Here is a 126,445-nt window from a genome sequence, read left to right as displayed (position 1 = left end):
GTAGTAGTAGTAGTAGTAGTAGTAGTAGTAGTAGTAGTAGTAGTAGTAGTAGTAGTAGTAGTAGCAGCAATATGTCACCACTCTCCCATTCATTCTTTCCATTCAAGCAACTCCTACCATTTTCCTCTCGAAATTCTTCTGAAGTCTGAAGTCAGATTGATTGAACGACAGATTTTAAAATTGTCTGGCGTCGCTACGTCGAAGGTCATCAACACTTGAAGTCTACGATTTTTGCATCTTTCAGTTTTTACTTCATGTTGGCCTCTCTGGTCCCAACGCTGGGCCACAGTCTCCGAATGTATCAACCCAATTTAATCCAGTTTTTATTATATCACCTGTCACAGCTGTTTCTTCTTCTTACAGTGTTCGTTATCTCTCCTGAACAGCTGCTCCATCTGCATGTAGAGTTTATTCATCCTTGTGGACTATGAAAACACCTTTGATTTTGTATACCAGCCAATTTTGTAGTCCTTTGTTATTGTGGAATTCCTCTTAAATATGTAAATTTGATTAAATACAAGTGATTTCTTAGTTAGAGACATGACTTCTTCTGTTTCACATGAGTGTCGACGATTTCTAGATTTTTAAATCTTGTCGATTTTACACTCATTATTATTATTATTATTATTATTATTATTATTATTATTATTATTATTATTATTATTATTATTACCTCCGACAACGAAGTTGGAAGGAGGTTACGTTTTCACCCCTATTTGTGTGTTTGTGTGTGTTTATTTCTGAACAGCTTCCTGACCACAATTTTAATCGTAGTGTAATGAAACTTACAGGGATTAACTGTTATGTAAAAAGTTGGAATTGAATAAATTTTGGAAGATCAAGGTCAAGGTCACGGTCAAGCAAAATGACCAATTCCCATAATCAACCATAACTACTACTACTACTACTACTACTACTACTACTACTACTAGCCAAGCTACATCCATGATTAAAAAGGCTGAATGCTACAAGCCCAAGGACTCCACCAGGAAAAGAAGCCCAATGCGGAAAGGAAATGCTGTAGAAAAGTATCGAATAAGCTAATTTAAGATTTGATAGAACATATGTAGAGTATTTCAAGATTAGTACCAACGTTAAATACTGTAGATAAGTCATCTATAAACTATAAAACGAGACTTATGTCAACTTGTTTAACAGAAAAACATCTACAAAAACTTTTAACTTCAGAAGTTCCAGCTATTCAACTACCTGATTAGGAAGAGCATTCCGCAATATGGTCACAGCTGGAATCAAACTTCTAGAGTACTGAGTAGTATTTAGTCTAATGATGAAGGCAAGACTATTAGAATTAACTGCATATCTATTACTACTACATATTTGATGGTATGATATGGAAAGATCTGAATTAGGGTTGTGATGGCCAATGTGGTAACGGCCCCGACTGGTGGACGCCAGACTGGGGTTCAAGTCCCGCTCAAACTCGTCGTTCCTTTGGTCGCTGCAACCTCACCATCCTTGTGAGCGAAGGATAGGGGGTGTCGTGAAGCCTATAGGTTTATATGATGAGTCATCAGCAGCCATTTCCTGGCCCTCCTTGGTCCTAGCTTGGGTGGAGAGTGGCTTGAGTGCTGATCATATAGCTTCTATATTGGTCAGTCTCTAGGCTTTTTCCTACTTGATAGGGTAATGTCACTGTCCCTTGCCTTTGCCATGTCATATTTGAGGAAAATCTTACGCAACATGCATAGAGAACTAACTGAACGATGGTTCCAGAGATTAGTATCTAAATCAAGAATAAGGACTTTAATAGACCGCAAGTTTTTGTCCAACAAATTAAGATGGAGAGTTAGCAGCTGAAGACCACACAAGAGAATGATATTTGAAACTTGGCTGAATAAAAAAAAAAAATAAAGAAAATATCCTCAGGGTATACCAATAATAAAAAATCTCAGAAGACATTCTCAATTTGTTTTATGTACAATTAAAAAAGAAACAGGCCAAGTGGGTTTCTCAAAAGTAAATTTGCACTCAAAAGCCACATAGAATTTCAAATGAGTTGTATCCAGTTAAAGAGACAATATCAACGAAAAGATCTGGATGTTGAGGAGCCACTGTACTTGACCTACTTACAATCACACTTTGAGCTTTTTTGTTAGGATTCAGCTTCATGTCCCATAATTTGCATCATGCACTAATTTTACCCAGATATCTATGAAGAGATTAGCAACCAAAGGTCTAAATTCAGGATATGGAATTAATGCAAAGAGAGTAGCATCATCTGCATATGCAACGAGCTTGTTTCCGAGGCCAATCCACATATCATGCATTTATGATATGAAATGTAATTAGCGGAGAACACTACCCTATGGAATATAAGACATTACATTCTCTCTCTCTCTCTCTCTCTCTCTCTCTCTCTCTCTCTCTCTCTCTCTCTCTCTCTCTCTCTCTCTTTTAATCTTCTTCTTTACCTCTGCTCATGTATCCTCTCTTTCATCTTACTGTCCAGTTCCTTATGGCTGTGTTTCATAGTACAACTGTGTATATTTTCCCCAATTGAAAAATAGCCTCCCCGCTCCCAACACCACGCCATACGCTCAGGAGTCCACAAATCCATCCATTTCATATTTTGTTCCCAGAGGTTGATTCACTATTACTTCCCATGTTTCTTCTTCATATATACACCTTCTATCAGGAGAAGTTGATTTCAGTTGTCAGCTAAGAGAGAGAGAGAGAGAGAGAGAGAGAGAGAGAGAGAGAGAGAGAGAGAGAGAGAGAAATTGCCCGTCATATAACACGTTGCCTGAAACATTTATGTATGTTTGTTCGACCAATATGCCTTGCAGTTTCCACATTTCGAGATGTGGTCTTGCTGGGATTATATGCCACTCATTTCTTTATACTTTAGCATACTCCTTGACGGGGGTTAGATAAGAAAGTTGTCCCAATAACATTTGGGCAGAAATAAAAGACATGTGTGTGTGTATATATATATATATATATATATATATATATATATATATATATATATATATATATATATATATATATATGTGTGTGTGTGTGTGTGTGTGTGTGTGTGTGTGTGTGTGTGTGTGTGTGTATACACATTCAATGGCGTAATGTTTTCGCAGTAAGTAAAACTCATGTGCTTTGGAGTCTGATACAGGATTAGTATGGGAATTAATTTTGTCTTTATCTATCTATCTAGCTATCTATCTATCTATTTACCTACAGTATATGTGTAGATAGATAGATAAGCAGATAGATATAATCCTATATATCACCATACCGCTTTTTTCTATTTGAAGGAATGATGCAAGTAGGGTTACACTTGCTTCCCAACTACAGTATATAGAGGGGCGAGGTTACTAGTCCCATGACCTTTACCTTGACCTCCATCTTCCACTTGTACCCATTCACTGCTGGGTTGACTGGTAGCGGTTTTGCCAGGCGCTAGCCATGCTCTTAAGTAAACGAAGCTTAATAAGAATTTCAGCATTAAGTTATTTAATTTAAAAAAGCATGGATCTTGGGAGAAAAAGACTAAGGCCACTATCATGCTTTTTAACGGCTGAAACCTAGGTGAGCCTTCCATAAATTTAGGTAGCTTTTAAAGGCTATAGGCCTAAAGACTATGGTCACATACATACTTTTTAACGGCTGAATCCTAGATGAGTCTTCCGTAAGTTTAGTGATTTTTAAAGGCTATAGGCCTAAATATTGTGGCAGTTTCCTCAGAAATGGATAATGAAGAATAGCACTTATGCATTTGTTCTCATATCAGCTGAACTAAGTATGGAATTTAAAAAGTCTGAAGATATTAAGCCTTCAAGAAGCTTAAGACTTTCTTGTTTTCTAAATACTTTTATAATGTAGATTTGGAAATTAAACTGAATACGCTGTGTGATACTCTAAATACCCAAGAATGTGTGTGTATATATATATATATATATATATATATATATATATATATATATATATATATATATATATATATATATATATATATATATATATAAACTGATCTTGTAGTGTTTACATATGTGATAGAATCAGGAAAACAGTTATTAAAAGTAAAGTAAATAAAGTAACCAGGATGCAGTATAGCATGGGTCTAGCAAAGTCATGCTGACCTACTGGCTAAGAATCATGACTCCCTACTTTTAAACGGAAAAATAAACATGTTTATTATAAGTGAAAGGAATATTAGGAGTTAAATGGCAAGACAGGATCAGAAATGAAACTATAAGAGAGTTTACTCAAGTACCATATACGGATGAAATCATGGGGAGGGATAGATGGAGATGGTTTGGTCATGTTCTTCGCACTCCCCAAGAGAGATCAGTTCACCAAACTTTCAACTGGGCTCCACAAGACACTAGAGGAGTTGGAAGACCCAGACCTACATGGCTGAGGTCTATGAAGCGTGAAGTAGGAGGTGATGTATGGAGAAGTATTGATTTAAGAGCTCAAGATAGAGACGACTGGTGAAATCTAACTGAGGCCCTTTGCGTCAATAGGTGTAGGAGGAGATGATGATGGTGATGACGATGATGGTATCCAAAAGAAAGATAAAAATTGTGCTTTAAAAATATATTTTCATTTCATAGCAAAACGTAAAGTTTTAACGTGCAAGGTCATTGCCCGCCTAATGTAATATTAATATAATATAAATCGTGGCTGCATAATTATATTATATCTCAATTTTTCGCTCTTTTTTTTCTCGCGGCCAATTTCTGATTTCAGGTCGCAATCATTTTCTATTTAGAAATTCACGTTGGATTTATTATTATTATTATTATTATTATTATTATTATTATTATTATTATTATTATTATTATTATTATTATTCGAAAAAATCAGAATAAATCTGTAAACGTAAGTTAATTCGATTTTAGTAATAAATAAAAGGTTGCTAAATAAATATATCTATTTAACTATTAATCTGTGTATCTATATATATATATATATATATATATATATATATATATATATATATATATATATATATATATATATATATATATATATATATATATATATATATATATATATATATATATATATATATATATATATATATATATATATATAAATTTTAAACCGTACCATTTTTTGATGTTATTTATCTGCTTAGAATACTGTCTTACATTCCTCTGATATTCAGAATGAGATATTATCATTTAGTAGTTATTAATGGTATATTTTATGATTAAATTTCAAGAAGAAATGACCCATTTGTTAATTTTATTTTACATAACAAATGACAGAAGACATTAAATAGGCCTTACGAAATAAAATAGACCTTGAGTATTCACTTTAAACACTATTTGATTATTTATTAAATATTTATTGATTTATTTTAAGCTTCTATATGAAATTAGAACAACAAGAAGTAAAGCTAGATGCCCTCCTTCCCCGTTCGGCCATTTAAACCGCGCGCCATTGGAGGCCGAATACGATATCTTGCGCCGTAGCGGGACGAGAGCAGCGCTGCGGATAAACAAGTTCCAGTGTTACCGTGGGAACAGTTTTCAGCAGACGTCAGTCAGTGCATATACTGTCTCTTAGGTGAGAGGGTGTGTGAGTGCCCCCCGCAGGCAGATCCCGAAAATGAGACTATTACTAATATCATTCGTAAATTGTGCCATACTGGCATCCACGCACGCCGCCGGATATGTCGAGGTTGGTGTCTTATGTATTTTCGTGTTAATTTTAACGGCATTTTTGTCCCCCGCTTTATATTTTTTAGGCCAAGACGACGACATGACGTCTGGGGGGGACCACCTCTTGGGTAGGGCATTGATGGCGCACCACGACGCATCGATTCCTCAGCAGTGCTTCATTTCAGACGCTATTTTCACCGTCGGTTTCTCTCCATTTTGTGTTTTAGGGCATCTCATCTCTTCTTTTATGATTAAGGCCGTGATTGGGAACGTGGATTTGATTGATGGAGGCGAGAAGAATGGCTTGGAACAGAGAAATATTTACATTAGGGCTTGGCCACGGGACAGCAGCTGAGTTATAGGTTGGGGGGGAGGAGGGGAGGGGTCAGTTTTTGTCGCTGCAGAGAATCGAGCGGTTTTCGACGTTATGCCATCTCTTTTTGGTTCTGCCTCCGGTTCTCTTTTACGTATATTATATCTTATTATATTATACGCATGACATTTATTCTTGAAATTCAAGGCTTAAAGCTTAAGGAAGCCTTAAAAGTACGGCAGCAGCTTTGTTTCATCCCCATTTTACGGCTTTTTTTTCACGACCGTATGCCGCGTCTAGTTTAAGAAATTAAAAGTCTAAATGAATATCCTTTCTAATTAATTAATATGGTGGAAATCAAACGGAGCATAATGATTAATTAACGAATCAAGCATCGCAGGATTGTTGACCTGCTTTGAAAAGAGGAATGACTGTGGCCAGGATTCCAGACGCCTTGCCATAACCTATCGTGACCATTCCCTAACCAATTTTCTTTCTCATGGAAATATGTTAAAGTGAACATTCACGGGTCTTTATACATTGCCTTGCATCCTCGGAAGTATCCTATTCTATGGCTTGTAATGCAGAATACAGTTGTTATTTATTTCATTAATTACACTCACGTACGTCTGTCATAATTTAGAAGCAAGCATGGCCGAGTTTTAGAATGTTCTTCAATATCCCACGAGTAGACAAATCATCCAAGCGATATATTCATGTAACAGATGCATTTTCGTGTTTTCCTGCTTGGAGATTTACACATTCCAATTGTATTACCATTATATTACATCCTGTGCATGACGTATAGGTCATGCTTCAAAGTTTTTTTTTTTTTGTGTTTACAGATGCAGTATGCATCAAACCTGATTAACAAGGCTTGATATTTAACCTAAAATTAATCTCCATTTTATGAAAGATATGGTAATAACGTCTCATTTTTTCATGGAGATGATTTAGCAATATTATAGACAGAAAAGATTTACTACTAATATAACTTGAAGTGATAGGGAGCCTCTTTTAAAGAAGAAAGACTTAGAGGTTAAATTAATTTCAGTTTAAAAATGCACTTTTTATATAATTTATAGGCTCCGTGGTTCCCATGTCATTTAATTTGTGTAATGTACCACGTGAATATTGATAATTCTTTATTTTTTATTCCTCTGTGTAGCATAGGCCTCTTTATGATCACAACTTTTGAAAAGAGGTTTATTTTTGGGCTGAAAGATTGTATGTATATTTTAATGAGTTGCTGCAATTAGCCCTCTCCATTATTTGGTTATAATTAATGTTTCTTCTTGAGCCTTTGATATGGAAGTGTTGCGATCATATACATTTTTTACCTGGCCCATAAGTAAGGTTCAGATAGTTTTGTAATTTGAATGCTTAAGGCATATCATATTTGTTCTGTGTAATCTTTTATAATCTGAAGCTATTGCTTGTTTGCAGAACTCATTCTGAGTTTGAGGTACCAAATGCGGTTTTACCAGTTTGAAAGGCATTGTTTTATACGTTCAGAATTCAGTGTAGGAATTCTCTACCTTCTTACATTTTTCCATCAATCCTTCCGCCGTTCCAACAGTAGGGTTTTAAGTTGAAATTTTTAGTTTCTGATTATTTTTATTATTTAATTAATGATTTTAATGTCTAGAAGTTTTGAGCTGGTAATGTAGGAAAAAAAGCATTAATAGCATTACTGCTTATTGATTTCCAGGAAGGGATTTTGATTTTTCAAACCTTTGGTAGGAAATCTCTAGGTGTTTTCCCTTGCTTTTTTCATATCATAAATTTATAATATATTTCTTGAGTTTTTACAGGTTTAGAATGCTTGCCATATTATTTGGAAAGACTGCTTAATTGACTGTTTTTTTCTTTTTTTTTTTTTGGGGGGGGTGTTGTAATGCAAATTTTGAAATCTTTTCTTTCCATCAAAGAATTCCATTGTCTTTGATCTTAAATGCAATTTATAAACCGGTTTTTTGAAGATAAAGATAATGCTGTACCATAGATGTAACTGTTTTCTGTGAATATAGACGTTGGGTTAAAATCCAGCCTAATACATCATAGAGTAAAATTGTGTAACCCATGTTATAAATGACTTAGCTTTACGGGTGATATGTTTGATTGTTAATAAATGTAGATTAGAACCATTAGGGTGGTATGGATTACATAATCCACGAAGGTATTATATTGCGGATGTGAATTGAAAGACTGGGTTGCTGGGAGTTATGATGAAGAAATGTTTTGAATGTATTAGTTTTATCCTATGAAATCAGTAATGTTTAAAATAAGATTTTATGATTAACACATATTTAAAAAAAATCCTTTATGAAATACTTCAGTAGTTTCCCCAAAACTAGATTTGCATGGATTGTTGCATGTGGAAAGTAGTAATAAATTTTTTTAAATTGTTGGAACCAATCCAAAATTTGATTTTTCTCATAAATGACCTTGTAGTGTATATAGCTGTAGCATTAGAGTAATTTTGATATACTTGAAGGTCAAGAAGGCTTCTTAAAGTCTGCTCTAGCCTCTTGCCTTAAAATATCCTTTCAATTTTTATATAAAATAAATTTCTCATGTAGGTTCTCCTTTAAAATTCATTAGTTGCATAAATTTTTTTTTGCAAACATTATTTTGTCTTGTGGAGGTTCCCCTTTAGATCTTTAGCTGGGGACCGACAACCAATTTTTCTGATCCAGAGATTTTTTAACTGCAATGCAGATGTTTTTGTAGGTTTTTCTAACAGGATTGTAGCAGGAATAGATGCCTTTAAAACTAGCTAATGTAGATGGAATGTAAGTACATTTATGAATCTCAGCTAGTTTTTTGTCATTTTTTATCACATGAATGTTTTACCATATTTTTTACCAAATTATCTTAGTGGAATGCCTCTCTTGGGTTGGTAAGTCTTGAATTTTTACAGTTTTTCTTAAATGCAGTAGCATTAACTAGTGTTTTATTGCTATTTTAGTGATATCACTGATAAAAAGCTTATCTAATATTTATGTATTTTTAATATAGTGAAGACTAATATTTTTTTATTCTAGGTATGACATCCTTTTACAGTTATACATGGTTGCTCTTGTATTGATTTCCTCGTTTTTACATCATCATAAAGGCAAAATTTCTTATGATTTTATATGAATGCCTAAAGGGCTAGATAAGAAACTGCATGCCCTTCTGATCACCACTGCAGTGTTGGTAGCTTATTAATACTAATGAGAGAATATTTCCAGATTTTATTTTTAAATAGTGCTCCCTTTGAATTTTTAAAGGTTATTTTATAACCTGATGAAATTATTGATACGTATTCTGTCGTCTTTTGAGTTTTATAACTTGAGGGGGAAGTTTAAGGTTTTCATGTTTTTACCAGAGAATGAATCATATATCAGGGTTGTAGTTTCTCTTGTTCATTTATGAGTTTCCTCTGTAAGGTTTTTTGGTCACTTTGGTGTAAATGGAACATAAGATTGTCCATTGTCTTGGAGTTTTGGCACAGTTGATGGCACATTTCTATTTTGGTGTTTTTATAGCAGTTTTGCAATTATAGAGTGCAGTATATCTGTAGTTTGCACAAGTCTGTAAAAATGAGCATTAAGATACTGGACTACTATTGTAGAGCACTTTATAGAAGTTATTTCTTGCTTCAAAAGACCATTTGTCTTAGTTGTGCTTTCTACAGTATCATTATTAGCTTTGAACAAGGGGTAGGATATTTAGAAAGCTGCAGGCTGCAAAGTATATAGGAGGTATTTTAGGTAGTTACTTAGTTTAGAATAATCTTATATTGAATAGACAAATGACTCAATAAAAGCAAAAGATCCTGTCATCCATGAGCTTGGTGTACTTTATAGGAAAATAAGATAAATGATGAAATTATATGAAAAGAAAGGAGAAAGTTACAGTATTGGTATGCACTGGAGAAGTTACAGAATAAAGCTTCGTGAATTTTGCTGTAAAAATAACATAAATCCTCGAGGAAAGGCAGAAGAAAAAGTTATGAGAAATGGTAATTGGTACTTTGGCTTCATGCTATAGAAGTCATTGAATATAATTACTAGAAAAGATACCACACACAGATGGAAATGTGCCAATTATTTATAGATCTTTAAAGGGGATTGGACAGATTATTAAGGCAAGTAATCAAACAAGGTTTGTTAGGGTAAGGGGATATAAGAAAAAAAGTTTGTCATTAGTGATGTAAATACAATAATACTACATCTTGAGGGAAGAGCTCAAGTCCATATAGGATAAGCACGGAGCTCTTTGGTGTTTATTATTGTTATGAAATTACAAATTAGTGCAGGAAAGGGGTCCCCTGTAAGCTGTTGTATGCAAGTGACCTAGTGTTGAGAGCAAAATTTGAGTTCAGAGAGCAGTAAAAAAACAGTAGTGACATTTTGGATGAATTGTTGAGAGATGTCAGGACTTTTGGTAACAATAGATATCTCTTTAGTATGGAAAGCAAAGAATTATAATTGGTTCATATGGCCTCTATTATTCATTGCAGTAATGTGTTGACTGGTTTGACCTTTGGATGTTTAGATACGGGCCATGAGAATGGTTTAGAATTAGAGGTGTGCAATCATGAAATGTTAGATTTACAGTATGTGTGAAGCACAGTGGGAAGATAACTTTACAAATGAAAAGTTGATGAAATCATTAATTCCAGAAGCTCAAATAGGTTGGGAGAACTTAAAATCATTGAGATGGTTTGGACATGTGGTGATAATGGAGAAAACAAACTCCAGTAAATATTTAAGTGGTAGAATGAAGACTTAGTGCAGAATCCATGATATCATGGGGAAGGGTGGTACAGTGCAGGAAAATGTGGCTCTGGTGGAAAGTTCTGGAAGATTACTGGATAAAAGAGGATGTAGATAAGAGAAGATCTGTCATAAATACATATATATTAGATATTGGAAAAGTGTTATCTGACAAGATGTCTTGCCTTTTTGTAAGTGCATACAGTATTTCTAATCTTAATGTTGCACTCTGGGGACAAAATACATTGGTATTACTACTTAAGACGTATGATGGGTTTGGGCTTAGTCACTCAAATCTGTACTTTATTCTCAGACCTTATTGATTACTCTCACGTTGAATTTAGTTGCAGAAATTTATTGAAACTCTAAAATGTTATATGTGGGTTCAGTGAGGATTTTTCTTTTTCTTCCTCCCTAAAGTGTAGATTTTCATTTCTCAATTTTTAACTCGAGGGAAATATCATTAGGAAAGATGCACATCCGTGGCTATGAGTGAATCTATGACACTGTGCTGTACAGTAGCTTTATTTCAGTCTCGTGTACAGTAATTTATTTTACTATATTGCTTAGAATATTTGCAGATACTTTTGATAGGCTTTTACCCAGCATCATTTCATTACAGTATGTTCCTTAGTCGTTTTTCACTTCAAATTTTACGATTTATGATAAATTGTATTTTGGCGTGGTGTTGAATTTCCGTATTTCCTTTGGCTGTTTTTATCCTTGGGCCTTGTCATAATTATGCAGTATTGATCCTTCTTCAGAGAGCTTGTGTTTTTTATTGATCCTTCTTCAGAGAGCTTGTGTTTTATTTGTACAATGCTTTTTTTGACCTCATCTGTAGCATTCTGTCCTTATAGCTTGTTCTTGAAAGCATCAGATAGAATTTCAAACTATTTCTCTTAGAATACTCATTCGGTACTCATATATGCGATGATCAACTTCACATTAATTTAAGTGACCATCCATCATTTCTCCCTCCATATGCAGTTTACTAGAATCTGCCATGGAATTATTTAAACTGCTTGATCTTGAAGGCTATTATCATCAATTTTTGAAACCTGTCAGCTTTAGATTGTCTCCTTAAAACTGTGTGTCGGCATAAAAATAGCAGTGATTTGTTTTGTGCAGAAAGAGAAGTTGTGGTTGTAATATTTTCATGATGCAGATAACTTTGCTTAGTACTTCTGTATTAGTGAAAGGAGTAATGCTCATCTGTACTCTATACCGTGTGCGAGTTTTGTTTTACGTCAAGTTTACTATTCGTAGAACAGATGTAGCCATTTCCTTCTGAAACATTTTTCTTTTTTACATCTTTCATATGCTACCTCATGAATTTCCCTTGTCAAGTATTGTGCATATGGTATGGAAATGAAAAGTCACTTGATAGATGTCGTATGCCAGTCAGCATGTAATTATTAACGCTTCAAACAGTTTGCTATCTGAGCTGGACAAGCTAATTAGATTTTTCTATAGCGTGTCAGGATGCAGAACGTACCCGACCTTAGTTCATTTATGTGTGGAGTCTGACCTGTGTTTCTGTTTTCTGCCATCCAATGTTGAAATTGCTCGACTATAATTAATCTATTGATGTTTGTTGGTTATGAGATTTAGCTGACATAAAAAGGACCACATTATGGTATAGATACGGTGCTGGCCACTGTATTTGAGTAGCAGAGATGTTATCTTGACTTCTTGTTTTCTACCCTGTTAATGCACCCTAGTTTGAGAACTCGGACAAAGTGGGGCTGGTTGAGCATTTATTAGCATTCTTTGATGATATTTCACTGTCGTTCAGTCAAGTTATATGATTTACTAAAGTTCAAATGCTTCTTTTAGCAAGGTCACATCTCAAAGTTTTGCTGTTATATTTATATTCTATTTTATCCTTTCCCTTAATCTTGTTTTCTGGGGTGGCTTTCCCTGTTAGCTTTGCTAACTAGGATTACAGCTTGATAAACTCTTTTCATAGTAATTTTTCCCTTGCAATAATCTACAGTTAATTCATTTTGTAGAGGTATACATATATGAATTGTGATATTCTATGCGGTTCATGGTTTTATTAATCCTATACCTGTCTTGTAAGGGGGTTACGAGGTTGTATTTAGTGACATGGATACTGTTGTTCAAAGTTACCACAGCTGGTATCCATTTTAAAGATTCAATTCTTAAGAGGGTCAGGTTTATGGGATATCGATCAAGAATACGGTGATGTTTCCATAATCTATATGTACAGTAATATGTAATTTTGTTTTACCATAATTGGAATCATCCGATGTTTTTATTTATTTTGAGACTTCATTGCTTTTAATGGTAGTTTCAGTTCCTAAAGCTGTGGCAGTTCCAAACTAAACTATTGTTGAGGAATAGCAGGGTTATCCATCTTTCATAAGCTTTATCTCCAGCTTGAACTTTTTAAAAGTTTAAAGGGCACTCCTGAAAGGTAGCAGCAAAGGGCAGTGAAATTGTTCTAGCTAGCAGGGCAATGCCTTAGAGACTGGCCATATATACGTATGTTCAGTGCCCATGACCCCTCTCCACCCAAGCTCAGACCTGGGAGGGCCAGGCAATGGTTGCTGAAGACTCCGCAGGGAGACCTGTAGACTCCTTAAACCCCTCCATCCTTAGCACACAAGTAGGGTGAGGTTGCCAGCACTGAAGAAACTATCGAGTTTGAGCTATGGTCTTATTGCTTTTACTTTCTAATCAGAATTGATACAATAGATTGGGTTTTAATATTATTCCGTATAGGTGCCATTGTTGTATTAACCAATAGCAGATACCTTTCATTTTCTCCGCTGTAAAATTGGAAAGCGTGGACTATTCTTTCTGTAGGTATTACTCATGATCATGCTTGGATGTGTAGGAAAGGCCATATGCTACATTAAAGTTCCTTTCACCGTCGCTGGTTTATCTATGTCTGATAAATTTTGATAAATTTTTATTCTCCTTGCTCTCTTTACAAAGGGACCTTTATGTGATTTTAAGATGGTTGGTAAATCAAATACGCACTGGAAACAAACTATAGGTCTTGGTTGCAGTTTTATTACTTCATGGCACCTTTTTCTCTTGCTAATTAATAGATGTGAATTTTCTCTTCCATCTGTCTCAAAAATGTCCCACAAAAGTTTTTTCTTTCTGGTTGTACAGTAGTTGATGTGGTTAGGCAGTTCCGTTATCAGTAGCCCTCAAAATTTATTTATTTTATTCTTCACGGTAGTCAAGGACATGTCAGACTATTGTCAAATCTTTGCAGAATTAACATCAGTCATGATCATATTTCATGTGAAATTAATTTTAGGATTTAATCTTTAATATAACTTGTGTTGGGAATGGTTTAGGTGCAAAGCTGTCTTGACACGTAAGTCAGTATTAAAGTTTACTTCAATCCTAGTCAGTCCTCCAATGAAGAGCTCATCAGTTAGTCCCTGTATAGGTAGATATTTGTCTTTTGTTCAACGGTGCTTTGAGCTTTTTAAACTTTGCTAGTACGATGATAGTTTCATAGGGACATGCCATTGCTTGACAATGTAGATGGGTAGAAGGGCTGAGCAATACACATACAACTTACACAAAACAATAAACGTCTATAATGCAATGTAAAACAATTGAGGTACAAAATGCCTGAAGTATTTGAATTGAAACAATAGTTGATTTAAAATTTTTTACTGCGTATTTGAGATCAGTTTCTCTTGCACCAGATTGGTAATGCTGCAGGCTAATGAAATGATAATTATTTTTATTTGAAAAAATCTTATTTTGTTTTGATTACAACAATATAATATCGACTGATATTAAAATGTATCGATAAGGTTTATTGCTGTACCATTATGATTGATACAAAATCAATTCAAGATTGAACTAATGTTTAGAAAGAAACTACTAGTCCTTACGGTGTGTACATTCTCCCTTACATAAATATTAGTTCTCTTATTTTGTTATTATTTCTGACCAAATATTTACAGGTAAGGAGCCATATTACACAGGTCTACACACCAGTTTCTGTAATGAATTGTTTGTATTTACAGTAATACAATTGGTTGCTCTTATTGTAGATATGTAAGAAGTTTTGTTAAAGGTATCATTTCTTGCCATGCTACCTTGACTAGGTTCTGGGCTTTTATGTAAAGAAAAAAGTCTAAAGAATTAAAAAAAAAAAAGTTTGTTGCCCTGTATTCATAGGTTTAGATAATAAACTCTGAAAGACCATTTCATATTTAATGTCCACTATAATGATACCTTGGCAATACTGTATTTGATTAGTGTAATGCACCTCACAAGTAGAGTTTACTTAATCGCTGAATATCTTTGATGCACATTATACAAATTGTCAGTAGAGGCAGCCTTTATTGGGATGATTTTCATGGTTGTAAGTACTGTACAGAATATGCATTTGTTTATAAATCTTATACCTTAATAGAATATAAAGCATTGTAAGCCCTTTGATATCCCCTCAAGGCTATCTCTACGATTTGAAGAATATCCATAAAATTGTTATTCACAAGATCTCTCAGGCTCTTTTGTAATCCCAGCAGCACTTGAAGAGTTTTCATTTTGAATGCACTCGTAATGCCGTGTCACCGATATCTTAGGCTCTGTAAGATTCACTTGAAATTCTAGAGCTGCATGTATTTGCTCAGATTGCATCACTACCAGATTGTTTTGCACCAAAGCACTGTATTCATTCAAGATCTCGGTGTTGACAAGATTTGCACCTTTTAGGGTTTCAGTCACATATTCAATGTGTCGGTTATTGCTTATACCAAAGACAAGAGATGACACAGTGGTTTCATGTTATCCATTTACCTGTTTCTTCAGGTTGTATTTATTTCATACCTAACAGAAAAAATCTACATCACTTGCACCATACATAGGCTGAATCTATTTAAACGGAAACTTATTGCATGTACAGTGCTTAATGCATTTCTACGCAGCTCAATCTCTCTTGACTTTAATCGGGTCACGCAAGAACGTATAAATTTACCATGCTGTTATCCAGATGCTGTAGAAGCCTGTACATTGCAGTATGTTTTTAAAATATGGATTATCACAAGTATGTCCCTCTTATCATTTGAAATGGGCAGGTCAAGGGGACATCATTGTGACCTTGTCTTGCATGAGTATGTTTACTATTTAGTATGCTAGACTTTACATTGTAGTCTCTATATGACCATATACTATATTAGGTTACATAACATGATCACATACATCTGCTATATATCATGATTTTTTTTCCCTTCTTTCATAATCGCCGCAGGGACGGGTTGGCTTCCGGGTGAGTCCTTTGCTGTACACAAGTGACAAAATGAGTTGTTATTTTTTTTTTAGCTCCCAAAGCTCACAATAATCCCTTTTTTATTTGTTCTTAAGTATTTTATCCCCCCAAGATTGGCATGTTATTTTATAATTAAATGGAGTTTATGTAATCCAGTTAGGCGAGCTTTCTTTGCCTTAGTAATAATTGTCATTACAGATGAATATCTGAAGTCTGTGGAAGAATTAAATGCAGTACAGTAATAAATTTTAATATTCATTGTTTTTAAAAGAATTTTTTTCGCGAAAGTACAATAGGTCTTGAGGGGAGTAAATAAAAGTAGTCACATACAGTACTGTAATTACTGTACTAAGGTCTTGTAAGATTTTGGTGTGTAAAATATAAGAAACGTGCACGTTATTGAGACCCGTTATAACAGAGACTAATTAATCAAAACTTGCATATAAATGGGGCATTAGTTATTTCATAGACCAACAACAAGCTTCTGGTTTTTTTTTTTTTACCCTTTTTCAACAATTACATTTTAAAAAAATTTATGCTATTGCATATCAATTGGGATTTTTATAATCGCTGTCACTGTCATGAATTTTTTATAAATTTGGTTTAATCACATGAACTCATTACAGATTATCATATTGAAAAGTTGCGTGATATTTACCTGAAAAAAAATAAGAGGAAAAATTATGCATTTTTATTAATATTCAAAGAGGTTTGCCAACGAAGCTTGGGATATTCAAAGAAATAAGAATAATTTGGAAATTTTATCATGGAGTTGCCTAACATAAATCTTTTTCTTTTTTAATGTAGGTACAGCATGTCACTTAAACAGAATTATTAGTTTCTTTTTTTTTTTTGGTAGTTATGGACTGACTTTAATAAAAAGTTCATTAGATAATTTCCACCATTTTGTATAATGCCCCTTTTCAGTTGTACATTGTCCCGGGAATTGCAGCCGTACCGAGACATTTTCTTTTGAAATTTAATTGATTTTACGATGTAGGTCGTTATTTTTATGCAGAAAATGATTTGAGCAGCATGGTCCCTCCCTGCCCTTCCCTGTTGCTTTGTTTTCAGCTTGAAGTAGTTATTGAATTTGGTATCATAAATGCGTTACTGTGTGTGGTTAATAGTTATACTGTACATACATGAGATTTATATACATACCAGGCTTACATTTACTTGTCATGCTTTCTTTCGTCCACATTTGTATATATAAATAATTATATTCTGGAGTAAGACAACATATACGAGGATACACGTAAGTATAATTTTTTTTATATCTTTGTGATAATTATTCTACTGTACTTATTAATTAATTTTCTTTTAATTAAACCAACTTTTTCATATTGGTTTAATGCTTTACAAAATGATAAAACACTAAAGTGTGATTGCCATAAACTTCCGTTGAATTATTTTTACCAGTGTCTGGTTAGAGTTCCTTGGCACGTAGCTTGCTTTTGGAATGGCATTCTGTTCGTCTTGTTGTCTTGCATTCTACTTGCAGTCGTCATTGAATATTATTGGCTCTCTTATTTCCATTTGGAAATACTATAGTGGATTTATTCCTTTTAGAAGTGAATACTAATTTATAACATGGAATTTGTCAGAGGACTGAGCTTCAGAAGACAAAATCATGCATTTGAATCATAGATTTATGTTGAAGTGCTCATTTTGACTGTAAGAATTGTACTGAGGATCTATATGTCTTATGACCCAGTTACAGGTTTGTCCAAGAGAGGGAACATCCTTGAAAAAAGTAAATAAAACTGGCCATGGAGACTTAGTTCATTGTACAGGTGACCCCCAAAAATGCAATGGGCTTTCCTGGTACTGTATAAGCTTCCATGCTTTGTAATTGTTCAATACCGGTCACAGCAAGTGAATTGATGCATAGTATCGAGAACAACGTATATAATTGTTATGGTTTTGTAAACTACTGGTAAAAACTATTGTAAATGATAATTTTCTTTTCACGAGTGTTGTTCTTATGAAGCAAATGGGTATATAAACAGGCCAGAATAATTTGAAATATAGATTTGAGGGTATTGTGAAGGACATGTTTTTTCTGTACTACGTTAGGGTGCACAAAACTTTAGGGATGGCTTGGATATACAGGGATTGTTTTATCGAATCAAAACTTTTATAAATAATGATATTCTGATGGTATAATAGTGATTACGGTATGAGGACACTAGGTTTGATGAATCCCTAAAGGAAGGAGTTCTAAAAATGATGTGGCAGTCTTTAGCACTGAAAGTAGCTATGTAGTTTCCCCCCCCCCCACCTTTAAAAAAAAGAAAAAACCCACGCCATCTTTTGAATGATAGTTCTGGCTTTTTGTGTCAGTTCCTCCTATTATTTAGTCAGGATAAAAGATTGATGAGGACTTTTTCACATGTAACCCTTTAAACATTAATAGTTGATGTAAAAACCTTCTTGTTGATGATTATGGTCTAAACCTGAAATAGTTGGCTGTTGGAGACCAGAAGGTATTAAGGAGCTAAGCAGATGTGCCAGTAATTATATTTGGCTTAAATCCTTGAATGGAGATATTGAGCAATTATTTCTAGTAATAGAGAGATTACAGTTTTCCATATTAATAGTTGATGTTATATAAAACACTACTTAATAAGTTTCAAATTACTACTTCTATAATATCAGTACAGAACAATATTTCATAATCTTTCATATCAGATCAAGAGATAATTATGAAAGTCATGTTTTGGCTGATGGTAAAAAGACAAACGAATTGTTCATTATGACCAACAAAATGTTTTTTATGAACATATGAAATAGAAATCACAATTTTACCGTCCTGTAGCATGACTTGGCATGGATGAGCATTTTTTTTCTTTCAAATATTATTCTGTATAGGAATTAATTAAAGGGATTTTTAATAAGCAATTTATCATAGCTTGCAGTTGATTGTTATAATAAAGCCACTCTGTATTTTCAGTCCAATAAAGAAAAACATTCATCATTTGTGTATATTGTCTTTCACAAAGGGGAAAGGTCTTCCATTCAGTGTTTTTAAAATGATCTGGTTATCTGGATCATCCATTATTTACTATCCTTTGCATTTCTCTTTTAGAAATTTCTTGTAGTGGGTTAGTGCCTTGATTGCAACTCTTGTATTGTACTGTAGGTATTACTTGAGGGTCGTTGCAGTGTTCCTTTGCACCCAAGCAGCACTTGCTTTATACCCTTTTACTTCACTTCCTTTCCTGCTGTCTTTCATCCTTCCTGCTGTACAACTTCTAACTTTCATTTCATAGTTTAATGCTGAGTTGTCCCACTTTGGTGCTGAATGGCCTTACAAACCCCAGCTCTGGGCTATATTATCCAAAATTATAAATCCAATTCAAACTTTTAGAAATTGAATTAACAATAGACTCGTCCATTTTGTAAGCTAGCTGCATTTGAAAGTTGAGAAATAGAATTTATTTGTTGTCATGTGAGTGGGTGGAACAAAAGACTGAAAGTTGTTGTTTCTTGAAAGGTGAAGTGAAAAGGAAAAGACAGGTGTGGCTCTTGTCAATTAGACTACGTGGGTAAAAGAGCGGCTGTCTAAAGAGCCAATTAAGGTAAAGAGGATTCAAGCCTTAACAAGGATGTTTTGCTGGATGGGCTTTATGCTAGATTGTGAGAAATCTTGGAGAAGTCAAGATCCTTGAATAGGATTCATTCCTAATGAAATGGGACATTCAAACAGTGCATTTAGATCGGTTATCAAGATCGTTCAACTGTGAGATGTTGAAGTACAGTACCTGTTAAAGCAATGGATTATATACCAGGCAGTCTTATATAACCTGTATATAGAAATAAAGAAATCAGGAAAAGTTGAGAAAAGAAAATATAGGAGATAGTTAATATAGAAAGGGAACAAGTAGAGATTTGCATTCATGTCATCTAGAGAAACACCCATGATAGTATCCATTGTTGTGTTATTAGTGTTTTTACAAAATCAAGGTGGCTGCAATTTTGTTCTGAATGGTAATGAGGAGTAAAATAATAAGATATCAAATTTTTAAGTTCAATTTTTAAGATCTAGTAAATTGTTGGTACTGTACTGTATAGTGCTCCTTTTTTGACGTTTAAGCATATTTAGCTGATACTGTATTTATTGTGGTCAAAGGTTGCCTTGGCTTTTTTGTCCAGATGCAAACACTTGATGTAAAATAGCCTCTAGTAATGTAAATTTTGTTGAATTACTAGGAGTTCCTATTAATATTTAGTATGCCAGAAGGGCATTAACTATCCTGAGCAAGGTTCCTCGGAATCTAGATTTGAGAGAACAGGTTTTAATAATATGTGTGGAAATAAATGCACGTACAGATACTTCTCTTATATACACAAACAGCAGCTAAGTAATGTTGGAAATATAGTAATGTTCTTGTGTATAGAATGAAATTATTAAAGTTTATTTGCTGGTTTTAAAATTTATTAAGGGTTATATCATTTCCATGTATGATTTTTTCCATGGCGATTCGAGGGATTAATGTAAAAATTCAAGCAGACCATTATGATATTAAATATAGCATAACATTTGATCATAAAGGCAGCGTAATTCAAACATTAGTTTTCCATTTATGTAATAACTTGGCAAAGGTCAGGGAGTGCATATAAGTTTGATTAACATGCAACACAACACACGCAGATTTTGCGTACACTGGATACGCTTGTTTTTTATCTTTTATTTCAAGTTTAGATGCATCGTGGGATTAAGACCAGCGCAACCCATTATCTCAAAGCCACGGTAATAGAAGGCTTTGTTTTGTCTAATTAGCTGTGGATTTTCACTAATTATGTCAAAAGCGTTCTATTGTTTTTTCCCTTTGCATATGGAGGTCTTTATTCAGGCTTTGCTGTTAATGATTTGTTTTTGAATTCTGCTGAATCATCAGTCAGTTATGAAAATTTTACTCAACGGATTAAACTTAGAGCGACACTTTCAAACAAAGACGTTTATTTTTATCTTGGTGTAAATCATCTAGTTTTGAGCACTCTTAGATTGTTGTTGGTTTATTTAGTTTTATCTCATAGTTTTGTGTTTATATTCTTTATATTGTACTTGTACAGTTCTGTACTTTACTTTATTATTTAGCAGTTATTTTATAATGTTATTTTGCTGTTTTCTTATGGGCTCAAGTTTTCTTTCTGTGCAGTACTGTGTTTTTGCTCTTGAGATTTGGAAAGGAGCAAAAAGTTACACTTGATTTTATGGAGAATTATTTCAAGTGGTTTTGGTTTTAATAAGGTTTTCATTGATTTCACTGCTAGATTCATTTCCATTTCTTTTAGAATTATTGTGTATTGTATTTTAGACAGGCACATGTAGCCTTCACAGTTTTCACAACTGTGTATGTAAACATGAGCCTTTGAGAACTATCGGTTCCCAAAACAGTTGCAAGTCGCTCATCTCGTGTCTGAGAATAGCAATAATTTTCTTTTAATGCTCTAAATTTGTGTTTCATATTATCAGGCCGGTTATAATTCAACTTTGAAGCTAAAATACCTTTACTGTACAGTACTGTATTGTAATACAGTAATGTTAATAGATGGTAGAGTAGAAATTATAAGACCAAATGACCTATTGATACTTGATAAATCATGACTGAGTCATTTTCATATATGAGGATTTTTCCTCATGAAAAATTTTATAATCTCAAAGAAGGCTGAGGAATCATTATTTTTCAATTAATTTTGTTTGTTGTCATGCTGAAACTTGCTAAAAAGGTTAGCATTTGTGTATTGATGTTCATAAAGTGTGTCTCGCATTTACCTAGCCATTGCTTCTTTTCCTAAATGGTTGATGGTATTAGAATTAAACCATTATGCATCCGTGCATACAGGGAGATGATCATTCTGTCTGTTCTTCTCTTCTAGTGTGGCTTTAAATTCTGTAAATCAGAATTTAATCGTTTCAGTATCGTTTATGAATCTGAATCAGATCATCATTGTCTGTTGGTGTATCTTTTCAATCCTTTGTTGTTATAACTTGTCCTACATGTTTGAAGGGTTATCCATGAAACTTGAGATAAATATGTAAGAACAGAAATTTTCTGTCTCGTATGTCCCTCTCAGACCTTGTCATTGCAACTCCTACACAGTTGAACATCAGTTTTTATTGCTTACCTTTGTTTGCAGTTAGTTTAGGTTATTCCATTCAGATTTGTTACTATCATAGACCAGCATGCAGAAATGTGCAAAAAGAACGAACTTGCTGTTAGTCAAGTGTGTTGCTTACGTTAACGTTTCGTAACAACTGTGTAATTGAATTGAAAATCATCATGCATTGATGTTCGGGGCTAGGGTGTCGATCGTTTTATATATATATAATAATAATAATAATATACACACACACACACACCGGTAGTTAACCCTTTTACCCCAGGCTATTTGGAAATTTCCAACCCTTAACCCCCAAAGGGTTGTTTTTTTCCCAGCACATTTTGCAGTATATTTTTTTTAACTTGCTCTAACAGCCGTAATTTTTGTCATAGAGAGGTCAGGTTGGTCTCATTCTCTTGGAAAATGCCTGAATTTTCTCAAAAAAATGAAAAAAAAAAATGTTATAGCATTTTTTTGCAAGGACGTACCGGTACGTCCATGGGGGTAAAGGGATGGCTTTTGTGAAACGTACCAGTACGTCCTTTGGGGGTAAAAGGGTTAAAGATGGTTAGGTACTCCGTCATGGATGGTCTCAATTAGGTTCGTGTATAAGCTGTTGAGGGTGCTTGGGGGAATGTTGCGCTTGTCAAATAGGCTTGGATGGCTGCCCACAAGAAAATGACGATTAGATTGGCATGAATTATCCTATAAATTGCTGGCTGAATAATTTTGATCAACATTTTACCCAGATCCCATATCAAGGCTTTTGATAACATGAATGGATCTAGCAAATAGGTAATATAGTTATTATTATTATTATTATTATTACTACTAGCTATGCTACAATCCTTGTTGGAAAAGCATGATGCTATAAGCCCACAGGCTTCAACATGGATAAATAGTCTAGGGAGGAAAGAAAACAAGGAAGTAAAACTACAAGAGAAGTAATAAACAGTTAAAATTAAATATTTTAAGAACAGTAACAACATTAAGATATATCATATATATATATATATATATATATATATATATATATATATATATATATATATATATATAGCTATTCTATATTATATGAAAGCTTTAAAAAAAGCAAGAAGATAAATAAGATAGAATAGTGTATAGAGTGTACCCTCAAGCGAGAGAACTACCTTTAAGACAGTGGAAGACCATGGTATAGAGGCTGTGGCACTACCCAAGACTAGAGAATGATGGTTTGATTTTGTAGTGCCCTTCTCCTTGAAAAGCTGCTTACCATATCTGAAAAGTCTCTTCTACCATTACCAAGAGGAGACTAGCCACTGAGCTATTACAGTGCATTAGTTAACCCCTTGAGCGAAGAAGAATTGTTTGGTAATCTTGGTGTTGTCGGGTGTATGAAGACAGAGGAGAATAGAAAAATATAGGTCAGACTGTTCGGTGTATGTGTAGGCTAATGGAAAATGAGTTGTAACTAGAGGGATCCAATGTAGTACTGTCTGGCCATCCAAGGGTCCCAATAACTGTCTAGCAGTAGTGTCTACCAAATAAAGGTTCAGATCCTTGAAGAGTTAGTTCTCTCTCTACAATTTTGGCTGTAAAAGTAAAGGAAAATCCAGATTCAGACCATTAAAGCAGACATTAGTGGGAACTCACTGCTAAGTTTTCGTTAACTTGCTTGAAGATTTGCTCCCAGAAAGCAAATGCATCTGAATAACTACCTAGGTGCTCTCAACAAAAGCACTGAAGAGTTGCTTTTTGTTGTTGTAAGTCACCATTGCAGTTCCTTGGAACTTATAAAACATTGCAGATAGATCCAGAAGTGAAAATGAATGACTGTTTCCTACAGGCCAATCTTATTCCTTGTTTGCCCCTTTGCTTTCCATATTCTGTTATGCGGATGGATATCACTGAGGGCTGTCCAAAAATTGTGATAAACGCACTTATACATCATCTAGCCAGAATTCCTGTGCCCATGCTTTTTTTTCACGATAAAGATGGCCATTCCTCTCCAACAGCTTGATTGAGGATGTTTCACTATGCAAGGCCATGGATCTTGGAGCTGGGTTGGTTCAATGTTGCCAAGCCTGCTCTTATGTCCTGTGGGACTTCTATAAGTTTTGAGAACTGCCATGTTTAGCAACCTTATTGGAGCTCTAGATACAGTCTACTGCTTGCCTGTTTTGGGCTTTAGGGGACGAGCAGATCACAGAAGATGATTCATTTTCTTTTACAGAATGTTGGTTAGATCACAGATGATGATTCATTTTCTTTTACAGAATGTTGGTTTGAGTGCCAACCAATGAGTGGGGCTTTCCAGCAGAGAGCTTGTTAAGGGCTGGGAAGAATTTGTTTAACGATTTGGCAAATATGGTAGTCAAATTTTACCATTTCCTCCAATGGAAACTTAAAGAAGGGTGTGGATTCAGTCTACCTGGAGTCTGTGTTAAGAGTACATAGCCCTTAAGTTAAACGGTGGTGTGATGACCTCGGGCTTTCACTTTATTGACCACCAAGCCCAATCCTGTAACCAGTGATAATCCCTGATCCTGTCTGTAGTGGTGGGGATAATGTAAATTTTGGTCCCCTTTAGTCTGCATGATTTTCCATTTGGTATTTTAATGAGGTGAACTACCTGTATGGGGTTTTCAAAGGATAAGACCATAAAGATTCACTAAAGTTTTAATGATATCTCAGTGGAGAGGAAAAATGAACTTGAGCAGTGCTAGTAACAGAAGGGGTCCACCAAAGAAGAAACTCAACTACTTAGTCTGGCAGAGAAATATATTCAAGGTGTAAAACCAAAAATCAATGAAAATTACTACATCTAGAAATCTTCTGTTCAAGATTTCTGGTGTCTATAGGGATAGAATAGTAGTAAAGGTATTGTTCTGGATCCAAGATGTAATACAATATACTGTAGTCCTATTTATAGGTCTGTATAAATGTGCAATTAGAAGAATGGCATAAGTGCCAAAGGTAGGCAACTGGCATTGAAATGAGACATAACCAGCCAGATGAATGGCTGTTGTGCATTTCCCTTTTTAATCCTCAATCTTGATATTGGTACTGTATTGCATACTGCACTTAGTATAATTTGCTCATTTCTTGAGTACATTTGTACTTTAGTCATTTTGCATATAGACCTATTGATCTATTTACCAAGGCACTTCCCCAATGGGGGGGGGGGGTAGCCGACATAAAAAAGTGAACAAAAGAGGACTTTTCTTCATTCCTCCCAGCCTGATGAAGGATTCAGCCAAGTTTGGTGGGTACTGCTAGGGTGCCACAGCCCATCCTCCCCCGTTATCCATCACAAATGAAGCTTCATATGCTGAATCCCCTGCTGCTGCTACCTCAGCGGTCACCAAGGCAACCATAGGAAGCAGCATAGCGTACCAAAACATTGTGGCCAACCACTCAAACATTTACATCTCTCACAACTCCATCATCATAAAAATTGAACAACCATGGCAACATCACACATCCCTGTCTCAGCCCCACTCTCATTGGAAACCACTCACTCACTTCATTTCCTATCCTATCACATGCTATACTGTCTATGTAGACACTCTTCGCTGCTTGCAACAACCTTCCACCAATTCCGCACAACCTCACCTCATTCCACATCGCCTCCCTATCAGCTCTATCATAAGCTTTCTCCAAATCCATAAATGCAACATACACCGGCTTGCCTTTTCCCAAATATTTCTCTCGTATCAGACCTGTAATGGATAATTTTGAAGATCTCTCTCTTAAAAGTTTGTCCCTATGTGGGAATATATCGACAAAAAATCTGAATATATTCACTGTACAATACTGTAGTTGTTAAAGTATTCACCGAGATAATTATGTCTTAGGAAAGTACAGGAAAGAACTCTTGTTACTGTTTTTCAAATTACCTTATATCTAAAGAAACTTTCCATTTGAGTTTTCCCTAAAGTTAGAGTATTAATTTGACCATGAAACTGATCATAATTGATCAAAAATTACATACTGCGACATATTCACCTACTGTAATGAGAGGCCTTGCTTGTGTTTATATTGCACAAGGTGATTAAATACTCTACTTCAGATATATTTATATTCATAGTATTTTAAAGAATTACAGTACCATTATTGTGACCACTGAGTTGATGTGGAATCAGGATAAAAGAAATAAATTAACACCTATGAAGAGTTAGGTGGAATAGTTTCATTTTACTGTGCAGTATTGTGTTCACTTTCTTCTAATGGCTTCCTGGCCAAGAATTGATCTGTGCATCCTGCACTCTGTGTACAGTTTTTGATAGATAAATACTTGTCAATTTAAAGATTTTTAATCGACTTTTTCGTAAATGTCAAATGTTTTTAGAAGTAAAAATACTTATGAGTCTCAGAGATTACTGTATAGAGGACAGATTCCCCCTTTGGAAAAAAAGGGTAAAAGATTTGGAACTACAAGAGACACTTGGGGAATACAGATTTTTGTGTTAAATATTAAAAATTTTTGATTAAATATTTGAGGGGATGGAACTGTTACCATCAAATTTTTCTTGAAGAATCAAATTGGACACAATGTGGTGAAGAGAAAGAGGCTACTGTATTATATGTTGTGAAACTTAAGGGTAACTAATGATTTTTTAATTACGCAGTAAGAGGGCACAAATCATGTCTTGTGGATGGATACAATGAATACAAGCTTGATGATTAAGTAAGGGATCCATTACTAATAGAAAAAAAAAGTACGTAGTAGGTTAATTTGCATAATAATGAGACATTAAGAGGAAGTATGGAGAATGAAACCTTGGTAAATTCTTGTAGAAATTTTATTGGTAAAGTCTGACAAGGTAGATTTTTGTGGCTTCGAAAGTTGAGTTTAACCATTTTGATATTCTTTGAGTTTAAAGAATCTACACCCAATATTTCACAGCTTTGTCAAAGTGCAGATGTTACGACAGGCTTATTTACTTTATATTTTGGAAGATTTTTTGTGTAATGCTACATGAATATTATCGTTTCTAAAATCAGTTTCGTATACTATACATACCACAAACATCGATACATACCACAAACATCGATACATACCACAAACATCGGTACACAATACTGTATGGGTATGTATTTATTTGTAGTATAGCCTACCCATATTTTTGTAGGGAGAACTTAAAAACTAATAAACGTATGAATTTCTATTGGGCATTATAGCATCAGAGGGATTACGGATTTATAAATATTAATGAAAATGAATTTAGGAATTAATATACATGGAATTTTATGCGGGTTGAATGATATAACGGTGCATTGCCAAACAATGGATTCTGTAATCCTCCGAGTTATTCCCATGTCCCAGTGACAGCCTCCGGCATTGATCGTATTGCAATATTTTGAGAAAATAATTTTCCAGTTTCAAATATTGCACTGGTGTGGTTTTAGTTCCCCCAGAATTTGAAATATATTTTGACAAAATTTCTTCTTTATGAACTGTATGTTTGTGTGTACTATCTCTATAGTTATGTATACGTTTTGTAATAATGCACTTCATATATATGTGTACTGTATGTTTTACACAACGTAAAAAGCAACAGATAAAAGTTTTTTTTTTTCGTTTTTTTTTTCAAAATTCTTATTAGTGCGATGAAATATTTGTAGTTCTGTTAAATATTTAAGTATATGAGGATATACTCTAAAATTGATTGCACGTGACTAGTTTTTATATTATTACTATAAAATAGAAGAGAAAAAACAGTAAAAAGCACTGTAATGCTAATCAAGTTTTGAAAGATATTTTAAACAAACACAGATCTGTTAAATATGTTTATTATTAAGGGTTTATTCAATTTTTTTTTCCTGTTAGAATAGCATAAATGATTGGGACGATCAGAAAAGATCGCTCTGACAGAAGGTTTGTAATTTGTTAATGCCGAGATGAAAGCACCGTCACGAACGTAAAAGGATGGGGAGCTGGAGCTTCATAAAAGTGAGCGAAGGGTCACGAGGGGGAGCCAATTGGAATGGAATAAATTGAAGGGTCAGGTGATGTTTACTGTATTCTGTATGTGGATGTTAATTACTTTGATTTTGGATGACAAAGAGGGAGAAAATCATTAAGGCTTTTCTAGAAAAGAGGTGGATGTTTTTAGGACTATGATATGACTTTGATCGCGACCCATATATAGAAGTCTTGTTTGTTTGTTGATTTGTTGATCCTGTTTCTTTTTCAAATATGGAATTCTTTACATATTTGATTATGGTTTCTATATACATGTCCCTTAAGAGAGTGGTCTGTTAGATCTTACAGCAATAGTTCCCTTTCTTTTGGATTAACTTTTGATAAGGATGATGGGTTGATTTTTCTCATCCGTCTGTTTAAAGTACTCTACAATATAAGTGATGCGCAATTAATCAGGGTGTGGGAATATGATTTGAGATTGATCAGCTGTGAAGGCAGCAGTCAAGAAAGTCTTGTATATATTCTTAGCTTGGTTTAAGGAGACTAATTGATCATTGCAGATTATCTTTATTCAGAGTTGATTAATTAGGAAAGGGAAGGTAAAGTTTGATTGGATAGTTGCAGGAAATTCAAATTTAAAATGATTAGGTGAATTAGATCATGGAGTCATTGATTGGAAGTATATCTTTGATAATGTGGACCTGATTTCTGCCTAGTCCAGATAATTTTTGCCATAATGGGTGATTTTCCCATGTTATTTTTTGAAAGAAATTGAAAGATAGATTTCAAAAACCTATTTAATTAAATACCACTTTAAAGGTTATTAGTTTCAATTAAAATTACAATACAGTACATCCAAGTGCAATTGGTCTGTATACCATTAGCTTATTCGTAATCCTCATAAAGAAATTATTCTTTAAAGGGATTCAAGTATATAAAGCATTAAAATGCTTTAATGATATAAAATGTGATGATAAATAAACTGTTTGATACTATGCACAAATGAAATGATAGAAAATTGTGATAAAAGACTAAAAGTTGATAACACTTCAAATACTTTCAAAATATCTATAGTTTTATGATATACATACAATAGTTAATACACATTAAACGGTTTGATGCAGTAGTGCTGTAGTTTCTTGCGTGTACAAAACCCAGATTCATGACTGGCTAATTTTGATTTTGTCTATGTCTTTGGAATGACATGACATAAAATCAAGCATTTATTGAATGCCACTGATGAGAAAGAGCAAGAACTGCAGAGAGAAAAGTGCTAGTTCTAGAGAGGATGAAAATGAATGCAGAGATAAAGGCCAGCATAGCCTGGAATGAAATATTCAGAAGAGGAGATGCTATCTCTATTAGAATATTGTGAAGGGTTGTTGAATATATTGAGAGATTGAAGTGGTATCTGGGAATTTTGGGAGGATCAATACAAATTTGAATGCGTACACAATGAAGGAGATATAGTTAAAAAGGTAGTGTTTAACTTGTATTTTGTACGTAAATGGAAGTGGGGAAGATGGAATGATAAATGTTAGTATGGATAAGAAAGTATGATCGGCTCACTTTGGTATTTGGAAGCGTTTTTTATGGACGATGTCGGGATGAGTTAGGTTTGTTACGCTTAGGTAAAGTAGCAGGTGATCTGTAACAGTAGCATCTTGGAAGGTACATTGAATGTTAGATAGTAGAAAGAGCTAATTAAAATAGAATGATGGAGCAGATGTGCTGTATAGATAGCAGATTACATTGAAGTCAACATGATAGGGAAGAAAATACAGTACTGTCCAGTATTACTGTGTTAGTATTAATTATAAAGTACATATATAAGTATATTTTTTATGGATTGACAACTTAGGCTAAGGACGGGGTAAAATTAGATGTTAATTACATTGTAGGTAAAGTGATAGTCTCTTTAAAATGGTTGTGAGAGAATACTTGATAGTGGAGGTGTTTCTACATCAAATTTTATTTCTTATTTAAAAAGGAAGTAGTGTGAAATCCAAGTCTAGGGAAAGATTTAAGGTTGGGAGTTGTTAAAGTGAATTATGGTTTTGTGTATGTGGAACAATGATGGTTAGAAGGGTGGGGAAATTGGGCACAATGAAATTGATGAAGTCTACTTTTTTATGCCCCCCAAAAAAAATGATAATGAGAAGCTAGGTGGAAAGGAGAGAATAGAATACAATGAGTTGATGGTATACATTAGGGAAATATTGTACATGAGAACGTTTAATCAGGTGTATAACAGAAGTGGTAGAATAGAATAAAATAAAAACCATTTCTTTATTTCAAGGCCTTCCATCTGTTTTCAAGATAATAACTGAACAACAACTGTAATCTTTTAAAAAGAAGCTCTTCATATCCGTAAGAATGACAGAAATCGTTACGTTTGTTAGGGAAGCATTAAGGGTCACTGAATTCTAATACGGCATGTGTCGTATAACATTTAAGCTTTCCCGTCGAGAGCACAGATGATAACGAAGATGGTTGAAACAATGAAGTCTGGGCTCGTGTTGTCAAACATCAATATCTGACAGCAAGAATAAAGGAGTTAGTTTGCCGGGTTCCCTCTCTGTTTAGGTTGCCTATGTAGGTGTGGTATTGGTAGTGAGGATGGAAGAGTAAAAAGAAAGAAAGGAAGACATTGCTGTTATTCTTGTTTCCTTTCTAAAAAATCTTTTGAGAGAGAGAAAGAGAGAGAGAGGAGGGTGTGTAACTGTATATAGGAGGAGCCATTAAAGAGAGATATTGATTTCCTCAACTAGAAAAAGATGAAGAAAAACAAGAACAGCAACAGTAGCAACAGAACCTCGGGTGGCTCCAAAGATCAATAACAGCACAAGGGTGACTCAGGGTGGCTCTAGTTATGTCCCAGCCACACGACTCCACTCTGCCTCACCCTTCCTCTCCCCCTTATCCTCTCTTTCCCCTTCCCCTTCCTCCGATTTCTCTTATTCCCCAGTTTCTTTAATTTTATGTAATAATTCTTTTTCTTTCATGTTATTTCTTCTTCCAATCCTTACAGTGTCTTTACAACATGATTCCTCGGTGATAACTTAGATTATTCTCTCATTTCTTCTTGTATTATTTCACCATCATACCTTCTCCAGATCATTTGCTTTGCTTGTGTTGGATTCCATACCATGTTTTAACAGGTCAATTTCCCTTGTCTACTCCAAATACTTGGGTTTAATTTTCTATGTACTCTACCTCCCTTTGTGGCGAGTTTGAATACTGTCCGGCTTGAAATGTCAATCCTGAATCACTGTTTGTTCATTCATGGTTGATAGTGTTATGTTGTATAACTTATCTGTAAAATCATTATCATCTTTGGATACATTACGTTCATCAGGAAGAAATTAGTTTATTTGTAAGTGCAATGTAAGGTTGCATTCAATGTTATATTCATGATTCTGGTGACAAAATAGCAGTCATATTGTATTTAACGTAAAAATGGGAATAGCGTCTTCCCTCTTGACTGCTGGGTTACTTTCACATCCGGGGAACCTTGTTCCATTCTTTCCATTTCAATGTAGCTTCTTTATTCTTTCCATTTCATGTTTGTTTCTTTTTTCTTTACATTTCAGGACAGCTTCATTTGTCTTTCCATTTCAAGTTACCTTTTTTTTTTTCAGTTTCATGTTGGCTTCTTTTTTCATTCCTATCCTATTTTCCATCGCTTCCAGGCTAAACGTAAAGAAAAAGCTGCCTCTCTCGGTGCTCTTTACGTGACAAAAGGTAATATGCATGATTCCCTGACCTCTTTTGTCAAGCCTTCGCAATAGCCGTGGGTTGAGGATCTAGAATGATTAGCCTTGGTATCAACACAGCAATGCAGCACAAGACGTAATCCAATATGCTGGCGTTAATTATGTTCCAGGAAAAGTTGTAGTGCTGCATGATGAAGTTATGATAAGAGACTGGATTTAGTTAGAGGTCTACATTCGTTTAGTTTTACATTCTCTTTAAAAGAGGAGTCTTTCACATTTCGTTAGAGGTCATCCCTTTCTTTTGTATCCTAACTATCTTTATCAAGTCTACTGTCCAGGTAAAAGCAAAGAAGATGTCTTTCTCCAAATATTTGTCACAAGATAGAAAGAAAAAAGGGGACTATAGTTCTAGATAGAGTATCAAGATTTTACCTGTTCAGTGTCGAACGTTTTATTCTTTCATGTTTTTCTTTACGTTTCTTTCAGTATATAGTATACAGTACATGTATTTTCTTAATCATTTAGAGAATGGAAAATGCTAAGGGTTTTATCTTTGATAACTTCATATTGTATATCATTTTATCTTTGGGGAGTACAGTATGCATCCTGGCAGGTACTGTATTCAATTATGTAAACATATTCATTTTATAAATGTTGTAAAGTTTGGAAAGAATCTGTTGTTCCTTTCCCGGAGTTTTGCATCTAATTTACCTAAATTTAAGCTCTCTCTCTCTCTCTCTCTCTCTCTCTCTCTCTCTCTCTCTCTCTCTCTCTCTCTCTCTCTCTCTCTCTCTCTCTCTCTCTCTCTCTCTCTCTCTCTTTTACTGTAGTACAGGTCCTGTGTGAGTGTGAGATCAAACCTTTCAGTTTATTCCCTACTAACACAGGTTATCAATCAGGAGAACAAGCTACGCCTTGGGCTTGTCCTTGAAAACCTTGAATGGATACTTCAGACAAGTAGGCCTTTTCAGTGAAGGCAAGTGCTTCTGTAGACTTTGGTGTTGAGAGGATAGTAAATGTTGAAAGATTGCCAAAAGGACATTTAAAGAAGGCTAAGGGACTTTGGCTTCTGAATTTTTGTTGGAGTTTTAGTTAAAAGTTTCTGTTATTTTAGTAACAAACTTATTTCTTTGAAGACTTGAGGAGTAAGAAAATTTGATTATAACTGAAAGGTGATTGTTGGTTAACCAAGGCACCAGCCACCTTGAGATACTACCGCAAGAGAGGTATTAGGTTCCGACTGGCTAGATAGTACTAATTTGTATCCCTCTGGTTACAGCTCATTTTTCTTTGCCTACACATACACTGAATAGTCCAACCTATTCTTTACACATTCTCCTCATTTCTCATACACCTTACGATGCTAAGATAACCAAAAAATCTTCACCCAAGGGGTTCTACAGCACAGTAATTGTTCAGTGGGTACTATCCACTTGCTAAGGATGGAAAAGAGACTTTTTCCAGGGTAAACAGCTCTTCTAGTAGAAGAACAGTCCAAAATCAAACTATTGTTCTCTAATCTTGTGTGGTGCCCTAGCCATTGTACCATGGTCTTCCAATGACTTTGGGTACACTGTGTTCACTTGCTTGAGGGTACACTTGGGAACACTATTGGTTTCCTTATTTCCTTTCCTCACTGGGCCATTTTCCCTGTTGTACCCCTTTGGTTTATTGCATCCTGCTTTTCCAGCTAGGGTTGTAGCTTAGCTTGTAAATACGTGATAATAATATCAGCTGGCTTACAACAGGGAGATCTATAGGTACAGTGTATCATAGGTGCTAAACTTTTGTAGGATATTTTAGGTTATCTTTATAATACAGTATACTTTGTTGTTGACCTTGAATACCCCATAGTGTTAATGAAGTAGTTGGCTTATACTGTAATGTGAATATTAGCCTTCTGAGGACTATTACAGTAGGTTCTTTAACTTCTCAGCTCCTTTCTTATATGCTCTGCATTTATTTTCCATTATGCTAAAACTCGATTTTCAGAGAAACTGGTCTGCTGCTTCTTTTTGGCTTTAGGTGCCATTCTATTTTTTATTTTCCACTCATTCCTCTGGTTTATAAAAGGCATCTCTGTACCTTTTCAAAGAGATTTAGGATTAAAGTATGTTACTCTGTTAGGTGTGGGCAATCACCAGAAATTTGTTCAGTGACCTGGGTGGGTTTTTTTTATGGCCAATCTGAACCTACTATTGAAATAACTTTTTTTTGTATTGAGTTGTAGTGGCAATTTGCTCTCGATTCATTTGTCAAGGATGCTTCAGTTAAATGATGGAAATTGGATAGTGTAGAAAAGCATTATATTATGAGAGGAATATGGGAAGTGAAATATTTAGTTTGATGAAAAAAAAGGTATTTTGAAAAACGTTTTTGTCCATTCCAGTAGGAGGGCATCATATAAATTGTTTTGTACAATACAGTAAGAGAGAGAGTTCAGTTCAGTGCAATGACTATATACTCTTATTCATCATCATCATTTCCTCCTTCGCCTATTGACGTAAAGGGCCTTGGTTAGATTTTGCCAGTCATCGCTATCTTGAGCTTTAAATTCAATGCTTTTCCATTCACCATCTCTTGCTTCATGCTTCATAGGCTTCAGCCATGTGGGCCTGGGTCTTCCAACTCTTCTCTTACCTGATGGAGCCCAGTCAAATTTTTGGAGTGATTTCTCAAACCATCTCCATTTGCCTCTCACTAGAATTTCATCCGCATATTAAATAATATTTATACTATTAATTATAAACTAGTACTGTACTTTAGTATGGTGTTTGTTTTATGACATTATCATGCTGTATTGTTTGCCCAGACTAAAGTCTTTCCCAAGTAATGTGGTAAAAGTTGATAGTCAAAATTTGGGATAAAGGATCTTTAAATGTAAGGTGGAAGAAATCAAAGGAATATAATGAAGTTTAATAGGCAGAAAGAAATGCAGCAAAAGGCAATGTATTTTTGTATATCTTTTTGGGGATGTATATATATTTAATTCAATTTCAGCCAGGAATCAAGCTTGGTGTCGTCTCGTTTCATTCTTGGTAGTAAACAGTTTGTCAAATTAGGAAATAATATTCTGGTACAGTATGTTTTTTAAAGTATAAAATTAGAGTTCAGTACTGTAATGTATGAAATCTACAACTGTAAGCAATCTGTAATTGATAAAAACTAAGTAGCAGTGTTTCTGACCTTGCAGTCAAGAGCCGAATTGTATAATGCCCAGTGCCCCACAGTTTGTAAAGATGAGCCATTTACTCTTTTTTTTTTTCTTTTCTTTTCTTTTTTAAATGAATTTATTCACTGATTAAGGGAATGTTACAGGGCATCTGTTCATATTTTTATCAGCTTGGGAAAGGTTGCAAAAAAAAAAAAACTTAAAATAGGAAAGCATTTTATTTGGAATATTGTTGTGTTAGCATTTTGAGTGTTGGTAAAAGCTAGCATTAAAGAGGATTCAATTGAATAACTGAAAGGGTCATGGCTGTATTATATAATTTTTTTTGTGCTGAATTCCCTTGCACATGGTATCTCATACAGATTACAATAGATCAGTATTTATTGTTATTTACATTTACTGTCAAGTTCATTTTCTGTTTGTAATAAGGAAATAGAAATGAACAGATTAATTTGGTTTGGATGATTCCAGCAGGAAATGACAGGTAAGGGAAGTGATGAATGTGGTGTTAATGGAATTTACATTTCATGTTACGTAAAGACAAACCTCAGTTTAATCAGTAGATTGAAAGTTCCCTATTGTACCGCCTTTATTTATATGCAAACGCTCCAACCTCCCTTCTGTTATGCACAGATCTCTCTCCTCCTCTCTCTCTCTCTCTCTCTCTCTCTCTCTCTCTCTCTCTCTCTCTCTCTCTCTCTCTCCCCTTCTCAACCCTTTTTGATGAGTACCCTTAACCTCCCTCCAGTCGTTAAACAACGTTAGACTACATTCTTCCAAATTTTTAGGACGAGGGCAGACTTGCCTCCCGTTTTTACAGGAATACTAGCTCCCCTCTTAAACCCAAATCTAAGAATGTACACAAGGAAAAGAGATTCAGATTCTAAAACCAAATGACACAAAGGAACGATGAAGGCTGTGGTCATAATTATGCAGTATTATTACCCTTTGATACTTGGGAAAAAAAAAATCGATCTTTTGGCTCTTCACTCCCTGACATAAAGATGATATGTCTTATCAATGAATGGTCTGCCGTGTTGTTGTGGAAGTTCATCACAGGTGATTAAATGTCGGCTATTCTTGATTAGTGGCGGGAGTGAGGTTTCTCTACAAATTTGTAAAACATTAATTAAAAAATTATTTCTAAACTGTATATTTATGATAAACCATATTTGTCTATATCTGGTATGGCTGTGAGTTTTAAATTAAAATATATGATTTTATAATAGCATTGTACAGAAATTAAGCACTACTGTACTTTTGTAATTAGTAGGAGTAGCAATATAGTGCGCATTACAGTACTTTACTTTTTATGGAAGTTATTTTTTTTTTTTTTAAATGACTTAATTTACCAGAGTTATTATTTTTGCTTTAACTGGTTTTACATCTGGTGAATATGATGGTTTAACTAATGAATTTGATTATGAATCTATTGAAAATTTTGTTATGTCTTCTGTGATATAATGATATTTTTTATTTATATTTTTGTTAACTGGTTTCATAACATTTTAATTTTGCTTGTATCCTTTCTCATTACCCGTAGGACATATGAGTACTATACACATATCTGTATCTGAGCCTTTTATTAGTGCTTTTGTTTTGTGGTTATAATTTCTACGATTTTGATTTTAAAGGCTAATCTATAACTACACTTTACTTAAATTATTCATAGACATAGTATTTCAAAATCGTAACTTGTAGCAGCATACAATAATTTAATACTATGAAGTGTTGTACTGGAGAAGTGGAAGGTGACCCTCCCTGCTTATAATTAATAAATCAAAGTGTTTGTATCTTGGAATTTATATTTATCTCCTGTATTATTCTAGACTTGAAATTATCTCATCACTCGGTTTGTTCTCTTTAGTAATTTCCCAACTTTTGTGTTGCAGAGCGGCGTGTCAGGTGGCGAAGCGGGACCCAGGTTTGAACCGCAGGTGGCAATGATGTGTATCGGGCGGTCGCAGTATCACGCCCAATACATGTCAGAGACTGGTAGATGGGTTACTGACAGCAACTCCAAAGTTACCTGCTTGAAGGATAAGGTTGATATCCTACGATACTGCAAACAGGTGAGTCGGTCTTTTTCATTATTATGATAGATGTAATCTCTCTCTCTCTCAACACTTTAGGTAACAGATTTAGCTAGCAATGCAAAGGCACCTCATTTGAGTATCATACCAGACGAGAGGGAACAGTTGGGTGCATTCCTAAAAATTGAGATTACCTCTGTTCATCAAATTATCAAACTGTATACCATTGCAGGTCACAGATAGTATGGAGAGATAAGGAGAGAAGAGAAACTGATGTGAGACTGTATTTTCATTCTGTAAGGATGAAACCATTCAAAATATGTTCAAGAGATATTGTGTGTGTGTGTCATGTATTGTTTATTATAATATTGTGTATCCTGTATTGAATATTATAAGATGACCTTTCCTTGCTCATTTACAGTGAATGAGGAAGTGTTGTGGATCTCTCAGGGCAGTTGTTTAAAATGTTAAGGTCATATGTTAAAAGAGTATACACACTGCTCAGAGTCCAATATGCTCCCACGATCATTGAAAATTTGAGGATCGGACTCTTGGAACCAGTGAAGATCAGTTCTACTAAGTTTAATTTTTTTTATTATTGGGGTTAAACTGCTTTTCTTTTGTGTTTTAATGGTTTCACCAGAAATACAGATTTTCCTATACATACTTTATTCAAGAATTGCTTGAAGAACTTGTAATTTTATTTTTATAAATTTCTTTGCTCACCTTTGCACAAATACTTACATTTTGAAGAAAAGAATTACTTTCATAAAGTAAAAATGGGGAAAGGTGAGAGGCAAAAGAATATAGAGAAATATTGTAGCGTGGAAGTTGAAAGACTGCCCGTACATAACTCTTGTTTTCTATGATGGAAATGCAAGCCGCCAAAAGTACGGCGTCATAAATTTCTGGGTTTTAAAGAGGAAGGAAGAGTGAAAGAATTTTGATGTTTTCTCTGGAGATAAGCAAAAGATATTGAATTTGTGTGTGATGGAGAGATAGCTTAAATATTGATTATCCAACACCTATAAAAACTATAATGTTATAGAAAAGAAATGCATAAATTTTTGAAATATGCAATACCAGGTAATGGTGGAAATGAAACAATAAAGATTCATAAAATGTTCGCGGTGTAGATGTTAGTAGCTGACGCTAGTTAATTATAGTCTAATTTGCAAGTCATGAGAATTTAAAATATTCTCCCTTTTGGGAGGCTGAATAGTACTAATTTCTGTTGATATTGTGGTTTCACAGATTCATCGGAATATTTTAAGATTGGTGTGGTGAGGGTAAAGTAACAGTACTTTTATTTTCAGTATGGTTACCTTTGAATACCACTACCAGTATGTGAAGTTTGATATTTCATGAGGTTTTTGTGAAGATTTAATGGAAATATTAGTTTTTGAAATTGAATTTTTTTAATTTAAGTTTAACTATTCATTTTACTTAATATATTTAAGTTTCCACTAGGTTCTCTCTCTCTCTCTCCCCCCCTCAAGTAGGTTCTCTCTCTCTCTCTCTCTCTCTCTCTCCCCCCTCAAGTAGGTTCTCTCTCTCTCTCTCTCTCTCTCTCTCCCCCCTCAAGTAGGTTCTCTCTCTCTCTCTCTCTCTCTCTCTCTCCTCAAGTAGGTTTTCTCTATATATATATATATCTCTCCCCCCTCAAGTAGGTTCTCTCTCTCTCTCTCTCTCTCTCTCTCTCTCTCTATATATATATATATATATTGTATATATATATATATATATATATTGTATATATATATATATATATATTGTATATATATATATATATATATCCCCTCTCAAGTAGGTTCTCTCTCTCTCTCTCTCTCTCTCTCTCTCTCCTCAATTAGGTTCTCTCTCTCTCTCCTCAATTAGGTTCTCTCTCTCTCCTCAAGTAGGTTCTCTCTCTCTACTCAAGTAGGTTCTCTCTCTCTCTCTCTCTCTCTCTCTCTCTCTCTCCTCAAGTAGGTTTTCTCTCTATATATATATATCTCTCCCCCCTCAAGTAGGCTCGCTCTCTCTCTCTCTCTCTCTCTCTCTCTCTCTCTCTCTCTATATATAATATATATATATATATAGAGATACTACCGCTAGAGAGTTATGGGGTCTTTTGAATGGCCAGACATTACTACATTGGATCCTCCTCTCTGGTTACGGTTCATTTTCCCTTTGCCTACATACACACTGAATAGTCTGGCATATTCTTTACATATTCTCCTCTATCCTCATACACCTGACAACACAGATTACCAAACAATTCTTCATCACCCAAGGGGTTACTGCACTGTACTTGTTCAGTGCCACTTTCCTCTTGGTAAGGGTAGAAGAGACTCTTTAGCTATGGTAAGCAGCTCTTCTAGGAGAAGGACACTCCAAAATCAAACCACTGTTCTCTAGTCTTGGGTAGTGCCATAGCCTCTGTACCATGGCCTTTCACTGTCTTGGGTTAGAGTTCTCTTGCTTGAGGGTACACTCGAGCACACTCTCCTATCTTATTTCTCTTCCTCTTGTTTTGTTAAAGTTTTTATAGTTTATATAGGAGATATTTATTGTTGTTACTCTTAGAATATTTTATTTTCCTTTTTTCCTTTCCGCACTGAGCTATTTTCCCTGTTGGAGCCCCTGGGCTTATAGCATACTGCTTTTCCAACTAGGGTTGTAGCTTAGTAAGTAATAATAATAATAATATATATATATATATATATATATATAATATCCCCTCTCAAGTAGGTTCTCTCTCTCTCTCTCTCTCTCTCTCTCTCTCTCCTCAAGTAGGTTCTCTCTCTCTACTCAAGTAGGTTCTCTCTCTCTACTCAAGTAGGTTCTCTCTCTCTCTCTCTCTCTCTCTCTCTCTCTCTCTACTCAAGTAGGTTCTCTCTCACTCTCTCTCTCTCTCTCTCTCTCTCTCTACTCAAGTAGGTTCTCTCACTCTTGACTCAAGTAGGTTCTCTCTCTCTCTCTCTCTCTCTCTCTCTCTCTACTCAAGTAGGTTTTCTCTCTCTCTCTCTCTCTCTCTCTCTCTCTCTCTCTCTCTCAATTTGAATTTTCTTTGAAACAGTTTCTACATTATAGAAAAGTGTGGGGAAAATTGTTTAGAAAAGCTGTAATATGGAAGTAGCTGAACTACGATCTGCTGGTAACTCCAGAGATAAAGGGGATAGATGAAGACCCCAGACCTGGTGGAAATTCAGGCAGATAGAGCACAGAACAGAGGACTGTCGAGATAACTCAATTCGAGTCTAACCCTGCAAAGAGTAAAAATAATGTTAAAAGACCTTTGATGATAAGGATTTGCTATAGTTTTTTTTTCTCTAGCCAGTTGCCATCTACACATTTTGATTACATTTTGGGTGAATTTATCACCATGAAAGAAGGCAAAATCCTCCTCCCATGGTTTCCCATATATATGTAGGCATTTAGCTTAGTATTTAAGCTGATATGTAGGGTATTTGTTCATATGAGATTACAAACCTGTCTTACCGGGAACTTGCCACTGGAAAGGTTGTTCTTTGAAGGAGAACTGTTGATTGACCAGGACAGAGGTCACTCAGTTTACTAAGGCTACTACTACTGTGTCTCGTCTTCTGACAAACGATCTCATTACTTTGTTGATCATCTTGTCAGTAAGCTTAATCATCATACGAAGATGTTATCAGGATTTCAGTATTTTTTACACTTATGTTGCCATGGAGGTTATTACTTTCTTTATTTTGTTACATCACTGATGTTGTGACTGTGGCATTTATGCCCGATCAATATTAGAATGTCCCAAGTAGGATGGAGCCTATGTGTAAAAGTAAAATAATTTGGAAAGTGCTCTCCCATTCACTATAGAATATTTATACTATTCCTATTTTTATGGTAATATCATCGTATACCTTACACTAAACTGTCTTTTTCCTAAAATGGCCTTTTTTAATAACTTGACATGATTTAGAGAGAAATCTTTATTCCTTTGGACTTCTGCTTTTTGCCAGATGAAGGTTAGATCATGAAATTGGGTAAATTCCTGCAAATTCTCTTTTCCCAAACCTCTTAAATATCTTTTTTGCTATTTAATGCTCTTTAGATGCCTCTTCCGGAAAAACTGGATATAGTCCACGTTGATTTAAGGCTATGCTTTGTATCCATACCTTGCAAGTGAAACAGTTCATCAAATTTATCCGAGGGAAAGTTAAGACTGCATAATTTAGTGGTTGAAAATGTTTTGTAGATATTTGTATAGTCTCCTCTGAGTTGAGTTTGGTAGATAGAAATTTGTAGTCTCCTCGTAGTTGCATTTGGTGATTGTACAAGGCCATGAGGAATGTGTTTTCCAGGCTGTGCCAATTTACTGGCTGCTTCATCTCAATACTGTCAACCAGTGTGATGTAGGGGGCCATACTTGTTTCACACATAGTAAAAGGCTGATGTAGAGCCTGTAAATTTTTAAATTGTGTAGCTAAAAGTATCATCATCTGTGATTCTAAATTGTAGTGGAATAACATTATTTTTCATTCATAAATCTTTTCTTACACAGATCTTATGTATGACCTGTGCTTCTCGTCCAAGCAAAATTCGTAGTAGTCCAGGCATTGAATGGTATTGCAAACTGGACACCATGTTAGGGAAGATTGCTAAAGAGCGATAGTATCTGGTACCACTCATAAGGTTTACCAATGTATTTTACCTTCATAAAATCTTTAAAGTTGGTAAGGCCACCTCATGCCTCGTATCTTTACACCAATTAGATCCACCTTCGAAATGGGGATTGTCCATTTGCCTTTGATTTATCAGGGGAGGGGTTTTGTAATCTTCATTAAACTCATTGGCTATATGCTTCAATGAACCGAGTTGGTTTGAGGTTCTTCACCTGAATTTGAACTTCTTGGCCATGCTGAGTCTACCAGTTGTTGGCTGTAAAAGTATGTAGAAGACTGTCCACATCATTATTTTATCAAAAATTACTATTGCTTGATCTGTAGCTTTTGTTGCTGTGCAGAGTTAGAAACTAACAGTGGAGAGAGTCCTACTTCATTGTGTTCCAACACACCTGTGATTTAACCTGAAATAGTCTGGTCCTGGGAGGAGGATCAGTAGCTCTGCCCTTCTTTCCTCCATTTACCCAGGTTGTTTTGATTTGTCATTCATTTGTCCTCTGTGGTTCCTATTACTCTCTTCTATCTACCTTCTGGCTAATCCAGATTTTACTTGCTACTAATTTATCTACTTTCAAGAATTAACCCCACCTTATGTGATATGTAGTTCTGAACTATGATCAATGGCATTTATTTCTTTGCAACATCTCAGTCCTGTGAGGCATTCTTTTGGTGTGTCACAAGCATTATGTCATGCACAGTGAAAGCAAGAGTTTTGAAGCCCTGAGAATGATAGTCTTAATTAGCCAACAGGTTTCATTGAGAGAGAGAGATGTCTGAAAGTCTTGCATCAGTAATTAGGGATTTGTAAGGCAAAGTTCAGTGTTTTATAAAAAATGAAGAAAGGTGAGCTGATTGCCTCAAGAAAAGTGGCTAAGAGTGGTAGTTAAAGTACTGTTTGGTTTTACCGACTGTTCATCCAATGAGTTATTTTCTGTTATTAATTGACTGGGTGATATTTGTGTAGGGTTTTTAATTTGAGGTTATTTTGAGAAATAACCTGTAGAATGCAGAAGTTATTGAGAATAGCTTAATTCTTTCAAGTGTTCTGACAACCTTGAGAGGATATTTTACTTGATTGGCTAAAAGTATATGATTTAATTTCTACTTCATTAATTATATAGGCAATATCTTTTATATGTATCTTAGCAATCCATGTTTGCCAATGGTTGTACAAGTATAAGAGGATAAGCAACCTGGTGGAATAACGAGAACTTTGGGTGTGGAGGAAATATCCCCCTAAATCTTGATGTCACAGGCAGCAGGGTGACTGATAGGGTTTAAGGCGATAGGCAAGATGACTCTTCAGCTTCTACTCTCGATGCCTGGCGTATGATCTTACTAGCATCAGTATGGACCAGCAGGGGTCACTTGCCTGAGTTAGATAGGCCCTGTGCATCACAAGGAACTGGCTATCCTTTGATGAATTTAGCCATTGAATCCTCTATGGATTTAATCAATCTATGGAAAAAGAAAATGACAGAATGGGCCCCAGTCCCATGTGTAGCGGGGGTGCTAAGAATATCCCAGTTTATAAATATTAAAGAAAAATTAAAAATTGGTAAATGGAATGTTAGAACCATGAATCAGATTGGGAAGTTACTTGAGGCCCTTTTCATCAATAGACATAGAAGATGATGATAATGATGATGATATTACTCTCAAAGAATCAGTGTTGTTATGCCGTTGAATATTTATGCAGTTCATAAGCAAAAAAATAAATCCACATTTGTTGGGTACCGACATCAGCGACACAATATTTGTTACACGTATAAGGATATTAAGTGTTCAAGGTTATTTTCTGAAATTCCAATTTCTGTAATTCCCGAAAATTGTTTGAACATTCGTGTGATATTTCCCAATAAATAGATTAGAGCTTAATCCTCTGGGCCGATGCAGTGAGAGTCGGGAATTAAAAAGCAGTGGTGTGGGTAAATGATTTTATGACTAATGTGATGGATTATATTTAGCCAACCCTTCCTGTATTGTGGGGATATGCAAGTTTGTTTAATGATTTTTTGCTATTTTACTGTACAGTATTTCTTTTCCTCTTCTGTCATCCATTTTTTTTCTTCATACTATAGGCATCATATTTTTCATTATAATCTCCTTTATTAATTTGATTTATTCCTGTTTTACGAGGGTATACACTTGCAAATATTGAATGATTGTATTGTAGGGGCGATAGATATGTTCTGTCAAAATTTGTAATGGCATTGATGACTGAAGTATAATGTACAGTTCAACGAAATGTTGAAAAATCCTTTTCTACTGTTATATGTAAACAATTAGTACTCTTTTGAAGTAAATAGGTTGATTTTTACTGTTTTGTATGTGTTTTTAGCTTTATGAAGTGTATGAAAGCTAGAGAGGAGCATGAAAAACAAGCAATTTATGAGAAAAGTGTTGCAGGTGTAGATTTGATCTCTTTACGTCCTGTTTTGGTGTGCGTTGTATTAGGTGAAAACCAGATCATTTGTGGATATGGGTTAGGAAGGGATATAGACCAGACGACAGTCGTTGTGAGAAGTAGTCAGTACCTGGATGGATCTGATAGGAGGACAGTACGATATTGAGTTTCATCCTGTTTTGGTTGGGAACGATGACGCCGCTTTATTGACATACGATCTGGCAGATAGGTGATTGGTTTCTGTTAGACATAGGGCTCGGAGGGAATATGAAGTGACAAAAGTTTGAAATGGAGAATAAAAGTGTGGATGGCATAGAACACAAACAAATAGCATATTTTTTTTATTTTAGTGAATACTGTGGAGTACAGTACAATACTATATATGAATAATGCAGTTTTAACAGGATACGAATCACTTTGCATTCCGAAATCTTCTATTGTTTTGAAAGATAACATTGAAATATTCCTATTTGTAAACAGAGAAGACTCAAGTAGACTCTCTCTCTCTCTCTCTCCTCTCCTCTCTCTCTCTCTCTCTCTCTCTCTCTCTCTCTCTCTCTGTGTCTGTGTCTGTGTATGTGAAGTAGGTGATTGCTTTTGGGATTAGTTTTCTTTGAAAAATTTGATCTTAGTTTTATTCATACAGTATTTTGCATCTGGGTCATTTCGGTTGTTTTTTGAGTAATGAAAATAAGATTAGAATTTTCCTGTGCAAACTTCTTCAAATAGTATCCAAAATTTTGCTTTGTGTTGTGTATAATATTTAGTGGTCATGCTTTTTATTTTTAAGTTTCTATATGGCATTTAAGATGACCTTTCCAGAAAATAGGAATACACTATCTTTGTAGTATCGTTGTTTTGAGTTAACCACAAATGGTGTTTAGATCAGATTATACATTACCTGTATACCCCCAAAATCGTAAAGTATACATTCATCAAAAATGTATATCCTTCAATCTATAAATAATCACCAATCATTTCTTTCTCGAGGCCATTTTGGGAGCTGTTCTCATTAATCATCGTGCTTGACTGCATTCCTTTCTATATTTTGAGAGTGCGTGTCTATGTAATTGATACTAGAGTAGTTCTCTCCCCCTCTGCAATACAGTATCCTGTTTCGTTGTTGGCCTGCCCACTGAAGGTAGTTAGGGTTAGCCTTTGTTTCTTCCCCTCTGTAACACATTGGTGGTTGATTATTTCATGTTAATGGCTGTGTGGTTTAGAAATTTTCTTCTTGAAGTGAGTTTTTTCCATACATATAGAGTATCATAATTTTTTTTTTTTTATTATTGAATTTTTGTAAGTGAATTTAATGTTGATCTCATTTTGTTGTAAATATCCTAGTAAATAGAAAAGAGTGAAAGTGAGTTAGGTTGGAAAGTTTGATAGATATTACAGGATATGGCAATGAATAGAATACCTGTTAGAGTAGAATCTTTTCAAAATAAACATGAAATGAAGTTATAGTCGGGTGTTGAGGTAGAAATGGTATTCCAGTTTTTATCATGGTCATAATCATCATCATCATCATCAACATTATTATTATTATTGTTGTTGTTGCTGTTGTTATTTTCATTATCCTTTAATTCCAGACCACAGTCAAATGTATATGATCCATATTCCTTCTCAGTCATTTGGCTTTATAACTAAACTAGGTACATGACGAGTAACTTATTTCTCTGGACTATTTGAACAAGTTTCTCCTTAGTATATATATGAGCTTTAGTTACTCGGCAGTTATTCGTTGTTTATTCTAACAGTCAAGCCTTTTCAATAGCTAAGCTCAATACTGCACAGTATTCTATCGATGTTTTACTCTACCTGTGGCCAATTTTGAAATACTTTCTCGACTCAGTCAAATAAGTGCAACCTTAAAAGATCAAACTTTGTGCAAATTCTTTTTTGTTGAGTATGTTTGTAAGTTTTATTTCAAAGTTATTATTATTCATCTTGATTCTTCTGTTTCAATAATAATAATGATAATAGCCTGATTGTCTACATACATTCTTTCAAACAAGTATCATTCATGATGCATAATAATGGCTGTATGAATTGAATCTTGTTATATTATTAAAGTCGGGCCTTTACTTTTCGTCGCTGATATCTGTACCACTGTGGTGTATGTGTATCTCTCTCTCTCTCTCTCTCTCTCTCTCTCTCTCTCTCTCTCTCTCTCTCTCTCTCTCTCTCTCTCTCTCTCTCTCTCTCTCTCTCTCTCTCTCTCTCTTTCCTTTTTTTTCTCTTTTTATAGCTTCAGAAACCTAATTGAATGGTATGATCATGAAAATTGCCTTTGCCAAAAACTGAATGGTATGATCATAAAAATTGATGGTAATGATAACCTATATGTGCCAGTAACAATGCAATATCCATTACTGCGCTATGCTTGTGCCCGAGATGAACATAGTATGGTATTCCAAGCTTTGGAAAATTCAGTTTTAATTTTTTCAAAAAAGTAATTGTGGTTAAAGAGTTATAGGAATACAGTATATGCACTCATTCATAAATGTATGAATTGTTTGTACTTGATGGAAACTGCATCTATACAAATATGCTGAAATATGGTTTCCTCCAATTTAGGTTTCAAATATAGTAGATACATTTTTTCTTTGTGCTGTACAGTATATATATTTGTTATTTTTTTTTTTTTATAACAGATGCTTTTATTAGTTCATAGTCCTTTTATGCCTTTTCAGTTTTATGATAGAAGGAAAATAGATGGCATAGGGAGTTGAAATTACACTTTTTCTGTTTAGGGCTTGGGATATAAACTATATATCTTCATAGCTGTCTCTGTTCTTGCCCCTTTTCATTTGTTTTTTCATTTCTTTCTCTCGAGTTTCTTTTATTCATTTTAAACACTTTACCCTATTGCTTTCCAGCTTAAGAGTTTTTTCTAGTATAATTTTCCAAATGACCAGATTGTTAAATCAGCCCATTGGTAATATGAATCTTTTAACTCCTGGTCTTGTTAAATCATTTTAAATATTCTAATCTATTTTGATGTCAGTATAGAGTTTCATTCACTGTTTTTTTTTCCATTCCAAAGTATTCTGTTTTTGAACCAGTGGTTTTGTACATATTACTTAATGATGCTTACAAAAGCTGTGTTTTTATTTTATCTTTCTTGACCATTTTTTTCATATACTGTTATCTACTTTATGCTCTTTCTGTATATGTGAGCTCTCTTCCCGTAATGTTTTAGCAGACATATTAGAAACCTGTGTAATGTTGGAAATCATTCTGTGGATTTGATTTCCAGCCTATATCATATATTACCCCATAGGGGATTTATCTTTAGTGCACCTCATGATGCATGTTAGGAATTACCTAAGGGTATTTGCAGCGTCACCTTGGCTCGTAGCTATATTCACTTTATAGCCTTCAACTAAATCTCGGTTCCAGCTTGCTTCCTTCCACCTTTTTCCAGTTGCGCAGGGATGCTGAATGGCCTCCCAGGTCCCGGTAATTTACTGCTAGGGTTGTGGTGGCCTATTGGAAACTTTCCTGCCTGGCAATCTGCCAGACTGGGGTTAGAGTCCTGCTCAAGCTCAATAGGCTCTTGTAACATTTGCAACTTCAGCATCCTTGTGAGCAAAGGACTGGGTATTTTGGGGAGCTTATAGGTCTACCTGCTGAGTTATTAGCACTAATTGCCTGGCCCTTTCTGGTCCTAGCTTGGGTGCTTATCATATGTACTGTATATATGGGCAGTCTCATGGCATTGTCACTGTCTCATGCTTCTGCCATTCATGACAGCCTTCAAACTGTTAAGCCTCACTTGTAAGCTTATATATACTTTTAAAAAGATGGCTCCAAGAACTGCAATTTGTATCAGGGTTCTTGCTTTCTGCCGGTAGCCTACTTTATAATTTTTATAATTGCCAAATTTTTCTTATTCTTTATACACTTCAATGAATTTCTTCATTCTGATTTCCTTTACTCGTAGTCAACTTGTTTTAACAGGCCTTCTGAAAATGTAAGAGATTTATTTAACCCTTGTCATAAATTGTTCATGTTAAAGTTTATCTAAAAGTTTAGGTAAATGTTCTAGTTTTATGTTGTATGGTGATGAAACCATGCAAATTTTTAATCTAGGTTCATTAGGCTTCTAGAAATTTATATGCAACTCAGATTCTGGGTTTATTTAGTTAGTGATATGAAAATTTGTTATGGGAACTTTGCGTTAGAAGGCCTGTGTGAAAGAAAGCAATTGAAAATTAGAGGGGGGGGGGGGGGACTGAAGTGGTATCGTACAGAGCCAAATAATCCAACATAATATTACCTCATGAAATGTCCTTAAACCTCAGTTTACCTCCAGACACTTAGCACAAATCCACTCTTGATGCTAAAGAGAGTAAAAGACCACATCACTTGAATGTTCTACAAATGATATGTGAAATAGTATTGCCTTTGTTATGTAATACTGGTAATGAAAGCTTTAACCTTCTATTGGCTCTTGTTATCTTGACTGGTAAAGTTTTCCATTGGGTATAATTATCCAATTGAGTTTTATTTCCAAAATCTTGCCTTCAAGTAATATGCTATTAATTGTACCCTCTTATTATTATTATTATTATTATTATTATCATTATTATTATTATTATTATTATTATTATTATTATTATTAGCTAAGCTTACAACCTTAGTTAGAAAAGCTGGATTTTATAAACCCAAGGGCTCTAACAGGGAAAAATAGCCCAGTGAGGGAAGGATATAAGGAAATAAACAAATGATTATACAAAATCTAAAAGCTTCAAAAACCAACAGGAAGAGAAATAAGATAGAAAAGTGTGCCTGAGTGTATCCTCAAGCAAAAGAACTCAATCCCAAGACTGTTGACCATGGTGCAGAGGCTATGGCACTACCCAAGACTAGAGAACAATGGTTTAATTTCTGAGTGTCCTTCTCCCAGAAGAGTTGCTTACCTTAGCCAAAGGGTCTCTTCTACCCTTACCAAGAGGAAAGTAGCCACTGAACAATTACTGTGAATTAATTAACCCCATGAGCTAAGAATTGTTTGGAAATCTCAAGTGTTGTCAAGTGTATGAGGACAGAGGAGAACGTGGAAAGAATAGGCGGGACTATTCAGTGTATGGGTAGTCAAAGGAAAAAATTGCCATCACCACAGAGAGGGATACAATGTAGTACTGCCTGACTAGTCAAAGGACCCAGTAACTCTAGTGGTAGTATCTCAATGGGTGGCTGGTAGCCTGGCCAACCTACTGCCTACATGGGTTAGTAAAACTAACTATCCTTCCATGTATGGATAGGTAAGTTGAAAACTGACTAAAAAAAAACACAGATGAATAGCGCATTTCAGATTAAATTTGGGAATGCGTTTACTTTCTCATGTTGCTCTCTCTCATTATAGGCTGAATAAAAGTTCTTCAAAGTGTAAATAGAAGGTCATATGGTTAAACTATTGAATCTCTTCAGTCTTATTTTGATAACATCATCTTCTGGTGTTGTTGATGAAATGTCTTTCGTGATGGATGTTGTTGATCTTGTGGTCAATAATGTAATTATGTCTATTTTGAATAGTGTAGACAATCTTCCTGGCCAGAAGTGTTTAGTTTTCAATTCAAAAGTTTTACAGTCTTTAACAATTATGTTTCTGAAACTTCTGTGGCTGTATCGGTAGAAGATAGGTATAAAAGTTACTAGCCTAATTTCTCCTGATACAGTAAGTCCTGAAGTGTTCCTTGTCTCATGTCACTAATTCTGATTTTAACGTAATTGAAAGTGAATTAATCTAGTTGTTTCAATCGAGAGCAGATGTGAATAAATTCAACCAGAGATACATTTTCCACTCCTCTCTTTGATTGTACTACTGCGGAGTTTCGGGTCTTCCATTATGATATCGGATTCGTTTGTTCTAGATGGGGTAAGATATACAGAAGCTTGTCCTATGATCTTACTAACATTTTGTAAGAGGTTGGCCAAAGGAGAGGGATTTTAGTAGAGGAAGTGGCAATTATCACCTATATCCTTCACCTCCAAAGCTTGTCCTATGATCTTACGGACATTTTCTAAGAGGTTGGTCAAAGGAAAGGGTTTTTAGTAGAGGAAGTGGCAATTATCACTTATATCCTTCAACTCCAAAGCTTGTCCTATGATCTTACTGACATTTTCTAAGAGGTTGGCCAAAGGAAAGGGTTTTTAGTAGAGGAAGTGGCAATTATCACCCATATCCTTCACCTCCAAAGCTTGTCCTATGATCTTACTAACATTTTGTAAGAGGTTGGCCAAAGGAAAGGGATTTTAGTAGAGGAAGTGGCAATTATCACCTATATCCTTCACCTCCAAAGCTTGTCCTATGATCTTACTGACATTTTTTAAGAGGTTGGTCAAAGGAAAGGGTTTTTAGTAGAGGAAGTGGCAATTATCACCTATATCCTTCAACTCCAAAGCTTGTCCTATGATCTTACTGACATTTTCTAAGAGGTTGGCCAAAGGAAAGGGTTTTTAGTAGAGGAAGTGGTAATTATCACCCTTATCCTTTACCTCCATGTCTGAGACTTTTTTCTGAATCAAATGCCCTTTAGTAAAGCTCCATTTCTCAAGACTGGATCAGACCAACAAATGCATTTAAGAATTTAAAGGTCATTTGTGAGTGGCAAAGGCAAGGGACAGTGACAATGTCCTGGAGACTGACCATATGTACATATGATCAATGACCAACCCCCTCTCCATCCAAGCTATGACCAAGGGGGCCCGTCAGGCTATGGCTGCTGATGACTTGGCAAGTACAGTAGACCTCTAAGCTTCCCCAACCCCCTACCCCCCTTTATTTAGCTCACAAGAATTGTTAGGTTGCAGACACAACAGGAAACAATTGAGCTTGAGGGGGGGGGGGGGGTCTCGAACCCAAGTCCAGAAGATTGCCAGGCAGGGGCTTTTCAAATAGGATACTTCATGTCCTATTTGTAAGGATGTGAAGGTTGCCCTATATATGTTAAATAAGGGATGGCTATTTCAAATTGGACTTGACATCTGAGGCTGTTAAGCATCCCCCACTTTCATCTATTTCCCCCTTAGTTCTAGGAAAGGGAATCAAATTAAGTTCTATATTTAGCACCCAAATCTCCAGGCAGACGTTCCAAAGTCAACAAGTCTGTTGTTAATAACTGTCATGGCAAGGAACAAAGGCAATTTGGATTACATAAGCCATGTGTAGGAATTACTACCTTGTTGGGTACTGGCCATATGATAATTGGCACCCACTGCAGTTATTAGTGTATTTAAGCTTATATAAAAGCAAAAGTTCTAAAAATGACCTTGTTGGCCCTGATATGGACATGAATAATGTTTCTTTAGGTGATTCCTATTCAGGTGCAGAGGATAAGAGTAGTTAATTGGAAGATACTCCTTTGTATGTATTTACTGGAAGATAATGCTTGTAGGCTGTATCTGGAAAGAAGAGATAAGGTTTCAACTCCATTATATTCCGGTGTGTCTCGGCAAGTGCTTACTACTTAAAACAAATTCCATTTTCAAAAGTAACAAATAAGTTGGATGGAGTAATGAAGACTTTCTGAAAGCTTCACAGTTACATTTAAAAAGGCAGGAGATTTATTTCACAGAGCATTTGCCTCTTGTATCAGTCCTTTTGCATTGGGACTTTTTGTCAGAACCTTAATACAGACCATCAAGTGGCATAAGGTCATTAGAATTATGGAGCAAATATCTTATGGATATTGCTTTCATGCCATAAGATCTATTTATTTTCCTTCTGTAACATGTGATCCTACGTATAATTCACACACACAATTGTCTGGGACCCTCTCCAGTCTGATGAAGAGTGTCTTCCAGATCTCCTTTACGTTTTTATAGATTCTCCATTTCTCAGTTCAACAAAGAACTTTTGATCCTAAGAGACAAAACTAAGGACTGTTGGCAATATCAGATCCCTGTTAAGGGAAGATAGGTCGAAGCACATCTGGGAATGTCTGTATCCAGACTCTTGAGTTAATGTCATTAATAAGAGAAGGGTATCACATCTCTTTTCTCATAGTTCCTCTCCTATCAAATTTTCAGACTCATTTACTGAGTTATGATATATCAACAGCCTTATAAAGTTCCAGGATGTTCAGGAGTTGCTGCAGAAGGTAAAAGAGGAAGTGACATTTTTTAACATTTGTCAAGTTTAGTTGGATGGAATGAAGTTTTTGATGTATTGAGACTGAAGAAATTTTAATTTTGGTATTTTTTTTTATGGAATTCTCAGTTTGTCCTATCAAGTAACAGAAGAAGAAAATTGGATGTTTTAACATATGCTTGTTTCTACATCCCAGCTGAGGATGTTCTTCAGATATATACTTGGGAAAAAGGTTTACTAAATCACTTGCCTTTATTTTGGCTAGAGTATCCCCCTCCTAGTAATTATAAGAATGATGATCCCAGTGCTAATATTGCTACATATTTCAGTCATTTAGATTCTCCTTTCCAGATGATTGGTTAGTGATGAAATCCTTCAAAGGCGATTCTGCTCTGGTCTCAGAAACACTTGAATTTTCTGGATTGTTTTGGGGATATTTAGTAATTGAAGAAATGAGTATAGCATCTTTCTCTTTGGGATTTTTCAATAGAGAAGACAATATACAGTCATTACATAAGTTTTCTAAACAATCCGCCGGCAGTTCATTCAGAAATGAGACTACTGGACTCTGTAGCATCTCGGGAAAAGTATTTCTTTGAGATGTCTTCTCATGAGAACTTTTGCATATTTGCTGTTCCATATTTTGCTCTAAAACTTTAAACCTGGAAAAGGCTTTGATAAGTCCATTTCCCTGTATGATATTTGGTTCAGTGGCTGGATAACTTCCCATCTAATAAGGGATATCTGCTTGAATGTGATGATTCCAGATTTTTTCCCCTTGACAAGTCAAACCTAAATTGAAGTGCAACAATGGATGGTCAGCAGAACCATTAGGGGTCATTCATTCATGTAAACTGTCTAGAGATACAAGCATTGTACAGAACTCTCAGATAGAATAGAACGTACTAGGCAAGGGGAAGTGAGTTTCCTTTAGAGAAAACCACATCCCTAGTATTTATTTGAAAGCAAAAAGGTACAAAGTTGAGTATGTTTCTAATAGAAAAACCACTTCAGTGGTGAAAAGAAAAGTGAAAAAAAGGCTGTTGCAATACTGTTTTATACAAGTTGAACATTTAACCTAATCAACTGAGCAGGAAGAATTTGTTTTTTCTAAACAAATAGATTAACCAGCCCTTAGTGTGTGAAAAATTTTGAAATTGATAGGATAAGCTAATTATGGTTGCATTTTCAACAAGATTTAACCGTAAGGTAGAGGTCTTCTGCTCTCTGATACTCGACTCTATGACATGGGGGCTGGATGTAATGTAGTAAGATTATGAGGGCCTAGATTTGTGGCGTCCTAACTATAGCAATGATTTGGACAGTTAACTAATTCAGGGAAACTCCAAAGTTAAAAGACTACTTTCCTAGCACCCTTTTGGTCCCAATGAAATTGGTTTTCTTTGTGAACACTACTGTCAGCAGTGCAGTGCTAATTATTACCATTTCGACAAGATCTACTTGAAAAATCAACGTTTCGTGTATTGCACGTACTGCATACAAACCCTCACTTGTTTAAGCTAGGTGTGGAGAAACTCATCATATTTTATGAACCAGAGGGTTTTTGAGGTTCTCTAGATTGTTGATTTTGACTTCTAAGATTGATTGATTGATTGATTTGAAGTTCTATGGCATCCTGACATTTGACTTCTAAGAGAAAGTCAACAGACAAACTATCGGCACTGGTGGTAAGCTTATCATGATCTGTGTGACAGTTGAGGTATATCTGTTATCAGAACAATCTTGGATGAATTTTTTTTTCTTACTTTTTCTTGCAAATAAATTTAGCTGCTGACAATAGCTTATGGAGAACTAAAGTGCATAACTTACTTTTATTCTTGCTAATTGATATTTGAAGCTGGAACAAATTGGAGGATGCCTGGTGCCTGGGCACCAGCCACCCGTTGAGATACTACCGCTAGAGAGTTATTTGGTCTTTTGACTGGCCAGACAGTACTACATTGGATCCCTCTCTCCTACATTGGATCCCTCTCTCTGGTTATGGTTCATGTTCCCTTTGCCTACACACACACTGAATAGTCTGGCTTATTTATTACATATTTTCTTCTTTTCTTACACCTGACAACATTTAGATTAGCAACCAATTCTTCTAAATCCGAGGGATTAACTACTGATCTGTAATTGTTCAGTGGTCACTTTCCTCTTGGTAGGGTAGAAGAGACTTTAGGTATGGTAAGCAGTCCTTCTAGGAGAAGGACACTCCAAAATCAAACCATTGTTCTCTAGTCTTGGGTAGTGCCATAACCTCTGTACCATGGTCTTCCACTGTCATGGGTTAGAGTTCTCTTGCTTGTGAGTACACTCGGGCACACGATTTTATCTTATTTCTCTTCCTCTTGTTTTGTTAAAATTTTTATAGTTTATGTAGGAGATATTTATTTTAATATTACTCTTCTTGAAATATTTTATTTTTCCTTAAGTTTCCTTTCCTCACTGGGCTATTTTCCCTGTTGGAGCCACTGGGCTTATGGCATCCTGCTTTTCCAAATAGGGTTGTAGTCTAGCAAGTAATAATAGTAATAATAATAGGTTGGGCAGGGGATGTATTGACTTGATTATATTTTTCATTTAGATTATTTATTTTTAGATAAAAGTTATAGTATTTAGTTATAACAATAGTATCACAGTTTATCTTAGTACAAGGGTATTTAATTTAATTTTTACCTTTGTTCAGGAAAACGTTAACAATATTTAGAAAACATTTAGTGAAAGACAATTGAATGTGTTTATGCATTGCCATGAATTGTATGGAATAGTTAAGTTTAGAGATGAGAAAGTACTTGATACGATTTTCCTTTACAATCTGTATTTTTACGAGTGTTAATATCAAGGAGAGTATTATGATAGTGACACTATCCCTCCTCCTGGGTAGAATAGGATTCAGCATATTACCCAAAGAGAAGGTTTTTACAAAAGTTAAAATATAATAATTTCCAAACTTATTTTTTAATGATATTAATTTCCATTCTCCTTAAGTTAATGTGATATATTAGGTTAAAAGTCACGACTTCAATTTATCAAAATTAGTCCATTGTCTTGTATTTTTGTGGTTATTAACTTTCCTCCACTGACCTATCAGGTCATATTATGCTTGTGGGAGATTACCTGTCCCATGACATTGAAAGTTTTCATTATTATTTAAGTTGGCACTTTTTATTGAATGGGATACCATAAATCTATTGCTGTTTGAAGGCAACTTTGGAAATAATTTTATTTTATTTTAAAAACCTTGTTGCTTCTCTATTCATTTGAGGCATTACTTGGTGCAGGATACTATACACTTTTTTTGTTTTTAAGTAGTCATGACCTTTTCCCTTCTCGTTAAATTCTTTTTTTCCTACTTAAGTGTGTCGCTTCCTTTGGGAACAAATCCATTTTAGACAGCTTTTGTAGGCCAACTCTATTGATGAAAGTCTTTGACTGGTACAAATAAAGCAATCATGTTAATGGACAACTTTTAAATTGAGATTATTAAACTACAGTAATAAAATGTACAGTTCTTTTGAGAAATCCTATTTAATAACCTATCAAAAATTAGAAATTAACTTTACTAGTATGGAGTAATAATTACGATAGTTACGTACAGTACTGTGCTACATGTTACAATTGTTTATGGGATTCTTGTGGAAGTTCCTTGTGATGTTTTAAAGTTATTGATGTTCAGCTAATGAGTTGTCAATGAGAATTACTGTAATTACATAGGGAGTATGAGGTAATTTTATGTCATTGAAAGATCAATCTATATTTACAGTTTTATGAACGATGAATGTATATTTACACAATTTTTTTAAGTAAATTTTGTTATAGATATATTTTAAGTCAAGCATCAATGGAATTAACTGAACTGACTGCATTCTGAATCTGTAAACTGTATGTGTAATCATGTGGTGGAAAAAATTGTTTTTGTTGTAATTTTGTCTTTATATAATCATTTCATTATAAAAGTTGTTACAATATCTTTTCCTGTATCATTAGAAGTATGTTAATCATATCTGCATTTAACCCAGAATAATAAGTGACAAAAAGCAAGCCTTATGCATTGAGGACCTTGTATGTGTGGTACTGAATTTATGAGAGAATACTAATGACAAAGAAATTGGATGGGAGAAGAGGCTGAAGTGTTTTACAAGTGTTTCTCTGTAGTCAGTGTAGTGTTAATTGGATTCTTTGTGTGTAAGGTGACCCCAGTGCTAATGCTTTGAAGGGGAGCTATGGAAACAGAAACCTAACTTTTGACTCTTCACCCTTTCCCCTCCTGAGGAAGAATGACACTTTTTGATTGTCTTAAGTAAGGCTGCTCTTTTGATATGTAAGTGTCCATGTTTAAGTACTTTTCTGTTCTGTTACAATTGCCTCACCTTATATGGAACATTTGTAGCAGAACAAAAGTTACAGAAGTTCTTAGATAAGCACAAACAAAAACATCTAATTATTAAGAGTACTTATTTAAGACGAAGTCCCAACCTTATTTCTAACCACCATCTTTCTATATAAATGTTATGAAAAGAGAATCTTTTAGAAATGTCTAAATGCAATATTAAAACAGTGACTTACTGTTTTACAATTTTTTTTTTTTTTTTTTTGCTGTTTAATGTTTTAAACCCGCCAGTCTGACATGTCAATTCTCACTTGCAGGTTTATCCAGAGCGCGATATTACCAACATTGTTGAGTCATCGCATTACTACAGGGTGCCCAACTTTTGCCGCGTGGGTCACGTAAAATGCAAAACCTCTGCCTGGGTCAAACCTTACAGATGTCTTGGTGAGTATGGTTTACTACATTATGAAATTGTAGTTTATATTTTTCATGTGATGAGGGCCTGACTTTTTTGCCTTTTACTATAACTCCATTTTAGCTTCCTTTCTTCCATCTTATTTTCTAACCTGTTGACCTTATTTAGAAAGTTATTGGGTCTTTAGTGAGTCATATCTTGGGGAATAATGTATAGAAGATGTAGTTTTAAAGTATGAGAAAATGGTGCACAGATAGTTAACTGTTTAATCTTTTAACAGTACACGATCAAGTTTAAAGATTTTATAGCACAGTTGAATGTTGATAGCTTTTGACAGAATTATCCATATGCAGAATCAGGATTTATATATTGCCCTCCAAATAGTATTGTAATTGTTTTATTCAAATAATTGAGAAAAAAGTACCCTACCACAGTTCTTTCAAGGCTGGCATTTTTCAAAATATTAAAATATAGCACATGGTGTATGATTGCTCAAAGATTATCATCTTTCTTAAAAGTATGAGGGGAGTATATACTTGAACATTTGTAAAGTACCAGGTACTGGAAGGGAAATATGAATTTGTAAACTAGAATGCAATATATTTAAATTGAATCCCAGTCTATTTTTTAGACAACATAATTGTTGAATACAAGTTTTTAAGGCATTGCATGTCCTTGTGAGTACAATTGGATTTTGGTTATGATTGCTCAAAGATTATCATCTTTCTTAAAAGTATGAGGGGAGTATATACTTGAACATTTGTAAAGTACCAGGTACTGGAAGGGAAATATGAATTTGTAAACTAGAATGCAATATATTTAAATTGAATCCCAGTCTATTTTTTAGACAACATAATTGTTGAATACAAGTTTTTAAGGCATTGCATGTCCTTGTGAGTACAATTGGATTTTGGTTATGATTGCTCAAAGATTATCATCTTTCTTAAAAGTATGAGGGGAGTATATACTTGAACATTTGTAAAGTACCAGGTACTGGAAGGGAAATATGAATTTGTAAACTAGAATGCAATATATTTAAATTGAATCCCAGTCTATTTTTTAGACAACATAATTGTTGAATACAAGTTTTTAAGGCATTGCATGTCCTTGTGAGTACAATTGGATTTTGGTTATGATTGCTCAAAGATTATCATCTTTCTTAAAAGTATGAGGGGAGTATATACTTGAACATTTGTAAAGTACCAGGTACTGGAAGGGAAATATGAATTTGTAAACTAGAATGCAATATATTTAAATTGAATCCCAGTCTATTTTTTAGACAACATAATTGTTGAATACAAGTTTTTAAGGCATTGCATGTCCTTGTGAGTACAATTGGATTTTGGTATTATTTCTGTATGTAGTTCATATATTCTTGACTTTACATTTAGTGACTAAGAGAATTAAAATTTTGCTTCTGTAGATGAAGTAACAAGGTTTGGATATGGTGCTTGCTACTTGTTAGTAGTAAAAGAAAACTTGGTTTTAAAGCATATGTTTTATAATAATTGTTTAAATAGAAAGTATGTTATCCTGTAGCCTTTACAATCCATGTTGGTTTGTGTGTCCAAACTCTCCCCCAAATTCAGTTTCTTCCTATAAAAACAATTTTTTTGTTCATTCAATTACAGTCTCAGTTAATATCTGAAAAGCATTCTAGTATAGTGGCCTTACTATTTTAGTTATTACTACATTCAATTATATATTTCATAGAGGTTGCTTTTACGCACGTATGTATTTTATTTTGTATTCACTAGAGGTAGAGTGAATAGTTTATTTTTCAAGATTCAATTTGCTAAAGATGTTTGTGTGATCCATCTACCTTTTTTTCAGAAGGATCATTCCAGTCCGATGCTCTTCTTGTACCTGAAGGATGTTTGTTCGACCATATCCACAACCAGTCTAGATGCTGGGAGTTTGACCGATGGAATACCACCGCGGACCGTGCCTGCGGTGCCCGCAGAATGACACTAAAATCTTTCGCCATGCTCTTACCTTGTGGCATTGATGTCTTCTCTGGTGTTGAATTTGTCTGCTGCCCCAAGAACTACAAAGGACATGGAAAGGCTCACCCTATGGAAGTAGAGGAGCCAGTTGCGCTGCCCCAGATGGACCATAGGGTACACCAGTCTGCATCTACTACACCCTCACCTAAGGTTCCAACAACTACAACATCTCAGGTAATTGCTAATAATCTCAAGTTGCTTCCTATCATGTTATGACATTTGGCCAGCACTTTGTGTTGTACATAGATTTATCCCCAAATTTCCTTATTTTATGTTTATAGCAATGCTTAATCACAAGTTTATCAATAATTAGATGAAATATTTTTGAAATTTTATAAGCTCGCAGATTGCTCATATTGGTTAAAATAAAGTAAACTAAGGCGTTAGTAGGCCATAAATGTGTATACTGTAATACACGTACATCAGTCTGTGATGTTAAATATGAACAAATCATATTTTAAGATAATGAAAATCTAGTTCTTAGCAAAGCTATCCTTCATATTGAGCCCAAAATTCCAATCTTTGGTTCCCTCACTAGACATGCTAATTCTTAGCGTGTGAAGAGGAAGTGGAATAGCTAGGAGTGATTGTTCATGTACTGTATGTGTACCATTGACCCATCAGTAGTTAGTAGCCGATCCTCTTATTTCATCACGTGTCATGACCGCAAATACCGTGGCGAGATCGTTCCCAGATTGGCATCATCACTTTGGATATTTCACTATCATTTTAATTTTTTTTTTTGGTGATTGATTCTTTTAAATTCTTCATTGGTGCCCAATTGTTTTCTTCCATTTTTATTACTAGTAATAATATTGCTAGTATTCTAGCTAGTTTTTTATTTGTTTATTGTAACTGTGCTTATCCTGCCATTTTCTCTCATCATTAATTTTAAAAAGAATTTGTTGATTGGCAAAACCTTGAAAAATTTTTGGAAACATGTCTCTCATGTTAATTTGCAGTCTTAAATATTTTATCCCTGATCTGGATATTCATCTTTTGCACCGTCAATCAAGTAACCCTCGCACTTGCTTGACTTTTCACTTGCTCACTCAATTCCTACATTGCTAGCTGTATGGCTCCTTCATTGTTTTGCCCCAGTTTTAATACAGCTTCTTGTATTGAAGCTTCTGATGCTAAAGTGTCTTCATTACTGATGTTAGATTCTACCTTTTTTCAGCCGCAGACTATCTTTACCTTGGTGTCTGGTAAATTTTACCAGGTCATTGCTTTATCACTGTGCTTTTTATGCTTCTGGTCTTGTTGTCACTTTTGCTGTGATGTTGATTCCTCCATTGTTATCTTTGCTTATTACCTCCACTTTTCCGCTCCTGCCGATGGTTGCTCTGGTAATGTCTCCTGCTGCTCTTATTGATGACCTTGTGTTCTTCAGATTTCCCCAATGTTAGATGATTTTATATACACTTGATGATGCTTTTACCTTCTTCTGTGGTGTCTGCTGGATTTCTTCTCTCTTACCTCTAGCAATTTCTACAGCTTCTATCTTTCCAAGTATGGCCATGTTACTAGCTGTGCTGCCTGTTCTTACTGTGCACCCTTGTTGTCTGCTATTGCTTGCAACAGTTTTGTTTTTAACTAAGTATTGCTTAGTACAGCTGAACTCAGCTGTGTGAAAGTTGTTACTTGCTTTTTGGGGGAACAGTTATGATGTTTATGCCTTAGGTCTGTACAATGTGATCAGGTAGGGTTTGGTAAGATTCAGAGCCTCCAGGATAGAGATGTCTGTTTGTCTGTGGCTGCAACAGGATTGATATCCTGACCTCTTTTAATTACCAATACTGGAAGAGATTCCTGAAGTACCGTTCATCAGCAGTTTCAGACTGTTTCATTCTGCACTTTTACATTGGGAGAATATAGAGAGAGGTAACAGAGAATGAGACTTTTCAGGAATCACAGTTCCTATCATTGCCACTTTTAGTCAAACCTTACTCAGTATCTTCTGCCGTGCTGAAAGGAGAAAGTTCTTTCATTAATTTCTAAGGAATAAACTTTGGTTCAGTTAATAATTTTATACATGTGAATGAAAACGGTCTTCTATCTGCATCTTCGAGAGAATTTGTTTGATGCGCTTGACTTGCTTGGCCTTTAAATGAAGATATTCTTCCATCTGCATTTTTGAATGATGTAGTGCATATGATTAAATGGGTGTATGCAAGCTACTCTACTTACTGTATGTCTATAAATTTGAGAATTGATGATACTTGCTACATTGTTGGCTGCATTTGCAATTTTAAACAAATAAATCTAAATTACAGTATAGGAAAATTGCTTCAATATCAGTGGGATGGTCTAAGTAAACTCTAGAACTTTTCACTGCATAAAGTATATAATTTCTTCTTTGAAATGAATTTCATAAGTATCACAACTTTATATACATAATGAACCATGTATCTAGATTTATTCTGCTACGGTACTCGACTATAAACAATGTGTGAAGGTTGGAAAAGAAGATGGAGTTGCACAGGTAGTAACCTATATGCAAAACTAAATTTTTCATGCTCATGAGAGTCAGACTACAGTATTTGTTTTGTCATGTTTTAGCTACAGTATAAAATATGAAAAAAACGCAACTTTGTAGTTATAAAAATCATCATCATAACTGTAGACTCTTCATAGACAGGAATTGTCAAAATCTTGAAACAAATCTAGTCTGTTGGGAATAAATCACATTCACTTTATGGCACATTTGGAAGATTTCATTATATAGCCGCTAGTTAATAAGAGATTCCTATAGTACACAATATATATTCCATACTGCAGATTTTCTTGAAATTTGCTCACCTGCTGCATTGTTATCTAACATCTTTGATTTTTTGCTGTTTTCCCTGGAAAAAAAAGAATGATAAGTCTAAAAAGGTAACCTTAGATTGACTATAAAATCTTCTAAATTTAGAATGAATGTGCATTCACTAAATTGAAATAGATGCCAAGGTGTTTTTCCCTAAATGCTGTCCAAAAGAAATTTAAGAAAAGCTTTTAAGTTATAAAGTTTGTGTTAAAAGAATCTAACTCATCTGTGACAAAATTTTCCCTAAACTATTTTTGAAATGATGGTTACAGGAGGTTGGCACACGTGATGAATATTTCAGCCGCTTTGATCCACATGAAGAACATGATGCTTTCCGCCGAGCAGAACAGAGACTGGAAGAAAGGCATCGCGAGAAGGTGTCAAAGGTGAATACAGTTTATCTATCGTCATGTTTTGATTGACAGGAATCTAATATATATTTTGATTGTGAGGAAACTTCCAAAAAAGTAAAGTAGATGGTGTGGAGCATATAGAAGACCTATATTTTCAGACCTAATAGCTCCTGAGATTAAGTTTTGCTATTGCTAATTTTAAATGTATAATGATCTCACTCCACTAGTTCTGAACTTCAAAACTACCATTGGAATTTTTCAATAGTTTGTATTGTTACCTATGAACTCTTCATGGGTCCTGTTTAATCTGATTTCTTTAAAGTAAATATGTCGTGATTCATGTTCATAAAAGCTGTACGATTCAAATCCTACTTTTAGATCATGAAGGAATGGTCAGATCTCGAAGAACGCTACCAGGACCTCCGCGCCAAGGATCCACGAGGTGCTGAAGAGTTCAAGCATCGCATGACTCAAAGATTTCAACAGACCGTTGAAGCAGTCGAGGCAGAAAATGAGGCTGAGAGACATCAATTGACTGCTCTCCACCAGCAGCGAATTGTTGCTCACATAAATGAAATGAAGAGAGAAGCCATGACCTGTTACACTCGTGCTCTTGCGGAAAAACAACCAAACGTAGGTTTTGTGATGAATTTTTTTTATTTAATAAGTTCAAAATATCTGCATTATGTTAATGAGGAATCTATAATTTTTATAATTGATAATTTAGATATCTAAGAAGGGATATTTTTTTTGTGTTATTTTTTTTTTTCATTATTAGAGTAAGATTTAAATTTTGATATTGATTGATTTAGGAAATTAAGGTTTTAATTCTTGCTTTAGTACTTATGCCTCATATTTGTGCAGTTTTTATTATTTTCTCCAAATTTAAGTATCAAGCTGTTGTCGGTTAAAGAATTGTTCCAAACATTTTGATATAAGATTCCCTAATCAGAGTCTAAGTTACAGGTGTTTACATATAATATATCACAGACTTTTGATTTTGATATACTGTATTAGGTATCCATAATTTACAATTGTAACAGTTTAAAGTAAGTGGGTTCAAATTGTCATTCTCTTTTCAGACGCACAAGGTTCAGAAATGCTTACAGAAACTGCTCCGTGCTCTGAACAAGGACCGTCATCACACAGTCTCTCACTACAAGCACCTCCTCAACTCAGATTATGAAGCAGCAGACAGGGAACGAGATGCAACTCTGCAGCACCTGAGTGATTTGGAGCGTATGGTTAACCAGTCTCTCAACATGCTTTCAAGGTTGGTACACTTGAATATTGAAATTTTTAGTCATTGCAAATCCTTTTAGATTTGGGAAGATTATAATTGATACCAGTAGTAACCTATATCCATTGGAATAGTATTTAAACCTTAAGCTGGGTCCATTTGAGACGGCTCTTTTCGACTGGTTTCAGTTCAATTTCCTTCAAGTCAGTGTTTATTGCTGTCCACTTCAAGTGATATCACCTTGAAGATGCTGTATGCAGTAGGAAACCTGTAAATTCTCAACATATTTGGGCCATATTTTTTGCCAGAAAATTTTAGGTTGAGATGCAAGACCAAATCAAAACCCCATCTTGTAAAATGTTGAAACAATCACTCAAATGTCGTAAGGATCTACATGGTCCGTAAACTGAATTAGAGAGCTGGTTTTTGGCGAGAAAATAATCCCTGTTGTGGTACCACTCTTAATGGCTTTGGGATCTCTGAGAAAGAAAGTAGCTGTGTAGCAACAATTGAAATCATTGTTATCCGAGCTTTCTTTTTGGATTTCAAAGTTACACTTTAATGAATCTTGTCAGTGCTAGGGAAATGGTATATAACCAATGGTATAAACATCAAAATCCCCGTAATGTTTTATATAAACACTTAAAATCCTTGCCAGCCTTGAAGTCTGATGCAGTCCTCTCTTCTCAGACAACAAAAGCTTGTTGGACATCATCCAGAAGAGGTCTGTCTCTTCCATGTTTAAAACTTCTTTGGTGGTATAAGCACCTGTCTTGATTCTAGTGCTACTGTTTCTTTGTAGACTTTTTTGCAGTGTGCTTGCTGAAATTTTTTTGAATCTCACAATGTTTCTTTAAACACCTTACTATTTTAGATTTAACATGTTTCTCCAGTAATATGGAATTCCAACTCATTATTTGAGATGAAAATACAAAGTTGAGGCCTGCTTCATTATCATCTTTGTTTCCATTTCATACCCTGAAGGATGCCTGAAAACTTTAAATCAATCAATCAATCATACCCTGAAACCAGAGGAAAAAAAAACTTTCAGCCATGGCAGGCCATTTGTGGTTGTTACTCCTTATAGATAAGAAGACATGCTAGGACATATAAAGGCTGTGGTATATATCTGTGAAAGACTGGCGCCGCTGTTATTACCAAAAGTTTCTGTACAGTAATTTTGGTACCTTGTCTTAGGTTGCTTAGGACAGGTTCAATTCATTTGGAGACACATTAAAAGAGATTCACAATATTTCAGAGTTACTGAAATTACATTACAATGATGTAGTCACGTAGACATAAAACATATTAAACTGATCAATAAGGACATAAATATTTCTTTTCACTGATCAAATGGATTTTTTTTTTTTTCCATAGGAGAACCATTCTGATCTTATCTCCCACTATGTGGTCAATTTCAAAAATTTGTTACAGAGTTTGTTAAAACATAGCTTATTGTGTAACTTTTAGTATTTATTCTTATAAAGTGATCCTCATATACAGTTCTGTGAACAAAAAATCATTTATTCTTATAAAGTGATCCTCATATACAGTTCTGTGAACAAAAAATCTTATATTAAGCCATAATTTTGGCAATGACTAACAGTATATTATGCTGGAGGAAGATGTCCAGTATTTTTAGCGGTTCCAACTCTGTTTCTTATCTTCCAGGCATCCAGATCTCAATGCCAAGATTGGTCGCTTGATGCGTGAATATTCAGCAGCTCTGCGAAGTAAGGATTCTACTCCTCCTGAGCTTTCCACTCATGCCCCAGTTCCTCTGCCAAGTGGTAAGGTTTATTCTTAATCTCATGACTTACTTATTTAAGATATATAAAGCAATAAATATAAAGGATATGCAAACAGAATTTGCTAAATAGAATTTTTTTCTTAATACAGTAACCAAGGCTGACGATGGAAGTTTAGATAATGTCAATGATTCAACCGAAGGTGGAGACATCAGTGACGATGACGAAGATGAAGGGGAGACAGTAAGTGCAGATCAGAACAGGGATCTCAACGACGAAGAGGAAGATGATGATGAAGACGATGACGATGATGATGATAGAGTAAGTTGTATTGTATTGAAGTTTTTTATCTGTAAAGTATTTTCAGGCTTTTACTCGTCGGTGTAACTGCAGGGTTTTACCTCAATTGTGTTTGTGTTGAATGTCCTCACAGGGCCTATTTCCTGAGCTATATAGCCCAAATTGATAAATTTTATCCAATCTAAGAATGGAGTAAAGTTTTAGGTATATAACCAAGTGGGAAGAGACAAAAGAAATACTGTAAGTTAAAAGCACCATGGAGTAAGAAATTATGTGGGTCTAAGGAGTTGCAAATGGCCGTAATTAAGGATGGTTATCCAGTTGGGTCATCTGATCATGCCTTGATTTCATTAGTAGGGAAGACTGAGCAGACTGAAATGGCATTTTGAGTGATCTTTTGGGCTCGAATTGGTTACAATTGTATAGTAGTGTGTATCCTGTTGAGTAGCAATCTAGTCAACATAATTGATAGGCGTATCCCTTCTCGTGTGCTAGGGTACTGAGTGAAAGACAAACCATGGTTCAATGATGATTATAGATGTGCTTATTTGGAGAAGCAAGAGGCCTATTATCTTGGGAAGGGTAACAGATAAGATTTTACTTGGAATAACTATATTCAGCTTAGAGCTTTCGGTCAGAGAGTTTATGCTTTAACTGAATATTAATGCAATTTAGCCATAAAAGAAATCCTTTCTGGTACAACCAGGAACATGAGTGGTGGGCTAACCTTAAATCTGCACTCTGGTGTAAATGCAACAGTTCCTCCTTTACTTAAACCAGAATGCTCTGTCACTCGCTGTCCAAAGGAAAATTGCAACCCTTTTGGCTGGTGTGGTTGACAGTAAGCAGAGTAATGAGAAACTTGATCTTTCTCATACTTGGCTAAACTATCTAGTTTAGCTTTTCAATCTTATGGAATTAAAGCTCTCTTGCTAGAACTTGATTCTTATGTAGTTGTAGACCCAAATAGTATTTTTCCTGGTTTTTTTTTTATAAAGACTGCAGATTTCTTAGTTCCAATGTTATGTTATTTTGCGCAAGTTAGCAAGAAGAGGAGCTTTTAGCACTAGTTGGAGAATTGGTAATATTACTCCACAATGTAAATGTGTTTGTGGTAGCTCAAGTTAAAATGATTACCTTCTAATTTCCATAACTCCCATATTATCTAAAGTTTTTGAATGTCTTTTGGCAAAACGTCTTATAGGTTAGCTGAAGGTAATCATCTGTTCCATAGTTTGCAATTTGGTTTTCATAAAGGCCTTGAAGCTTGTGATGCCCTTTTTTACAATCTCCAGTACTGTACAGAAATCCTTTGATTGTGGTCAGGAAGTTTGTATGATTGGCCTTTATCTTGGTGTTGCCTTAGACCATGTTAAGCATGAAGCCCAAGCCCTTGTTTTCAAACTCAAACAGTTGTAGTGGGTGTGTCATTTCTTAGCATCATAGTAATAGATTACAGTGATATCTGTTGTTCCTCCGGGTAGTGTTCTTGGCCCATTACTTTTTGTACTACATACGCATAACGTGGTTTGGCCTAGAAAAGGAGCTTGTTCCATGTGCAGATGATGCTACTCTCTATGCATCAATTTTATCTCCTGAATGTAGATCTGAGGTTGCTGAATCCCTTAATAGAGATCTAGCTAAAATTAGTGCATGGTGCAATTTATGGGGCATGAAGTTGAATTCTAACTAAACTCAAAGTATGATTGTAAGTCACTCAAGGACAGTGGCTCCTCAACATCTGGGTCTCGGTATTGATAAAGTTTCTTTAACTCTCTATGAGAACAGAATAGAAGCTTGACCGACTAGTGACAGAATTTGGAAGGGTGTGTGAGAGAAGGAAGTTGAGAGTTAATGTGGGTAAGAGTAAGGTTATGAGATGTACGAGAAGGGAAGGTGGTGCAAGGTTGAATGTCATGTTGAATGGAGAGTTACTTGAGGAGGTGGATCAGTTTAAGTACTTGGGGTCTGTTGTTGCAGCAAATGGTGGAGTGGAAGCAGATGTACGTCAGAGAGTCAATGAAGGTTGCAAAGTGTTGGGGGCAGTTAAGGGAGTAGTAAAAAATAGAGGGTTGGGCATGAATGTAAAGAGAGTTCTATATGAGAAAGTGATTGTACCAACTGTGATGTATGGATCGGAGTTGTGGGGAATGAAAGTGATGGAGAGACAGAAATTGAATGTTTGAGATGAAGTGTCTGAGGAGTATGGCTGGTGTATCTCGAGTAGATAGGGTCAGGAACGAGGTGGTGAGGGTGAGAACGGGTGTAAGAAATGAGTTAGCGGCTAGAGTGGATATGAATGTGTTGAGGTGGTTTGGCCATAATGAGAGAATGGAGAATGGCTGTCTGCTAAAGAAGGTGATGAATGCAAGAGTTGATGGGAGAAGTACAAGAGGAAGGACAAGGTTTGGGTGGATGGATGGTGTGAAGAAAGCTCTGGGTGATAGGAGGATAGATGTGAGAGAGGCAAGAGAGCGTGCTAGAAATAGGAATGAATGGCGAGCGATTGTGACGCAGTTCCGGTAGGCCCTGCTGCTTCCTCCGGTGCCTTAGATGACCGCGGAGGTAGCAGCAGTAGGGGACTCAGCAGTATGAAGCTTCATCTGTGGTGGAAATGTGGGAGGTTGGGCTGTGGCACCCTAGCAGTACCAGCTGAACTCGGCTGGGTCCCTGGTTAGGCTGGAGGAACATAGAGAGTAGAGGTCCCCTTTTTTGTTTTGTTCTTGTTGATGTCGGCTACCCCCCAAAATTGGGGGAAGTGCCTTTGGTATATGGATGGATGGACTTACTGTTGACATGAAGATACTCATCATTACATACCACATACTTTTGAAATTTACAAAACTTATAGGTCCACAATGCAATGTATGTATGAATACTTCTAGATCTTCAGTAATAATAGGATTTGCTGCCATATATTTTGATAAAATTAGTCTGTTCTCTTCTGAAAAAAATACTTCTGTTTTCACATCAAAATATTTTGAAATTTATTTTTTAATCAGTATGTAAAGAAAATACCAACTCAGAAATTTGTAATCTTCAGTTACTAGCAGTGCCCTTATATTCAAACCTTTGGTTAAAAGAATTCTCTGGTCCAATAGATGATTTTCTTTAGCATGAATTATATGAATCCAATGTAATAGTTAGAATATGTTGGATACTGTCTCATGTAAGCATAAAAGGAAATAGAAATTCTGATGGAGCAGCCAAAATGGGAACTAATTTACTAATAACAGGTCAAAAATAACTGTGTTGATAAAATGGAAAAATTTTGTTAAAAAAAAATGTTCATAAATTATTTTTATGGATTTATTTTATATTCTTTCATTTACCACACAGAACGAGTCTGGCTCTGATGAAGAGACCTTCCCAGAGCATGCAGAACCCAATGGCATGACCCAAACAAGTCACGCCGAGGCACTGGAGAGCAACATTGAGGAGGAAGTCGTGAGCCAAGATCCCGTGGAGGTGGATACCCTCACTGTTGATGGAATGGTGAGAGAAGCCTCTCCTGTCCCCAATGTTTCCACCCCACCCGAGCCATTGTTGTTACACCACGCTGATGATGTACAGGTGGCTCATGCCCAGCATCACCAGATTTCTCACTCACAAGCTGTAAGTGCTCTTCTTTCTGGTTCCTTTTACGCCCAAAATGAGAAGCTAGGATTATTAGGTGCATGTAATTTGCATCCACATAAAGTGACAAATTATAATATTAGTATTGTTTTATATTTCTGTGTGAAATCAGTTTTTGTTGCATTGAGATTTGATTTATCGTAAGTAAAGGCGGCTTTGTTTATCAGAAGTAAAAAAAGTTTAATGACTGATTTGTCAGAATTAAAACTATAAGATTAAGGAGTTGCTAACTAAGATGTGAAATACCACGTATGGTAATAAAGTGTTTTGTCTATGTTTCTGGGATTGTCTTTCAGTACTTTTCAGTTCTTTTGACATTGTATGTAAGTGAAATATTTAGGTCTATTTTTTTTCTTACCATTAGAAAAATTTTAAAGTAAATAATGGAAAGTCTTCCAAAAGTTCTTAGATATACTGTAAATCAAAATTTGTTAATAAATTGTTGATTGATTTACATTTTCTTTTGCAATGATAAAAATTACCATGTATTAATTGATGATAATGTATTTCTTTTGTGGAACTTTTTATCATTTGGTATTTGTTAATAAATTGTTGATTGATTTTCATTTTTTTGCAATGATGAAAAATACCATTTATTAATTGATGATAATGTATTTCTTTTATGGAACTCTTTTTATCATTTGGTATTCTGGAGGATTAAACCTAGTGTACTGCAACTGGTAATAATAATTTTAGAAGCACTGTATCATTTAAAAAGGCCTTTAGAACATATGTTTGGAACTATACTACTTTACTTTCTTTTTCAGAGTTACAGTGTGACTCGCGAGTCATCTGGGAGTGAAAGTCGCGGAGTTTATTTCACTGTAGCATTTGCTGGCGTGGCTTTAATGATGGCCATGGTCGTTGGTATTGTTGTACTACGACGAAGAAATAGCACAAACCCCCATAACCAGGTATGAAGTTTGAATTCATTTATATAATTCTTGATAGTTGTTTTCTGTAGAGTTAGCATTTATAATTTTTTCCTTCATGTATACAAGGCTTTTTTTCCTTTATAGATGGTGAACCTGGGCAAGTAGTCCCGCCCTCTTTCCTGTCAAAGACTTTTCACTTTTGTCTTTGCCAAAATAAGTATGGATGCACTTTTGCAATTTATCCAAAGGATTTGATCATTTTCTTTTTCTTTACTGAAGTGATTGGTTGATTGTTGGATTCATGTAAATTTGGGGGAAAGAGCGAACCCTGAAATTGTATCTTGGCAAGATCAGTTATTTATTTAATACACTACACTTCTTGTAAGGGATATGATTTTTCGTAGTCATCCCCATGTTCCGATTGCAGATCATGGCCTCCCATTCAGTGGCAGGTTTATTCTTTGAAGTCTCAAGTCTTCTCCGGCTTCATCCTTGGCAATGGCCAAGATGATGCCAGTGTGACTCTATAGCACTTTACCCTCATTAAGTTCACCTGTTGCTGAAGCTTTCAGGATTACACCCCTGGTTTGGTCCCCGGGGAGAGTATGCTTCAGGAGCAAGGAAAACTGATTTGCATCAGCTGTTTCTCAGGGTTTAGTCGAGTGTAGAGACCCCCAAGTGATCGTCACAGAGTTTAACCTGTCTTCCTTAGGTCTTGAAGGTAGTAATTTCAGTGGTGATGATAGTGAGATCAATAGTAATTCCAGAGTCTATGATCTCGGTGGCAATCCCCGCAGTGTGTTCTAAGCCTAAAAAAGCTCCCATCCCTGTGGTAGTGCAAGCACTAAAGTAAGGTCTGGGAGCCAGTGAAAGCTGTGCATTTCATGCCTTGATGCTCATCATTCCTGTGCAAGTGACTTTTATGCCAACCACCCTTGTACCAGTCGTCACCGCCTTCTTATCAGTGGATACTTGTACCAGTTCAGAACCCTGTGTTTTGAATTGCACTACTCTCCAGGTGTTCAGTTGAATTTTTACATTGGTGACAGCCTGTGCTCACTTGCACTAGATAAGTCTTTTGATATATCTCGACTATTGGTTGATCCTGGCCTTCTCTGAGAGGCAGTTGCTACAGGATCTAGAAGTTGAATCTCACACCCAAGCAAAGGTTGAAGTATCTTAGCATACCAATAGACAAGCAGCAGTGGGAGTCATTCCTTCAGATGGGTGCTACAGCAAGCTTAGACAGGTAACAAAACCATTTCTGTCTCAGACACTACTTCAAGCTTGGTGTTGGTAAAGCTTTGTCAGTCATATTTTCTTGTTACAAAAATTCTTTCCTCAGGGGTGCCTCCACCAGAGATCCCTTCAGTGATGTTTGAAGGGTTACTAGTCAGCCCCCAGTAATCCCCTGAGCCATCATGTCCAAGTGGAGCAGGAGGTAATGGCTGAGCTTCCCTGGCGGCTGGATATAGAAAACCTCAACAAGGGAGCCTCGCTCTACTCCCCACACCTTTGGACTTGAAACTGTTCTGATGAAATGGGCACTTCAGTTTTGTGGTCAACAGAAGAAAAACATCTTCATATCAAAATATTGGAAATGCAAGCAGTTTCTAGTTCAAGCATTTTGAGAATATTTGATGAGGCACTTTGTAGTGTTGGTGAGTGAAAATACTACTATAGTGTCAATAAACAGGGGTTTGGTGTCACTCCCTGTCTGAAAGTTAACAGATGTACATCTGGGCGATGCACCACGCTGTAAAGCTTTCACCCAGGCAAGAGCTATCTACCAGCAGACACACATGGTTGCCAGGGACAGGTTGTAGGATCTGTGTGGTCCCTACATGCATAATGGAAAGGTTTCTTGCCTTTTGGAGCTTGCCCGAAATCGGCCAGTATACCAAATGCTCAAACAGGAAACTACACCCATTTTGTTCCCCTTTTCCAGACCTATGGGGAGTGTTTGAGGATACTTTTAGCACCCATGGAATCACCTGAACATCTACACGTTTCCTCCATTCAGCCTGATTTTTTAGCCAATCAGGAGAGCGTTAATTATGCCAGGTCTCGGAATGAACCTTGCTGCTCCCAGATGGCCACAAGCTGAGTGGTATCCAGATCTGTTAGCATTTTTACTAGAGGTCCTTAGAGAACTACTGTAACAACATGGGGAACAATTCTCTATCAACTGTATCTTGAGAGGTACCAGCAATCAGTGACTTACATTTCATGGTTGGAGATTATATAGAAATTCTCAAGCAAAATGCTTTTTGCGAGGGACTGTGCAAATGTCTTGGTACCTGCTACAGTCCCCTTGTAGTTGTCTACCAAGGAAAGTGGGCCATTTTATGAGATTGGTTTCCTAGAAGGGGTACATCTCCGACTGTAGCATCACTAGCACAGATTGTAGACTGTCTGTCTCATCTCTTTGCCCTTTTTTCCTTGAGAAAGGCCTCTGTTGCTGCTGTCTTGGGCTACAGCTCAGCCTTGCACAGTTTTATGACCGAAGGTTAAATCTCTCCTCGTGGGATGTGTCCATTCTCATGATGAACTTCAAGCTATCTAGCCTTCCCTGGTACCTCAGACTCAAAGTGGGAAATGGCCCATGTTTTCAGGTCTCTTGTGGTTACCTACTATACAAAAAAAAGTAGGTAATTTGCACAAACACTTGAATAATAACCAACGATGAGGATTGTGCCTGAATTCATGGCTAAAATCCACAACCCATCGGCAAATGCCTTCATGTTTGAAACCTTCACCATCCCCTCTCTACGTGAAGCGTCTGTGTCATAATCCAGATTAGATACATTTTTGTCCCTTGAGGGCTCTGCAGAGCTACCTGCTGAGGACTCAACATCTCAGTCCTGAGGGTTGACGACCATTCCTTAGCGCTGGCAGAACCAAGAAAGAGGTGTTGAAGAACACTGTCTCATTCTAACTTTGTGAGACAATCGTTAAAGCATATAACTTTTACATCAAGGTTGTTGAGGTACCAGGTTGGACAAGAGTTAATGTATTGAGAGGTATTTGTTTCACTAAGTGTTTCCAAAAGAACATTGTGGAGGGCCAAGTGATGAAGGCAGAAGTTTGCAAGCATAGAACAAACTTCACAGTCTTTTATTCAAGGGTCTCATCAGCGTTCCATGGGCTCCTGGCTGCACTTCCGCTATATCCTTCTTTACCTCTGTTCTTGCTTCCTTTCTTCCATCTTGTTGTCCAACCTCCTACTGTACCGTATGGTGTAACCATCCTCCCATAATGAGGGATAGGATGCTGGAGGGAATAACTACTCAACTCATCATTTCAGACTGCATCTCCCCTTCAGTGGAAAAGATTCCTTCAGTGTCCTAATACTAGGTACACATCAATTACAGGCTAGGTCATATCAGCTTTTTCATCCTGATGAAGGGCTAAAAGGGGGTTGCTGGAGCTACCTGTTTTTCTCTGCTGTTAGCGAGACTGACAATTTAAAGGTTTAAAGGCCACTCATGAATGGCAGAGGCAATGGACAGTGACATTACTCTATCAAACAGGACAAATGCCCTAGAGACTGACCATATTACATGTGATCAGTGCCCAAGCTCCCCTCTCCATCCAAGCTAGGACCAAGGAAGGCCAGCCAATGGCTGCTGATGGCTCGGCAGATAGACCTGTAGGCTCCCCCAAACCCCCATCCTTAGCTCACAAGGATGGTGAGGATGCAGCGACCAAAGGAACTAACGAGTTTGAGCGTGACTCGAACCCCAGTCTGGCAGATCACCAGTCAGGGACGTTACTACATCGACCACACAACCTAAAAGAAGAACCAATCAATTCAGTTCTAGGGGAATTTCATCATCCCACCAAGTGACTGCAGGGTTTAAAGGCTGAAAGCTTTGTATGTGGGTGTTAAAGAAGTAATTTGTATTTGTTCCAACAAGAAGTACTTACCTCGAACTACTTTCTTAGGCGTATCTGGGATCTCCTCCCATCCAACCAGAGTTTTGTGTAGTTTACCCTAAATTCATTTTCTATGAGGGGTAACCTCAAGGCGGAGTGATACGCGCCCTGAGGCTAACCCTGGGTCAGAGAGCATGCTTGCTCAGGTCTCGACCTCCAGTTCTATGAGGGGTAACTTCAAGGTGGAGTGATACGCGCCCTGAGGCTAACCCTGGGTCAGAGAGCATGCTTGCTCAGGTCTCGACCTCCAGTAAGTTCTCTGGTCGCGTCGCAATATCATCTCGCCGCTCTCCTTAATTTCAGTGTGACTTGTGTGTCCCCGACCCTTTGTGTCCCACGCGGTACCCACGTGGTTCCTTTGTGCTTTCTCTGTACGTGCTTGTCTCGTAGTGCTTCTCCTTCATCATGGAACATCTTCACCGTTGTCCTGGGCCTATGTTGTTTTTCTACTCAAACAAACTCATACAAAAGTTCAACTTTCCCACCTGGGCTACCTCTGTCCTGAGCCAAAGGTCAAAAGTGAAGATTCTGACAGGAAAGTGCTCACTACCTGTTGTTAACAACCTCATTAATGCATTCATTAGCTATTTTAAATAGTTGCATGAGCTATTGTAATTAGGGTATTTTAGATGATCATAAGCACTTGAAAATATTAGCTTGATTAATGATAGAAATAAAATGCAAGGAGGTTGTAGAGAAGGAAAAGGATATTTATTTCTCAGCTAGTCTGAAATACATTAATACCTTTTATTAAATTAAATAAACACAGCAATTATGTAGGAGCATTAGGAGGAGCAAGGCTGTCATATACATTGTGAACTAAACTTGAAAGTAAGTTGTGAGTTGAAACCTATTAGAAACTCTCGATCGTGTACACCATGTGTGGTCAAAACAACTTTAATAGCGTTTAATTAAGATATTTTGCGGATTATGTGTTGAATGAACTATACTTACTACAATTTGTCATACATGAAGCTCAATCCATTACTTGTATGTAATATTTGTTCCACAAGTGATCAGCTCAGCTGCTGCTACTCCCTCTGTTACTGATATTTAAGTCTTTACTGTTATAACCTGAAAGAAGAAATATATTAATTGACTCTGTGGAGTAAACATTTTACTGACATTAATTAGGTTATTTTTAAGTTTTGTTTGAAAATCTATCCATTTTTGGAGTGAAGTAAAAGTTATCTTTCTTTGATGACAGGGCTTCATGGAAGTCGACCAGGCCATCACCCCGGAGGAGAGGCATGTAGCCAATATGCAGGTAAATGGGTATGAAAACCCAACATATAAGTACTTTGAAGAAAAGTAAAATATGATAAAAAAAAAAGTGAAAAAAGAAAAAATACTCTCCACGGGGGGAAAATTTAATGATGCCATGATCTCTTTTTATCTCTATTCCATCGCAAATAAAAAGTAAACGGGGGAGTCCCCTTTTCCTTATCAGACACCTGTCAATCAGAACTATTTGGACTTGGAACTTGAAACTTTTTAATCATCAACTCATGACCTTTGTATAGTGAATATACAAGAGAATTGGTTGAAGTGATCAAATTAGTTGGGGCTTAACAGGTGCTGATAATTTTGTACTCATTCTTTTCTGGATCATGCATTGCTGGCGGCACCTTGTGCTGAGGGAATGATAAGGTAATTATCATCATCTAACTATATCACATAAAACTTTTTTGAAGTCTAGAATAGATTGATGCTACATACATTATTTTTCAGTCATGATTTTGGATTGTAAATATTCTGAATGCAGTGAATAAGATTTTTTGTCAGTTTTTGAAGCTTACTATGGCATGCTAATGAAAGCAGTTCTTGATTCAGAAATGAACTTTTTAAAATTTGTGGAACTCCAGCCTTATGTCAAATTTTATTAGCCTGCATATGAATACACCATTGTATCCATCACCGAGGATGTTTTTCAACCATTTGTAATTATCTGAAGCAGTCAAATTTCAAGAGGAAAAAATGTGCAAAGGTATATTTGCGGTGGTGTACATAACGACATGAAACTTTCTAAGGAGTCATGGGTCATTTTCACGATAATTGTACATGTGGTTAATCATGTCCTTACTGATAAAAAGCCTTGGTGTAGTTTTCAACATAAGTGATGCATCATGTCCAACATAACTAGGATATAAACAATTTTAAGATAGAAAAATCATAGGTTTTTTTCATGCTTTCATGGAACATTAAATATAATCTTGCAAAATAATATTGGCCACTTATGTTGTAAATTATTATTATTATAAACTTGTAACAGTATCAGTGTTTCTAGTCAAAAGGATTTATTTTGAATCTCATTTAATCTTGCGGGACCTTATTTTTTATCTTATATTGGGGAGATCTATCATATGATTATTGAATATTTGTGAAAGATCTTTGTTGTGTTCACTGGCCAGTTATGTTAAGGAGTAGCGTTGTATAGTTAGTCTTGGCCATCTGTTATGTAGGTTTACTTTTGTCCTGAGTCACTGATAATGTTGCGTTTAACGGGTTGATTGACAGGCCAGAAAATCCCTAGGAATAAAAGTAAAGGGCATTTTAGCCGTGTCATCAAGAACTGAGTGGCCTCATAACATTATTTTTGCGCAGTCAAGTAAATTTTACCTTCTACCAAATAGGACAATATTATATTTTTGCCATTATCCACTTTATCAAGGTGCGGTTTAGATATTCTTTTGTTGAGATGTCTCGGATAGACTTTTAGATCTGTAAAGATTTTTTTTACATATACATATAAATATATACAATATATTTTTGATCCATTATTTAGTTTTATGTATGGCTATTTGTCTCCCAATTGGCCTTTTCTAAGTGATGAATATGCTCCCCATGTGATTTGATTTATTGAAAAAAATATTCACAAATCTTGCGTACTCTTCATAAGGTTTGTATTATGAAGGGGGAATTTCTGTAGCCTCATGAGGCTAGACTTTTTTAAACAAAGGCTTTTAAGGGTAACAAATTAGCAATAGCTTAAAAGTCTTTTTTTATGTGACAAAGGCTTTCGTCATTGGAGAACAAATACCCAGCTCTTAGTAATATTCTTCGTATATAATATATATATGTACGTACATGTAAGTGTTGCCGTACGTACATATGAGTGTTGCTGCTTGCCTTCAGTAAGCTGTTGTGCAAATATACACACACAAACACATATACAAATATTTCTTACATCTGCTTGTGCTTTTTCTCTGAAATAGCCAAAGCAGTCTGGAGACATGGCATAGGTTGTAATAAGGTGTAGTTATATTCCAAGTGGCCCAAACTAATAATGGAAAAAACAGGCAGTTTCTTAGTTTGATGGAGGACTAGCTTCAATTAAGTGAGGCTTTATATACCATATAAAGTGCTGTTTTGATTAGTCAAATAGTCCAGGTTTTATTTTTGTTATGACACAAGTTTTTTCTAGCGTCCTCGCGCATCCCAAAGAGCCAATTCCTCTGGAATCCGGGAATGATAGTGATCACCTTAAGTAATTTATCCTTAATATACCTCTATATGCCATTACTTATGCTCTATTTCTGGGTTACCATTCCTCTTTTCGTTGTGATATTTCTCTTGACAACAGAACAATTCTGAAAGTTACATTCCCTCATTTGTCATTTCAATACTCTGTTCCATGATGTATATGCGATCTAGTTTGTCGTTCACTCACCTAGAGGCAGTACATAAAAGCTAACCCAGCCACTCACAACATATACATTAGATATATATATATATATTAAAGCATGTACATATGAGTGGTGCCGGGTTTTGTCCTATCATAGAGCTGTATCATTTTATACTGCGTGACTTTTTCTGTAATACAGATTTCCCACAGTCGTTTTAATACAGTAAATTGTTTAATTTATATAGTGCCAATAGAAGGGTTCCTTAATTGTTTTTATTCATTCTTTTAAATTTAAAATTTATATTTTCATGTAGTAGTGTAAAGTATGTTTCATTAGCGTTTTTTGTTACGTTGCTAGTTAATTGACCGACTATTTACATTCCTGTTTGCCTTATTTTACTTTGCTCATAGCTGAGGAGAAATCGTCATTGTAGAACTTACTTGCTAGGCTGTAAAGTGGAGTCACAATTAGGTATAGTATCAACATTTATTGTGAATGAAAGTCAATGACTCCTTGTGGAAGTCATTCAAGTGTGTAAAAACTGGATTGAGTAGCTACAGAAGCTGCCAGGTATATCAAGTGTCGAGCCACATATCATGTAAGGTGGAAAATCACGGCCTCTGCAATATGCGCTATTGGATTCATTCAATGTCACAAACTATTTGAAACAAGCAGGAAGTGAACTGTACTTAGTTTGACCGTAGAATTAAGCATGCAAATCCTAACTCAAATTTGTCTGATAACCAAATAATTAACTTACATGGAATGTGTCTTTAGTGTTCTCTAACCACTATAGCTTAAGAGTCTGTATGTTTCACACACTAGCAGGTTAAGTGGTTTCTCTGCCTCTCATCTCCCAGAAGTACCAAATGTAAAATAATGATTGATAGTAAACAGGTGGTTGTTTGTTAGCCACCAATATATTGGGCAGCTATTTTTTGTCTCCATGGATCTCTTTTAGGTAATGATTGCTCAAAATTAGCACAGCTAATCAAATTGTATGCTACTTATTGAGAAGTGTAAAATAAAACTATACTATGGGAGTTGAGGATGTACTTGATCTGAAATAAATGTTCCAAAAAAATGGTAAATGGTGTTTAATTTCAGCCCTTTTAATTTTGACTGACTTAGTGTGCCAAGTGGATATTAGTAGCTCAGATTCTTCTCTGTGAAGACTTATGAAATAATAATATCCTATGGCAGTCCAGGCCTTGTGGGAAAAAGAAAGTGAAGGAATGAGAGACCAAACCTGAAGGGATGTTAGGCCCAAGGAATAGCAGTAAAGCTTAGAAAGTCCACTAAAATTGTTTATTAAAAATTGAAAGGTTTGCAAAACTAATGACAAAGTAATCATCTGACAGAAGACAACAGGAGTATTGTTTCATGAGAGGAATGTCAAGTTGATTATGCACTTTAGAACTTTTGAACTCTACGATCCACTCCTGGGATGCCTCTTTCTTATGTAGGGTACCTTACATAAAATTTTGAAGGTCATCTCGAATGATTCTTGCATGAGTCACAGACTTTATGGAAGAATGTGAATATTTCCTTGTACTGTACTTGCTAGTAAGGAAGGTCTTCATAAAGTAGGCTATACATTTTCTGTATCAAAGTAGACTTGGACAAGTGTGAAAGAAGTAAATCTTTTCACCCAAAAGTTTCAGATGATTTTTCACTTACAAACTATTGTCTCAACATAACAAATTTGGGAGTGATTTGTATTTTCCCTACCCTTCAAACCTGGAGATTGCATTATTATTTCGGCGAAGCTGAAAACTAGTCAAGACTGCAAGTTAAACTGGGTTTAACTACCCACCACTAGTGATGGGGTTGTTATGTTTACCCCCACTCTCACCAGCACTGTTGACTAATAGTCACTTTTTAATCAATTAGTACAGTACTTAAGGGGTAGGTGCTGGCAGGTCAGTATGATTAAAGAGCTCCAGGTTTTTATGTTAGGGAAAATACAAATTAATCCCAAATTTGTAATTTTTCCCGATGCAAAATACAAAACTTTCGCTTTTAAGAGTGCAGACTCCACTTTAGGTGGGTGGAAGTCCTGTCCAACTGGCTGGAAACTCCTAGGATAACATCTAGTACTGTATGACTCTTGAAGGATCCTTGCACCACTTTATCCTCTTTGAATGACGGCCTGAGTAATCAATTGCTGAAAAGGAAAACAGGTTTATTAGTATTTTTATTTGAGGGACTAACAGCAAATCACATAAAAATCATAAACCAACTACCTCCACCCTGTTAGGAGGTAGGGATCATAACCACCTCCTGGGTAAGCAGGCAACTTACAGAGCGTGACACTCGCCCGCAAAATATCCAGGTCAGCTGTGCAGAGTCCCTTGGATGCTGAATCATGAGAGAGGAAGAAAGTAGGAAGTAGCCAGTCACTCACATTCATCCTAAACTTACCCCGTGAGTATCCTCCGCCCTCGATCTAATGCTACATGTCCCCTAATGGAGCTGAGGTGTTATATCACATTGTGAGCTACCACCACAGGACTGATTGAGAAAATGTCTAGGCTCCTGTGGGTTATGTCCTGCAGGTAGTGAGCAGTGAACATAGTTTGGTGTTTCCACTTCCCTGCGAGTAGTATCTGCTGTAGTGAGAGGTTTTTCTTGAATGTCGGAGATTTGCTGACCCCTCTGCCGTGTGCACGGGGCCGTTTACAGTACTTGGTTGTTGGACATCCTGAGCCGTGGCTCTTTCAATCACACAGTCTGATCCACGAGGAAATAAAGTTCTTTCGTGCTCACAAAGCGCCTGTTAATCTGAGGTCCGACTTTTCTCGTTCTTTCAAGATACAACCTTGATGCTCTTATGGGCCATAGTAACAGTTGATCGGGATTGTTTGTTACTGACTGAAGACTCGATCTGGAAGAAGCCAAACCTAGGATCAGCTACCACCGGATTTTGAGTCTTGGCTACAAACTTGGAACAAAACCGAGTGACCTGTCCCCATCCCCTTGAATGGGCGATGTCCTAGGAAAGGCCGTGAAGCTCGCCGACTACTTTTTGAGGCCAGAACTAACAGGAAAGCCGTCTTTAGAGTCCTTGTCCGAGGCTTGTCTCAGACATTCGTAAGGGGCTCCTTTCAGGGAAAGTAGGACCTTGACAATGTTCCACGGGGGCGGCCTGACTTCCGACTGAGGGCAAGTTCACTGAAAGTTTTGAAGTAAGAGGGACAATCCCGTCGAGGAGGAAATGTTCAAAGACCAGGCTGAAGGAAAGCCTCCCTGATGTACAATAAAATCTCTGCTATTGGTGTGATAGAGGCACTGGGAGGATGGATACCCCTCCTACGACACCAACCACAAAAGACTTGCCACTTCGACTGGTAGACTGCAGTCAATGAGTTCCGGAGGTATCCTGTTATGTGTCTAGCAACTGGCTTCGAAAAGCCTCTCCTTTCAGGGAGTTGCTGAATAACCTCCAGGCGTGAAGATGCAGCGATGCCACTGCTTGGTGGAAAATCTTCACGTGTGGCTGTCTGAGTAGATCGGGAAGTGGTGGCAGTTTTTCGGTGTCTCTATGAGCGGATGTAGAAGGTCTGGAAAATACTCTGCATGCTGCCATAGCGGAGCTATTAGGGTCATCATCAGATCCTTGCTAGCAGAAGAGGAGGGATGCATAGACATCCATGTTGTCCCACGGATGTTGGAAGGCATCCTGCCAGAATGCCTGTGGGTCCAGTACTGGAGAGCAGTACACTGGAAGCCTCCGGTTGAGAGACGTGAACAGATCTATTGTTGGCGAACCCCACAAAGTCAAGACTTTGTTGTCTATCTGTTGATTTAAAGACCATTCGGTACGAACTATCCTAGTCTTCCTGCTCAGATTGTCTGCCAACATGTTCTTGCCAGGGATGAAGCCTTAATGCCTTATTTTTTGTTTGGGGTCCCTCAGTGTGAAGCACCTCGTATATCTACCAGAGTTGCTAATGCATCTTCCGGTGTATTTTGCATCTTCCAGTCTTGGATGGTCTGGGATGCATCTTAGGTATTTATCGAGCTTATTCTTAAACACATCTACGCTCACTCCTGATATGTTTCTTAGATGAGCTGGCAGCACATTAAATAGTCGCTGCATTATCGATGCTGGTGCCATTAATGGATTAATGTCCTGTGCGCCTTTCTTAGTTTACCTGGTATATTTTTTGGCACTATTAATCTACCTCGGCTTGCTCTTTCTGATATTTTTCGCTCCATGATGTTTTCAGTAATTCCTTCTATTTGCTTCCATACTTTTATTATCATGTAGCATTCTCTTCTCCTTTCTAGACTGTATAGTTTTAAAAATTGCAGTCTTTCCCAGTAGTCAAGGTCCTTAACTACTTCTATTCTAGCAGTATAGGACCTTTGTACACACACTATTTGCACAATATCCTTTTGGTAGTGTGGATACCATATCACATTGCAGTACTCGAGTGTACTACGTACATAAGTTTTGTAAAGCATAATCATGTGTTCAGCTTTTCTTGTTTTAAAGTGTCTGAATAACATTCCCATTTTTGCTTTACATTTAGCCAACAGTGTTGCTATTTGGTCGTTGCATAACATATTCCTATTTAACATTACATCAAGTTAATTGCTTCCTTGTTTGTGATTGTCTCATTATTAGGTCCCTTGTATGCATATACCATTCCTTCTGTTTCCATAATTTATTGATTCAAATTTATCGGAGTTAAATACTATCCTATTTATCTCCGCCCATTCATATATTTTGTTTAGATCTCTTTGTAGTGAGTTCCTATCTTCATCACAAGTAATTTCTCTACTTATTCTTGTGTCATCAGCGAAACTTCTCACTATGGAGTTTTCAACATCACAGTCTATGCTTGAGATCATAATAACAAACAGCAGTGCAGCTAATACTGTACCTTGTGGCACGCCAGATATTACCTGGGCTTCATCTGATTTCTCATCATTTGCGACCACTATCTGTTTTCTGTTTTGCAGGCGAGAATGACCATGAATGGGAGGTAAATCAGTTGTTGTTTGCGGATGATACTGTACTGGTTGCAGACACAGAAGAGAAGCTTGACCGACTAGTGACAGAATTTGGAAGGGTGTGTGAGAGAAGGAAGTTGAGAGTTAATGTGGGTAAGAGTAAGGTTATGAGATGTACGAGAAGGGAAGGTGGTGCAAGGTTGAATGTCATGTTGAATGGAATTACTTGAGGAGGTGGATCAGTTTAAGTACTTGGGGTCTATTGTTGCAGCAAATGGTGGAGTGGAAGCAGATGTACGTCAGAGAGTGAATGAAGGTTGCAAAGTGTTGGGGGCAGTTAAGGGAGTAGTTAAAAATAGAGGGTTGGGCATGAATGTAAAGAGAGTTCTATATGAGAAAGTGATTGTACCAACTGTGATGTATGGATCGGAGTTGTGGGGAATGGAAGTGATGGAGAGACAGAAATTGAATGTGTTTGAGATGAAGTGTCTAAGGAGTATGGCTGGTGTATCTCAAGTAGATAGGGTTAGGAACGAAGTGGGGAGGGAGAGAACGGGTGTAAGAAATGAGTTAGCGGCTAGAGTGGATATGAATGTGTTGAGGTGGTTTGGCCATGTTGAAAGAATGGAAAATGGTTGTCTGCTAAAGAAGGTGATGAATGCAAGAGTTGATGGGAGAAGTACAAGAGGAAGGCCAAGGTTTGGATGGATGGATGGTGTGAAGAAAGCTCTGGGTGATAGGAGGATAGATGTGAGAGAGGCAAGAGAGTGTGCTAGAAATAGGAATGAATGGCGAGCGATTGTGACGCAGTTCCAGTAGGCCCTGCTATTTCCTCTGGTGCCTTAGATGACCGTGGAGGTAGCAGCAGTAGGGGATTCAGCATTATGAAGCTTCATCTGTGGTGGAAATGTGGGAGGTTGGGCTGTGGCACCCTAGCAGTACCAGCTGAACTCGGTTGAGTCCCTGATTAGACTGGAGGAACATAGAGAGTAGAGGTCTCCTTTTTGTTTTGTTTCATTGTTGGTGTCGGCCACCCCCCAAAATTGGGGGAAATGCCTTGGTATATGGATGGAGGAATTCTTTTACCCATTTTCCTATCTTTCCCACAATATTATGCTTTCTCATTTTTTTCTCTAATATATTATGGTCTACCTTGTCAAAGGCTTTTTCCAAATCTAGGTAGATCACATTTGTGTCTTTTTCATTTATCATATTTTTGTATATGTTTTCATAGTGTGCTATCAGTTGGGTCTGTGTACTTTTTCCAGGCACAAAACCGTGTTGACCTATATTAAACAAATTATTTTTAACCAAATGGTTCATTATTTTCTTTTTTATTACCCTCTCATACACTTTCATAATATGTGATGTTAGACTAACAGGTCTATAATTGCTTGCCTCTAGTCTTGATCCACTTTTGAAGATAGGGGTTATATAAGCTAATTTATGTTTAACATATATCTCGCTCATATCTACACTTTGTCTTCGCAGCATTGCAAGCGGCTTCGCGATAGTGTTTGCAGTTTTTTTTTTAACAAAATCTCAGGAACTCCATCTGGTCCGGCTGCCAATCCACTTTTAATTTTGTTTATAGCCGTGACAATATCTTCTTCATTAATATCTATATCCGTTTTTCTTCTCTCATTTCTGTTTCATTATTCTCATTCGCTGTTAAGGTTACAGAGTTCTCTTCTGTCCATCTGAAAATTTCCACAGCTAGTTGGCATAGGAGCTGAGAAACAGTACTTCCTTGTTTGTTTATGTGAGCTACCCCCATGGTGTTGCTCATCAACACTTCGTGGTACCCTGATGGAAATGTTTGAGAGCCAAAAAAGAGGCTCTCATTTCCAGGAGGTTGATGTGGCACCGCCTTTCGGATTTGGACCAAAGCCCAGATGCCGTCAAGTGTAACAGATGAGACACCCTTCTTTTGATGCATCTGTGGAGAGCATCAAATCTGGGGGAGGAGAGAGAAGGTCTACTCCCTTGAGCAGGTTGGTGTCTAACCCACCAGCTCAGGTCTCTAATGCTGTTCCCACTGGCACTAGAATGTCCGGTGGGTCAGTGTGTTGAGACCAAAAGGTCTTCAGTTGCCAGTGAAGTGACCAAATGCAGAGACGGCCATTAGGAACCGATTTCTCGAGATGTTAGATGTCCTAACAGCTTCTGCCATCAATGTGTTGGCATTTCTTCTCTTTGCAATGAAGTCCTGGGCTACCTCTTTCAGTCTCATCACTTTGTCCTCAGATGGGAAGATCTTGCCTAGTGTGGTCTCGATTCTGATCCCTAGATACTGTACTGTATACCATATCTTAAACAGGTTGTAGTTGAGACTTCTCACAGTTTATTAGTATCCTCAAATCCTGACAAAAGGCCAGAAGTTTTTCTCAATGGAGGAAAAGGGACTCCCTCGAGTCTGCCAGAATCAGCCAAATATCTAGGTACCGAAGATGACGATTGCCATTCTTGTGTGCCCAAGTGGACACTAGAATAAAGACTTGTGAACACTTGAGGTGCTGTGGACAGGCCGAAACACAGCACTTTGAATGGGTATATCTGATTGTCTATTATAAAGCGCAGGTACTTCTGTGATGACGGATGGATTGGGATCTGGAAGTATGCGTCTTTCAGCTACAAGATCATTTTGGCGTATGGTCTGACAGCCTGTCAGACCATTTTAAAGAGATTCTAGAAGACAAACTCGCGCAGGGCTGAGAGGTCTATAATGCGTCTCCAGCCTCCAGGTGCCTTTTCTATAAGAAATAAGCAACTGTAAAAGCCTGGGGACCCTCCCAGGACCTCCTGGAAAGCGCCCTTCTCTAGCATGGTCCTGACTTCGGCTCATAGGGCCTGGTCCTTTACCGATCCCTTGGCATAGGACCTCGTCGCAGTTGGACTCGAGTCAGTGGAGTGAGTTGATGAAAGGGACTATGTACCCTTTTCTCAATACGGAAGTCGACCAAGAGTTGGCTCCGTAGTCCATCTACCTTTGCCATCTGCTCATTGGGCATCCCCCACCGGTGGACTGGTCGGGGATTGCCCTCCCAAGCGTGGATGTCCTCGCTGGGATTTCTTGCCCTTCCCTTTGCATCCTCTGGGACAAAAGGGAAGTTTCTGCTTCTGGCAGTTTTGCAGCTTTGGAGAAGGTTGTCTCTGCCTTGGAGGTGCCTGCTGATAAGAGTGAGAGGAGACAACCCGTTGGAGGAGAGTGTCTTGGCTCACCCTTCTCCATTGATCTGCTAGGCTCTCAATGTCTTCCCCGTCAAACAGGGTGGGTCCATCCATTGGAGCGTTGCAAAGTCTCATTGCCTCTCTTTGGCACCTGCCTCTGAAATCTTGAGATATCATGATCATGTCACCTCAAGATCCAGTTAACCCATTAGTTAACCATGTTCTCTGTGAAGAATTTGAGTGTCCTCGCACCAGAAAGGAGAGAGAACAGTGTCTCCCTCCTCTTAGGAGTGGAGAAGTCCTCCTCCTTGACCAGATTGACCAGATAACCAACCGAAGGCGACCATTAGTCTAGCCATGAGGCGGATTGCAAAGCACACTATGAAACCCGCTCCATGTTGGCAACATCTGCAGCAGAAAACTGGACAGGAAGAGGTGTTAGCTTTCCAAAGGCGTCTGGGTCAACGATACGATTGCTGGATCCAGTGGTAGGGGGGAAGGATTGTCTCCCACCACCTCATAGTACTGTACTTCCTCTGCCTTACGTAAGGAGGAAGAAGTAGCCTAGAGGAGTTTACTGAATGAGAGAGCGGGAGGAAACAACCACTTGGGCATAAGTTCTCTTCTTTGCTGCCTTAACTCAGCTTCCCACAATAAAGCTACCTTGGGTCTCCATCATCCAGCTCTCAAAAGCTGTGCTCCGACAAACTCGAGCGGAATATGGAGGAATCCAAAACCTTTTCGGTAGGAACCTCGTGGAGGAGACCACTCGGGGGAAGATTCCTCACCTCTCCCTCTCGATGGCGCATCGCCTTGCTGACAAGGGAGGTGTTACTCAGGAGGGAGTGTCAGAGATCTCTCCTTTCGCAAATGCAAGGATCAATTGACTCCTCCTTCCGATGGCGCATCGGAAGGTCAGACTGCACAACACTGGAAGGCAAACCTCCTGGTCATCTAAGTTGATTCTCCTCCCTTCGGGCGAACCCGGCAAGAGGATCAGCTCTCTGAACAACCACTGGAAACAAGCTGAAGCTTATTCCCAAGACCTGACGATCTCGTAACAAGTTACTCGGAGGAACATGCTTGTCTTCAACTGCACCTGTCCTCCTGCTGAAACAGGGGGGACGTCGTAGAGAGCAGAAGAAGAGGACTCTGAGCACACCCAACCATAGGACCTCCTTTCACTTCTCAATTGAAGGAGGACCCATCAACCTCAAGGAGGGCCATAGTAGACGAACAGCGTTGTCTGAGAAAGACTCCCCACGGAGGACTTTCTCACTGCCCCTCAATGGGAGGAGACCCAGCACGAAGTCGTACCGGCGTTACAAGAGCACCACTCATACTCGACCGTTCCCTGGAGGAAGCCGGTTGAGCTGAGTCAGCGTGGAGAGATCGAGCCAGAGGAGAAAGAAGGCAAGTCTTCTTCCCTTTTGAGGCTGACCTCAAAGGGGAAGAATCCCTCTTATCTTTCTAATTCCGCCTACTAAACCTCAACCACTGGGAGGGCGACCACTCCCGATACACTACAAGGAGACTCCTTTGTGCATGAGTGACCTCGGTTTGAAGGGCAGAGACTATGACGAGTGAGGATCTGTTTCCTCGGCAGACATGGAGGTACCACATTGGCGCCCTTCTAAACCCGCATGGTGTATCTTCACGGGCAAGCACACCTGAAAAGAAAAAGCAAAGAAATCGGTTCCAGCCAGTTTAGGTTAACGGGGAGAGTGAGACATGTCTACGGTCTACCGAGCCAAATTAAAGTGACGATTAGTCACCACTGCTGGTGGGAGCGGGGTTAAACATATCCCCTGCTACCCCCGCTAAATAGCGTTGGGTATTACTACCTGTTTAACTTTCAGTTAAGACTGGTTTTCTAGAAGAGCGAAATGTTTGTATTTTGTGTCTGGCCAAAAATAATTTGGCACAGTAGTGTTAGGATACTTTTGATGGAAGGTCATATTAGTTACCAAGGTGTCTACATTACTATTTCATATGGTGTTTAGAGGGACTATCTTTATTTTGGCTATAAAATTTGACTCCCTCATCCACCTTAATCATTTTGAAGCTTTACTTTTGATTTAATCTTGACAAAGGGAAGTAACCGATAACATAAAACTACAAGGTTGAAAACAAACTGCCAAACTAATGCAGTATAGTATAAGAATACCTCTATTCTATTTTTCATCCTTTAGCTGAACCTCTTCATAAATTTTACATTTATAGTGCTCTTGCTGGATCTCCTCCCCAAGTTGCATCTTGGCACTTTAGAAGCCTCTCAGGCCCTAATTTATATGTGATAGTCAGAAATGGCTGAGACTTGTAGTTCACATCGGAGTTAAACAACTTTAAAGAACCATCTAAGTATCTATACAATTGCTCAAGAATGAACAATAAAGTTTAACCTCATTTACCCCACTCATTATTAGAGACCATATAGGGTAATGACGGGTGGATATATATATATATATATATATATATATATATATATATATATATATATATATATATATATATATATATATATATATATATATATATATATATATATATATATATATATATATATATATATATATATATATATATATATATATATATATATATATATATATATATATATATATATATATATATATATATATATATATATATATATATATATATATATATACTGTATATTGTGAAATGTAAAATGTCATTTTCATTAAAAAGAGAAGTATTTAATCGGATGTCACTACCTATATTAACTTATCCATAAAATACTTACGAGCCTTACTAAAGTCTTAAGCCCTGTCCACACGATCGAGCATGGCCAACGGGCAAACAGTGATACCAGGCCACAATAGTTAGTGAAAATGAGGGTTGATGATGTCAGAAGCGGGACAACTAAAGGCAGGGATGTGGAAACACTGTATGATGCCAGATCCCTGTCTGTGGTTTTCCCACCTCTTAACGTCATTAACCCTCGTTCTTGCTAACTATTGTGGTCTGGTATCACTGTTTGCCCGTTGGGCATGCTCGATCGTGTGGACAGGGCTTTAGAACATAAGCTATTTACAACTCAAAGAGCTGTGGAAAGAATAATGATGAGAATGACATTAAGAAACCGAAAAATAGCAGCATTGATAAGATATCAAACTAAAGTAAAGGATATTCTAACATGTAAGAAAAAGAAATGGACACAGGCAGGACATTTAGAGAATTACAGATATTAGATGGACATCACGAATAATAGATTGGGTCCTTAACGATCGCAAAAGAAGCAGGGACAGTGAGAGAAGACGATAGATCGACTCGCTAAGAAAATTTGTGGGTGTGGACCGGCACAGAAAAACCATAAATAGTGGAAGGGCATATCTGAAGTAGCTTTTTTTTTTCTTGCAACGGACTAATATCGATGCAACGGTATTTTTTTTTTTTTTTTTTTTTTTTTTTTTTTTTTTTTTTTTTTTGTGAACAATGTTTAATTTCTACATTTTAATTATCGGATGGATATAAATGTCTGCCCTTTCAATCGTTTATAGAAAATGGTCCACTTTATTTGGAAATAAAATCTGAGTGACGTAATATTACGAGAAAAGTGTGTAACTATGTTTGCGATGATAATAATAATAATGATAATAATAATAATTATTATTATTATTATTATTATTATTATTATTATTATTATTATTATTATTATTATTATTATTATTATTATTATTATTATTATTATTATTATTATTATTATTATATGAAGCATGAATGGCCATTGTGAAATAAGACAATTGTGGCAACGTTAATCCAGTCCACAATATATGTATACTGTATTTATTAATATTATTTCAAGAAGACATCTACATGGTTCATGTCAAGGATAAAAGTTTGGTCTCTTTATTCTTTGTTTTTTCAGGAAAATCTGTCAACTCTTACCTTATGCGATGTCGCCAACTATGGAGATTTATCCTTAGATTTGGGAATTTTGGGTGTTTGATGGGGATATTCTATACATATATCTATGAAGAAGAAAACAGAGATGAGTAAACCTTTATATCGTTGCAATTAGTTTACTAGCAATTATATGAAGAATAATTAATAAGTTCTATATTAGTAAAGCCTACAGGATCAGAAGAAAATATATTTGTAGAAATGGGGATTTTTTTATCATGACTTAAGAGGATGTAGTCTCAAGGAGGGATAGTATAAAAATCCTCAAAACTCGATATAAAAAATCCCCAAAACAGCTTAAAAATCCCAGTTTCCACATACATATTCTCTTCTGTCTTGATCGTGTAGGCTTAACTAATATGGAAATTAGTCAATATACTTCATATAAGCGCAAGCAAACTAATTGCAACAATATAGAGGTTTACTCGTCTTTGTTTCTTCATTAAAATTCGTACAGAAATCCCCATCAGACGCCCAAAATTCCCAAATCTAGGGACAAATTTCCATTTCTGACAACTGGTGTAGACTAACCCATCTGGCAATACTTTCGGTAACTTTGCGCAGTGTTACCTGAAAGCAAAGTGAATTTAGTTGACATTTAAGTGACAGTTGCGTTGTGGTGAGGACACACTTTCGCTGGGCTTGTTGAAGGTATGTTGATACTAAGACTTCCTGTGCATATAACATTTCAATATTGTAATTTTACCGTATATAATTGGTTGGGACATTTTGCTATTTACTTGACATGAGAAAGTGTTATGTTGCATTTTGTGTTCTGAGTGGGAACTTAGTCCGGGAAAGCCTCCCTAATGGTCGTTAATCAAAGATCAACAGGGGAGGATTATGAGCACTTACTCTTTAGCACAAACAACCTGTTAATGACTTTACTACCACAGTTCACTAACCATCACTCTTAAATACCAAAGGGGGAAATTTTACTGACCAGAGGCCGGAGAACTCCACACGTGAACATAAGGTAATTTATGGCCTACTCTAGCCCCCTTGCGACCCCCCTTAAGGCCACTGATTTTCAGGGCACCACCGAACCTAATAGGCCTACACCCACCTAACCTAGCTTAGGGGCCCTGTACCCTTACCGGCTTGCGACCCCCCCCCCCTTAAGGACACTACCGAATACATCCATCAAACCAAATCCAAAGTGATGGTACTGCTGTATACATCGTTATACTATCACCATTATAATATACTCTATAAATTAATGAAGCTTACCTTAAAATGTTGGTTCATAAAGATGTGCTGCTGCTTTGAGGAAAACGTGAAGCCGTTGGGAAGGTTCCTTGGCATGCAGGACAATTTTTATTTTGTAAAATTAATTATTGTCTCTGGCACAAATGCACTAGTTTTTCAACAAATTCATTGTAAGTTAGGAAACAGTCAGGACAAGAAGATGGAATTTCAACTTCTTGTGCAACATGAGATGAAGTGCTTACTATGGCCTCCATGTTTAAGAACGAAATGAAATGCCTGGGTAAGAGAATGTATTGTCGCGCTGTGATTGGCCAAACATGTATGACATCATAGTGGATAGGCGCTGTGATTGGCCAAACGTGTAAGACTTCATAGTGGACTAGTTTGTCTGCGGATTATAGTGGTTACAGGGCTCATTTGAGCAAAACCAAGACACAGTCAACAATAACAACAGACTTAGAAAAAATCTGTGAGGAAGACAAGAGTAGCGTGAGTTTGATCGTCGATATTTCGACTAATATTGATTTTCACTAAATTACTGTACCTCACTCGTATACCACTATTTACATACATTCCTACACATTCTAGTAAAAATAAATTGAATATCACTTATATCTTCATGCGGCCCTCTCCTAGACATTAACCAAATGATTGATTAGACATGTGGTCTGCAATAATAAAAAATGAGGTCGGACATATGGCCAATGTGACTCAGAGACTGTGCTAGTCTCAAATCAAGAATTAATATCGAAAAAATATTTACACATAATCCCACCGCACACAGTCCGAATGTTGTAATTAGCCAGGTTCCCTATCAAGTTAAAATTAGTCTAAGCTAAAAAATGGGGGAATAACTATGGCCATTTGTAGTAGTACCTGCACTCCTTTGAAGATCAGTCCTATGCCCGTGATAGCTGTTGACCTGGTTGTCGCACTAGTTGGCACTTTGCACTGGCTCACCCCAAGAATTCTCACTTTGGCTGCAACTATGGTATACCAGGGTCCTCTTCCCAATCTCTCCGACCGGTACCAGTCTTTTGTGAGTCGAGTTTTGGGAGAGAGGGGTGAGGGTGAGCCAGAGGTGCACAGATTAACTGACCGGGCCGGTCAGTCGGTCACGACAGCTTCTTGACGAATGGGCCCGACACTAATGTTGTGATTTTCACCAGTTTATTAAATCTGCCCGATGTACTGGGTGGATCGCAATTCCTTGAAGAGGCAAGATTCCCAAAACCTTCCAGGAGTTAACTAAAATACGGCGACAAAATTTACAATTTTATTATAAGAATAAACTCTGATACAAGACAAACAACATTCTTAAGCATTCACACGACTTAATGAAAAACAAGGCTGACTCTTGGTAATGTGACACGTGCTCTTCAAGCACAAAGTCCACACCGGACTCCAAAAAAAACTGAAAATAGTGACAATTCGAATTCAATTCACAACGAATCACATACCAAATATCCGTATTCTAATTTAACTCGGGATTCAGATCCCCAATCACAAGGATCTCTAAATTAAACTGATATAAAAAACTACATGTCTTTCACACAAATTTACACTACAACCAACCTGGTAACACGAGGTACAGAGAGGAGACTTGGATACGCTGTTGATTCTGGAGTTATTGTTCACGATTTGGTGATGTATTCACTCTAGAATTTAGCCTTCGCTATTCAGGAAGCTTTATCATTAGCTTAGCAAGCTTTTGGAATTAATTTGGATTAATTGTTAACGAACTTTGCTAGATTTTGGAATTCCCCCTTGACTACTTCTACAATTCAAGATGTCTGACCAGTCTCAAGTCCCTAAGTACAGGCAGTGTAGCGTTAGGACTTGTGCTAGGCATCTTCCGAAGGCCTCTATAGATCCTCACACCGTTTGTTCCAATTGTAGGGGTAAATCCTGTCAATTGGAAGATCGATGTGGGGAATGCGCTGGGCTTTCGGAATTCGATTTTAACGAATTCCTTAAAAATGCACGTAGGTTAGAGAAGGAGAGAATCAGGAGGAGTTCTTCTCGCTCTGTGGATTTTTCCTCTCCCCATGCCCCTCAACCTTTTCCTTCCCCTGTAGTGGTGACTCCTGAACCTGCTACTAGTGCTCAGCCATCCATGGCGGATATGATGCGTGCCATTCAGGCTCTCGGTGACAGAGTGGAGTCTTTGGCTCAGGACCGTAATCAGCTTTTGGCAGATGTCAAAGAGCTGAAAGCGAAAAGTGCAGTGGAAAGTGTTATCAGTGCTAATGATGTGAAAAGTGTCAGTGTCAGTGTTGCGCATGAGGGTACATCTGTGCGTGCCAGTCGTTCTCCCAGTCCGGGACCTCTTGCAAGCTCCCAAGCCCAGGGGAGAAGCAATGTCGAAGGACCAAAGGGTTCGGCAGGCCTTGATCGGCGCACGGATGTATCCTCAGTGGTTGCGGACGTATCTGTCAAAGATCGTCCCATCCACAAACAGACGAATGAGCCCTTACATTCCTCGTCTGTGGAAGAAGTTTCCAGGAGGAAACGATGGACCAAGGTTTCACGACCGCTCAAACGTAAGGTCCCTTCCGAGCGAGTCCAACGGCCCAGGTGTAGCCACTGGGTCAGTTCGGACTCGCCGCAGTCTTCCGATAACTGCACACCTCCCAAGAGAGGTAGAGTGGTTCCACAACAGGCTACTGCTCCAACCACGGTAGACCCTAAGTGGTCCATGCTGCAGACTATGCAGTCTCAGCTTGCTGCATTCATGCAGGAGTATCATGCTGAGAGGGTTGACACTGCGCCTGTTAACCTACAACCCGCCGAGGTTGTGCGCTCAGCAGATACTGCGGCTGCCTGCTCCCACACTCCACCTGTGAGAGCTCCACCACCGATGCGCAGTCCACTCTGCCAGACGCATGTTCTTGCCGCACCATCCGTTGACATGCGTGAGCTACCGCATCAGCAGTGGGCAGGTGCTGTAGAGCTGCCGGGTTCTGACTCTATGCGGCATGCTCCGCAACCCATGCGGCATGCTCCGCATACCATACAACATGCTCCGCATACCATACAGCATGCTCCGCATACCATACAGCATGCTCCGCAACCCCTCCCACGCACCAGCACTCTGCGTTTGTTGTTGCCAGCTCGCAGACTGACCAGCAGCGGCATGATGTTGGATCCGCAGCAGCTACGCATGCACCCGTACTGCCGGATTCAGCCGTTCAGCTTTCTGCTCTGCCTTTGCCACTTCCTACTCAGCTTTCGGACGATGGAGTATCAGATGACGAAGCTGCACATTTGGATGAACCGCACTCCGACTTTGAAGGGCCCAAGTCTACGCCTCCCTCCTTAGACTTTCGTAAAGTCCTTGCCTTGTTCAGGGACTTGTATCCTGAGCAGTTTGTGTCTGCAACCCCTCGCTCTCCTCCCTCCGAGTTTGCTCTGGGCATGCAGTCTGCTGCTCCTGCCTTCACCAAGCTTGTTCTCGCACGATATTCTCAGAGAGCTTTGAGGGTTTTGGGAGAGTGGTTGGATTCCAAGAAGCAACTGGGAAAGACTGCTTTCATCTTTCCTCCTACCAAACTTGCTTCTAAGTATGCCACGGGAGAGGAACCCGGCTTGGGAGTTCCTGCCTCTGCCCAGGGCGACTTCTCAAGTCTGGTTGACTCTCCCCGCAGGTTGGCTATGAGACGATCGAAGATCTGCTGGTCCTTTTCCGACATGGATCATCTGTTGAAGGGAGTCTTTCATGCCTTCGAGATCTTCAACTTCCTCGATTGGTGTTTGGGAGCCTTAAGCAGGAAGACTTCCCCTTCGGATAAGGACTCTGCCAAGCTGATCATGTCTTGCATGGACAAAGCCATTCGGGATGGGTCTGGTGAACTTTCGGCTTCTTACGTGTCGGGTGTGCTTAAGAAGAGAGAACATCTTTGCTCCTTCTTATCGGCTGGTATCACTCCTTGCCAGAAGTCAGAGTTGTTGTTTGCTCCTCTCTCCAAGTTTCTGTTTCCGGAGGAGCTGGTCAAAGGGATGGCTGCCTCCTTTATCCAGAAGGATACCCATGATCTTATGGCATCTTCTGCACTTAAGGCTAAAACCTTACCTTCCGTGCCTAGACCCTTCCGCCCTGCAGCAGTAGACACACCTGCTACTAGGTTCATCCCGCCCTTTCGTGGCAGAACCTCCAGCAGAGGAGGTACTCGTGCCGACAGTCACCGTGGCAAATCCAAGAAGGGTTCCAAGTCCGCAAAAGGCAAGTTCTGACTTCCTTCCTCTCCAGACAGCAGTGGGAGCCAGGCTCAAGACCTTCTGGCAAGCTTGGGAGAGCAGAGGTGCAGACGCTCAGTCTGTGAAGTGGCTAAGGGAGGGATACAGAATTCCGTTCTGCCGCAGTCCCCCTCTAGCTACATCTCCCATCAACATCTCTCCCAACTACAAGGAGAAGGACAAGAGGCTAGTGTTGCAACAAGAGGTGTCGCTCTTGCTACAAAAGGAAGCGGTGGTCATAGTCCGGGATCATCAATCCCCGGGCTTCTACAACCGTCTCTTCCTGGTAGCGAAGAAGACAGGAGGTTGGAGACCGGTGCTGGACGTCAGTGCTCTCAACGCTTTTGTCACCAAGCAGACGTTCACGATGGAGACGACGAAGTCGGTCCTAGCAGCGGTCAGGAAGGAGGACTGGATGGTCTCGTTAGACCTGAAAGACGCGTACTTTCACGTCCCCATCCATCCAGTCTCCCAACCTTTCCTAAGGTTCGTCTTTGGAAAGGTTGTGTACCAGTTCCAAGCCCTGTGCTTTGGCCTAAGCACGGCACCTCTTGTGTTTACCAGACTGATGAGGAATACTGTATTGCCAAATTCCTTCACTTGGCAGACATCAGAGCCTCCCTCTATTTGGACGACTGGCTTTTAAGAGCTCCTACAAGTCGTCGCTGTCTGGAGAATCTCAGATGGACTATGGATCTGACCAAGGAATTGGGCCTCCTGGTCAATACAGAGAAGTCCCAGCTCGTCCCATCCCAGACCATTGTCTATCTAGGTATGGAGATTCAGAGTCGAGCTTTTCGGGCTTTTCCGTCGGCCCCAAGGATCAAACAAGCCCTAGAATTCATCCAGAGCATGCTGAGAAGGAACCGATGTTCGGTCAGTCAGTGGATGAGTCTAACAGGGACATTATCATCGCTGGCCCAGTTCATCAAGTTAGGGAGACTCCACCTCCGCCCCCTTCAGTATCGTCCAGCTGCTCACTGGAGAAAGGACATGACGCTAGAGGCGGTCTCAGTGCCTGTTTCCGAAGAGATGAGGTCTATGCTAACGTGGTGGAAGAACAACATTCTTCTCAAGGAAGGTCTGCCATTAGCTGTTCAGACCCCCGACCACCGTCTCTTCTCGGACGCATCGGACACGGGCTGGGGTGCGACACTGGACGGACAGGAATGCTCGAGCACGTGGAATCAGGAGCAAAGGACACTTCACATCAATTGCAAGGAGTTGTTGGCAGTTCATCTGGCCTTGATAAACTTCAAGTCCCTCCAGCTAAACAAGGTGGTGGAGGTGAACTCCGACAACACCACAGCCTTGGCCTACATCTCCAAGCAAGGAGGGACTCATTCGAGGAAGTTGTTCGAGATCGCAAGGGACCTCCTCATTTGGTCAAAAGATCGAAGGCTTTTGCTGGTAATGAGGTTCATTCAGGGCGATATGAATGTCATGGCAGATCGCCTCAGCCGGAAGGGTCAGGTCATCCCCACAGAGTGGACCCTTCACAAGAATGTTTGCAGCAGACTATGGGCCCTGTGGGGTCAGCCCACCATAGATCTATTCGCTACCTCGATGACCAAGAGGCTCCCGATGTATTGTTCTCCGATTCCAGACCCAGCAGCAGTTCACGTGGATGCCTTTCTGCTGGATTGGTCCCATCTCGACCTGTATGCGTTCCCGCCGTTCAAGATTGTCAACAAGGTACTTCAGAAGTTCGCCTCGCACGAAGGGACACGGTTGACGTTGGTTGCTCCCCTCTGGCCCGCGAGAGAATGGTTCACCGAGGTACTGCAATGGCTAGTGGACGTTCCCAGGACTCTTCCTCTAAGAGTGGACCTTCTGCGTCAACCTCACGTCAAGAAGGTACACCCAAACCTCCACGCTCTTCATCTGACTGCCTTCAGACTATCGAAAGACTCTCAAGAGCTAGAGGCTTTTCGAAGGAGGCAGCCAGAGCGATTGCCAGAGCAAGGAGGACATCCACTCTCAGAGTCTATCAGTCTAAATGGGAAGTCTTCCGAAGCTGGTGCAAGGCGAATGCAGTTTCCTCAACCAGTACCACTGTAACCCAGATTGCTGACTTCCTGTTACATCTAAGGAACGTAAGATCCCTATCAGCTCCTACGATCAAGGGTTACAGGAGTATGTTGGCAGCGGTGTTCCGCCACAGAGGCTTGGATCTTTCCACCAACAAAGATCTACAGGACCTCCTTAGGTCTTTTGAGACCTCAAAGGAACGTCGGTTGTCCACACCAGGCTGGAACCTAGACGTGGTTTTAAGGTTCCTAATGTCATCTAGATTTGAACCGCTCCAATCAGCCTCTTTTAAAGACCTCACATTAAAAACTCTTTTCCTCGTTTGCTTAGCAACAGCTAAAAGAGTCAGTGAGATCCACGCCTTCAGCAGGAACATAGGTTTTACATCTGAAACGGCTACATGTTCCTTGCAGCTCGGTTTTTTGGCTAAAAACGAGCTTCCTTCCCGTCCTTGGCCTAAGTCGTTCGAGATCCCAAGCCTGTCCAACTTGGTGGGGAACGAACTAGAGAGAGTACTTTGCCCAGTAAGAGCCCTCAAGTACTATTTAAGACGGTCAAAGCCATTACGAGGACAATCAGAAGCTTTATGGTGTTCTATCAAGAAGCCTTCTCTACCGATGTCTAAGAACGCAGTTTCTTACTACATCAGGCTTCTGATTAGAGAAGCTCATTCTCATCTGAAGGAAGAAGATCTTGCTTTGCTGAAGGTAAGGACACATGAAGTTAGAGCTGTGGCTACTTCAGTGGCCTTCAAACAGAACCGTTCTCTGCAGAGTGTTATGGATGCAACCTATTGGAGAAGCAAGTCAGTGTTCGCATCATTCTATCTCAAAGATGTCCAGTCTCTTTACGAGAACTGCTACACCCTGGGACCATTCGTAGCAGCGAGTGCAGTAGTAGGGGAGGGCTCAGCCACTACATTCCCATAATCCCATAACCTTTTTAATCTTTCTCTTGAATACTTTTTATTGTTGTTTTATTGGGTTGTACGGAAGGCTAAGAAGCCTTCCGCATCCTGGTTGATTTGGCGGGTGGTCAAATTCTTTCTTGAGAAGCGCCTAGGTTAGAGGTTGTGATGAGGTCCTTTAGTATGGGTTGCAGCCCTTTATACTTCAGCACCTAGGAGTCGTTCAGCATCCTAAGAGGACCGCTAGGCTCAGTAAGGAAGACGTACTTAAAAAAGGCAGAGTAATGGTTCAAGTCGACTTCCTTACCAGGTACTTATTTATTTTATGTTTGTTATTTTGAATAACTGCTAAAATAAAATACGGGATACTTAGCTTCTTTGTTAACATGTATGCTGGTCTCCACCCACCACCCTGGGTGTGAATCAGCTACATGATTATCGGGTAAGATTAATATTGAAAAATGTTATTTTCATTAGTAAAATAAATTTTTGAATATACTTACCCGATGATCATGAATTTAAGGACCCTCTCTTCCTCCCCATAGAGAACCAGTGGACCGAGGAGAAAATTGAGTTCTTGTTGACAAGAAGTACTTGAGTACCTACTCACAGATGGCGCTGTTGTGTACACCCCCACCTGTATAGCGATCGCTGGCGTATCCCGACCGTAGATTTCTGTCGGGCAACGGAGTTGACAGCTACATGATCATCGGGTAAGTATATTCAAAAATTTATTTTACTAATGAAAATAACATTTTTACACCCCGTCTGGCCTAACTAACTAATAAGACTCACTTAGCTTAGATTTGGCCAAAGGCTGGTAGACTTCAATAATAAAACCTTCGTTTCTAATTAATTATGGATAACTAATACTGTATATGTTTACACGTGCACCATTCAGATATACATTGTTCAGTTAATAATGCATTTTGAGGGGTTAAAACCACAGCAAAGTAATGATATTGTTCTAATATATGTTAGGTGGGACTTTAATGTAAACTATGTTGCGGAGTGACAAGATAGAGTTGAAGGGGCTGATGATAATGCTGTTCTGAGATGCTAATGATGTTGGAGGTGTTTGGGTTAGGTATTTTATCATCGTAGTTGTCATAATTTTTGTTTGCTCTTTCCTTTTACCTTATGTCTTCTTGAATTCCATTAAGGCTAAGTTTGCATCTATCCACTTGTCTAATGATTTCTTATTATTGTTATTATTATTACTAGCTAATCTACAACCATTTTCTATTACAATTACTGTAATTTAAGAGTATTTTAAGTTTTACATGGTCAAATGTGCCGTTTGCTACTATCTTGACGTATTTCCTTCATAATTAAGAGTTTGGCCAAAATAGATCTCCAGCATAGCTTGTCCTAATTCAAGATAAAATTAATTTCAAATATGATAAATTGGGTTAATATATGTTAGTTTAATTGCTAGCGAAAATGGAACTCGCTATAAGAAATGGACGAGTGCTGGCTAGTTTGTTGTTTTTCTCTATATGTTTAATGGGGGCTGGGGCATAATAACTTGCATATTAGTCAATTTAAATGTGAAGTAGGTTTTTCACTAAGTCCATTGTTTATATTTGAGAGATTGAAGGGGACTTATTGCACATGTGTTTTTTCCCATGGATTGCGGAGCTTTCTATGCATTTACAATGACGTATTTGTCAGATGGTTTTTTTAAACCAATTAAAAGCTTAGGTATTATTACAGTTTCATCCATTATGGGAAATCTATTATAATAATATTTTTCCCGAGTAAAGCAAGTCTTTTGTAGTATTTCTGTAAAATATTATCTGTCGCAAATGCCTAGTTCTTTATATATCGATGATCAAACTCACGCTACTCGTCTTCCTCCCAGATTTTTTCTAAGTCTGTTGTTATTGTTGACTGTGTCTTGTATTTGCTTAAATGAGCCCTGTAACCACTATAATCTGCTGACAAACTAGTCCACTATGAAGTCTTACACGTTTGGCCAATCACAGCGCCTGTCCACTTTGACGTCATACATGGTTGGCCAATCACAGCGCGACAATACATTATCTTCCCAGGCATTTCATTTCATTCTTAGACATGGAGACCATAGAAAGCACGTCATCTCTTGTTGCACAAGAAGTTGAAATTCCATCTTCTTGTCCTGACTGTTTCCTAACTTACAATGAATTTGTTGAAAAACTAGTGCATTTGTGCCAGAGACAATAATTAATTTTACAAAATAAAAATTGTCCTGCATGCCAAGGAACCTTCCCAACGGCTTCACGTTTTCCTCAAAGCAGCAGCACAAATCTTTATGAACCAACATTTTAAGGTAAGCTTCATTAATTTATAGAGTATATTATAATGGTGATAGTATAACGATGTATACAGCAGTACCATCACTTTGGATTTGGTTTGATGGATGTGTTAGGTAGTGGCTGTAAGGGGGGGGGGGGTCGCAGGGGCTAGGCCTAGGTAGGGGTACAGGGCCCTAGGTTAGGTGGTTGTATTAGGTTTGGTAGTGTCCCGAAAATCACTGTGGCCTAAAGGGGGGGTCCCAAGGGGAGCGGAGGCCCCCCCCTGGTAGGCCTAGGTAGGGATACAGGGCCCCCTATGCTAGGTTAGGTGGGTTTTCTTAGGTTCAGTAGTGCCCTGAAAATCACTGTGGCCTTAAGGGGGGGTCGCAAGGGGGCGGAGGCCCCCCCCCCCCGGTAGGGCTAGATAGGGGTATAGGGGGAGGGGTGGTGGAAGGATAAGTATTCATTTATTGCAAATATCATTTGACCCCCCCCCCCCCCCCCCGACCCAAAACCCCAGTTCCCACCTGGTGTCCCCCATAATTGTTGGGATGAAGTAGGGTCTTTCTGCATTCTGGGACAACTTGTTGTTTTAACTCCAATTACATAGTAAATCTCTAAATCGGATGGTTTGGGGTCAAAATAAACTTTAAATTTGTTGGAACTACACTATTTCTGATGCAACAACAATATATTTTTATTCCAGTTTCCCCATAATGGATGAAACTGTAAATTTACCATACAATTACTTCATAAGTTCCCGGATGTTGTTCTACAACAGCCCTTTTTTTCCCATCTTCGTCTTCAGTTTAAAGACATCTCCAAGAGTGAACTTAAGGGAAGCACATCAATCTATTTCAAAATTTAGTGTAATTTCGTTTATGTCCACAATTGATTATGAAGGAAATGCTCTTCGTTCAGTGTAAAGCTATTGATACTCGTGTGAAATTAAAAAATAACAGCGAATTAAGGCCTCAAAGGTCCGATTCTGACGTTAATTTTCAGTGAAGCCCAGCACATTTTCTACTGCAAAGGTTTTGTAAAGATTGCTAAGAAAACAAAAAAGGCGATGATGTCAGTCATAAGGTAAGGAATTGGTTGTGATTTACTTTTTCTTAATGGAAGGATTTATTTGTGATTTACTTTTAGTTTGTGCCCTGGGAAGTGGGTGTCCGGCTAGCGGTTGTGACCTGGGAAGGGGGGGGGGGTTTCCATCTCGCTAGGAATTGTGACCTGGGAGGGGTTGGGGTCCCCCTGGCTAGGGGTTGTGACCTGGGGGGCTCCCCCTGGCTAGGGGTTGTGACCTGGGAACTACCAGGTTAGGTTAGGTGGGTATGTTAGGTTCTGTACCCTTTAACAAATCGCAAAAGTTAAATAATTACGTTTTAGCCTATTTTCAACCATTTACACAAGCCATATACTGTATTTTTCCAACTGGTTATCTTGGGCTTATTTTGCATTTCTGTTTATTGCTGAAAATCACACATTTGACATTTCCCCACCCCAAAAAACATGGTTTCCCACTGGGGTCCCCCATAATTGTCTTTACATAAGGGGGGCCCAAAAACTGGTGAACGGGTGATTTGCCCTAATTATCATGGTCAGAAATGCATAAAACACAAGATAGCGATTTAGAAAAATATATGGTTCATGTATTTGGCTAGAAATTAAAGTATCATATATTTACCATAAATTGTTTGAAGTAAGGAATTTAATGAGGCAGATCCTCTCTCTACCCAATTACCAGAAATATTAGATCTGATTTTAGAAAGTAGTGTACATAAAGTCTAGCTGATTTTAGTTTATAATTTGTTTATGGTAATCAAGGACTGCATCCAAACCTAATCTTCCCCGAGGGCTGGAGTTCTTTCAGGGACAAGGATGATTTGTCTCCTCATCCCTTTAATCATGCTAATAAGTATGGTAACTCTCATTGTATAGCAAGTTATGATTTTTACTTTTAATCTTAGAAAATAGCCAAGCAAGGCTTATTTTTTTAACCAGCTCTTGAGTGCAAAGTACATGTAGGTCTACATTAATCGGAAATATGGTCATTGCTATCATCATCAAGTACGGGGTGTTCGATGTCTAACGGCCGTGGCCCTCTGCACAAAACTTCTCCATTCATTCCGGTCTTGAGCCATCCTTTCCAACTTCACCATCGTTAGCCCGCATATCTCCTTGATATTGTCACTCAATCTAGTTTTAGGCCTTCCTCTCGTTCTTGTACCATAGATTGATCCAATTAGTAGCGTTCTTTCCAGACTATTGTGTTTCCGAACCTGGTGTCCAATAAAAGTTAGTTTTCTTTCATCTAAAATGTCAAGTAATCTTTTTTCGATATTGATCTTTTGTAGAACTTCCACGTTAGTCTTTTTCTCAATCCAGCTTATCCTAAGGACTCTTCTGTAACACCATAGTTCAAAACTTTCTAATCTTTTCCGATCTGTAGCTTTTAAAACCCAACATTCTCAGCCATATGATGCGATGGGGAAAACTAGTGATTTGAGAAGCAGCTTCTTTGTGTTTAGAGTGATATGTCTGTCTTTCCACACATTGCTTAGTGCGATGGTTGCATTCTTTGCAATACCAATTCTTCTTTTGATCTCTTGGGAGTCGTCTCCATTATTGGTGAGTTTCTCCTAGGTAAGTAAATTCAGTGACATTATCTAGGGCAACTCCGTCTAGTAGGATTTCTTGATCAGACGGGGTTATTGCTATACTATTGGGCAATTGCAAAGGTCCGAAGTTTGATTTCTATTACAGTTTGGTCACAAAGCAGTAGATGCACATCAGATACATTGAGCATCTTAGATTACTGTATATTCATGGATGAATTAAACGTGGGTAACTACATTTACAGTAAGACCTCGGGTTGCAAAGGATTTGACATACTGTACAGTAGTTTCATGAACACAACGTTGCTCAAATAAGGAAATTGTTACCTGAATTTTTAGTTCCAATTTTTTTTTCATACATCAATTATATTTAGGGAAAATGTTCTTGTGTTGAACAGGCTGACATAAGTCATTTTGTAGTTTATATATGAAATATCTGTTTTACTTTTGTTACTGTTTTCAAGATATTTTATTTCAATTGTTCATTACTTCTCATAATTTTTATTTCCTTATTTCCTTTCCTCACTGGGCTATTTTTCCTTGTTGGAGCCCTTGGGCTTATAGCATCCTGCTTTTCTAACTAGGGTTGTAGCTTAGCTAATGATAATATATATATCTGACCCCAGAGATGTAGCATAGATACTTGCTAAGAACTTCGTTCTTGTACCAAGTGCTGATAATTATTCCCCAGCTTTTCAACAAATTAGAGGAACAACATCTGTTGTTCCTCCTGCTTCTTCCAATACTGAAGCTCTTAACATAACTTTTAATGTGAAGGAGATGCAAAAAGCTATCTCTAGCTTATCTTTGACTGCCCCAGGTGAGGATGGCATCCAACATGAAATGATTTCACATCTCCTAGTGGATACTTAGGAATTTTATTAGAACCCTCAATTGTCTATGGGCTTCCGATACATCTGATTCATGACATACTTCAGTCATAATTTGCAGCCACAAGTCTGGGAAAGACCTAGAACTGCATCTAATTATAAGCCTATAGCCTAACTAGTTTCATATGCAAATTATGTGAGAGAATGATCAACATCAGACTTGTGTGGTATCTAGAATAGAAAAGCCTTATATTAAACAGGCAGTTTGGTTTAAGGAATAACTGAAGAATGCTAGACCTTTTACTGATGATAGCAAGGGAAATTTCAAATGCCTTTTCTAACCAAAACCAGGTGCTGGGTGTCTTTTTAAACCTCAAAGGAGTATGACACCACCAGGAAGGGCAGTATTTTAAAGCAGTTGACCTCGTGGGGTATAGGAGGACATATTTTTTTTTTTTAATAGAAGAATTTTTAACAAACTGCTCAATTAAAGTAAGTATAGAGTCGGAACTATCATCATCCTACATGCAAGAAGGTGTCCCACAAAGTGTACCGAGTGTGACTGTATTTGATGTTGCTATCAATAATCTTATGAGTCACCTTCCTCCTGGCATACAAACATCACTATTTGTTGATGATTTTGTAATTTATTGTTGTAGATCATCTGCACTACAAGCATGTCAAAAGCTTCTAATTGCTATGAACAAAAGGGAAGTTTCTTAGGGGTAATTTTTTGACAAGAATATGACCTGTGGTCCCCATATAAATGACCTATCCATCAGGGTTAGAAAATCACTAAACATTTTGAAAGTTGCATCAGAATTTGATTGGGTTGCTGATAGAACAACTTTACTTGAAATTTATAAATCTTTGTGTCTGGGCTTGTTAGACTAAGCATGTCAAATTTATGGGCTAGTTACTAAGACTTTACTTGAAAAACTTTGTTGTTCACAATATGGGGCTCTGCATCTGGACTGGTGCATACCGAGCATCTTCCATTGATAGTCTGTATGTTGGTTCAGGAATATGTCTCCTTTCCATTCACAGAGAGGAGTTGAGTTTGAGGTTTTTAGGTCCCTTGCTATAAGAAACCGTACTAACGGCAAATATTGTAGAGCTCCTGGATCGAGCTCCTAATATCAGGAGTGCCTAAGTCTTTGGAAGTACAGCTGAAAAATTATGCCTGAGAAGTAGGTTTGTTAACAGCAGAGGTAGCATATCCCAAGTCTCCCCCTTAATGTTATCCACCTGTTAAAGTATGCTTTACGGTAGGAGGGAAAAAAGGGCCCAGAATTGCCGCGTAGCAACGAACAAAGTCCTCACCTTCCCCTTCGACAACTGGGATTCCAAGTCAACTTCGGAAAATCCCGCCTGGTCCCGGAGACCAAGTTTCAATGGCTGTGTCTACAATGGGACCTATGCTCCCATACGCTGTGCCTCCCCAAAGCCAAAAGGAAGGAGATTGCAAGGAAGACGAGACAATTTCTCAGGGAGAAGTTGACCTCCAGAAGGAACCAAGAGAGGATCCTAGGTTCCTTGCAGTTCGCCTCCGTGACAGACATCGTCCTACGGTCCAAACTCAAGGACATAAACAGTGTGTGGAGATCCAGAGCAATCGCAAAACGCCGCGACAGACTTGCCCGCCTTCCCCCACTCCTGAAGAAAAGTCTACAGCCTTGGACGAAGGTCAAGAATCTCTCCAAGTCGGTTCCCATACAACATCCGGTCCCAGGACTCGTCGTCCACACAGATGCCTCCTTAACAGGGTGAGGAGGTTACTCCGAACACAAGAAAGTACAAGGGCGAACTAATGCAATCATACGAATGACGTTAAAATGGTAAGCAAGTCCGTGGCGTGCGAACGTAAATAAGCTAAGATATGATGTGTGGAAAAGAACGCCGATGGCGATCAGGCATGCCAACCTCCAAAATACGCACATGAATATGAAATAACTGTTATCATAAAACAGGACAAAATAAAATGATACGGTGTGTGAACCATGGCAATCCATAAAGTTCATAACGAGAAACAATCGGCATGGAGGACTTATTGAAAATCTTCAAGAACGAACGAGAGAGAGAGAGAGAGAGAGAGAGAGAGGAAGGAAGGAGCCGCCCGAGAGAAACCCAGCAAGGTCGTGAATAATAAGCTGAATAATATAAACAAAAAAGGGCAAGGCCTCCTCCAAAATCTCAAAACTCATAGATCTGGTACTTAACTTAGATGTAGTGACAGTGGAGTCGAACATTTTGAGGTAAAACCAGAGAAAAACCAGCAAAATACACACACCAGACAAAAAACGGTTATAAAACTGCGTGCTAATAAAGGAGTGACGTCACTGGCGTGGGTTGGCTAGTAGTAGTACGAGGTTGAACGGCACCTCGCTGTTCGGGGATTTTGACAGGAGATATCTAAATGGTGCGAGGCCTCTGGTTGTGATTTATCGCGCCCCAGTATTATATCGACACCTTATACAGGTGAGCGAGCTGGGTTCAACCTGGCATTCCCATGCAATTTTTTCTCTAGTAATATATAGCAGTTATATACCTTAGAAATGGTGCTTAAGGAGCATTTCACTGGGCGACACGGGTCTCTCGCCCAGAAATACCTTAATCAGTAAGGTAATGAAAATTTAGTTGTTCCTGCACTAACAAACCTTAAGGTATTTACTGTGTAGGGATTATTCTTTCGGTAAAGCTGAGACTAGCCATAAGACTTATTAGCAAGGTGGAACTACCCTACTGTTAGTTTGCGGTAGGGGGTAGAAGGGGGAGCTGGGGTACCTGGCCACCCCTCTCTTACACATCTGTGTAATCTGATCACTTTTTTTCTATTTTTTACTGGCCTTTGACTTTTTACATTTCTTCTCAATTGTGTTTTTTTTTTACATATTTAAACATTGTTATAGTGTATTTATATATATAAAATTTTTTCTTTTCATTACAGTGTAGTAGATTGGCTAGGGCACCAGCCACCCATTGAGATACTACCACTAGAGAGTTATGGGGCCTTTGTCAGTACTACATTGAATCCTTATCTCTGGTTACAGTTCATTTTCCTTTAGCTTACAAATGCACCAAGTAGTCTGGCCTATGCTTTACATATTCTCCTCTGTCCTCATACTCTTGACAACAACAGGGATGATTACCAAACAATTCGTCTTCTCCCAAGGGGTTAACTACTGCACTGTAATTGTTCAGTGGGTACTTTCCTCTTGGTAAGGGTAGAAAAGAGACTTTAGCTATGGTAAGCAGGTCTTCTAGGAGAAGGACACTCCAGAATCAAACCATTATTCTCTAGTCTTGGGTAGTGCCTTAGCTTGTGTACCATGGTCTTCCACTGTTGTGGATTAGAGTTCTCTTGCTTGAGGTTACACTCGGGCACACTTCTATCTAATTTCTCTTCCCCTTGTTTTGTTAAAGTTTCTCTAGTTTGTACAGGATATATTTTAATGTTGTTACCGTTCTTAAAATATATTCTTCTGGGTTTCCTTTCCTCACTGGGCTATTTTCCCTGTCAGAGCCCCTGGGCGTATAGCATCCTGCTTTTCCAACTAGGGTTGTAGCTTAGCAAGTAATGATGAAAATAATAACGTTGTTGTTTGTTTATTGTCAGTGTGTGCGGCATTTCTCGAGGGCGGAGAAACCTCTTCGGTCTCTTCCCCTTTGATGTTGGACAACTTAGGTTGGTGGCCTCCCCCGGTTCTCCAAGATCAGTGGCCTGGCCTCCGCCTCTGGGGAATCTTCTTATCTCCTCTGTTCAGATGTTAATGTCTCTTGCTTCCTGCAAGTTCGTCGGAAGGAAGACTTCTTGCGGCCTACCCAGAGTTGGACTTTGGGCATGCCGTCAGTGGCAGCAGATGTTGGTTGCCTTCCCGGGTGTGGGAGAGTCTTCCTTCACCTGTTTCGATCTCCCCTTCAAGGGATTCCTATGGTAAGAATTGGATTCGTCAATTCCCGTCATTCGTTCATGTAACCCCTTCTGGGGGGGAACCCAGAAATAAACTAAGGCTTCAATTCTCAAGCAACACCTTATGTCAGCCTTAAATTTGAAATAGAGCTCATTGAAGGGAAGCAGGTAGTACTGCCCTGAGGTTCTGTTCCAGGCATTGGAACGTTCCCTCTCCACAAGCCACTGTTCGGCAATCTTCCTGCTTGTGGGGAGAATCGCCGACTGTGGCTGCTGATGATAGTTGTCCTGTTTTGGTCTTCTCTTTGGGGGATTCCTTTGGCGGAAATTGGATTCGTCCATTTCCTGCTCTTCATCTTCGGAGCAGACCTCGTCGCCAACCTCAGATTGGCAGCTTGTCATTGCTGAACGTCAACTTGCCGAACGCCAGTGCTTCGTTCGCTGATTGCTGATTTCGCCAGCTTCTTCGTTGATTGTCAGATCACTGATCCCTCTTGCTGATTGATGATTGTTCAACTCTAGTTCGTCGATTGCCTGCTTGTCTTTCGCTGTCCGTCTCCCTGATCATCGAACTATTCTGTGGTTTTTCAGCCCCACGATAGCCTACCTACAGCTCCCTGATCCCCGATTGCCGATCCTTAGCTTGCCGTCCGCCAACTTGCCTATTACAGATCTCAGATTTTCATCTCGCCATTCGCCAGCTAACCAATTGCAGGCTCACCGATCGGCATCCTGCTGATCGCAAGCTTGCGATCCTCTGCGCAGTGGTCGCCAGATCTCCGATTCGCCAGCTCGCCAATCACCAATTCAACGGCTAGACGATCTCCAACATCTTGCCAATTGCGCCGATTGACATTCAACAACTCTTTCGTTTTCTCGCTATGCGACATCCTGCCGTTAGTCAACTTGACGCTCGCTTGCTTGTTTGCTAGCTTGCTGTTTGCTTCCTTGCCATACGCTGTTATCCGGCTTATGATCATCACTAAGCCTGCTCCAGATCGTCACTAGTCAGCTCTCCTCTAGGTTGCTGTCAGTAGAAAGAAGACACTCTTCCTAGTACAGTATAACATTTTATTTAGTCAAAAGGATGACTGATGAGTCACCTGGAACACAGGAGATACAAACGTAATTAATAGAATACAGTATACAAACATAAATAATAGAATAAACCGAGGTAATGATATATCTATCTATCTCCTTTCCGAGGGGGGAGTTTTAAAGAGTACGAATAAAACTTGACGGGCTGGAAACAGCAAGTTGTGAAAGTTTTGTAATAGGCCTGATTGCCAAAATATGAAATATCAATATTTTTTTGGAGCACTTGAACAGTTCACATTGCCTGATTAAAACTCGTATATGTGTCTTAAAGGTCATTCATCAATGGCACTTCCATGCACTTAATATAGAGACCACATCTCTCTTCAAGGGGGTGGGTATTATTGTGACCCACCAAAGACCCTAGGCTTGAAGTGAAGTCACACTAATCCTTAAAATGTTGTCTTAAAGGCCCCATTTCCCTAACGTCTGGTTTGTTGTTAGGCATAAGATGCCTCAGGGATAATGGTAACTTAGTAACTGGTGGAACAGTTTCGGACTCTGGTAAGAACAGACCCGATGGAGTGGTGACTGGTTCCTGTTAATCCGGTAACTGCATAGGAGTTGTAGCTGTCGTCCCTGGGGTTGGGAGCTGTGGAGTCGATGGCTCTGTATATGAGACTTCAACTGGAGTTGGTGCAGCTTCTGGCTCAGGTGGACCTTTTGCAACTGCAGTCAGGGTAGGTGTGGTGCTCGCGGGCTGGTTGAAGCTGTTTGTGGGAGTTGTGCCTAGTACAGGATCAATCCTATCTCGAGGAGGCTGGGATGGTTGGAATCTCCTAAGATGTTGGCGATTTCTGAGTGTCACTCTATCAGATCCATTGACCAGAATAGCATACTGATGGAACTGGCAGACCTCGATAACCACTCCAGTGCGGTCCCAGAGTGTAGGGTGGTTGCTGACCAGGTTCTGTAAGTATATATGATCCCCGACTTTCAATGGTGGCAGTTGTGTGGTACGTAAGGACCACTTCTCACATTCTCGTGAGTGGTGCTTTGCTAAGGCCACTTCCCTGTTCTTCATTGTCTCTTGCCATGTGTTGTGAGGGCAATATCTACCCAAGGGGATGGGAATGGGTTCTCTGATAGGTCTGCTAAATAGGACCCTTGCTGGCGAGGTCTTCGTTTCCGTGTTTATCGAGTTCCAGTAAATAAGCATCGCTCTTTGGAATCTGTCAATGTTGAGGGATCCAGCTGGTCCTGTGTTGTCAGTGAGCATCCTCTTGACGGTTTTCACTGCAACCTCGGCTCTGCAATTAGCTTGGGGATTGGCAAAAGAGGTGAGACGGTGTACACTCCAAGATGACTGGAATTCTTGAGTCTTGCCAGATGTCAATTGGGGTCCTCCATCTGAAATTAGCTCTTCTGGGATTCCAAATGTGACAAATGATTCACATAAGTGCTTTATCAGACAATCTGCTCCTGAATGAGATCTGAATACCATGGGCCAATTGGAGTATCTGTTCACCAGGACCAGGTATTCAGTGTTGTTGTGAAGGAAGTAATCACAACAAACCTTGTGGGATGGGTAATCTGATGTCACTTGATGGTTGCATTGCATTTGATTTGGCAATCCTATGCCACTGGGCACATTCTTCCCTTACTTTGCTAAGGCCACTTCCCTGTTCTTCATTGTTTCTTACCTTGAGTTGTGAGGGCAATATCTTTCTAAGGAGATGGGAATGGGGTCTCTGATAGGTCTGCCAAATAGGACCCTCTCTGGCGAGATCTTAGTTTCCGGGTCTACCGAGTTCCGGTAAATAAGCATCGCTCTCTGGAATCTGTCAATGTTTTAGGAACCAGGAACTGCATTGTCAAACCCACCGGCCACCACTACCGCTAGTTGTAATTCCAGCTAACACCAGAAATTCAGTGCAGCTTTTAATGAAATATGATGGTCAAGATGATTGGAATTGGGGCATAAGTGACTCGTCAGTCATAGAAAGAAGACACTCTTCCTTGTATAATTCTTTATTTATTCAAAAGGATGACTGATGAGTCACCTGGAACACAGGAGATACAAACATAAGTAATAGAATAAATTGAGGTACAGTAATGACTTCTATCTAGTGAGAACCAGCAACCTTTTTCAGCATCTACGGTTTAGTCCTGGATACTTAACCTTCCGGGGTGAAGTTCTTCTGGAACAATTCGTTCTGTCGGAGACCCTTCATTGAAGCATGGGCTTCCCGTGTGTCTCTTTTCGGAGACTACTTTCTTCTAGACAATATAAAGTGTAGATCATCTTTTGACCTCTTTCTTGGGTTTGCACTTTTTTGGTAGCCCTCCCAAGTAGAGTTCAAGAAGCTGCTCTAGAGAGTCTTTTCGGAGAGTACTCGCATCTAGAAGACATATTCTCGTCACCTCTCTCTTAGGCTTACGCTACTTTGGTAGCCCTCCCACGTTGAGTTGAAGGAGTTTAACGCAGATTCCTTCTGGGAACCCAACCCAGGAAACTCCATTGACGACTGGGATGATACACGAGGGCTAACCTTAGCACTTGAGAGAGAGAGAGAGAGAGAGAGAGAGAGAGAGAGAGAGAGAGAGAGAGAGAGAGAGAGAGAGAGAGAGAGAATATACTACCTTTCATAATAAATGTGTCTACTACTAAGCTCCTTTTTAGAGGAGAGATTTGTTTTATTCAATCACTGCTTTGTCATTACAGAATACTGTACTACCTTTCATAATAAATGTGTCAAGAGAGAGAGATTTTTACTTTTACTGCTTTGTCATTACTGATTACTACCTTTCATAATAAATGTCCTCTGCCAAATTTTTTACAATCAGTCGTCTGGCATGGTTGGATTTCTTTAATTAGAAATACTTTACTGTATACAGTGCACAGTACCTGAAATTATGTGTATGTTTAAGAATATAATGGTTGAAAAAATGTAAGTTGTTCCGTAACCGAAATACAAACCACCCTATTTACATTGGGTTTACCTTTTAGCGTAGCTGAAATGGTGAGCCATTAGAATTTAACGAGGGTGTAATACCCCCCGCGCTAGTTAGCGGGGGGTAGGGGAGTGGTAGCTAGCTATCCTTCCCCCCCTCACACACCGGAGAATGCTCCACTTTCACTTTTGGCTCGGACATGGACAGACGTCTCTGTCTTTGTCCTCGCTTGACAGCCATTGTTTGTTTTGTCTTTACTTAATCACTTGCTTTTCTTTTACTCAATATATATGTAAAAATTTTCTCATGTTTATGTATATATTTGAGTATAGAAATCAGTAAGTTTCCTTTTCAGAGTTTGTGCTTGTGTGTGTAGTGTATGATATCTCCGTGGAGCCCTCGGCAGTTTAGGCCACCATGGTGTAATTTTGTGGGTCGCGATCGAGTTTGACTTCGGTCTTTCTCTCTCTCTCTTGAGGTCGATCACCCTTTTACTACATTACTACGCCTTTTGTAGCTTCCTTCCCGTGTGGGGGGGGGGGGGGTTGCTACGCCGTACGTTTTGTCTCGATGAGTTTATGAATCTTATTGTATTTGTTGATTTTTCAGCTTTGTAGAACTATTCCTTTCGGGGTTTTCGTTCTTTCTTTAGTGTTAATTCTTTTTTAATTTACATAATTACATAGTTACATAATTATAATTATAATTCTGTGTTGGTTACAGCTCTCCTTCCGTGAGTGTAAGTGGTTGTGAGGGCACGTGCCTGTTGTGTAATTCTTGTGTTCCTTTCCCTCGGGATTCCTCTTCGGAGCCTTCCCAGGGGAATGAATGTGTACTAATGATTTTTGTTTTATTTTTTTACAGTTACCGATCTAGTTCGTTTCTGTAATATGGCAACGGTGTGAGCTGTCTTGTTGAGGCCTGGGGATTCGGCTGTTGCTGCCTCCCCTATGGATTTTCGTCAGGGGCGTGTCTCCTTCTTCTGGAAGTACTCCCGTGACGATTGACAGCTTTCCAGTTCATTTTTAGAACACTCAGGAGGCTCGCCTCTTTGGGTGGGTAACTTTCCTTCCGAGGGAAGTTTTCCTGTCCAGGCTTGAGTTTTCCCCTTTTGGGGGGTTCTTCTCTTGCCTTTTTTTCGTGCTACTATGGTCTTGGTACTGAGCGGTCGCACCTGCAGTTTCGCTCAAGGGGCTGGGCAACTGCAGGAGCCCCTCTTCGGAGGATTGCTCCTTTTAGGTCACTGGCTGACCAGTCTCTTCTACGAAGTGTTTCTCTTTCGTTCGCGAGAGAGTACACTCATAGAGACTCCTCTTCGGAGGATTCTTCTGCTGTTGTTGCTGTTGGCCTCCTTTGCCGTAAGGCTCACCGTCCGCCTCGTCGTAAGGATCTCCCATCTCCCTATAAGGGTGCTAAGAGGCGCCTTTTTGAATCTCCGTATTCAGCCTACAACTCCTTCTTCTTGATCTTCTGCCCCTGGTGCAGATGGACAGCAGTCTGACCTCGTCTTCCGACAGGCAACGGTCTTCCCGACGGGCAACGGTCTTCCCGACGGACAACGGTCTTCCGACGGACATCAGTCTCCCGGCGGACAGACAACGGTCTTCCGACGGACATCAGTCTCCCGACGGACAATGTTCCCTTCGGGGCAAAGGGTTGCCTCCCACGGGGGTTCTTCCCTTACGTGTCAGGGTTCCCCTGCGCACCCTTCTGCTTTGTTCTCTCCTGCTTAGTGTTAGCACAGGCGCGCTCCTGCTCAGTGTTAGCGCACAGGCGCTCTTTTGCTCATCAGCGCTCTCCTGTTCGTCAGCGCTCTCCTGTTCGTCAGCGCTCTCCTGTTCGTCAGCGCTCTCATGATGATCATCTCTGCTGTTCCTGTTGGTTCCTGTTACCCGCCCTGTGCGCCCACGTTCGCCCTCGCGATCTAGAACTTCGGTTCAGGTCTTGGACAAGGACTCTTCTTCTACGCACAGACTTCCACGCGTTGCCTTCTGCTCGCCAGCGACCATAGGCTCGTCAGCGATCTCCTACGCGTCAATGATCGCCATCGATCTGCCACGCGTGTCGGTTTCCAGACCCTCTGCTTCCCCTGACGGAACTCCCGGGAGAGCTTCTCCCACGGCACAGGCTACTCAAACAACCACACTGCAACATCTTTCACGAGCCGGGGCGTCGCTTCGGCTTCATGCCTGGAGACACTACGCCTCCTCCTCAAGAAGAGATAACCCGCTACAGTCGCGGGACGTAGGTCGCGTCATCTGCGATAGTCATCCGCAGGGGTCTTCCAGGCGAAGTGGAGAGTCTTCGGTGGTGGGTGTCGTGGGAGATATACCTCTTCCCTTGAGGCCTCTTCTCCAGCAGTAACGAACTTATTGCCTTTCGGCGGGGGGAAACTCCTCTCCGCTCTCGGCAATGAAGCCTGTCGCTCAGCTTTTTCCTGATCTTCAGGCTTAGAGGAATAACTTTTTCCTTCCCGCTGGACCCTTCTTCGCTCCTGCGAAGCTGCGAACGTCCCTGCCCTAGTCGGAGTGAGACCTTTAACATGGAGCATGGCTCGGACTTTTTAGTCCCTTAAGAGATCTTCTCAAGACCCTTTACGTCAGGCCTCTGATCGTATTCCGTCTTGGGTCTCCTGCTCACTCTGGCCGCGGCCAGTGTGTAAGCAATCTTCTTGGTCTCGTACAACTCCGCCCTTTCTAAGGAATGGGGGAAGGCAACATTCAGGTTCGCTCCCGAGTTGTTGGCTAGACTCAGAATCTTGGGGTCCCGGCCCTTCGGTCCAATTCCTTCAAGATTTCGAGTCACCATTCTGTATCTGATGTCCCAAAACCTTCTCCTTCTTGCCAGTAAAGGAATCGAGAGGTTAGCTTTGGGAACAGCTACAGTTTGTCCTCATGTGCAGCCGGGTTGGGAGCACAAGGAGGACACGGGGGAGAGTCGCCAGTATACCTCTTCAGCTCGGACTCTAGGACATTCATCTCGACCTGAATCCAGACCGTCCCCCGTCATGTCGCCCTACAACACGATGTCGGATACATCGCAACGTCCCTCGCCTTCGAGTAATACTACTGTGACGCAGGTGCTACAAGCTGGAGTCTGGAAGCATCTAATAACCTTCGCAGCCCGCTTCCTGCAGGGCGTGACCCACAGGAGTTTCGATACGTGTCTATCGCTCTGTGGTGGCTACACAACAGCTGGTCTAACCTCAGGCTCCTTTTTGGACAGGTAGCAGAAGGTTGAGGGCATTGTTATCAGATTTTAGTCTACATGAACGAAAGAAGTACAGTATGTCTGGCCCTTACTACTTTCTTCATTAGCCCCTCTACTGGGAAGCAGTATCCTGGTCTCTGCATAGGTGACCTCAAACCTCTGCAGGTAAACCATGCTTCCTTGTGTTCCGAGTATTGAGTCAATACTATCGCGTCCCCAATACCCTGACGAAGTGGTATTGGGAACGTCCTAGGAACTCCAGGTCAACTGCCTAGGACGTGTCACACTTCTTCATTCACACACAAGCTAATGTAGGCCACACGGTTCCTTGCGGAGCATGGAACTTGTGAGGTGCAGGGACTCCTTTTCTCGAGTGCGACTCACTCGGATTCTGAGTCCCCGGGGTAAAGCCCAAGCCAGTATGGCTGGGGACTTTCCACCCTACCTAAGGGGTAAGTCACCCAATGTAAATAGCGTGGTTCGTATTTCGGTTACGGAACAAATGACAAATTCGAAGATAATTTGTATTTTTCCTAACCATACAAACATTAGCTATTTACATACATTTGCCCGCCAGCCCTGTCCCCCAAGACAAGTCCTACCTCTAAGTGAAAGTGGAGCATTCTCCGGTGTGTGAGGGGGGGAGGGATAGCTAGCTACCACTCCCCTACCCCCCGCGCTAACTAGCGCGGGGGTATTACACCCTCGTTAAATTCTAATGGCTCGCCATTTCAGCTACGCCAAAAGGTAAACCCAATGTAAATAGCTAAGGTTTGTATGGTTAGGAAAAATACAAATTATCTTCGAATGTCATATTTACTTGTGGACAGAAATAGTACTAGTTAAAGCTTTACTGTTTACATCGAGTGATTTGGAATACTGTACTATATTCCTATAGCATGTTTCAAATTTGTTTCAGCCATGGTGAGCCACATGTGGTATAAATCAATTAATGACTTCCACATATCGGCATCCGAGCATGCTGTTGCTGGAGCTGTTGGCAGAATGATTACAAGGGGGCTTGTTCAACTTTTGTGTGTCTTGAAGATAGGATTCCGAGTACATTAGTGCAAACACAGGTACAGTACTGTATAATAATCTTTGTCATACTGTTTGAAATATGGAGCACATGCATGTATATGTTAAGATCTTTGGATTCCTTTGCAAAGCAGTGTTTTCCTTTAATTTTTTTCTTAAACAATTTAGATGAATTAGTACTGTACTTATGTCATTTTATCTCTTGGTGAGGAAACCAAGCTATTTTCTCTTTATAACCCCTTCCCCCTTCCTCAACATATCTTGCTAATGATTGCTTTCCCAGAATTTAAATAACCACCTAATTACTGTGCAAGAAGATGAGAACTGCAGGATTACATTATTTTTGAGTAAGTGGAGAGTGTGGTGTTGTAAACAATTACCATTATTTCTTAGATTTATTAACTTTTATTTATGATTGAATTAAAAAAAAAAAAAATTATTACTTTTTTCATGTTTATTTTTTACATTTTTTATCTCTATTTTTTTTTAATTTAATAAATTTGTCGCTTCACAATAATCATTCTAAGGTTATATCTCTTAAATAAGCAATCACTAAAAAAAGGTCTCAAACAAAAATCGCTCTAATTAAAAGCACTCTGGAGAATGGCTGAGGACTTTGGCACCTGTTTTATTGGATAATCTTCTATTTTGGAGAAGATATTGTGGTTTTCACTTTTTATTCCTCCAAATTCTATTTTCTGTTTGTATTTTAAGAGAAGGAGGTGCAAAGAAAAGTGCCCCCTTTTTTTTATGTTTGCTACCCCACAAAATTTGGGGAATTGCCTTGGAAGGTAGGTTGATAGATAAAGATTCTAAGATCTTGAATACCAAGGTATCTGGGTTCTGGCACTCTGGGGCAAGTGCTTGTGGCTACTTATTACAGTGATTCTTCTGAACTTTGACCCCTACGAATGTGATTGCGGATCATGGCTTTCTGAAAATTAATTAATGAAAGTGCGTCTTTTTGTCCTTTTCCTCCTCCCATTCATCTTAAAACTATTTCTCTTTCAACCAAACGTTTATTACAAAAGCCTCTCGCAATAGGTCCCATTGGGCTTCAAACACCCTTCTTCCTTCCTTAAAGACAGACGACAATACCTGCCTGGTGACTGATACCTCTTGAAGATGGTCAGCCAGAGTGAAGGATTGGGGTTTCAGCTAACAATGTTATATAATTTTTTTTTTTTTTTTTTTTTTTTTAGACAGAACTCGCCAGTTGGACTCCAACTGTTATTCATAAGGCTGTAGCACTGCAGGGAGAGGGGTCTGCACAGTCTACTGACCATATGTGCTTATAGTCTATGGCAGGGGTGTGCAACGTTTTTTCACAAAGGGCCACTAGTCACAACTCTGTTCGTATGGAGGGCCACATAACCTTACTATATTATGTGAGATTATACTGATAAAGATAGATAATTAGCTTATTATTGATTTTGTTTATATTGGGATCACAAAAATAAGAATTATCAAAAAAAGAAATTTTTTTCCTTACTATAAAAGGGATTTTGACGAAGGAAAAATCTATTTCTGGGGAGAGACCTGTGGCGCCCGGTGAAAAGTCCTTCTTGTATATTTTTTTTCTGATAAAACCTTCCAATTATACCAGAGAAAGATAAAAGCATGGAATGCTGAGGTTACAACCCTCGCGCGAGCACCTTTTGGGTGTCATGTATAAAGCAAAGGCGCGTGAAATCCACTATTCACAGGTTGTCTTCCATTTAGTTAATTCCTTCGTCAAAGGGATGGGCCGATACAAAGGCCCTAGACACACCCCCATCGCCGCACCACCCACGCCACGACGCGAACGCCATCTGAACAACATCCTTCTGTATTGGCCATGATAGCTTGGAAAGGAAAGGGTGGGATCGTGTAAAATAAGGGGAAGGGTTTCACCGGGCGCCACAGGTCTCTCACCAGAAATAGATTTTTCCTTAGTCAAAATCCCTTTTCTGGGTCGACCTGTGGCGCCCGGTGAAAATGTACCAGAGAATGCCTTCCAAGCCCAACAATAATTACTAATTTAATAAGGGGAGAGAAACAACACCATGTAAAGAAAATCATATATAATTAAGGTAAGTAGGCATAAAACATAAACTAGCCACAGGGCATAGTGAGAGTAAGGATAAACAAACATAACAGGGAAACCTCTGAGTATCAGAGGAAAACATGCAACAAAACTGACATGGCTAAGAATATCCCAACCTTATAACAACGGAAAACAATAATAGTTACAATAATATTAACCTAATATGTAATACACTTAGGGCTAACGAACCACCAAGGAAGCGGCGTCGTGGTGCGAGTGGCGGGTAGGAGGGAGAAGAGAAGAGATGGATAAAAGGAAGAACAAAAGATCAATGGGGAGAGATAAGGCTCCCAGCTGCAACCGTTGGGTATTTAAGAGCCTGTAAGTTTTTTAGATAGTGGCGTTTGAAGACCATAGGAGATTTCCAACCCGTGTACTTCTTAAGGTTATCAAAGTCCATATTCTGGAAATAGTTGATGGAGGTAGCTATCGATCGGATTTCATGAGCATGGGGAAATGATCCTGGATTGGCTTGTTTAATGAAGTATAGGATCTGTTGCCTAATGCCACGTATGGAAATGGTACCTCCTTGTTCTCTGATAAACAAGGGGCCAGACGATTGGGTAGCAGTCCTGGCTAAAAAGGCCCTGAGAGTGGTGACCGGACATAGAGAAGTATCTTGGAGAAGAGGAATAATCTTCCAAGGGGACCACCTATTTTGGGGGTCCTCGTTCTTAGCTAGGAACGCCCTGTCTGGTGAAAGAAGTACCTCACCTGAAGGGAGGAAATCCATGTTCTCTGAGTTTCGTGAGAGAGCTGCTAGTTCTGAGATTCTGGAACCCGAGGCCAAAGCTGTTAGAAATAAAGTCTTCCTAAGAAGAGTGATATAAGAGCAGGATTCGTTGTCCGTGTCGGAGGCCAGTTTGAGGACATCATTTAGAGACCAAGAGACCTTTTGAGGACGAACCGAAGGTCGAAGCCTAGCACATGCTTTTGGAATAGATGAGAAATAAGACTCCACCAGGTTAATGTTAAACCCAACCAGGAAGACTTTCCTCAGAGCTGACTTAATGGTGGTTATAGTGCTAGCTGCTAGGCCTTTGTCAAATATGGACCTAAAGAAGGAGATGGCTAAATTAGGAGTCATAACCGAATGGTCTGAAGTCCTTAAGAAATCCGCTAGTTTCTTAACCGCCGAATCATATTGGCGAATCGTTGAGTCCCTTTTGTCTGATTCTATAAAGAGGACATTATCTGGGTCGATGTTTGCGTCCCTACGTGCCGCAAACTTCATGAAATCCACAAAGTTAGGGTTTTGGCTATCCTTGAGGAATCTGACACAGTCCGAGTTTGGACCACCTGGGTCAGTTTGGGGAATGGGATCCGGAAGGGACGGAGTTTCAACTCGAGGAGGAGAGGAAACCAACTGCTCTTTGGCCAGTGAGGTGCCACTAAAGCTACTGCCCCGTTGAAGGAGCGGAGTTTGTGCAAGACTTTCAGTAGAAGATTCACTGGAGGGAATAAGAAGATCTTCTGCCAATGGTTCCAATCCAGGGTTAATGCGTCCATGGCATAAGCCTGAGGGTCCAGGTTCGGTGTCACATAAAATGGGAGTTTGTGATTGAGTCGGGTCGCGAATAGATCTACCTGGAGACCTGGAATCAGCCTGAGTATCCACCGGAAGGAGTGCATGTCCAGGGACCACTCCGATTCCAGTGGGCTCGTCCTGGATAATGCGTCTGCTATCACATTCTGGACTCCTGCTAGGTGAGTTGCTGACAGGAACCAGTCTTTGTCGGCTGCCAAGGTGAAGATAGTGACCAGGATCTGATTCAGGTTGGGTGATTTGGACTCCCCCCTGTTGAGGCAGTGGACTATGGCCGTGCTGTCTGAGACTACTCTGATGTGGGTCGACCTCGGAGGGGAGATTCTCTTCAGGGTCAAGAACACCGCCATGGCTTCGAGAACATTGATATGGAACTGTCTCATGGCGGGTGACCAAGAACCCTGAAACATCTGATGTTGGGAGTAACCCCCCCCAACCACTCAGAGACGCGTCGGTATGAATTGTCACTTGTGGAGAGGGGAACTGTAGAGGAACCGACTTGGAGAGGTTCCTCCGATCGGACCATGGTTGTAGTCTCATTTTCAAGACAGAGGGGATCTTCGAGGTCTTGTCTCTTAAAGGTATTGTCGCCCTCTTTCTCCAAACTCGATTGATGTCTTTGAGTTTGGCTTTTAATAGGAGATCGGTCAGTGAGGCAAACTGGAGTAGGCCGAGGATTCGTTCTAAAGCTCTTCTGGACACCTGTTTGTGTTTGAGAAAGTTCCTGACCTTGGAAGCTATCTCCCTCACCTTCTTGGGAGGAAGAGAGAGCTTGTGCTTTGAGAGGTCCCAACGGATGCCTAACCATTCGAAGAGGCTTGATGGTTGTAGGCGGGACTTCCGGAGGTTGACTTGGAAGCCCAGTTTGGCGAGAAAATGGAGTACCTTCGACGTAGCTCTGTTGCATTCCTGGTGCGACTGGGCCCAAATGAGCCAATCATCCAGATAGGCGACGATTTGTATCCCTTGGTGTCTGAGTTGCTCGAGCACCGTCTCCCCCAGTTTCGTGAATACCCTGGGGGCAATGCTGAGACCGAAGGGCATGACTCTGAATGCGAAGGCTCTCTTGCCGAGACGGAAGCCTAGAGGTAAGGAGAGAAGTTTCGAGCTACTGGGACATGATAATAGGCGTCGGTAAGATCGATAGAGGTGGTGACGGCCCCACGGGGAAGTAAGGTCCATACCTGAGAGATAGTCAGCATACGGAACTTGTCGCAAAGGATGTAAGAGTTGAGCTTCGACAAGTCCAGAACTACCCTCAACGCCGACGAGTCTTTCTTCGGGACTGTAAACAGGCGGCCTTGGAATTTCAGGGATCGAACCCGCTTGATTGCTCTCTTCTTGAGTAACTCCGCCGTGTACTCTTCCAGGATGGGAGTGGGTCTCTGGAAGAAGGTCACCAGTGGAGGAGGGGATCCCTGTGACCATTTCCAACCCAAGCCCCTTGATATTATGCTGTGAGCCCATGGACTGAAGGTCCAATGATCCCGGAAGTGATAAAGTCTCCCTCCTACCGGCATCACATCATTGGGAGGGAGTGAACTTAGGGCCCCTCCCTCCACGGGAACCCCTTGCTCTAGGGCCGCCGCGTTGGCGGAACTGTCCTCTACCTCTGAAACTCCCTCTTTGGTATCCACGAAAGGAACCGGAGGATTCGTAGGCAGGGTTGTATGCAGGTGAGGGCATCCAAGAGGGGTTGGGCTGTGTACCAGGGGAAGCAGCGAGGTAGACTACCTGCTGAGGAGGCGCCTGTGGTCGAGAAGTCGAGGCCGCGGAAGGCTGTGGGGACGAGGTACCCCGGGCCGCCTTGTAAGGACTAAACCTCTGCTTCTTCTTGAAGAACGTGTGTCTCTGGGGTTCGAACCTCTTTTTGGCTGAGAGACCCCACCTTACCTGCAAATTCTGGTTTGCCCTCGCTGCGTCCTGAAGAACCTTATCCACCTCGGTCTGAGGGAAGAGGGTCTTACCCCAGCAGGAGGACGCTATCAGTCTGTTCGGCTCATGCCTGATGGTGGCCACCGACAGAACGAACTTCCTGCAACTAACCCGAGCTGACCAGAAGTCATGGAGATCTATTTGGTAGGATAGCACCTGGTTCTTTGTGGCGACTCTGAACAGCGTTTCCTCTGGGTAAAGAGATGCTAGGGACTCCATGGAGGTGATGGATTGGAGGGACCTAGCAAGTCTAGTACGTGTCTCGAACTCAGTTTTGAGAAGACTCTCTATTAATCTGGGAAGCTTCTCAGAGAAAAGAGTAGAGGCACAGTCCGGGTCTAGTTTCCCCACCGTGATGGTAGAAGCCGCAGCATCCCAGGCTGCCGAGGAACCCGGAATAAGCAAAGAGGTGGGGTTCGTCTCCTTGAGAGCCGGCATGAAAGAGCCTTCCTTGATGGCCTGTATAGTCAGCTCTGTGACTTTGTCTATGAGCGGCAAAGAGATGGAGGCCGCTGTCGTAAAAATAGTGTAGGAACCTTTGTGTGGGGTGAGTTTGGAGTTAATACCCACTCTGATAGTGTTCTGGCCCAGATAGCCTGGGCCTGCTCTTTTGGAAATATGACCGTTTCCTTCGGTACCTTGTCCATACGGACCAATGCATGTTCCTTTAACCGTACAAAACCATTGAACGGGAATGCTAGGCCCGGGGGATAGAACTCCAGGTCCTCTAGAGGGCGGGTGCCCATGCCCTCCAGAGTTAGGGAACCATTTACGAATGGAGCATGCAAAGCAAACCGCCAAGGATTGTTTTTATCGAAGGGCGGCAGCTTCGATGCGTCTGGGGCAGAAGGGGGAGGAAACTGAGTTCCGGCGCGGATCAGAGTAGCCATCATATCCTTAATCTCTGTTATTGCACCAGAGTGATGTTGAACTTGATCCCTGACCAATCCTTTGATCAGTTGGATGGGGAGGAGATCAGCCCAGGGTACCTGAAAGTCACCCGTTGGTTTTTTCTTGGATTTGGTAGACTTAGACTTCTTAGGAGTAGTGGTTTTACGAGGAGCAATATGAATATCAGGAGCTGTCGAGGGTCCGGGGACCGGTGACGTTGATACTGGCAAAGCTGAAGTCTTATAAGTTCAAAGTGGCTTCACCTTGGGTCGTACGGAGGCATAGGGATCCCGAGGAGAAGCCTTAGAGTTATCAAAACCTAGAAAGGAAGAGGTAGGAGAGGGAGTAGGAGAGAAAAGGGTTTCCACCAACTCGGCACCACTTACCTGCTCGTCCCTGGGTTCTACGTCTATATCCAGACCCGCCATGTCCATCGGTACGAGGGGTTCGTCCTCCACGGAAATGGTAGCCCTGACTTCTTCAATTAAAGGGGCAGCAAGGTCAGGAGAGACTGCAGCAGTAGTCGAGCCTGGGAAGAGACGGGAGGCCATGTCCCCATCGAGGAGATAGGGTGCGCCAGATGGGGCATTCCTGCCAAAGCCCGACACCCACGGACGAAGAGTAGCCCTTGCTGAACGAAGAGGGACATCATCGGCCTGTAAGTTTAGCAGTGATTAGTGATGGAGGAGGGGGTCTGCCCTCCCAAATATACTGTGTATATCATATTCCTGTCTATATTAGTGTCTGCCAACGAGAAATAAGGAACAAAGGGAAAACCCACTTACATCATCATTCAGCAGAACTGACGACAGCTCGTAACAGAGCGAGCACAAATCCGGGAACCAAACTGGGTATTGGGCCTATCCCGGTTCCTGGATAAAGGGAATGGAGCAGTGAGCATGAGACCGGCAGAGGTCATGCCCAACGGGGTCGCTGAACGAGGCAGAGCATCCTTCAGCAGTACAACGGGCCTTCTGTAAAAGAAAGGAGACATGAGTCAGGTGTTGCTTGAAACTCTGATAAGGGATAAAAAACCTATTATTTTAGAGTTCCGGCACTCACTGAATTCCCTAAGCACCCATATTGCATTGACCAAACAACTGAATATTAACTTTAAGTTGATACCGCCCCATACCATTGTTGGCACTTTAATATTCTATTGTCTGTATATTTGTAATGCACCCAATGTCTGTTAATGACATAAGGATAATTAACTTAAAGCAATCCGCCAACCTCCAAGGGTCGGGGAAGCAGTGACATGCCCTTAAAATAAATATAAACACCAGCCTTAGCTAAAGGCAAGGCAAATATAAGTGTGAAGTGTATGGGCGACCTCCGGTGAGGCCGGAGCTCCGGTGAGGCCGGAGCGTAATGAAATGTCCTGAATAAAGGAGCCTTAGCTAATTAGCTAAGGCAACTATAAGTGTGAAGTGTTTGGCCGACCTCCGGTGACGCCGGAGGATAATGAGATGCCCTGAATAATTCAATTGTGGCTAATAATTCAATTGTGAAAGATAAAAAGCTAAGCCGCAGCTAAAGTCTAAAGCTTAGATTATAGTAAAGCGTATTTACGATCTCCGGTGAGGCCGGAGGGAGAAGAAAGGTCCTGAATAATTATTGTGAATAACAAACACAGTTGTAATAACAAAGGCTATTGTGGATATGGCCGTGACCTGAGACCGAAGTAAGGGCCACCGGAGGGTCGTATCCAAACAATATGAAGCCCGTCCCATGTAGTAAACAATATAAATATAACAATAGAACGAAAGTTATTGAGAATCCCTCATGGCGGAGTATAACTCAAGGCGGAGTGGAAAACGTTCATAACTACTCCCGAGCCGTAACGGGGAGAGGACGAAACACGGACCAAAATAACGGTAACAATTGAAAAGTCACGAAAAATAAATAACTCGTAAGTTATCATCCACCCAGAGTGGGAGAGGTGAGGGAGGGAGAACCCGCTGAACGCACAAAACGGAAAACGGGAAATCCGCTCCCCCACCGGAGCTAAGAAAGAAAACGAGAGAAAGGGGTAACTCGTGACTACGAACAGAAAACGGGGACCCCAAGCTCTCGCTCTCTTAAACAAAAAAACAGGACTAAAAAACCCACAACACTATTATAAACCTATAAAATAAACCTGTACATCCATAAAACACTACGATCAAAGAATAGCAACTGCTAAAACTTAAAATAAATAGCACAGTCGAGTGACGAACGCCTCGGAGGGGCGGGTACTAAACAAATACAAAGCTAAATCGCTATCTCGTTCGTAGGCTGGACTTACTAGCAAAAAGTACCATGAGCATAAATACACAAAAAAATAAAAATAAAAATAATAACGGTTCTAAAGGCATAAGGCCAGGGACTTAACCAAGAACCTAAGTGACAGAGTACTAAACGGGCAGACAAAGATGAATTCCCAAACAAGTGAACAAACAATGGCGCCATGAAAGGCCAGACGGGAATAATAAAACAGACTATACTGGATATAAAACAAAAGCCCGATACAATAAAATACTGTCAAAACAAACTATGGTACTTAACATTGGAATGTGTGAAGATGGAGCTTCGGACATGACAAAATAAATCCACGATTGATAAAAAAGACCGAGAGCACAACAAAACAATTCAACACTTAGTATTCCCAAAAGAAGGATGTAGTTCAGATGGCGCTCGCGTCGTGGCGTGGGTGGTGCGGCGATGGGGGTGTGTCTAGGGCCTTTGTATCGGCCCATCCCTTTGACGAAGGAATTAACTAAATGGAAGACAACCTGTGAATAGTGGATTTCACGCGCCTTTGCTTTATACACGACACCCAAAAGGTGCTCGCGCGAGGGTTGTAACCTCAGCATTCCATGCTTTTATCTTTCTCTGGTATAATTGGAAGGTTTTATCAGAAAAGATATCCAAGAAGGACTTTTCACCGGGCGTCACAGGTCGACCCAGAAATGAGCAAATGAAAGGCTACCGGACCTAACTATTGTAATGTACAAACAAATAATTACATATTATTGGTTAACTGGGATGATTAACATAAGAATTATCAAACAGATATTTGTTCCTAAACTGAATACAAACCATGGGATGATTAACATAAGAATTATCAAACAGATATTTTTCTAACCATTAATGAGCAAATGAATGGCTACACTAGTGAGATGGTTGATGTTGCATTTGTGACACCAACTCATCAGTATCAGGCTGTATAGATGATGTGGCTACACGCAGGGTACTTTCTAAATATTCTTCAGTAAGTGAAGACCTATTCTTGTTTTTGACCAGATTCATTTTTGAAAAAAGTTGCTCACATGCATGTGTTACCAAACACTGCCATCATTTTCCTCGCATGAGCAGAGAGTTTTGGATACACTGTTACTGATACATGCTTCGTATAAAGCTGGAATACAGGTACTTCTGGTACTGAAGGTTGGTAGTGTCATGGTTTTTCAGTATTGGAAAGTGGTCTGGGTTTTGCTTTCTGATTTGTGACTCCCAGGGATGCAATTCTATCTGGAAGCCTTTGATCAGTGAGAACATCTCATTTACGAGTTGATCTTTTCCTTGAAGTCTAACATTCAGTGCACTAAGATGATCAGTTATATCTACTAAAAATGCCAAATCACATCACCACTCCTTGTCTCTCAATTCAGGGATAGCATTACCTTTCATATGTAAGAAAAGCTCAATTTCTTCCAAAAGATCAAATGCTCTCTTCAACATTCCTGCTTTGCTTAGCCACCTTACCTAAACAAAATACTTCAGCATTGTACTCTGCATCAATGTCTACCATTAACTGCTGAAACTTGCGGTGATGTAAACCTCTTGACCTAATGAAATTGACAGCTTTTACAAGAACATTAGTCACATGCAGAAAATTTATTGGCTTTGCACATAAAGCTTCCTGATGTATGATACAATGCAGGACAAAAGTGAACCTGAGTCAATATTTTGAGACCCCATTCTAGTCTTCAGTAATCCAACAACCTCATTTTTCTGACCAGATATTGCAGGTGCACCATCTGTTGTGATGGAAACTAAATTGGTGTTTTGTCCAGTCCAAACTTTGCCAATACTTTTTCCAATTCATCAAAAATATTTTATCTTGTTGTGGTCCCCTTCATGCTTTGTAGTGAAGCCATTTTCTTTGTAATATTATAGTCATTGTCAACACCCCTAATATACACAGCCAGTTATACAGTATCTGCGGTTTCATAACTTTCATCAAGAGCAAGAGAGTATGAAGAAAAAGCACTACCTCGCTTGGCCATTGTACTTTCAATATTCCCTGAAATACTGTCTATTCTT

At 38.7% G+C, this 126,445-nt stretch overlaps 2 protein-coding genes across 4 annotated transcripts; one reads left to right on the top strand and one right to left on the bottom strand.

Annotated features, from left to right (window-relative positions):
* Positions 1-5,488: 5,488 nt before the first annotated feature.
* Appl (amyloid-beta-like protein) lies at positions 5,489-78,455 on the top strand. Of its 3 annotated transcripts, none has more exons than XM_068391197.1 (13): positions 5,510-5,649; positions 15,967-15,984; positions 36,787-36,966; positions 56,735-56,861; positions 58,669-59,012; positions 61,920-62,033; positions 62,379-62,633; positions 63,083-63,273; positions 64,912-65,030; positions 65,140-65,309; positions 68,628-68,903; positions 69,692-69,838; positions 74,946-78,455. In XM_068391197.1, the coding sequence occupies exons 1-13, from the start codon at positions 5,578-5,580 to the stop codon at positions 75,051-75,053; spliced, it is 2,121 nt and encodes a 706-aa protein (XP_068247298.1). In that variant the 5' UTR covers positions 5,510-5,577; the 3' UTR covers positions 75,054-78,455. The 3 variants fall into 3 exon arrangements, with proteins under 3 accessions (XP_068247299.1, XP_068247298.1, XP_068247297.1); XM_068391196.1 differs by having other exon boundaries at positions 58,666-59,012; XM_068391198.1 differs by lacking the exon at positions 15,967-15,984 and having other exon boundaries at positions 5,489-5,649; positions 58,666-59,012.
* A 30,622-nt stretch (positions 78,456-109,077) lies between these two features.
* On the bottom strand, positions 109,078-109,980 carry LOC137656412 (uncharacterized). The gene has a single exon (XM_068390589.1). It carries the CDS (start codon positions 109,978-109,980, stop codon positions 109,078-109,080), a length of 903 nt encoding a protein of 300 aa, XP_068246690.1.
* Between the last annotated feature and the right edge of the window lie 16,465 nt (positions 109,981-126,445).

Source organism: Palaemon carinicauda, chromosome 17 (genome assembly GCF_036898095.1).
Source record: "Palaemon carinicauda isolate YSFRI2023 chromosome 17, ASM3689809v2, whole genome shotgun sequence".
Classification (NCBI taxonomy): domain Eukaryota; kingdom Metazoa; phylum Arthropoda; class Malacostraca; order Decapoda; family Palaemonidae; genus Palaemon; species Palaemon carinicauda.
Note: the sequence above shows the minus strand (reverse complement) of the source record. Positions and strands in the feature narration are given on the sequence as shown.

Excerpts from the sequence above, each read along its gene's own strand:
- LOC137656412 (XM_068390589.1), bottom strand. The coding sequence starts at position 109,980 with ATGGTATTCAGATCTCATTCAGGAGCAGATTGTCTGATAAAGCACTTA.
- Appl (XM_068391196.1), top strand. The coding sequence starts at position 5,578 with ATGAGACTATTACTAATATCATTCGTAAATTGTGCCATACTGGCATCC. Across the intron at positions 65,031-65,139 it reads CCCAGTTCCTCTGCCAAGTG|TAACCAAGGCTGACGATGGA; the intron begins GTAAGGTTTATT and ends TTCTTAATACAG. Across the intron at positions 65,310-68,627 it reads ATGACGATGATGATGATAGA|AACGAGTCTGGCTCTGATGA; the intron begins GTAAGTTGTATT and ends TTTACCACACAG.